Source organism: Panthera onca, chromosome A2 (genome assembly GCF_046562875.1).
Source record: "Panthera onca isolate mPanOnc1 chromosome A2, mPanOnc1 haplotype 2, whole genome shotgun sequence".
Lineage (NCBI taxonomy): Eukaryota > Metazoa > Chordata > Mammalia > Carnivora > Felidae > Panthera > Panthera onca.
This window is the reverse complement of record NC_138340.1, coordinates 12841171-12978610: the sequence shown is the minus strand read 5'-3', so window position 1 is coordinate 12978610 and position 137440 is coordinate 12841171. Positions and strand designations below refer to the sequence as shown.

Below are 137440 nucleotides of genomic sequence, written 5' to 3'. Positions count from 1 at the left end.
CTCCAACCATCCAGACCCTCTCCTCCAGCAGGGGCTTACAAGGGCAGAGAATTCCACTCTAGTCGGTCCCACGGAAAGTCCTTGCTCATGTCTAACTCCAGTCCTTCTTGCTTCCTGTACTTGCTAAAACCTCCTCTAGCTCGCACCCAGCCAGATTCTCCCTGGGAGGTCCAGAGGCCCCGGGCTGGGTGTGTGGTGCCTGGCTTTTACAGAACCTTGGTATCCTCTTAAATGTTGCATGATGTCCAAGCTCTCCCCAACCCCCCACCCAAGGTGTCCCCTCAGATGTAATCTGGAGAAGGGGATACCCTTTCCCATGGCCCTTTCCAGCCAGGGGAGGGGAGAGGGCAGAGGGCAGTTCTCCTGCCCGGCGGCCCTCAGAGGCCCAGCCACGTGCCCTGGTGTCTAGCTCTGGGCCCAGGGCCCAGGGCCCAGGGCAGGGCAGAAGATAAGGCCTACAACTGGACCTGCGGGACTCCAAGGTGAAAGGTCACCGTAGGAAGGGCTTTTCCAGCTGGTTAAATGTTAACAGGCCCAGAGCTAGAGGCTCAGGCTTCCCCAGCCCAGGGCTGCCTGGGCAGGAGCTGGGGTGGGGGCACGACAAAGAAAGGGTGCTTAATAAATGTTGGTAGGCCCAACGGGTCGGGGGGGGGGGGGGCGGTGGGGTGGGGAGAGGAAGCCAGGGATGGGTGGGGGGAGTCTGTAAGCCAGCCGCAACTGAGAGGCTCCAGGGAGCCTGGAAGAGACATCTGCAGTCCAGCCGGTGGCCTGGCCAAGCCCTTTATGTGAAGCACAGAAAAGGAAATTAAAGAGGAAAAGGGGCAGGCCGCAGTAGGGATGGTGGGCATTCCTGCTGCCTCCTGCCTCCCGCCTAGCTGGGCGGGTGGGTGCCCTGCCCCCAGAGGCCTAAAATTCTGGAGGGGGCCCCTGACCTCGCGTCCCCGCAGGCCGCAGACCACAACATCCCTTGGCCCTGGAGATTCCCAGCACCAGGTGTTAGCTCAAGCTGAGAAAGGGTGGGGTGGGGGTCGGACGCGGCGACTTTCTGGAAGAGGAAGCAAACACAATCCATCAAGCAACTGTGCAAAGAAATGCCCCAGGGTGTGTGTGTGTGTGTGTGTGTGTGTGTGTGTGTGTGTGTGTGCTGCGCAGGGGCGTGCCCCCCGGGTGCAATTGGCCCCCCATTATTGCTTCTGCGGGGAATGGAGGGGTAAGGTTCTGAGGGGCTCCTCGAGGGCGGTTGAGCGACGCATCGTCCAAGGCCGGAGGTGGAGGGGAGGGCTTTGGAGAGACATCTTGGCGAGGCTGCGGAAGGGCAGAGGGCAGCGGCGGCCCAGGCTCCTGCCGCGGCCCGGCAGGGGTTAAGGCTGGAGTCGGGCGAGGGCGGGGGTAGGGGGAGAAGGAGGGGGGGGAGGGTCAGGCCGAGCGGCCCCGTGCTCCGCCCTCGCCCCTCCCGCCTGCCCGGGCGCCGGGCGCCGAGCGAGGCCACCCATGCCCTTATAAGGGTGGCCGTCGCCGGGGCAACGAGCGCCCGCCCCCAGCCCGCGGCGCGCGCCCCTGCCCCCGCCCCCGCCCCCCGCCCGCCCCGCGAATGGAACGTTGTGTGTCAAACCGGCCGCAGCGCGAGGCCGGCGCGCGGGGTCGGCGGCGGCGGCGAGAGCGAGGCTCGGGCCCAGGCGCAGGCCCAGGCCGGGCAGGCGCGGCCGCAGAGGGGGCGGCAGCTCGGGAAGCGCCGGACCGCAGCCTTGCAGGCCCCGAGCGGCCGCCTGGGGACCCGGGGAGGCCAGGGGGCGCGGCGACCGGCCCCGGCGCGCGCCTGCCGCCCCTCCCCCGCGCAGCGGGCGGCCGCGTAACTTGCGGCCAAACTTTCCCCCCGGCCTCCCGCGCTCAGATGGCGGGCCGCTAAGTTGGCCGCAGCCCCCAGCCAAGCGGCGGCCAGGCCAGAGGGCGCCCCCTGCGCAGCCTGGGCCGGGCCATGGCCCGCGCGCCCCCGCCGGGGCCCCAGGGCGGCGGGGCGCGAGTCCCCGGGGCCCCCGGCTCGCGCCTCTAGTGCGCCCCCCCTCGGCCCCAGGCCGGGCCCCGCGCACGCGTGGGAAAGTTGGCCTGGAACCGGCCCGACCAGTTCTGCCTGGGCGCGCGGACCGGCCGCAGGAAGTTGGTGCAAAACTTTTTTGGGGGGTGCAGCCGGTGCCCCCCGCGCGCCGGGCCCGGATGCGTGCCGGGTAGGGTACCCCCGGGCCGAGAGGGGTGCCCGGAGGGAGGAGCACGGAGGGGGCGCCCCGGCCCCGCTGCCCTGGGGCTATGGCCATGGTGACCGGCGGCTGGGGCGGCCCCGGCAGCGGCGGCGGCGACACGAACGGCGTGGATAAGGCGGGCGGCTACCCGCGCGCGGCCGAGGAAGACTCGGCCTCACCTCCCGGCGCTGCCAGCGACGCTGAGCCGGGCGACGAAGAGCGGCCAGGGCTGCAGGTGGACTGCGTGGTGTGCGGGGACAAGTCGAGCGGCAAGCACTACGGCGTCTTCACCTGCGAGGGCTGCAAGAGCTTCTTCAAGCGGAGCATCCGCCGCAACCTCAGCTACACCTGCCGGTGAGCCCCCTATCAGCGCACCGCCGCTGTGCACCCGGCCCCGGCTTGAGCCGGGCCTCTGACCTGCTCGGTCACCTTGGGCCTGGCGCTGACCTTCCCTGGGCCTCCTCTCCCCCTCTGAGATAGGGGCACAGCCCCCTCTCCCCACCTCCATTCCATTCCTGGGATTGTGTATACAGTCGGCGCTGTATCGATGCAGGTCCCCCCCGTCAGGTGGTCCCTTGCGGCTTCCGCCTCAGTTCATTGCTCCTTCTCCCTCCCTCCCTTTTCTCCTGAGAGGGGTGATCTCCGCGCGGGGAGGGGTTGGGGGTGCTGTCAGGGGTGGGGCCCTAACCCCAGGGCATCCCTTCTCTTGGGGATCTCGGTGTGCAGGGGACCCCTCGGGAATCGAACGTGGAACTTGGACTGTGGAGCTCGCAGCGTCCAGGGGCCATTGTCTGCGGCCGCGCGGATCGATACGGCGCGCCCTTGGGGTCAAATATCACTTCCAAAGTCGCCCTGGCCACCGAGGCGGCGGCGGCGGCGGGAGCGAGGCCGGGGTGGCACAGGGCGGCCTCTTTCGCATGAGGAGCCCTGCTGTGGGGAGAGATGGGCTTGTCCATCCGGGGGGGACTCCCCCCACCCTGCGCTCACCCTGGGCCTTGGGTCACCGGAAACCGCCGCTGCAGGGCTGGGAGGGCGGCGGGATCTGACCACACCTCGGCTGCTCCAACCCTTCCCCCACCAGGAGTGGGTGCAGACCTGGGGCTGCTGGAAAATCCCTGAAACTTCAGTCGTCTCTGACAGGGTGGGGGTGAATGTTTCCAAGAAGGAGCCCTGGGCTGTCCTGGGTTGGAGTCCCCGCTGACAGGGTGTGGCCTTGCTAGTTTCTCTGGTTGGTGCTGAGGTTGGGTGTCTAGCCCAGGGCCCTCTTCCTATCGCTCTTCCATGAATGCCTTTTTGCTCCATTGACAGGCTCCTACTCTGCTTCCCAGCATGAACATGCATAGGCTCTGCCGAGCCAGTATGGAGAGTCCCATTTTCCAGATGTGCAAAACTGAGGCCCACAGAGGTCCCGGCACTGCCCTGGCAGGGAAGTGCACTGGCAGGGGCGAGACCCTGCCCCATGTGGGGCTTAGCAAGGGGAACTGGGGTTGGGAAGAGGGTAGGAGCTGAGTCCTGGTCAGGGTGTCCCCGGGGAGAGGGCAGCCGATGGAGGGCTTGTTGGTGAGGCCAAAGGGCGGGGCCCCAGGTCCCAGAGGCTGGAGTTTGGCCCCAGGTCTGCGGTCAGGGCCTTGTCTGGGGTAGCTGTGTGTGTGTGTGTGTGTGTGTGTGTGTGTGAGAGAGAGAGAGAGAGAGAGAGAGAGCTGGCTTACTCCCTCCTCCAGTGCTAACTGGGCCACCAGACTTTGGCCTCATTCTTGTTGCTGGAATAACTGCCTGATCTCTGGCCAGGTCTTTGGGGAGGGCAAGGGAGGAGCTTAGGTGGTTTTAGGGTCCCAGGGGCTCTCTGAGGGTGGGAGCGGGGAGCACCAAGACAGGGGAGGGAGGAGTTGTTTGGGGTGAAGTCACTGCTCCTCTCTGAGCCTCGGATAGATTCAGCAAGGTTCCCTCAGGGCCTCGCCTGGGTGATTTGATGCCAGTCCCCCAAAGCGACCCCAGCTCCAATCCCAGCTCTCTTCCAGCCTGGAGGAGACACAGTGAGACACAGACGCTCTCTGCCTGTGGAGTCTGGGCTGGGCCAGAGGGAGGGGACGGGTCTGAAGTCCCAGGCCGGAGCGAGGGGCTCTGCCCGAGGTTCAGGGAGGGCTGCCTGGAGGAGGCCCGTGGAAGGTGAACCTTGAAGCAGGAGGGGCTTGGCAGGTAGAGGAGGTGAAGGGCACTCCCGCAGAGAGCGTGGCCTAGACGCACACTCAGTGGCAGGTTAGGGGAGCCGCATCGTAGGTGGAAACCACCCAGGCATGGGAGAAGTTAGAGCTGTGTGGATCTCAAGTGCTGGACTGAGGGTGACAGGGAACCAAGGAGGGTATGTGGGCAAGGGAGGGCAGTGATCAAATCGGACCAAAGGCCAGAAGCCCAGGGAGGAGGCTGAGCAGGGTCATGGGGTTGGGCAGAGCCCTGTGCTCTTTAGGGGGGATAACAGGTGGAACTTACCGTTGCCCCGTCTGGAGGGACAGGAGGTCTGTCCCAACCCCACAGCTGGGGAAGTTGAGGCAGAAGCTTCAGGACCTCCCCTGAGGTCAGGGGCCCTGAGCTGGGCCCCTGCCTGCCTGCCCTAGGCCTAGCTGTTTCCACCCGGCTGCCCAGGACCCTCCCACTGCCTGCCTGCTGGGCTTTGTTCTGGTTCTGCCTGAGCTCCCTCCACCCTACCAGGGCCTCTTCCTGGGGGCTCAGGCCAGGCAGCAGACAGAGGCCCTGGCTTAGAAGCTGGTGCTTTGGGATCTGGGTCCTTGGAGACCCCCAGGGCCTCAGCTCTCCTGAGCCTGCCATTGAAGCGCCCCAGCGTGAGCTTGGGTCCTGATGCCCTCCCCAAAGGCCCCCCAGATTCCCCCAGACACAGTGCATCCCACGTGGAGTGGGCATCGGGCCTCCCATTTCCAGCTGAGGCAACTGAGGTTCGGCGGAGAAGTTGCCGCCCCATGGTTGGGGCTGCGTGTCTTTAGCTGAGATGTGTTTGCTTTTCAACTCGATTGAACGTTTGTTTCACTCTGTGACTGTCGCTGGGTATCCTCTTGGTGCCCAGATGGGACGCTAGGGGTGTCTGCCCCACGTCTGGGCCTTGGAGAGCCCTGAGTCCGGGATAGAGAGACACAGAAGGAGCGCAGGGGCTGGGGGCCAAGGGTTCGAGGAAGTGCTGGGGAAATTTGAAAGACAAGGGCCTGAACCTTCCTGCTTGGGACTGACCCTGGATGGGGAGCTCATGGTCTGGCAAGGCGGGGACACCTTCCCCTCCCTGGAACCGGCAGTTATCCCTGAGGGCCACCCAGAAGAAGCTTCTCAGGCTCAGCTGGGAGTTGGAAGGTCTTCCCAGAGGAGGTGTGGGGTCTTCAAGGGAAGAGAGGAGTTCATTCGTTCGTTCGTTCGTTCACTCATTCATTTATTCATTGATGGTGGTCTTGTGCAGGGTGATAATACTGGGGCCCTACTGTGCCCATACCAGGATCGGCCCTGGCCTGGCCCCTAGTCTCTTAGTTAACTCACAAAGCCCTGCTCCCTGTCCGCGTACCTTTGCCGTTCTGACATTGCCTTTGGGACAAAGACCCCACCCCTTGGGCCAAGCAATGAGCAGGTACTATGAAACTGGGCTTTGGTATTTTTACATTTCCAACCTTTTGCTCTTGGGCACTCTCTGCCTGGAGTCGCCTCTCCGTTCTGGGGAACTAACTTCTGGGCAGCCTTCACAACCCCGTGCCAACACACCCTCCCCAGTGGGCCATTCTCCTTTGCCACAGACTCCATTCGTCACCACCTGCTCCCAGCTGCCCTTCTCCCCTTTGCAGGCTTAGCCCCTGTGCCCCTTTGGGGATACCTGCGCAGCCTGGGGTAGGGGGGCACTGGTATTTCTGGGGCGTAGCCCTCAACGGTGGCTTACGGGGTGGCTCAGGGAGCAGGATGTGGGTGTCACGGCGACCCTCCCGCATGCCTGTAGGTCTAACCGTGACTGCCAGATTGACCAGCATCACCGGAACCAGTGCCAGTACTGTCGCCTGAAGAAGTGCTTCCGGGTGGGCATGAGGAAGGAGGGTGAGTACCCGCTGGTGTGGGACAGGCAGAGGGTGAACCAGCAGCCCTCCCCTCTCTTCCCTCTCTCGGGGGCCTGGGAGCCATGGAGGGTGGGGTCTGGCGCCTGTTAACCTTGTTACCACCGATCCCAAGATCCCGTGGGCCTCAGTCTGGCCCCGGGGCTGGAGGAATCCGATTATCCGTGGTCACCTGGCGGCCGCGGCGGAACTGGGGACGCGAGGGACACCCTGATTCAGGCCCATGTTAGGACTGTTCTGCTCCCCAGCTCCTCTTCTCCAGGCCTCCTGGCCTCGGAGTCACATTCCTTGGTCCTGACACCTTGGTGGCTCCTTTGCCCCCTAGGTGGCCAACGCATTCTGAATAAGGATGTGTTGTTTGTTTTGTTTTGTTTTGTTTTGATTGCTTTCCTCCATCCTCCACTCCTGGCTTTGTGTTTGCCCAAGGCAGGAACTCGCCGATTAAGGCAAAGGGCAGCTTACCCTTCCGCCTGACCCCGGGCACTGGGAGCCAGAGGGAGGCTCAGCCCCTTGTTTCTGCCCTGGGGACTTGAGTGGACACGTGCCGGGCAGCTGGGTCCAGACCTGGACCAAGCACTCTTAGAATTCAGTTGGAATCCAGAGACTTCCACACGGAGCCTGGTGGGCTTGGGAGCTAAATCTGGCTCATTGGACCAGAATCCCATGCTGGGCTTCCTGTCTTGGCCCCGGACTCTCATGGGCCAGTTTGGCAGTTCTCCCCTGCATCTTGAATCTCTCCTGCTCTAAAGTTGGTTTCTTCTCTGCTGGCCTCTGTGCAAGAAGCTGGCAATGGCTGCTCAGTCTTTCCCTTAAAACTGATTACTCTCTTTGGTCCTGCTAAATTTGGAGACGGTTTGCACCACCCCACAACCTGGATTTTGCCTCCATTTGTTCATTTGACCTAAACTGCTGATACACCTCAGATCTCCAAAGTCTCAGGAGTGGGAAGTAATCATAATCCCAGCTCATGCCCCAAGCACAGTCCTATCTCAGGGCCTTTGCACAGGCTGTGCCTTCTGCCTGGAGCACCCTAGATGCCTGCATGGCTTCCTTACTGCTTTTAAGATTTGCTTAAAGGACACCTCCTCAGAGAAGCCCTCCTGATTACTCTTCACCGGCCCCCTTTATTTTGCACCATCTGCCTTGCTCTGTAATTTATTTGCTGCTCTCCCACCAGAATACATATCTACTCTTTGAGGGCAGGGACTTCTGTCTGTCTTGTTTTCTGACATATTCCCAGGGCCTAGAACACAGAGGGTACTTAATAAACGTTTTTTGGCTTGAATTACTACCCGTTTAGCCCTTACTATATGCCTAGTGCTGTTCTAAGCAAGTTAGGTAGATTCTCATTAATTTAGTGATTGGTGTCATCGCCGGTATTACCACCTGCATCGCACAGATGGGGAAACTGAGCACAGAGAGCAGAGAAGTGAGGCTGTTCTCTAGGGTCAGAGCAGTAGAGTTGGGTTGAGACTCGAACCCATGCAGTGTGGGCTGAATGAAGAGGAAGGGCTGGGGAAGGGGTTCTCAGGAAGTAGGAACAGTAAGTGCAAAGGCTCTGAGGTAGGAACAAGGCTGGGTGATGGATGAATGCTGGAGGTAGGGTTTAGAACTGAGCGAGCAAAGAGGGAAGGAACAGGTCACTCCCTGGGGGCCAGGATGTTGAGCTGGGATTCACTCTCTGGCCTTATCCAGCTACACCCTTATGATAGTGGATCCTGAGACTTAGAAATCACGTGGAACCTCCAGCCTAAGCCCTCACTTCCCAGCTCTGCTCTACCAGCCCCTGGCTCCCACCCACATTCTATTTCCCACTCATTCCATGGCTGGTTGACCAGGAGTTCATGGAGAGGAGACAGGGCATGCCAGCTCATTAAAAGATCATTACCTAGTTTCTGTCTGGCCCTCAGCTCAGTCTGCCCCTCCGTCCCACCCGTCCTGGCACAGGTGAGGTGAGCATGCGGCCACCCTGCCTCCTCTTTGTGCCTCAGTTTCCTTCTTCCCATCTACCTGAATCTTGGGGACACTGACTGAAGCCAGCAGTGGATTCTCCCCTCTTAATGGGCAAGATAGTAATTTAATGTTTATTGAGCACCTACTATGTAGGGTAGGACTCCACTCCTGGGGTCACTGCAGACCAAGGAGACCTGCCCTAGGGAGCTATGACCTGGGGGTGGGGGTGGGGTTGGGAGCTAGAGAAAAGATCCCGTCTCCATAGGAGAGATCACTTGCTTAAGGATAGGCTGGCCAGGAGCCCTGGGTAGTGTGAAGGTGACCCCTCTCTGGCCCCATTATCAGTTCCAGACTCCCATGATTGACAGATGGGGACATGATGGATGGATCAAGCCTCCATGGCTGCTGAGTGGAGCTCACACCGTCCAGAGGGAGGGGGCCAGGCATGAATTAGTCTTTATCTAATGGTCCCATCCCAACCCCCGCCCCATGCTCCTCTGCAAGAAGTGGGGGTGGGAGCGGTGGCTGGACCGGGGCTGAGGCTGAGGGCACAGGGCAGAGCAGGGTGGGGCCTGCAGGACCCAGGACTGGGGGTCCCTGGTCTCCCAATAAACTGTGCACCCATGGGGTGGGGTTGGAGGTCCAGGGAGAGCCTGGGTGTGGGGAGCCTTTGAGGGGAGGGGTTGAGTGACCCTCTGATGACTTTATCTTTCCCCCTCTTTTCCTCCCCGCCTTCCCCCCCCCCCCCCCCCCCCATGACTCTGGATACCCACTTTCCCTCTTGTTCCTTCCCTCCCTCTCCTCCCTCTTCCTGCCACCTCCCTCTTCCCTCTCTGGCCTCTCAATGTCCCTCAATCCCTTTCCCGTACCCTTTGTCGCCATTCCACCTCCCGGATCCCCCTCCCCCCTCCCCTCCCGGTTCCCTGCGGCGGCGGCGGCGTGGGGGCACCTATCTCTCCTCCCTCTGCTCCTGCCCCCTTCCCTTCCCTCCTTCCCATCTGCATTCAATCCCCGCAGCCGTGCAGCGCGGCCGCATCCCGCACTCCCTGCCCGGCGCCGTGGCCGCCTCCTCCGGCAGCCCCCCGGGCTCGGCGCTGGCGGCGGCGGCGGGCGGAGACCTTTTCCCCGGACAGCCGGTGTCGGAGCTGATCGCGCAGCTGCTGCGCGCCGAGCCCTACCCCGCGGCGGCCGGGCGCTTCGGCGCGGGCGCGGCGGGCGCGTTCGGCGCCGGGGGCGGCGCGGCGGGCGCCGTGCTGGGCATCGACAACGTGTGCGAGCTGGCGGCGCGGCTGCTCTTCAGCACCGTGGAGTGGGCGCGCCACGCGCCCTTCTTCCCCGAGCTGCCCGTGGCCGACCAGGTGGCGCTGCTGCGCCTCAGCTGGAGCGAGCTCTTCGTGCTGAACGCGGCGCAGGCTGCGCTGCCCCTGCACACGGCGCCGCTGCTGGCCGCCGCCGGTCTGCACGCCGCGCCCATGGCCGCCGAGCGCGCCGTGGCCTTCATGGACCAGGTGCGCGCCTTCCAGGAGCAGGTGGACAAGCTGGGCCGCCTGCAGGTCGACTCGGCCGAGTACGGCTGCCTCAAGGCCATCGCGCTCTTCACGCCCGGTGAGACGCGCTCCGATGCGCTCCGGCTCGAGCAGGCGGTCTCCGAGGCCGCGGGAGGGTGGGGGGCGACCCGGACCCTGACCCCGGCCCCCACAGCCCTCCACTCCCTGACCCTCGGGCTGCCGGACCTGGCGCCCTGCACATGCCTGAGCTTTGATGGGGGACAGTGGAGGAGGTGATTGATGCAGGCAGGGTGGCCCCCTGATGCCCCCACCCCCCTGATCCCAGGTCTCCCTAAGAACCCAGAGCTGGGCCTGGGCCCGTGACTCAAGTCCCCACAGCCTCTCTCCCTGATTCCCAGGCTCCCTGAGACTCCCACCTTCCACCCCCTCATCAAGGTGCTTTTCGTGCTGAGGGCAGAATGAGAGGTGGGGGGGATGCGGGAGGCAGGTCCCCGACATCTGGTTCTGGCCCTAAGTCCCTGATCTTTGTCCTCCCCAACTCCTGACCGTCTTCTGCCCCAACTCCTGACCTTGTTCTTCCCTCTTACTGCGCAGCTGTGGAGGGCTGCCTGGCAGGGATACCCTGACAACTGGTTCTGGCCTCCCCTGAGCTTTCCACTTCTCGATTCCTGGGCCCCCAGACTTCCGACCCAGGGCTCCCAAACTGCCCCCGAGGCGGCCTCCTGGCAGCCCGGTCGTCTGGGATTGCCTTGGGATTAGGCAGGGGCTGGTTTTGGAGTCCCTCCCGCTGTGGGCGGGGCTAGGGCGGGGCTGTTCCAATACCTTCCTAGTCATTAGTTAACTGGCTTAGTAAAGTCCTACCTTAGTCCAAAGACTGGTGGCATAGCTGGCTCTGCTCTCTGGAAGGTTCTGGATCCCACTAGGTGTCTTCATGGGGTCAGGAATGCAAGAACCAGACCCATACCATTCTGAGAGGTGGCTTTCATTTGATAAATATGGCTTTGCCCCTCTTTCCCCCAGAATATTCCTTTTCTGTCCCATCCTTCACAGGGCTCCAATTTAGATGCTGTCACATTCACTGACACCCCAGGCCCCCCTGTCCGAATATTCTCTCTGGGCTTTGCCTTCTTTCCCAACTCCCCTCCCCAGCTTCTCTTCCCCTTGAGCCCGATTAGAACTTGTCACCCTGCCAAAGGCCTGTCTGAGCTTCTCTATCCCTTCTTGACACATCACTGCCCACCCTCCTGTGTTATTGTCCCCAGTTGAGGCCACCTCAGTCTCTTGAGGACTGACACTGCCTGAGATATCTTATTTGTGCCTCAGGCCTCCGTTTCCCACCTCCTGGGTGCCCCCCTCCCTCCACACCCCGAGCCCTGAGTGGTACCCCCCAGTCACCCCCTGGAGCCTTGCGTTTTCCTGCCACTTCCCACCCAACTGACCTTGCCCATGTCTCCCCAGATGCCTGCGGCCTCTCGGACCCAGCACACGTGGAAAGCCTGCAGGAGAAGGCGCAGGTGGCCCTCACCGAGTACGTGCGGGCCCAGTACCCGTCCCAGCCGCAGCGTTTTGGGCGTCTGCTGCTGCGGCTCCCCGCCCTGCGTGCTGTCCCCGCCTCCCTCATCTCCCAGTTGTTTTTCATGCGCCTGGTGGGCAAGACGCCCATCGAGACGCTGATCCGAGACATGCTGCTGTCAGGAAGTACCTTCAACTGGCCTTATGGCTCAGGCCAGTGACTTCACGGGGCCCGGTGCGCTGTGGCTGGGTCTGCAGACCTCAAGGGATACGGATGCTTCGGCCTCGGGCGGGGCCCCCCAGCGGAGGACCCTGGCTTCTCTTCTCAGACTCCTATTTTTTAAAGACTGTGAAATGTTTGTCTTCTCTGTTTTTTAAATGATCATGAAACCAAAAAGAGAGTGCTTGTCCAGGCGCCAGCCCCGGCCTCCTCAGAACTCCTGGCCAAAATAAGAAGGGGAGGGACTGAGGGCTCCCCTCCTGGGACAGCCTGTAGCTCAGCGCCCCAAGCACGAACTTTTGGGACAGTGGGGGTTGGCTTCCCTGGTGTGATGGACAAAGGCCTGGTGGCCGGACTAGCTGGGCGGCCGCAGCCGGGCAGGGGTAGTATCTATCAGGCAGACCCTCTGGACACGTAATCCACGTTGGACACTACATGATGAATGAATCAAGGCCAATAATAAAGCTATTTCCTAACTGCACGGCCTCCATCATCTATCTTCCCGAGGGGAGGGGAGAATGGGGGGCGGCCTACCATGGCCACCTGCTCCCGGCCTCCTGGAACACCCACAGCCTAACGACAGTCCTACTTGCTGTTTGTTTGTTTGTTTGTTTGTACGGTTTTGTGGGAAACAAGCCGGGGGCGGGGAGGGGACCCCCGTGGTCAGCTAGTGTGTCCGTAGGAGCTGAGTACTAAATACTGCAGATGACTCGGGTTCAGATTCAGGCCCTGGCCTATGAAGGTAAGCCTCATAGATTCACACAGGCCCTGGACCAAACACCTTACTGTTAACCTTTGGTCAGCCTTTAATCATGGTGTCTGAGCCCTGGTGTCCTCCGGAGAAACATTCGGGGTGGTTCTGCCACCTGATCTCAGCCTAGACAGTGCCCTCCACCCCCCCCCAGCCACAGCAGTTGGTTCAGGGAGGGCACGGGGCCCAGAACCGGCCACCGAGACTTGATGGCGGGATTTGGAAGCTGTAACTGAAAGCAGAGCCAAAAGAGGAAGACCAACTTCCTAGGATGCCTTTGAAGCCCCTGGATCAAGCCATTCCTGAAACCTTTCGGCGCATCCGTTCCACGATCCGAGATTTACTCTTTGGGGCCTGAGTCAGTCTGAGTTTGGTTTCTTCTCACATGTAACTAAAAAACTTTCAGAGATTGGCATTTGGAAGGTGGGACGGCTAAGGACAAACTGAAACGTGGACTTAGGTCGATGTGGGGAGAGGCAAGGCACCATGGACCTTGCCGTCCTGGTCTCAGAAGTTTGTGGCCCGGCCCTGGTGGCAAAGGTGCCTGTGGGATTGACTGGCGGGACTGTGGCTCGAGGGGTGGGTAGTTAGGGCCTAGATGGCGGAGGCAGGAGGGTGGCACTCTTGGCCCTGCTGAGGTCTTGTCGGGAAGACAAAGATGCCCCTGTGAAAACGGGGAAGAACTCTGGTCTTGCCCCACAGGCTGGGCCTGTGCTCAGCCCTTAAACCTCCTCCAAAATGCTCCCCATTAGCACCCAGTCTCCTTCACGTCCATATTGTTGGAGGCCTGGGAACTTGAATCCGTCTGCTGTGGAATAAAGGAGGGTCTCGTGGGTATGCTCTGCCCTCCGACGGGACTAAAGTAGGTACGGGATGGAGAGGATACTGGGCTCCCATCAGAGGGTGGGCTGTTTCGGCCCCGAGTCAGCATCTCCCATGATGTCCTGCAGGTAAGCGAATGTCACTCCCGTTGGGCTGGACAGCGATGCTCTGTTAGATTCACAGGACATCTGAGAACTGAGCAGGACCATTCTGTCCGTCCTGCTCTCCAGTCCCTGGGCCAGAGACCTGGATGTCTGTCTCGGCCTGACTGCAGAACTCCTACGCCTCCTACAAAACCCCACCCATATGGCCCTTGAAGACGACGTCTTGAGGCTCTGGTTAAGACTGTCATCCAGACTTTTGTTATTCCTCTTACCACACCGGGCCCAGGCCCATGGTCCCTGAGCGTAGAGACTCCATGACTACTGGTTCTGGGACTGAGGACTCTGCGACTGAGTGGCTGACCCTGCCTTCCCTGCCTGTAGTATGCCTCCCTGATGGTCCCCATCCCCTTTGCTCCCCTGGCACCCCAGCCCCCACCCACCCTACTCAGGGCCCGGCATGGGGTGGGCACCCTGCGACTCTCTCCCAGAGCCAGGCACAAGAGCTGTACTCACACAGTGCCTGGCATCAGTCACTGCCCGGCCTACAGTGCCCCAGTAGAAGTGGAGATTTTTTAAGGGCTCATGTATCCGGGGTGGCCTCGGGGACTCCAGCAGGGCTCCTGGGCTGAGTCCGCCCCCTTCAGGAGGTCCCCAGTACTGCACCACATGAATTTTGTATCACGCCCACGGAGCAAGACTAGGGAAGGTCCTCTGCCAGTCCTGCCTCTGTTACTGGACCTGCCGAGACTTGTGGCTCCTGGGGCTCCCCTAGACCAGGCCTGGCTGAGCAGGTGATGCCGGATGTCAGCCCCTCAGCTTCCCACCAGAAGACCACATGCGGTTCTTGGAGGAGAGGGAGCTCTCCGGACAGACAAGGGTTCACAGCCTGCCTGGACAAGTCTCTTTTCCAGAGCCTTGAGTTTTTAACTCTGGAAAATGGAGTAACGATTGTTTTGGTGACAACTGAGTGAAATCAGGAATGTTAAACGGCTGTACACAGTAGGCATTTAATAAATGTTTATTACACTGGGATGGAAACGAGGAAAGACCTGCTTCCAGGGGATGGGCTGAGATCTGGGCTCAGGGCCTGGGGTCCCAGAGGAGGTTCTGGGAAGGCTTCCTGGAAGAGGGGGCCATCAGAGCTAGGTCTCAAGGGCTGAGGCATTTGCAAAAGCTACCCCAGGAAGGGGTAGCAGCAGGAGCCGAGGCCAGGAGGTAGGAAGAGAGGCAAGGGCAGGGCGGACCCCCCACCCCGATGTGTCCCTCTGCCTGTCTGCCGGGGCGCTCAGAAGTACACGGAACTCTTCTGGTCTCCTTGCTCATCAAATTTCTGGATCTGTATCTTGAGGTGCCTTAGTTTGCCCTTCAGGTAGTGGCAGCGAGCCTGCTTGTCCAGGAAGCTGGGGTCCTGGGCAGGGCAAGAGCCAGGAAAGTCCTTGTAGCAGTCTGGCCTACGGCCCTCAGCTGCTCAACCCTCTGCCTTTTCCTCTCTGAGCCTCAGTTTTCTTTCCTTGAAACTGGGCACACTGAGCCTCATGGGAACGTCATGGGTGCAAAGCCCAGGCTGTGGGATTCAGGAGGCATGACTCACCATCTGTTTCTTCTTAAATTCCCTCCAGACTCGGGCGGCAAGTTGGGCCTCCTTCTGCAAGTGGAAAGGGGAGGGGTGGGGGGGGGGGTGGCTCACAGAATGCTGAACCCAAGGAGGGATGGGGAAACTGAGGCTCAGATGGACAAAGTGACCCGTCTCGTGAGGACTTCAAGGGCTGACTTTGGCCCCCGTGCTGTGGTCCCCACCCAGCCTAGAGGAGAAAGAGGCCCAGGGACCTGGACCCAGGGGGTGTCCCAGAGGCCAGGTTCCATCACCGGGAAGGGCTGTGGGGTGGGGGTTTCTCCCGCCGCTGACCTGGCTTCGGGGCCTCGGCAGTGAGTTCAGCAAGGTCTCCAGCTGTTGGAGTTTTGCCCAGGCACAGCCCACCTCTTGCTGGAGCTCCAAGAACTCTGTGTACTGGTCCTGGAAGACTGCAACATAGCGGCTCCGTTCCCTCTCACTCCTCACTTGTGGGTACTTACTGCGGGGTTCAAGTGGGTCAGAGTATGAGTGTTGTGAAGAACCCGTCCCACTCCCCCAATCTGTTTAATTTTTCCTTTGCCCATGTTGGGCCCCCTGCCCCCCAACACCCCTTTTCTTTTCTCTTCTTACTATCTGGTAAACTTTTACCACTTGTCAAAGCCCCAGCCTCAGTGCACCTTCCCTGTTCCCAGGCATCAGGAACAACGTGGGGGACACTCACAGCTCATAGTCGGGCACTGGGTGGGGCCTTGGCCTACGCCCCCCAGGGATGGCTTCAATAGGCTTCTTGGTGCCCAAGAGGGTCCGGGAGGGCAGCTCATCCTCAAACACAATCTTCTTGGGTCTGGCCCTGTGGGCTCCTGGTTGAGGCGCGCACAGAGCGCGGGGAGGGCTGGTTTCCTGGGCTGGAGGCACCAGTCGCTGCAGGTGCCGCAGGAATCATGGTTTGGAGTTAACCAGGGTATGGGGAAGCCGGAATCCCTCAAACGGCGGGGAAGGAATCTTTTGCCTAGGTTCGGCCTGGGAGCCCTCCTCCCGTCCAGACTCACCGGGGGCCCAGGGCCAGGCGGGCGGGTCTGCAGGTCCCCCCGATAGCCGCGGGTCTTGGGGCTCTCCCGGGTAGGCATCCGCCTCGGGGAGGCGCCGCTCGGGCGTCCCTGGGGCGGCGGGCGGGTCTTGCGAGGGACGCCGCGGCCCGCGCGTGGCGGGGGTGGTCGGCGAGCTGCCTGTGGACGCGACAGAAGGACGCGCCTGGAGGCGGGCAAGGTCGGACGACGCACCGGCAGGTGGACCGGGAGCGGCCAACTCTCCGCGGACCCGCGAGCTCTCCGGCTCCGTTGCTATTTGCATAGACGCGCTCGATTGGCTCTCAGAGCAGCCCGCCCCTGGCTGCGTAACCCGGAAAAGCACTACGCCCGTGACGTCACCGCGTACCCTGAGCCGGCCAGGCTCCAGTTAACCCCCGAGAAGCCGCAGCCTCGCCCACTACGGCGCGTGAAGCCCTCGGACACCGCCCCCGAGAAGCCCCCCCCCCCCCCCCCCCCCCCGGGACCTCCGCCCCAGCGGCAGTCCGCAGGGACCGCTCCCGTCCGGGGTCACCTGTCCCAGCGTCCGGGTCTCCGAGCCTGGGTCCGCTCCCGGAGAGGCGCCTGAGTCCCGGTTGTGCATTAACTTCTAAGGCTGGACACAACCGGAGGGGTCGCTTCACAGGGCGGGGCGGGTCCTAGCGGGATTGGGCGGGGTTGGCGGGGTGGGGGCGGGGCCCGGCGATGAGGGAAGAGGATCCTCCTTTGAATCGCGGGTTCGAGTCCAACCGAGCCGGTGACTCACCTCCGAGTCTCAGTTTTTTGGCCTGAAACACCGGTGGTTTTGGCAAACCTGTACTTATCTACTTACTCAGAAATTATATTTTAAAACTATTTCTCTAATCACTAGATTATTATTCTCTGACCCGCTGTAAGAGAAATACTGGTTTTCCTACAACTTTTGTAACTCCAGTGCTATTATGGTTTCCCACAAGTATGTTTTCAGAGTTTTAAATCTTGACTCATCTGGTGAGAGAAAAAGCCCAGAAACGATTTGTCTGTTTTCTTGCAAATTTGTTGTTGTTGATTTTTGGGAGCTCTTTGTTTAGCAAGGATGGTGCTCAACCAAATAGTGTGTCTTTTCCTTTTACTATTATAAACGAGGTCTTTCAATACGTTTACTTTTTTTTTTTCCATGAGGGAAACGAAGTATTCATAAGTCCTTTTCTGTTTTACTTAATTCACTTACTGAAACAGCTTTTTTATTTGGGTTTTTCATGTAGACAGTCGTATCATCCGCAAATAACTCTGCCTTTTTTTCTCATTTCTTCTTTCTTGTCTAGTTGTATTGACCAGCACTTCCAGACAAATCTCTGGGGGAGTTGGGTGAACTGTGGGCCTCCCTCCATCTCCCCCTTCCTCACTTTGATGGCAGAATTGCCTGTATTTATTCATTAAATTCAATGCTGTCTTTGGCTTGAGATTTTTCAGTTAAATGAGGGGAATATCTATCTTTGCCTAATGTTTATTGAGAGATGTTGAGTAATGGACACCATACGGTCCAAAGTGCCATTGATTCACCCCACGATTTTGTTTCCTGATGTGTTAATGTGGCTATGTTGACCCATCTCTGCAACTTAGGTGTGAGCCTTCTTAAGATCTGGTTTTTTCCCAATTTTATTTATTTATTTATTTTTTATTTTTTATTTTTTTAATTTTTTTTTTTTCAACGTTTATTTATTTTTGGGACAGAGAGAGACAGACCATGAACGGGGGAGGGGCAGAGAGAGAGGGAGACACAGAATCGGAAACAGGCTCCAGGCTCTGAGCCATCAGCCCAGAGCCTGACGCGGGGCTCGAACTCATGGACCTCGAGATCTGACCTGGTTGAAGTCGGATGCCCAACTGGCTGTGCCACCCAGGCGCCCCCCCCCCCCCCAATTTTATTTTTAAGTAATCTCTATGCCCAGTGTGGGACTCGAACTCACAAACCTGAGATCAAGAGTTGCGTGCTCTACTGAGCCAACCAGGTGCTCCTTAAGATCTATTAAAAAAAAATTTTTTTTCTTAACGTTTATTTATTTTTGAGAAGAGAGAGACAGAGCATGAGCGGGGGAGGAGAGAGGAAGAGGGAGACACAGAATCGGAAGCAGGCTCCAGGCTCTGAGCTGTCAGCACAGAGCCCGACACCGGGCTCGAACTCACGGACCGTGAGATCATGACCCGAGCTGAAGTCGGACGCTCAACCCACTGAGCCGCCCTGGCGCCCCAATCATCTTCAGTTTCAAGGAAAGCCCAGCACTGACACTCCCTCCTCCAGGCCGACCTCCAGGCATAGCCCCATTTCTCCCCCACCCTCCCCTTGATCCCACAGGGCCGAAGGCACTGTTGGCCTTCGACTCCACCAGACCGGAGGCTCCTGGGGCTTCTTGGGACCTGGCCTGTTGCAGCGTGGGGTAGGTACCAGGGGGGAATCCGAGGGGGATGGTCCTCTGAGTCCCTTCCCACACTGACCTTCCCTCTCCGGCTCGTGCATCCTCTGTGGCTCTCAGGAACCCCCAAAGACCCTCCCGTATTGTTGCCTAGGCCAAAGGGCACCCCTGGACACGGGTGGAGGGCGGACGGATGCGGGGGGCCAGCACAGCTCTTTATTTGAGTTTGGGCATGATGCGGATGAAGAGCACCATGCTGACGAAGATGAAGCAGACGATAACAAGCATGGCCCAGAGCAGCCAGTTGACCGACTTCTGCGTGTGTTGCTCCAGCCGCTCCGACTCCGTCTTCAGCTTCTCTAGGTTCCGGTCAGCCATCTTGAGTGAGTGCGACAGGGTCTGGGGGGGCGGGCGGGGAGAGGGTCAGCGGGACTGCGGCCAAGCGTGGCCTCTCCCACCACCCTGCGGCAAGTCCCCGCCTCTCGGCCCTGGCTGGTACTGCGCCCTCTGCTGGGAAGTCCACTTTTGCCTTCCGTCAGACTCCTTGATCCAGCAAAGCCCTGGCCCCCACGCCCCTCTGCTGGGAAGCCTTGTCTGGCGTCCCAGGGCAGAGGCTGGAAAGGCCCCACAGTCCTCACACCTGGTTGTCCTTCTTAATGACGCTCTGCGCGGCCAGTGTGTTGGTCTTGAGGCTCCGGGCCAGGCCTAGCATCTCTTCTGCCAGCTTCTCCTGGAGGTTCTGATGTCGCTGCAGGACGAGGTCTAGTTCGGCAGCCGACTGTTTCTCATCCCCTGGCCTGGGCCCTGCCACCCCACTGCCCTCACACGTGGGCGGACAGGCGGGCGTGGGATAGGAAGAGACCAACATGTTCCCAAGGAACCCAGAGGTTATGGCTCGGGCCATGGCCCTCCTTGGGCCTCAGTTTTCCCCTTCTTTACTTTGGCTTTTAGGAAGAACATCCCCACAAGTGGCTTCTGATCGATGGTTTAGATGCTTGTGGTGGCCCTCATGGTTTGGTGCCTCAGTGGCCCAAGGTTCATCCAGCCCCCCATACCCCCCCCCCCCCAGTGCTCCCCAAGGGCTGAAGACACTCACGTTCTCTTCCTCACATCCAGCTCGGGCTCTGTAAGTGAAAAAGGCCAAGCAGGAAGAAGGAGAGGATTGGTTTCCCATTTTCCAACTTCCTGATCATCGCCTGTGCTGTGTCTGCTACTCATAATGTTGTTTCCTGTCTTCTCTGCTGCCCAGTGAGCTCCTGATCATGCTTCAAAGCTCTAGGTCAAATGCCCTCTCTTTTAAGAAGTTTTCCTCATCCTTATCTGGGCTCCCCCAGGCCCCAGGTCCCTCTGCTAGCCTAACCTGTGGGGTGGGTGTATCCGGCTTTATTTCCTCTGGGGCCCATCTCCTCTGTCCTGGCACCCCCATCAGGCTTAACTAGGTGATGCCCCTGGGGATGTGCTCCCTGGGCTGTGAAGACCGTGGAGGAGGCAGGTGAAAGAGGCAGCACATGTCTTGTCCCAGACAGTTAAGCCTCAAGTCCTGTTTTATTCAGGTTGACTCACCTCCAGCAGAGTCCTATGGGAAAGAGAGAGAGGTATGAAGTCACCTACCTGGTAATGCCCCCAAACTGTCCTTTCTGCTTTCGGAAACTCCCCACTCTTAGTCAGGGCCCTGGGCAAGTCCCATGACCTCTGTGCCTCAGTTTCTTCATATTGAAGGGTTTACCTGACCCACGTAAAGTGTTCAAAAGGACACCTGTCATCCTATTTTACAGGTGAAAAAACTCGTCCACTTGTGGCAAGATGAGATAAACTCAGTCTGTCTGTGGCAAACTTGTCTGTTGCTCTGGGCCAACTCTGGGGCTTAACGAGATAGGTGCCATTTTCGCCTTGTACCAAACTCCTAGATATCTAGCAAAGTCCTGTCTAGGCCCTTCTGTTGGGAAGCCTACTGTGGGCCCAGGGTGCAGGTTGTTGGGCCCCTTAGGGTCCCTGCACCTGCCAGGGTGGGGTTGTTCTGGCTACACACAGGCACTAATCTCCTGTCCCTGACCAAAGGGTTCCCAGGGATCAGGGAGAAAGCCCTACCGTGCCTAGCAGCTCACTCCGCATTTCGCTGGTGTACCGTGCCCGGGACTGCAGATGCACTGTCTTCGTGGCGGGTACCCGCTCCCTGGCTGTGGTTGGTACACGGCCAGGGGCCAGGAACTGGTTGGCTAGTGCTTTCTCTGAGGAGGAGGTCTGCAGAAGAGGGAAAAGGGGTCACCGGACGGGCAGGTCCTGGGCAGGTGAGCATGATGAGGGCCGAGGAAGTAGAGTACCCCTGCTCACCAGCTTCTCCGCCTGCAGCATCCCCTTCAGGAAATCGACCTTGCGGGAATATTCATTGATCACCTCGGAGGCCGGTTTGCTGGAAGGTGAGAAGAGGAAAAAGAAAACCTGCCCAGTGCCTCCAGTTCTGGGAAGGGCGTCAGCAGGGGCTGGAGCCCAGGGATTCCCCAGCAGGGGCTGGCCTTCAGGCCTCGACTCCCATCCCTGATTTGAAGCCCCTGTAGCCGCCGGCACTCACCTTGCCTGGGTTTTCAGGGCCTGCAGCATGTCCTCGAGAGCTCCCACGTACTGGGGAGGGAAAGTGGGGTGTAAGCCTGGTTCCCCCCCCCCCCCCCACATCCTCTCACTAATAACGCTCAAAGGTGGGGTGGTCAGAGCCATCAAGGGGCGGGACCAGGACGGGGGCAGGACTGAAAAGGGAGGAGCCACGTCCCAGGGGGGCGGGGCCAGCTGAGCTTCAGGGAAGGGGGCGGGAGCTGCAGGTGGACGTGGCGGAGCCGACCGGAAGGGGCGTGGCCAGAGCGGCTGTTGGGACTGGGGAGTCGGGCCCGGTGGCCGTCAGCCCCGTAGGCCGCCTTCTGGAAGTCGAGTTGTACTCGGAAGTACAGGTTTCCCTCACCTTTTCCAGACGCCACTCGTCCGGGTCCCGCTTCTCCGCTGCCATCGTTTCGCAGCGGCAGAGCAGCCGCACCAGGTTCAGCTCCAGCCTCGACGCTGCCATCCCCTCTCGGCGGTACCCGGTCCCTTCCGCCGGCGCCATCTTGGAAAAGGTCGGAAGCGCCCTCGTTTTGACCTCTTCCGGTCGCGTCCGCCGCTCGCTCGCTCGCTGTTCCATCTTTGTTTGGGGCGGAAGTAACGTCTTACTTCAAGAAGGGGCGCTGTGCTGTCCATGTTTATTCAGGACTGAATCGCTTTCCCCCCCCCCCCCCCCTCGCAGGCGTCTTAGCTCTTCCGGAAGGGTTGAAAGGACCGGATCCTTCGAGGTCAGGTTCATGTGCAATACGTCCTCTGCTTATTCTTTTCTTTCTGATCGGAATTCCTTCCCCCACACCCACTCCTGTTTGGGTTCTTCTCATACTGAGCTCTTCCGTATCCAGGCAGCCTTCCCGGTTCTTCCTGGGGTACGGCCCTGGGACTAAGGAATCCAAGGCTTAGGGGCCCATCCAGTTTGTGATTATGTTCTTCCGGGTCTGACGCTGACTCCACCCCCTACTCTCCCCCCCCCCCCCGCCGTGGCCTTGAGCGAGGTTTCTTAATTTTTCTGGGCTCGGTTCCTCCTTTGGGTGGAACTTTGGGTGGTGTGACAAAGCCTGCCTCCAGGGGAACATTAGCTAGCCCTGGGGTGAGAGGTGGGGCGGGGTCGCCCCTAACCCACCAGGCTTCATGGAGAGAACCCCACCTGGGTCCCCAGCCCTCCAGCTGAGGCCCGTTCTGTGAGCTCCTCCCACCCCAGGCTTGCAGACCGGGTGAGGAGGGGGGACTTTAGAGGGACTAGAGCCTGGCATGCAGCCCTCATCCATCTTCCCACTCCTCACGTCACTTGTGTCCTGGTCACATCTGTGGGCCTGGTGTTCTCGAGAAATACTATGAAGGAGAGGAAACCCAGGGTAGATGAAGGAATCCAGGGGGCAGATGAGGCAGGTTCTGAATCCCAGCCCTGTCCCATCCCAAATACGTGGCCTTGGACAAGCCTCTCAACTCTCCGTCATGTGCAGTCTGGACTAGGGCTCTTCACTGTCCCCCACCCCACCCCCACGGGCCCCACCTGCCAGCAGGTTCCCACAACTGCCCATCTGATTTGCAGCCTGGGAGCTGGTCTGAGAGGGGATGGTGGGGGTGTGTGGTTTCTAGCTCTGTTGGGCTCACCAGGAACCGATCCCTTCATAGGGCAGATGGCCCCTACAGCTGACATTTAAGCCCTACCTGGGGAGAGGCTGGGTGCTGAAACAGGGCACCAGGAGGCAGCTCCCAGGACAACAGGCTCTGCCAGCCCCTCACCCCCATTTCCAGATCAATTAACAAGCCCTTCCAGCAAGCCCACCACTCTAGCGCCCGGAGTGCGTGTGAAATTCCAGCAGCAGCATTTGCGGGACAATCGAGGCAGGTCCTTCCAGACCGGGGGGCACATCCCCCTGCCCTGCACCCCTATTGGCTGAGGTCACAGGGGGGACCCCTCCCCCGCCCCACCTGTCAACCCCTGCTCCTCCGACTCTGAACCAGTCCGAGCAGGAATTGCACGCAAACACTTTTCAGGCACTTTTTATTTCACACGGCTCGTGGGGCACCTGGGGCACCTCTCGTACCAGACCTGTGGCCGTGTGTCTGGGGAGCGACCCAGGCCTGAGAGAGAGAGGAAGCCCCACTCCGGAGATTCCCCAGACTGTCACTGTTGACCAGTAGGAATGTACAACCCCAGGCCTTGCCCTCCCTGCCGGTGAGTGGTCCTGAGTCGCGGCTCCTGTTCGCCACACGGAACGGGCGGCGTGCCAAGGATGGCCTCCTCCAGCCTCCTGAGTCCAGGGCGTGGTGGACAGAAGAGTGACGGCCACATTCAAGTCTCCCTGGGATGTGAGGTCTGTGGTGCTGCGGGCGGAGGCTGCCTACCACCCTGTGTCCTGACTCCAACCACCAGCCTTGATCCCCAGAGAGGCTCCAACGCTCCCTCAAGTGCATGCCGGCCAGGTGGCCGGTTGCCAGCTGGGCCAGAGGAGGAGTCTGAGACGGACTTGGGGCAGTCAGGTGCCCCAAGGGTCCAAAGCCCCTGCGCACGGTCCTGGCCCTCAGACCACGGGCCCCGAGCCGTCCTCAGTGCGAGTCTGGGCCTCCTCCGTGTGGCGGCTGTTGTGGGCTTTGCTCCAAAGACTCATGTCCAGGTTACAAGGGTGATGCAGGGCGTTAATATAAAAGTTTGTACATACACGTATAAAAAACAATTTGGTCTCTTGTTAAGGCTGTTACAGTTTGAAGTTATGTAAACCACGCACGAAGAAACAGTTACCATAAAAACAAAAAGGGAGGTGGGAGATGCCAGGCTGCCCACCGTGATTTGGTGCTCTGGGTGGGCGTGTCTGTGTGACGTGGGGGCCCAGCAAGGGCGACCGGGCCTCGGCTGGCCTCTCCCCGCCTGGACTCCGCACTCGGAGCTGACGCCCACCTCATACTGCCTTCGGAGCTTTTCATTCGGAATCCTTCTCGGCCAAATGCTGGCTCTGCAGCTCCCGCCCAGCTCCGGCATTGGGTCGTCCTCAGACACGCGGCCTCTGGCACTGTGTGGGCCCTCAGCCGTTGGCCTGGCCCGGGGTGGGGGGCAGGCAGTAGGTCGGGGGGTCCGAGTACCTCCGCTTGGCCCCGGGAGGCTGGGCGTCCTCGTCCGGGGGCTCCCGAGTGCCCCGCGCGGGCAGGTGCGTGCCGGGTGTGATATACACAGAGTGCACCTGGTCCGGGCGGCGGGCGGGCGGCTCTCGGCGCCTCACTAGGGCAGCACCCTCCTGGGCACCCGGTGCCCGGCCAGGGAGGTGGGAGGGTAGGCCGGGTGGGAGCTTGATGTTGGCTGTGGGCATGATGGGGGTCCGCCGGGGGGTCTTCACTCTGACCGTCACGAAGGACGACGGCCTTCGTCGTGGAGGGGCGGCTGCCACGGGGAGGGGGCTCAGGGCGGGCGCGCCGGGGCTGGGGAGAGCAGGCGCGGGGGGCCCTTTTGAGAGACAGACGGCAGGGTTACTGCAGCTTCAGGGCCAGTAGATGGACCCTTGCCCCAGGGCCTGCCGGTGGTGGACACGGGAAGGAGAAAAGCAGACGCCGCCTTAATACTGACCTTCTGAGGCCCCCCGCCCGGCCCGCTCTTCCAACAGGCTCTCGGTGCTGGCCGACGTTTCCGAGTCCAGGTTTTCCTCGTCGGAGCCCCGAGGGTCCAGCTCCGGCAGCCGGTAGGTGATGTCCTCCCTGGGGATGAGGGGGTCACGGTGTCTAAGGCTGTTCCCAAGGTGAAAGACCACCCCTCCAGAGTGCCAGCCGCCGGGTAGGGGGCAGAACAGGCCTTCCTGGTCCTGGATGGGAGTCCCTGCTCCCAGCACCCCCAACACCCGTCCCCAGATCACACCTGGCCCGGAGAAACTCATGGGAGGGATGTGTCAGGCTGCTGAGGGAAGGCCCTGTACTGAGCTAGTGACCTGCTTCTGCCTCAGGGCCTTTGCAAGTGTTGTTCCCTCTGCCTGGAGTGCCCTACCTTGTTCCTAAGACTAGGGTGGCCAGGTGGCCCGGGTCACACCTGTTCTCCTGGCATGTTAATGGTGCCCTATTCACACGTCTTGGCGGGACGACAGATTGGTCACTCCAGTTAAGACCAACTTCCAGGCAAAGTTTGGGCATTACCCCTCTGCTGCCCCTTCTTTCTTCGTGGGCCACCACGGTTCCCGGTGGCCAAGTGTGGGGTTTAAACAGAGCCCTAGGCTGCGTGTTAGGACAGCAGCACCCCACAAGGTGGGTACTGGATGGCGGGAATGAGCCTAGCCCGTCAGCCTCCTAACTGCCAGGTCCGCTATGGCAGAGGGGCCTGGGGGTGGGGGCCGGACGGCAGAGCCGAGGGCAGGAAGGGGGCAGAGACACTTGCTTCTCCTCCTTGATGGACTGGATTCGCTCAATGAGGATCTCCTTCTCGCGGTCCTCGTCACCGCTGGGCACTTCCTCTTCTGGCAGCACCCCGAGATCCTCCAGGCCGCCCGCACTGCTTCCCCGGGTCTTGGGGCTCTTGTTCTGCAACAGACAAACGGCAGGTCTGGCTGGCCCCTCTGGACGGTGGGCTCAGTGCTCACGGGAGGGAGAGGGTGGTGTGAACGGCTCTGGGAGAGATTAGTTCTGATGTGGAAAGGTGGGCTTAGTGAGGCTGCTCCGGGGATCAGGTGGGGACCGAGTGGCCGGTGCTAGGCTGATTAGTCATCCTCAGTGCAGGTGGGCAGCAGGCGACGGGCCTCCCCCAGCATGCACTTCCAGAAGGTTAGGACACGCTCAGTCTATCCTAGGAGACCACGGGCACGAGGTGAACCCAGCATGCACCACGCCCGGAGACATGCAGGGTGGGCCCGCGGAACATGTACATACCAGGACCCCCTCATAGGGAGACGAAAACCCCAGTTTGAGAGGCCATGGCTGGGAAAGAGATGAACAGAGGGTGACCACACAGGGCCACGATCACCACACGGGTGTAAGTCACGGGCACCAGAGCCACATCTGGCTGCGGGGACAAGGATGGGGTCCTCCCCCGGGAGCCCCAGACCTGCCTCCCCCTCAGCCCCCACCCCCACTGTAGGGCCACTTCTGCTGTGGGAAGTCTTCCCCGTAGGCGGGGCTGGTGGATGACCTGAACCATCACCAAGCGGGTGCCAGGTCCCCTGCTGCCCTTCGAGGGGCACTCGGCATGAGGCTGGGGGAGGGAGGCGGTCGTTTAGCCGATGTGGGGGACCTGGCTCCCAACCTTGCTCCCATGAGGCCCCTGGCCAGGCAGCTTGTGGCCGAGGGTGGGCAGGGAGCGCAAGGAGTGATGGCGTGAGGCCCCGCCCCACGCCCCAGCCCCGCCCACCGGCCCCGCCCACCCCTCCACTCACAGTGTTCTGTCGCAGGAGGGAGAGTCTGCGGAAGGCGATGCTCTCCGCGGCTTCCAGCTGGCTGATCTCCTCCATCTTCACCTTGTACTTCCTCATCTGTTCCTTGATCAGCATCTCCACGCACCTGCGGAGAAGGTGACTCAGTCACTGCCCCAGGACGGCCAGCGTCAGGGCCTGGCGTCTAGAGAGGCACTGGCCGGAGACTGGGGCACGGCGGCCAGGCAGAGATCCAGAGACCAGGCAGGGCCACAGACACAGCCGTGGGCTGTGTCATCTCGGTGCCAGCTCACCGTGTGACCTCGTGCGGCTCACTCCACCTCTCTGAGCCTGAGCCTCGGACTCAACCAGCCTGGTTTGAAGGAGGAGGTACAGTACGCAGATCAGAGTGAACCGATCCCTCACAGTCACCCTGCAGGGTGGGGGTTCTCCCACCTCCCGTGGAAGCATGAGGAACGGGGAGGCTGGGCGATTTGTCACAGGGGCCGCGGGCAAGCAACCCCAAGGGCTCCAGAAGGTGCACTGTGAGTGGTTAAGTGTGTGGGGGGCTCAGCCTGCGGTGGTCGGTGGGGGGAGGGCGGGCAGCTCAGCCCGAAGAAAGAATCACAGCTCAGGTCTCCCGACATCTTGACCACATGAGGAAAAAAGGAGCAAAGAGTGTGGCGGAAGAGGCCAGAAGGAACTCTGTCAACACCACGCAGCTACTGGGGTAGCGTCAGGGCCACCCAAGAAACCGCCTAGGGTGACACGTTCTTATTTTTACAATTCGAAGCCTGAACAATGTCCTCTCGGTCGCTGATGTCTAACGACTTTCTTCGGAGTTCTTTTGAAGAACTTTGAGAACTTTTGAAGATCGCGCAGTGGGGAGAAGGGGAAGAACCCCCCAGGCCACTGCTGCTTTTCCTGACGGCTTTCGTTGCTAACCAGAGGCCGAGAACACGGGGCTTTGCCGTCTGCCCCTCGCCCTGCAACTGGAGATGAGGGCTTTCTCCTCCTTTTTGTGTTCTCCAGCCTCAAAAGCATTCGGAAGTGATGCCCTAGCTGCCGGAGGAGACGGCGCGGGGGCCCTGGCGCCTGGCACTCACGTGGTGACCTTGAGGACATCCTTCATGCTGGTCAGTGGGTCTGAGTTGTCAGGGCAGCGCAGGAGGCAGGGCGCGAAGATGATAGCGAGAGCACTGGGCGACATGCGGTTCACGTCCTCGAGCAGGGCCACCCTGTGTGGTGAGCCGCAGTTAGCGGTGGCCAGGGAGCCCCGAGACTGGAGGCCAGGACCCTGGGGCCGCTGCCAGGAAAAGTGCCTCCAGACCCTGGAGGTGGAGGCTAGCACCTCGCTTCCATGGGGCAGAGAGCCACCACAGGAGAGCGTGGGGGGCCCCGCCCCGCCCCCCGCCCCCAACCCGGGCCCGGGGCCTGGGGTGCAACCACCAGAGAACGCTGGCCCAGGGAACACTGTGGCGGGGCTCCTGACGGGGACCCCCACCCCACGAGAGCAGGTGGCAGGCACTTGCTTGACGAGGTGGAAGATGAGCCGCTCCAGTGAGTTGTGGTTGGCCTCAGGCAGGTGCTCCAGGACGGTGTAGATGGCGGCCAGCTGCTCCTGCTTTCCCGGCAGCTCTGGAAGGGCCCAGGGCGTCAGCTCCCCATGGCGCTGGCCCCCACACGTTCCCGGGGCTCAGGGGAGCCCCCCCCCCCGCCACATGGGGCCAGATGCGGGGCCACAGAGGGGTCCTGGCCCTGTCCTAGGCTGGGGACCCGCACCGGGCCGGCTGCTTTGAGCCTTGGCTTCTCAGCTGTGCCTCCCCGATTAGCCGCAGTGAGCGCACGTGGTTCCAACCCTGGCTGTGGCCACCTGCCCTGCCCTTGCTGCTGCCGTGGGACTCACCTACGGCTCGGAGGAAGTCGCCGTACTGGGCAAAAGTCATGAGGGGCTCAGGCAGCTCCCGAAGCCACTGCTTGAGCACGCCGGTGATGGCATGGATGGGGAAGTTCTCCAGCTTGACGGCCGCGGGGTCTGCGGGGAGGCGGGGGGCGGGGCTGGTGAGCGCAGGCAGGGGGGCTGTGCCCCAGCCCCCTCGTGCCCACTCCCCCCGGACACCCACCTGTCTGCAGTGCCTGTCGGAGCTCCCGCGTGCGGTTGGCAGCGCCCGACTTGCGGTAGAGGCCCTCGGTGTACAGGCCGTGCATCTCCACATGTTCCAGAAGCTTCTCCAGCACAACAGGCACTGAGGCCTTGTCACTGGTCAGGCTGTCCACGCACACGCCGAAGTGGCCCGGCTCGGCGCCTGGCTCACTCTGCAGTACCAGAGGTGGGGGGTGGGGGGGGTCAGGTCTCCTGTGTGGGCTCTACCCTCCCTGCCCCTCATGCCTCCCACAGGCTGCTGGGGGCGCCCGGCTGGGGAGGTGAGCTTGCTGGCCGCTGGGCAGGGGCTCCCCCTGCGGAGCGGCCCCAGCTGCCTCAGGGTGGTTGGTCCTGCTTCCGCTGCAGCTCCAATGCTTGGGACCCTGCCTCCCTCACGCAGAGTTGGGGATGCCCTCCTGGGTCTCGGGTGGGGCAGGGCTGGGGGTCTGAGACGCACGTATAAGCCCAGTCCTGTCTCAGGGGACCCCGAGGGGCTCTGACAGAACAGGGGCTGCAAACCAGCCCCTCGTCTGACACCCTACACTGGCCTGGCACCAAGCACACCCTCTCCTCCACATCGCTCGGGAGGGCCTCCCCTAGGTGTTCCGGAAAGTTCCCGGCCCGCTCACCTTTCTCCTGCATGCGTAGGCGCAGTAGGTCTGAATCTTGGGCACACACTTCTTGTGGCAGGTCATCTTGCACACTAGGAGGTAAGGGGGGGGGTGGTCACAGATGATGCATCGAGGACCCCGGTTTCCCGAGGCCGCCTGCCCTGTCGGCCAGGGACCCGCTGACCAGCTTCTAAATTAGAGTCCTACGAATCCCTGCCCTGATGCCCAGGCAAGGAAGCCACGTGGGCAGATGTTCACAGCTGGTGACTGTCTGTGGCCTCAGAGCCTGGCCGGCGGGACAGGAGCAAGGTCTCGGGAGGGGGGAGGTGGGGGGCAGGGGCATACTTGAGAGAGGAAATTGCCTGAGACCAAAAAGGAGAGGGCAGCCAGTGTCCTTGTCTCAGGACGGTGACAACTGCCTGGGTATTTTTTTTTTTTTTTTTTTTTAACATTTTTATTTATTTTTGAGAGAGTGTGAGCGGGGGAGGGGCAGAGAGAAAGGGAGACACAGAATCGGAAGCACTGCCTGGGTATCTGTGATGGACATGAGGGGACAGATCACTCTTTACACAGAGACTGAGGAGACAGGAGACCCCAGGCAGAAGAGAGAGAGGCCCAGGGAGAGAAGGCCGATCACTGCAGGAAAATATAACAGCCAGAGACCGACTGACCCGGCCCTGGCCTCCTGCCAGCTGGGTCATCCTGGGCTGTATGTTTCTCGGGGTTCCTGTGGGACTGACTGACCTCGCCTGGCACATGAGGGAGGGACTCGGGGGGTCGAGAGAGGCGCTGGAGTTCAGGCAGCAGGGGCAGTGTGTTGACAGGCTTGGAGGAAGGACGTGGGGTAACCTGCCGAGGTGGAGGGCAGGCTGCAGAGGTGGCTGGGGGCCTCAGGGCTGGCTGAGAATCGGGATCTGCCCCGGGGTGACAGCGGGAGGTCTGAGTGTGTGAGGTGTGGCGAGGGCAGTGTTCCCGAAAGATCCACCCTGTGGCTCGAGTGAAGGCCCTGGTGCACGGTGAGGGGTTGGGGACATGGTGGGGGATCAGGGGGCCTGGTAGGAGGGTCCCGGGGCAAGGTGAGGGTCAGGGGGAGTGGTGACAGCGTTAGGGGACGCGGGGGGGTTGGGGCACTCACCGCTGCAGAGCAGGGCCTTGTCCATGAGCCAGATGTAGGAGAGACACTGCTCACACGACTGAGGGATGCTCACCTGGTAGCTGGCGAATACGTGCCCATTGTGTTGCTGGACCTGGGGGCGGTGGAGGAGGGCGCTGAGCGGCGAGGGCAGACCCTCCACGGTCTCACCACGGGGCCGCCCAGCGTGCACGCGGCCCGTGGCCTATCGGGGCCGAGGTTCCCATTCACGGCCGGGTTCCCTAGGGCTGGGCGGGACAACACGCTCACACACACGCTCTCTCGCACGCGTGCAAATACTCACAGCGCGGTCCTGCTTCCGCTTCTTCTTCTGGGCTTTGCTCTGCTGTGAGGGGGCACAGAGGCGAAGTCTGTGTGGGCCCCGGGAGCGCCCCCGCCTGCCCCCGTCCCCGAAGCCGCGCCACCAACCTTGGGCGGCTCGAAGTCATTCTTGGTATGTCCGCGGGTGAACTCGTCGAGCAGCGACTGGAAAAGGTTGAGGACCAAGTTGGTGTCCTTCTCCCCGCGCTCGGCCGCCAGGTTGTTCACGACAATCTGGTAGTTCTCCATCAGGTCCTTGTAGCCGACGTGGATCTTCCCATTCTGCAGGGATGCAGGCGTGACCGGGGGGGAAAGACAGAAGGGGGAGGCGCCCGGGAGAGGCCATGGGGATCCCCACAGGGGCCCTCGCCAGGGCTGGGGGCTGCACGTACGGGGACAGAGTACATGGTTTTGAGGTTGCTCCTGAACTTCTCGGTGGCTTCGATGAATAAACTCTCAATGGGGGTCTTCTGGGAGCGCAGGTCGTTTATCTGCAGGAAGAAAGAGATGCGCTGACCCTGAGTGACCTCAGGTTTTGCAGCTGATTGGTGGCTGTTCCGCTCTGTCCCAAGTCCTTCCCTGGCTCCTCTGGGAAAAAATCTAGGCCCTCTGGCTAATCCCGGTCTTTCCAGTCCCCTTAGGTCGGGTTTACACCACCCAACATTTGGGGCTGGATCACACTGGGGGCTGTTGACCAGCACCCCTGGCCCCCACGCCCCAGATGCCAGTAGCACTCCCCAGTCAGGATAGTCAAAAATGTCTGCAGCTGTCCCAGAGTGTCCCCTGGGGCAGGACCATCTCTGGTTGAAAACCACTGGTCTAGCTGGGGCCCTTCCTGCCAGCCCTCAGAGGCACTTAATACCGAGCCACGCCCCGGATCCATGCCGTGGTCACTAATTCAGCTCCACTGTATACACTAAGCACTCAATCAGCATCTGCCCTGAGACCCAGCGTGTTTCGTAAAAGTGTATTTTTTTTTTTCCTTTTAAATTTCTAACGTTTATTTTTGGGAGAGAGACAGGGCATAAGCGGGGGAGGGTTGGAGAGAGAGGGAGACACAGAATCCAAAGTGGGCTCCGGGCTCTGAGCGGTCAGCACAGAGCCTGATGCGGGGCTCGAACTTACAAACTGTGAGATCATGACCTGAGCTGAAGTTGGATGCCCAACCGACTGAGCCACCCAGGTGCCCCGGTTCTACATTTCCTGTGCAGTCCCTGTATTAAGACCCGCTGACCTTTTTTTTTTTTTTTTTTTTTAAAGTAAGCTCCATGCCCAACGTGGGGCTTGAACCCACGACCCTGAGATCAAGAGTCACATGCTCTACCGCCGGAGCCAGCACCTCAAGGCCCACTGAGTTTTTACACGAGATGTAAACATCTGTGGTGAGCAACAGGAACACTGGCTGCAGGTGTCCTCACGTGAGCCCAGGGAGGGGTTCTCATCTGGTTTCTGGAACTTTCTGTGCCGGAACCGTGCACCTGGATTTTCTGTTCCCGGCGCACGAAGGGCTGTGGTGTGGTGGCTCAGAAAACGGCCGGGTGGTGAAAACCCTTCTGGGGAGGCCCAGCTCTGACACTGTGTCCCCCCCCCCCCAAACCCTGTACGTGCCCCTGGGTGACCCACCTTGTTGAGCAGGAACTCATCCAGGTACTTGAGCTCGTTGGCGTTGGTGATCTGGCGGAACACCGACTCCCGCCACTTCTCTGACACCGTGATTCTGCCGATCTTGAGGTTTCGGTTCTTCTTCCCTTTGCCTCCTGGCTCCTTGGCGTGCTTCTCCCCGGCTGCGTGGCGGTGCTGGTGGCTGGAGGAGGCTGGAGGGAGAAGGAGCAGCTGGTGAGGTGGGTGCTGGGGGAGGCAGGGTCACACACACAGAGAACCAGGACCCTGCCCTGCCGCGAACCGGGGTCTGCAGCCAGAAAGTGCCCTGGTGGGGCTGGGACCAGCCCTCAAGCCCTGTGCCCAAGGCCCCACCTGGAGGCAGCACACGTCCCCAGGGACCCTGGCGGCTCCACCATCCATCCCTGAGGCTGCCGGCAACCAACCTTCTAGATTCTTCTTGGTGGCAGCAGCTTCCAGCACCGTGTGCCCTGGCACTGTGTTCTCAGTTTCCTCCACACCCTCCAGGCTGGCTTTTTTATCCTTGTTCTTATGCAAGAAAAGTCTTTTAAAAGTGGATCTGTAGGGGAAAGTAAGGGGTTTCATTTAAGCCTCTGGAAATGACCACGGAAGCAAGGCTGAAGGAAAGGTCCTCTTACTTATAAAGAGACAAAATAACGCTTTTCTTGGTTGTCAACGCAATGAGGTCCTACTAAAAACGAGATTGGTTTGTGTGAACTGACAAGGGGGGTCAGGTGAAAAAGCAAGATGCAGGGAAGCCACCACAGCATGACCCCATTCTCATTAAGAAAAAAAAAAAAAAAAAAAAAAAAATAGAACTTACCCTCTGCCCCCTTAATGTGTTTTTACGGGCCCAAGTTTCAGGGGGAAAAAAAATCAAATACATGCCAAATCATACACTGAATGGTGTGCCCCCCAAAAGATATGTCCATGTGCTAAATAACGCTCAGGACCTGGGGGTGTGACTTTATTTGGGAAAAGGGTCTTTGCAGGGGCGCCGGTGGCTCAGTCGGTTAAGTGTCTCACTCTTGGTTTTGGCTCAGGTCATGGCCTTGTGGTTTCTTTCTTTCTTTTTTTTATTTTTATGTTTATTCATTTTTGAAGGACAGAGAGAGACAGAGCCCAAGCAGGGGAGGGGCAGAGAGAAGGGGAGACACAGAATCCGAAGCAGGCTCCAGGCTCTGAACCGTCAGCACAGAGCCCGACGCGGGGCTCGAGCTCACGAACCGTGAGACCGTGACCTGAGCCGGAGTCGGCTGCTCGACCTGCTGAGCCACCCAGGCGCCCCAATGACCTTGTGGTTTCTTGAATGTGAGCCCCGCGTCAGGCTCCGCGCTGGCAGCACGGGGCCCGCTTGGGATTCTCTCCCCTCCCCCCCCCCCCCCCCCCACCTTGTACTGTCTCTGTAGATCTCAAAAAAAAAAAAAGTCTTTGCAGATGTGACTAAGTTCTATGTGCCACGATCTGAATGTGTTTGTCGCCCCAAATTCGTATGCTGAAGTCTAATCCCCAGTGTGACGGTATTAGGGGGCTGATTAGATCACGGGGGTAGAGTCCCTATAAATGGGACTAACGCCCTTACAAAAAGGGCCCCAGGGAGTTCCCTTGCCCTTCCTGCCACATGAGGCCCCCTGAGAAGATGCCATCTGTGAACCAGGAAGTGGCCCCCACCACATACTGCATCTCCTGGTACCTTGGTCTTGAACTCCTAGCCCCCAGAACCGTAAGAAACACATGTAGCTCAAGCCACTTAGTCTGTGGTAGTTTTGTTAGAGCAGATGCTAAATGAAGCACTTGTAGCTGAGACCGTCCGGAATACCCCGTTGGGCCTTAAATCCAGTGACAAGTATCCTCATAAGAGACAGAGAAAGAGAAAACACAGAGGAGAGAAGAATGTCAGAGAGAGAAGACGGGGGCGGAGATGGGCTGATGCAGCCACAAGCCAAGGACACCCGGAGCCCCCAGGAACCGGAAGAGGTGAGGAAGGGCCCTTCCCCAGGGCTGTCCGAGGGAGCCGCCCTGCGGACACCCTGATCTCGGACTCGTGGCCGCCAGGACCGTGAGAAGTGAATTCCAGTCGTTGGAAGCCCCCCTGGTTTGTGGGGCTTCGTTCTGCCCGCCTCTCCAAGCCTGTGCCGGCCCTTCCTCCACCTCCCGTCTCGGCGTTAGGATCAAAGCCCCGCCCGTCCCATGGCCCATCCTTTCTGCTCTGTGATGGAACCATCTGGAGCAGTTCTGTGGAGCTTTGTGGGGACAGAGCCTTGGCCCAGTTTCTTCCATCCCAGGACCCAGGAGGGGTTTCTAAGGTAGAGGGGGCTGGATTTGGATACCATAACAAGTCAAAGGGAAACCGTCTCTCTGTGGACCCAGAGGAGGGGACCCAGACTGGCCCCAGACTTTAGTGGGAGTCATCAGGCTGGCGAGTGGCCACGCTGGCACATGAGGGGGGCGTGACCTGGGCTCTGTGAGGGATCTCTCGTCCCAGGCTGAGCGAACACCTGCCCCACCGTGCATCCTAACTGCCGTCAGTTCAGGAGACCAGACTGCTCTGAGATGGGAGGCCGTGGCAGGGACCCTGGGCATCCCCTGGTGACTTGAGCCACCTCCAGACCCCACACTTACTTAGAGTCTGCCTGGGAGCCTGGGGACAGCCCGGAATCTGTGCCGGCAGAAGCGTCGCCCGACTTCTTCTTCTGGACGGCCAGCTTCTTGGTGCCGGCCTCCCCGTCCACCGTTTCTGTAGAAGGCTGCCAGAGAACAGGGCTGGGTGAGCAAAGGCAGGCAGGACCTGCTGGAGGGAAAGTGGGGGTGCTCCGCTCCCCGTGCACTCCATCAACCGACTTCCCTTCTCTTTTACGTTGCCCTTCGGGCAGAGCCAGGGTGCCCCGGGCAGAAGCGGGTTTGGCCCCTGAGAGGTGGCAGCCGCAGCCTGAAGCTTTACCTGAGTCTTGGTGTGGGACGGGGACAGGAGGAGCTTGGAGACGTCGCTCGTGGATAAGGAAATGCGCCTCTCCCTGTGAGATCACAGAAATGTGGCTTTTATTTACAAGAGCGAGTTGGATGGTTTTGGTGGTCCTGACTTGGGTGGGAGGGGACCAGGGATGCCGCTGGGTGCTCCCCAGTGTGCCGGACGGCCCAGCCCAGACAAGGAGCCCGACACAGGTGTCAGTGTGCGAGGCCCAGAAAGCCCGACCTAACAGCCCACATCCTCCTCCAGCCCTTTCGCCCTCTGGCCAAGCAGGTCTCTGGGAGGTCGGGCTGGCGACTCGGGAGTCATCAGTATGCAGCTAACTAAGGGTCAAGAGTTGGGCCCCTCTTCAATTCCTGGGTGAGTGCGATCACCCCTAATCTCTGCCGAGGAAACAGAAACCCAGGCAGGCCGGGGAGTGGGGTGTTGCCCCGAGACGCTGCTTCCCACGAAGCCAGGGGATTTCTGTGTGAACACAGCTCGCTGTGGCGGGGGCCTCAGGGTCCCAGCTGGCCCCAGGCTCAGCGGCTCCTGCCAGATGCCTCCCCTCCACCTTCCTCTGCCCCTTCTCCCCTCCGTCCTCAGGGCTCCCACACTCAGAGCCACTCACATGTTTTTGGGACGTGCGGCACTGCCCTGGTCCTGCTGCCAGGAATCTGTGTGTCCCTCCACCCTGCCCGCCCAACCCAGCCTGGCACCCCGGGTATTCAGACAAAGGAGGGCCCGGGGCTTACTCTGTGGGTGTGAGAGTGGCCTCCATAGCCCGGTACCGCTCGCTGAGGTCCAGGGACTGGCTCAGCATGGTGCTGGAACTGGCGGCCATCAGCTTCTTGCCCCGCCAGAGCTCCACGGCGCTGGCCAGCCGCTCAGAGTCCGGGTCCCGGTACCGCTGGATCTGGGTGGAGCCTCCGGGGCTCTCGGGCCTGTCCTGTGCCCTCAGGTCACCACCGAGCTTGCTCTTGTCCTTGGGAGTCTCAGGGGTGGTGCTGGGGGTGGGCTCGCTGACCCCACTGTCCAAGGCTAGGCTGGTTGGCCGTTCCACGTGGCCAGGCGTTGGGTCCCCACCCTGGGGCACCTTTGGGGTTTCTCCGGGCAGCTGGCACGGTGGCTCCTCCGGCTGCTGCTTAAAAGCGTTCTCTGCCTCCGTCCCCAAGTCTGAAAGGGTTTCATCTTCTCTGCTCTCCTTTCTGTCTTCTGGGAGGCTCTCTTCTTGCTCGAGGATGGCCCTTCCAGAAGGCTCTCTGAGAGCAATCTCTTCCTTGCAGGACTGGATGTGTTTGTTCTGGAGCTTCACGTGCTCCAGCCCTCTCTGCCGCCGTGACTCGCGCTTCTCTCGGCTGCTGGGCACCTTCTCGTGACTTTCAGCCGTGTTCTTCTGGGGTGCGGGAGGTTTCTCCAGGCTGGGGACCTCCTCCGGTGGGGAGCTCTCTGCCAGGGGCTCATCGCTTGGCCACACCTCGGGCTCCACTGCCGAAGGCTCCCTGTCCTCCGATGGTTCCGGGCCCTGCCTGGGCACCTGCTCCTGCTCGGCCACCTGGCCTGGCCCTCCCTCCGCTGTTTCTTCCCTCAGGGCTTGCTGGGCCTCCCTCTCCTTCTCTTCAGCCTTCTGCTTCTCTGCGACCATCTGCCTGAAGCTGGTGTGAGGCGTTAAGGGGGAAATTTCAGGAACAAACATGCATGCCACCTCCAGAACCCACGCAGGGCATCAGGGGCCCCCGTGCCACCCGTGGGCTAGGGGCCAGGCTCTGCCTCTGTTAAATGGGGTAACCCTGGCCCTCGGAGAGTCTTCTGGAAATGTGGAAACTCTTCAGCTACGAAAGGGGGATACAGGAGGTGGCCCCTTATTGTCATGGCCACCTCTGCCCTGGGTCTCCCCACCGTGGGAAGGATCTGTTAAGAAATCCCTGAGTTCCTTTGGGGTCCCTGGCTGGGTGGACGCCTGAGATTCACGAATAAGAATGGGGCAAGGGGAACCGGCTATGGGCTGGTCCTAACAACCTAACCCTCCACCTCTGAAGACAAGTGTTTCATTAAGGGGCCCAGGGAGGGCAGGTGCAGTGAAGGGGGGGGGGTGGTCTCCAGTGGAGAGCCAGCCTGGCCAACAGTGACCTCTGTCTTCATCTACAGGTGCTGCCCACCAGCCCTGGAGCATCTCTCTCTCTGGGGCCGCGCGTGCCCAGACGGCTAGACTCCTGCCAGCCCCTCCCGGCTTCCCTGCGCCTAGAATCACGTCCTGATGGCTCTGATGGCCAGAAGCCATCTCAGGCAGCTCTCGGGCGGGTGGAACGTTCGGGGCTGAGGGGAGCTGGGGGGCGAAGGGGGGCCTGGCTCTGCTCACCTCTTGCGCTGCAGGTGACCCCGGCAGAGGCTCTGCAGGCGGACGATACTCTGTCTCTGGTGCCGGTAGGCCACCCGTTGCCGGTAGCCCCTCCACGCAGCCTGGAGGTACACAGCGGCCTGCGTCCTCTCCAGCGTCCGGCGGACACGGTAGGACCGCCAGCAGGCCTGGGGGCGGAGCGGGCATTCAGGGACCCGGCACGTGGGACTCCCGGCTGCCCCCACCCCCAGCCCTGCAGGGGGCCGCCCGGTACCTGGATGGCGACGGCCGCCTGCCTCATCTGCAGGAAGTGGCGGCGTTCCAGCACCATCCGGAACCAGCTCTGGAGGAGCAGGATCTTCCGCACGACCTCCCGGTGCAGCGTCTCCTGCAGGGCTTGCCGCTCGGTCTCCTTCAGGAAAACCTGGCGGGCGGGGGCGGGGGTGGGTGGGCACAGGAGGGGTCAGCACAGCCCCCAGAATCCCCGTGCCCGGGAGGTCTCTGCACAGCCCACCCCGGAAGGGCGTGAGACCAAGCTGGCGTGCTGACCGACCCGACCACGGGGAGCTTTTTAATACGGTGAGAGAATTCACGTAACGTGAAACTAACCATTTCAGCGCAAACAGTTCAATGGCATTTGGTACCTTCGTGACAATGGTGCAAACATCGTTACTGTCTGGCTCCAGAACATTTCCACCACCCCCAGGAGAGGCCCATACCCATTAGCGGTCATCCCCCTGGCCCTCTCCCCCCAGCCCCTGGCCACCACTAATCTGCTTTCTCTGGATTTGCCCGTTCTGGATGTTTCATATACGTGGGATCACACGCTACAGGCTTTTGTGTCTGGCTTCTTCTCTCGCTCACAACGTTGTCAAGGCTCATCCATATCATAACCTGGATCGGAGCCGTACCACATTGCATTGTATGGGTGGCCCGCGTGTTTTGAATCCGTTCATCAGCTGATGAACGGATGGCTTCTTTCTACCTTCTGGCTATTGTGACTCGTGCCCCTGTGAACACGCGTGTATGAGGATTTGTTGGGACGCTTTCTTTCCAGGTCTTTTGGGTCCATACGTGCGGACTGAATTGCTGGGTCACGTGGTAACTCTAGGATTGCCTTGCTGGGGAACTGTGCGGGGACTTTTCACATCAGATGAAGCCCTAACGGGAGCTGACCTTACCGCTGTTGGACGGGGACAGTGGCTGGTGCCACAACATTAAGAAGCAACCAGCATGTACCTAGAGGTGGGAGACGGCGTCTGGAAGGAGCACAAGGGAATGAGACCTTCTGCCAGACATTAAGAGTTAGCAACTGGCCCCTGAGTCCCCTGCAGTAACCCTAGGCTATGTGTGAGGAAGCAGGAAAACAGGAGTGATGCCTGGGCCCCGCCCCTTAGAGGCACCCTTTGCCTTCTGGGAAGAAACATGCGCTGGGCCCCAAAAAAAGACACTTCCGCAGCAGAGTCCCTTGCCTTTCAGGCCGTGGGAGGACCCTGTGGACGCTGGAAGCCCCCCGAGGGGCCGGAGTCCTGACCTTGGTCTTCCCGATCTGGTAGCTCCTCTTGTCTATGTCCATCTTTTCCAGCAGGGCAGAGATGACCTCCCTGCAGGGCTGGGCGTTCTTGGGCAGCAGCACCTGGAACTGCTCTGTGAAATCCTGGGGGATTGTGGCCAAGAAAAGAGAATCTCTGCTGAGCGCTCCCGCCACCAGCAAGGATAGGATGCTCCAGCGAATCCCAAATTTCCGAAGCCGGGACCTGGTTTGACCTGAATGGCACTGACCAAGCTAAAATCTCGGACTCTCTGCAGCAGCCTAAAGCTTAGGAAAGACTGCCACACACACAGAGCACCAGGGTCTTTCAGCCACTTCCTGAGTGGCTCTCCAGGGCCTACTGGGGGCTGGCATAGTTGGGGGGCGTGGCCAGGAGACAGGGCTGCCTTTGGGGGGGCTCACGGTCTATGGCTCGTTGGAGGGCTGAGTCATAGCTGGAGATACAGAGCTTTTAAGTAAACAATTAGGTCAAATTTTTAGGAACCAAGCATGAGTGAAATACACTAGCATTTCCTCCCGTTTCTGGGATTTTGCTTTTTCTATTTACACAGGGTCAGAGAGATGCTATTTCCATTCTGCGGATGAGAAAAAGGAGGCAGGCCATGATGAAGCCATGTCCCCGAGGCCATGTGGGGACAGCTGGATTGGGGACCAGGTGCCACTGGCTTCAGGCCCGGGGCTCACGTCAGTGCTCATACAGGTGGTGCCAGTTCAGGGCACGAGCCAGGGGTTCTCAACCTAGGCCAGCTTATCACCGGGGACGTGTGGCGATGTCGGGAGACATCCAGGGTTCTCCCAACTTGGGAGCGGTGGGTGTTACTGACATCGAGTGGGTGGAGACCCAGGCATGCTGCTCAACATCCCATAATGCACAGGGCAGCCCCTGCAGCGAATGACCTGGTGGCCCTCAGTGTCAACGGTACGGCAGATGAGAAACTGCTCTAGGAATTTGGTCTTTGCCAACTTGAGGTTACTAATGATCCTTTGTGGGTTTTTTTCCTTCTTGTTCTTTCTTCATTTATCTTGAGAGAGAGAGAGAGAGACAGAGAGTGTGTGCACATGCATAAACACACGTGGCGAAGTGGCAGAGAGCAGAGAGGGAGAGAATCCCAAGCAGGCTCTGCACCATTAGCGTGGAGCCTGATGTGGGGCTCGAACTCAAACCATGAGATCGTGACCAGAGCTGAAGTTGGATGTCTAACCGACTGAGCCACCCAGGCACCTCTGATCCTTTTGTGTTTCTTTTGTTTTGTTTTCTTTTTTTTTTTTTTTGAGAGAGAGCAGGGAAGGGGCAGAGAGAGAGGAGGAGAGAGAATCCCAAGTAGGCTCCATACTGTGAGCACACAAGCTGATGGGGGGCTTGAACTCATGAACCATGAGATCATGAGCAGAGCTGAAGTCGGATGTCTAACCGACTGAGCCACCCAGGCACCTCTGATCCTTTTGTGTTTCTAAAAAGCCCAGGGAGCCATCTATGAAGTCATCACCTCCCGGGGCTCAGTTTCCGCATTGGCAAAACAGAAGCCAGGACCGCCTGCTGTTGGTTTGGCAGAATAAAAGAGATGGGTATAAAAGCGTCTGTCGCCGAAGATGCTCAACAGAGGGCAGAGCTGTGCAGGGATCTGCTCCTGTAATTCCCTCTTCCCGGCTTGGCTTTACAACTCTGTATCCTTCCAGGCTTGGCCTGGGCCCAGCCACCTCTTCCAAGAAAACTTGCTCCCTCTCCCCACCCCGACCTCTGAAATGACTGTTATAAATGCCAACAGGGCCGGAGCGGAGAAGCCCTGGCACAGAGTAACCCCCTGGGCTCGTGTTCCAGAGAAGCGCTCTCTCTCAAAGAGGGAGGTGGCCAGCCCTCTGCCCTGTCACGACGGCCATGAGTGTGTGGCTTACCTGGAACGTGTACTTGGCACTGTAGCCTGACCTCCGGATCCGCACTGTCTCCAGCATGCCCGTGTAGCGTAGCTGCTGTAGCACCAGCTCGTCGTCGAAACACAGCTCTTTCTGAAACGGGATATGAGCCATCAGGACAGGTGCCAGCTGCGGGACAATCAAGCGTCGGCAGCCGGGGATGGGGATCTGTAGGCACGAGATCCTGTAGGATTCTGGACATGAGCATGGTCCGGGAGCCCACACGGGCCCCCCCCCCCCCCCCGCCCCCGGCTGGTCAGAATGTCCCCAGCACGGCAGCCGCGGGCACCTGGAGGACCCATCTTTCCTTGTTCCAGACATTCTTTTTGGAATAAAGAGCTGGGGCTGCTCAGCACTGGTGCTTAAGGTATTCATCTCTTCTGGAAAATCTGGCATCTGAGCTGCTCTATTCCCTGGTGTCTGGGAGACAGATGCCATTTCTCACTGCTCAATTTAGGATAATTTGCTGCGAAGAGTTATTTCTTAAGGACTCCAATCAAAACCTGTGTTGAGCTCGTACTCTGTGCCAGGCCCTGGGGTAAACACTAAGGATTTGGCTAAGAGGGGAATAAGGTCTGGAGGTGGGAGCCAGGCGCATATGTGAATGGGGCAGACACTGCCTGGGCCCCCCTGGGAAGTGTCCAACGGGAGAGGGGGCCCTGGGCCAGGTCCTGAGGAGGGAACAGGCAGGAGGAGGAGGGCGGGGAGCAGCCAGGTAAAGGCCCAGAAGAGGACGGTCCCAGGAGCAGGGGAGAGCCAGGGAAATGGGAAGAGTAGAGACAAAGGGGGTAGGTCCAGATCCTGAACAGCCCCCAGCCACGCTCCCAAGGGGGCAGAACGGCCAGCGGACCCCTGGGGCAAAGGAAGCCTGGCAGTGAGGGCTGAGCCCACTACTAGGGCCCCCCGTGGTGCTCCACTGAGTCTTTCCAGAAGCTTTCAGATCAAATGAACAGCAGCCTCTATGCTCCTGCCGTGTGATCTCACCCTCTCCCTTCTGCTACATTTTCTGCACTGGCTGATCCGGGGATGTACTGACACGCTTGACCTGTCCCTTCTTGAGCAAACCTCTGGGGCCCCTCCATGTTCCAGACGATGTCGCTGCTGTTGGTTGGCCACCTGGCTGCCCTCAGCAGGCTATTTACCGTTCCTGGAACCTGGCTGAACACTTGGTTCCTTGAGGCTTTTCACGGCCCCCAAGAGGCCACGGCAACACAGGAATACCCCCCGCTGAGCCACCAGACCTTGGCCTTCACTTCCCCAAGACACTGGAGCTACTCACCTTCTCGGCATTAGAGCGGATGCAGCGGATAAAGAAGGGCTCCGCCTTCCCCAGTGTCTCCAGGAGCTTGTTAAGGGATGTCTGGGGAAAGAGGGAGAAGGTCTTGAGCTGGGACCCCCCACCCCCACCCCCAAGAGGCACACTGCTCAGTGGGAGGGGACCCAGGTCACTTGCTGGCATCAGTAGTGATGCAGGACACGGGTGGTTGTAGGTGGACATTCTGACTAGAGGCTGAACTACCTCTGGGAGCCCCAAGAGAGCGGTAGGGTCCCCAGAGCTGACAGCTGTCATCTTCCCAGGGTCTCCTAGCTCTTTGTCTCAGCAGGAGTGTTAGGGGGAGTGGGACCAAACTTCTGGGCATTTAAAATGCTAGACAGCTTCAGAAAGAAACACAGATACAGTGACTTTGGTCTTTGGCCTGCTATTAACAAAAAGGATTTTCAGGAGCTTCCAGGTGAGGTAATTTGCCAAAAAGGCCAAGGTGGGCACAAAAGACTCAGAATGAAAAAGAGGAAAGGGACAAAAAAGCTAATGGTGAGGGTTAGTGGCAGCCATTGAACCCCCTTAAAAAAAAAAATATATGCCTCTGAGCTTCCTGGCAGCCAAGGAGAAAAGGGAAACATGACGTAACATCATAACATGTTAATCCATTATTTTAACTCGATGGTTCAAAACAGGGGTGATTCTGCCTCACCTCCAGAGCACATGGCCATGACTGGGAACATTTTTGGCTGCCACAACTGGAAGATGCTACTGTGCATCCCAGAATGCACGGGATGACCCCCACCGTGGAGAATGATCCAGCCCCAAATGTCAAACAATGCTGAGGCCACGAAGCCCTAGGGTAATAATTTGTTGGGTCTGTCGTGGCCAAGTCACGGGCGCATCGGGTTGAGTGTAGCGTCACCTCTGGCCTCTCTCGGCTGCCCACCTGGAACTGGGCGCTGATGCTCGGCGGTTTCTTTTTCTTGTGTAGGTGCAGCAGGGACTTGGTGGTGCGATCGTGCAGCGTCATGCTGATGATGAGCTTCAGCGACTTGGAGTCCAGCAGGTTCTAGGACAGACACATGGGGGTCTGGCCTGCCCTCCTGGGGTCCCAGTGGGCACTGGGAGGCATTGTAGATGCCCCAGAGCCAGGACTGTGTTCCGGGGGAGGGGGGGCAGTTCTTGGGATCAGTCTCGGGGCAGGGCTGCTGGAGGGTAGGGGATGGTGGGCCTGGCGGGAGGCGGGGACCGCCCTGGGGCCGAACCTGGGCTTTACCCTGCACATGGTGCCGGCTCTGGAAGGACTGATTACAGCCTCTTTGGCAGCCCGAGTGCCCGGAAGCCAAGGGCTCCAGCGTGCCACCTCCCTCCTGTCGAGCTCCAGGACCGCCAAGTCTCCTGCACTTCCGCAGGAGCTTATCCGGCTGGTCTGGTCCCCCCAGCATGTATGCCAACACTTCGTAGCAGCTGACAAGAGGAACAGCACCGTCCCATCCGCTGGATGCACTGAGGGGTTTTTCTCACTTTTGCAGACTTCCTGATCCGTCCGCACACCGTGTGTGGCGACTAGACAGAGGCTGGGCGCACTCTGGCCAAGGCCGGCTACTGGGGTCTTGGCTGCTGGCAACGCACGGTTGCCCCCTTCCTGGTGGGGCTTCCCTGGCTGAAGGGCATCCTCTCCCAGACAGGCCAGGAAGGTGCTGCACCCTGTCCCGCCCTCCGGAGGTGGCTGGTAGCTGAAGACCCCCAAAGTGGGGGTAGGACAGAAGGGTCCCATTGCCTCTGGGCAGGAAAAGCTCTGTGGTGCTGTTCACGCCCCTAGGCTCCTGTGGGATGAGGCCGAGCCCACCTCCTCGCTCAGTTCCCCCGCCCCAGCCTGCTTCTCCCCTCCACACGCTTCTGCAAATAGCCTATCCCCATCATGCGCCCTGCTTCCGGGAAGCCCAAAGGCAGCTCCAAATCATTTCCACGCGAGCACTTATTTTTGGAGGGGAGCGGGGGGCAGGGGGTGATGGGGGGAAGAGGAAGGGACTACAGAGCTGGAGAAGTTAAAAGTGCCTCCTCCCCCTCTCCCCCTCCCATCTTCCTCCCATTTTCCGGAAGGCAAGTTGAGCCAGGCGCTCTCAAGACAGGCAAAAGCAAGGAGGTGGCCTCGGACGGTGTCGCGAACGTTTACCTTTGGAATGAGCTGCTTTTGTTTGATACCTTTACTTTTCCTGTCAAAATATTAAAAATGGTTTTGTGAACAGAGGGAACACGGTGTCCATAGGTTTGGGTTAGTTCAGCAAGCCACGCCTTGCGGGTTAGAGGGAGCAGAGTGAGAGCAGAGAAAGCACAGTCGGGAGGCACAAGTGCAACGAGGCGCCCCCCCCCCCCCCACCCCTCACCGAAGCCCCGGCGGGCCCTCCCTGCGCACGTGTGGGGTGCTTCTGTAGCTGGACGTGAACTTTACCGGGCCAGCGGCGGCCCCCGAAGCAGCAGGGGCACCTAGCCTGGGGCCACTCGGATGTCCGGGGGGCAAGAGGGGCCGCTGGTGATCGGTAGGGCAGAACGTGTATCTGTACGGGGCCAGCTACAGATCTCAAAAAATGCCCCAAACGGAGCTTTGAGGGACCCTGCGCGGTTCTGACGCCGGCCGGGCGTCCTGGCTTTATTCGCTACACATTGGGAAATGCCAAGTAGGCCCACAGAGCCTCTTTGGGACCCCCTGGCAAGCGGAGCGGGGGGTGTCTGCCCTGCAAAGAACTGCAGCGGGGTTTGGGTAGGAGCGCTTTTCAGGCTCACAATGGTGGGAAGGAAAAAAACAAAAGCCAATCTTTGGGGGCAAGGGGAGGGGTACGGTAGGCCCCTCATTCTCAGACACTTTACGGAAACCTTGCAGGCGAAAGAAAAGTTTTTTATAACTTGCGGGGCGGCTCGCTTTGGAAAGCAGCCGAGGAGAGGGTGCCCCACAGATCAGCAAGACGCTTGGCTGTGAGCTCCGCTGTGCGTCAGGTGCGACCTCGATCCCCAGGAATGAAAACGAATTTGAAAACCGGTGCCCTTGCGGGCACAAGCTCTGCTCTCCGCCGGCTCGGGCCCGGAGCGGCCACGGGCGTCCCACCAACCGAGGCGGCCGCCCGCCAGGTGCTCTGAGAGTCGCGACCCTTGCTTTGGACACAGAGGCCGAGAGCTCAGAGCACTCAGGCCACATGGCGGGTTAGCCAGAGCGAGACCGCGTCCAAACCTAGTTTGTGTGGCTTCTGGGCCCTTCCTACCACGTTGCACTGCTGTCCACACAGAGCAGGGCCACGGAGGCTCCACTTTTGACAGCTTTTTTACAAGCGCACGGTGGCAAGAGGTGGGGAAAGACGAGGCCTGCTCTCTGCACGCCTGGGGGCAGAACAAGAGATGCTTTGTGGGAGGGGCGTTCCTGCAAGGCTGCGCCGGGAGCTGGCAAGGGCTAGGGGCACAGGGCAGACGCTGGGGCAGGCGTGTTACGAGCGCCATTGAGCAAAGGCTGGTGTATGCACGGAGCCACGAGACGTCACATTGGCAGCGGCCGACTCAGCATTACGGGCAGCCCGCAGGCCGGGGGTCCTGGGAGCGAGGGGGGGCGGCCGTTGTACTTGTTGCGGGGTCAGGGGGACAGGGAGGGAGGCGCCGCAGCCTTGGGGGGGGGGGACTCACAGGATGAAGGTGCGGGGTTTCTGGAGCCGACTGAGGGACTGGAGAAGCCTACGGGGGTCCTCACCCTGCCAGGGCAATCCTTTGATGGTCTTGATGATTTGGTCATGCAAATCGCTGAGAGTGGGGAGGGGGAGGGGCGCAGTGACAGGGAGAAGACCGAGTTAGAGCAGCAGGCCCGCCACCTTGGGGTCCCCAGCACGGTCGGGACCCTCCCCAGGCCACTGGAGCCGAAACATGCAGCTGGCGAGCGTGTGCCCCACTGTCTCTCCATCCTGCACTGGGGAGGGGGGGCGGGGTTCGGCCAAGAGCGGCTCCCCCTTCTCTGGGAGGGCCAGGGTCGCTCCAGGCAGAATGGGTTTTGCAACCTGGCGGCTCAGATCACTGAAAAAGGCCTCACGTAGAACAGGCTTCTGGAATCTGTGACAAGGCATCAGGGGCTACTGAAAAGAAAGGACCAGAGGGTGCCAGTGGGAGGTAGCCCCTCGGATTTTCTTGATGATTCTGTGGCCACACGTCAACCTCCGTGTCGGCTTTGAGAAAGGCCTCAGGAGGAGCGGACCAGGATTCGCACGGTGGTTCTCCACCAGCGGCTTGAGATGCTACCCTCCGGGCAAGGCATTTATGTTTTGGAGACATAAATGGTTGACATTTATGGAGACATTTATGGTTGTCATGACTTGGGGCGGGGGGGGGGGGGTGCTCCTGGCATCTGGCCAGGATGCTGCTCGACCCCCTCCAGTACAAGGGACGGTCCCACCACAGAGAGTGGCCCGGCCCAGTGGTGAGGGTGGGAAACCCTAGTTGAAGGAGATCTTTGCCCCAAAGAAGTCAATCTCATTCACTTCCTTTTGTTCAATTCCTGGGGGTTCAGGGCGGAGTGTACGTTCCGGGCCCACACTTCGGCACCAACGCGTGAGAACAAGAATGAATCAGAGATGAGAATCAGATGCTCTGAAAGTGAGGATTCATGAAGGATGTCTAGATGACAAACGTCCTCATGGGGTTTCTGGGAACGAGGTGCCGGTGACTGCGGGAGGAGTCGGGAGGTTCTGGTTTTGTTTTGTTTCTTTCTAAAAATTCCTCATTCCAGTTATTTCAAATACATGTTTAAGCTCTGGGCAGTTGGCCTGGAAAGACCCCGATCGGCAGTCCCCTGTCTGTGTTCCATGCACCATGCCTAGGGCCTGGACAGCCACACTTACCTCTGCTCCCTCGCCCTCCAGGGAGGCACAGAGCAAAGACAACAGAGGGGTCACATTTCACCTCCACCCCCTGAGCGGTCAGCGCAGCGCCCAGAGCTCTGGACAAGGCCTATGGCTTCAACCCGCGCTCCCCTCCCTGCTTCCCGACCCCGCTAAATCTGGCTCGAGTGCCCCCAGCAGGCCCCGGCACCCCCTAGCCTGCGGATTCCCACTCCTGGCCCTGGACGCCACGCTGAGCGCCTGGGGACGGCGGCTCCTCTGTGTGCCTTCCTGGTCTCGGGTTCGAAGGCCCTTGCTTCTCCTTACTTCTTGCTTTCATAGAAAGCAATGATGTGTCCTCAAAAGCGTTAATATCGAATCTGTGTAAACTAAACACATTCCTGGAGTGGGGACCCGCAGCCTAGGGGCCAGGCCCTGGGGAGACTGGCGTCACTTCAGCGGATGTGGGTCGGGGGCCACGTTCGGTCTTTGTGGTGGGGGGAAAACACACAAGCAAATAAAGAGAGGTGTTCGTTTTTCTCTTGCCCCCTTTTGGGTGAAAAAGCGGATTTAAAAATGTACCTCGTAAAATCAGGAAAAGGACACGCTGTGCTTTCAGACAAATGACTTAGGGTCACTTGCCTCGGTAGCTAGTTCCACCTCCAACGCGTACGTTGTTATGAATCTCTTGAAGAGGTTTTTGTTGTGAAGGGCTCAAACATAAAACGATCTTTTCAAGTTTCAATATTTACTGGCCTGCTCCTTGGGTATTTGTGAGTGTTGAGAAAGAGGTTGGGAACTTGGCTGCCGCAGGGCCTTTGCATGTGCCGCCCGCACCTGCCAGCACACCCTGCCTGCCTCGTCTGGCTCAACTGGTCCCTTCTCAGTGCAGCCTGCCTGGCTCTCTCAAGACACCAGAAGTGTCCCTCCCCTGGCTTTGTCATTGCCTTGGATGTCTGTCCAGTATGGCCTATTTTTTTTTTTTTGTAACCCCACCTTCCTGAGAGTACACGCTGCTCACTTCTACATTCAGTACAAACTGGGGTATGTGGGAGGCCCGTGGCCACAAAATACCCTCATCGTCTTGCGTGCAATGACGCATACTGTGTTTCTGATGGCACATGAAGTAACTCGGCATATCTCTTTCAGGACACCCCGGCCAGCCTAGGGCAGGATGTGCTCTTCAATCAAGCCTGTTGCTCGGTGCAACCAGCAGCTTCTCGGCCCCACCCGCCAATGGCCATGACCGGCCGTGAAAAGAATCCTTTGTAAAGTGAGCCGTGCAACATCTCCCGAAAGCAGCTGATGCATGGAGGCCCGTCTTTCTGTGTGCAGAAGAGCGGCAACCAGATGCCATTTGTTTCTGGGTCCTTTTTGATTCACGTGGCTGTTGAGTTCCTTATCCAGGTCAACCCCAACCTGGGTTCAGGGTGTAGGGTTTCTGGCATTGTTTGAAACAATGACTGCCACCACATACTAGCTTTGGTTTGGACAAATCAAGGTCTCGCTCACCGGTACAGTTTTTCCGACGGGGTGCCGGGTCCTCTCTGCTGCTCTCCCAGGTGACTGTGGGTGCCCGGGCTGCCCAGACCTGCTGGGGACACAGAGCAGAGGGAGTTGGAGGCGGGGGTTGCCTGGGGACTTGAAGGCCTTTGTCTTTTTCACAAAGGCTTTGATCCCGACTTAACTCATTAAAAAACAAACAAACAAAAAAACCCCCCAAAACACGGGTGCCGGGCTGACTCAGTCAGTCGGGTGTGCAACTCTTGATCGTGGGGTTCTGAGTTTGAGCCCCACGCTGGGTGTGGTGATTACTTAAAAATAAAATCTTAAAAAAAAAACCCCAAAACAGAAGTAGTCCCTCAAATTTGGGCAGAGCAGGGAACTATGAAGTGTTTGATTCCCCCCCCCTCAAACAGCACTATTTAGTCCCTTTCTAAAAAAAATGTTTTTTACTTGTTTTTGAGAGGGTGCAAGCCAGAGAGGGGAAGGGAGGGAGGGGAATAGACAGCAATGAGCCCGACGCGGGGCTCGAACTCACAGACCACGAGATCGTGGCCCGAGCCGAAGTTGGACGCTCAACCGACTGAGCCACCCAGGGGCCCCTATTCCTACTTCTCATAAAGGCTCGATCCTCTCGATCCTCCTTCTAATCAAGGCCCTCTGTCAAATGGAACCCCGTGGCTGGGATCTGGGGCCGAGCTCCCTGGGGGGGCCACTCAGCTGTTCTGGGCCTTGGGTCGTCCCTACAGAAGAACAGGAACGTGACTTCCTGCCTTGAGAGGATGGTGGGAATGAATTACACACCCTGGTGCGGAATTTCTGTTTGGGACGATCAGAGCTCCGGAGCAACGACACGGTGAACGTGCCAAAAGACTGAGGGTCCCCCTCTCGCCGGCGACACGTGGGCCCCTCCTACCTGCGGCCTTCTCCGCCCTCTCGGCCCGCAGGCGCCCGGCCTCCCGGAGCACGGCCATGGCCCGGATGGCGGCCCGGAGCACAGCCCAGCGGAACACGGCCACGGGGTCCATGCCGATGAGCTCCCGCACGTAGGAGCTGTCGCTGCCCCGCAGGAGGGCCACGATGTCCGGCCGCATGTAGTCCATGTTCTTTTCCCGGAAGTCCTGGTGGGGGAAGGAGGTGGGTGGTCACTCGCCTGTGACCGCCAAGGTCCTGGGGGCCTGGTGGGGCGGGGCCCATCTCCACAACACACAGGCGGGTCCTGTCCCCAGGGCCTTTGATGGGAAGAGCCAGGGATTTGGGGCTGGGTCTGAGGGTCCTGGACCCTCGCTCCGCACAATCTGATCAAGGGGATGGACCGAGCAGACGCCAGGAGGTAAGGGGCCTCCAGGGCATCCCCCTGTCCCTGTCCCGCCTCCCCGGCAGAGAAGGACCGGAGTGGTCACGGCAACGGACAGACGCGTACCTTGATCTGGTATTTCACTTTCCCCGCAAAGTGCTGAATGATGAACGCCGGCTCCATGACGGGGGTGCCAAGGAAGTACCTGTTGTCTTCATGCTGCTGTTTGAACTTGGCCAGCAGCGTCTGGCTCGTGGCATGGGGAAAGCTGGGAGGAGGATTGGGAGCTTTTAGTTGCAGGAATAGCGGCGATCGCCGGCTCTGCATCTCTCACGGGCCCTCTGTGGGTGAGGCCAGGGCCCTGGTGGCCCACGGGAACACTCGGCGCAGGCAAGACTGGGACGCGGGCCTCACCGCGGGCGGCTCCCAGGCATAATCCCAGGATGGGACTTCTGGTCTCAGATCTGTCTGTACCTGGATGCTGTGTTGTGGAGGGGGTCTTGCCCGCGCTCCCCTGTCATAGGGAGGGGCTGGGAGATGAGGGTGCCGCAGGGAGGGTGCAGGGAGGGCAGGATGAGGGACGTGTTGTAGCTGGCTATTTCTGCCCCCCAGGAAGGAAATGCTGCAGCTGGCTTTGGCCCACCCTGCCGCTGCCCAGCCGCATCGCAAACGCAGGCTGAACAACGTGCCTGACTCCCAATGCCGGACTCCACGACTTAATGAGGGCGGGGTGGCGGAGGGAGAGGGTCTACGGCTATGAAGCACACGGTTTCCAGGGCCGGTGAAAGGGTATGGAGTGAGGAACCTGCTCACCCAGGTGAAAAAACAAAAATACCAGTTTTGGGGTGCCTGGGTGGCTTAGTCGGCTAAGTGTCCGACTTCAGCTCAGGTCATGATCTCGTGGTCCGTGAGTTCGAGCCCCGCGTCGGGCTCTGCGCTGACGGCTGGGAGCCTGGGGCCTGCTTGGGATTCTGTGTCTCCCTCTCCCTCTCTCTCTGCCCCTCCCCTGCTCACACTCTGTCTCTCGCAGAAATAAACATTAAAAATTAAAAAAAAAAAAAAATACCGGTTTCCTGTGCTATTTTAGAAAATCCCAATCAATGCAAAAAAAAAAAAAAACAAAAAAAAAAAAACCACGATGAACAAAAACAGCAAGATTTTAAACAAAGACAGATCGGACCCTGCTCAGCCCAGTCCTGCCTCACATCCAGATCCAGCTCTGGGTTTCCCGGGAGTGACGATTTAGCCCTTCCTAGCACCCTGCCTTTTCTTTCATCCAAACATTCTCTCCCTGGACCCCAGTTATGAATGGAGGTGTCTGTCCCCTGTCCCAGATGGGGACTTGGTCTGAGGCAGGAGGTGAGCCTGATTCAACCCAGCCCTGCAGGGGCTTCAGAAGCAGACAAGTGGTTGATAAGAAGTTGGTGACAGAAAGATGTGTCCGCATCCTGACCCTTGGAGCCTGGGAAAGTGACTTTATTCAGAAACAGGGTCTTTATGAATATAATTAGTAATTCAGATGAGGTCTTTAGGGTGGTGGATTGGAACATTTATTTATTTAAAAGTTTATTTATGGGGCATCTGGGTGGCTCAGTCGGTTAAGCCTCTGACTTGGGCTCAGGTCACGATCTCACGGTTCGTGAGTTCAAGCCCGCGTTGGGCTCTGTGCTGACAGCTTGGAGCCTGGAGCCTGCTTCGGGTTCTGTGTCTCTGTCCCTCTCGCTCTCTGCCCCTCATCTGCTTACAATCTGTCTCTCTCTCAAAAATAAACATTAAAAAAATAGTTTATTTATTTATTTTGGGAGAGAAAGAGTAAAAGTGGGGGAGGAGCGAAAAGAGAGGGAGAGAGAATCCCAAGCCGGTCCTGCGCTGTCGAGTGCAGAGTAAGAGAGTCGGGGCTCAAACTCACAACCCAAAACCAAGAGTCAGATGCTCCACCGAGCCCCTGGAATCTTTCTAAGACGAGGAGACGAGACAAAGACAGAAGAGAGGGTGCCGTGACCGCAGAGGCAGAGATCGGGGTGATGCGGCCGCGAGCCAAGGAATGCCTGGGGCCCCCGGAAGCTGGGAGAGGTGAGGAAGGATCCTCCCCTAGAAGGTCTGGAAGGAGCACAGCCCTGCCGCCACCTTGATTTTGGCCCACTGATGCTGATTTTGCACTTCTGGCCTCCGGGACTGGGAGAGAGTATGTTTCTGCTGTTTCAAGCTGCCTGCGCTTTGTGGTCATTACAGGAGCTGCAGGAAGCGAATTCGGTGAGTGAATTTTGGGGACTCCAGCTAGGTGACCAAGCGAGAGGCACTTTACAAACAAAGTTTCCAGCATTCACTGTGTCCCGTGGACGAGGGGGTGCCAGGCTTAGCGGTAAATCCAGCATCTGGGCCCCGGATACCACGCACTGCCGTTTGTGAGGATGCATCACCCCGGAGCCCAGTTTCTAGACTCGGGCCCCAGGTCCCTTTCTTAAGAACTCCCAGGTGCGGGTGTGTTTCAGAGTTCGGCCACTGCACGTGTTAACATTTCTGTGATGATTGCTACGTGCATGGATAGGTCAGGATTTGTGGTTAAGTGAGTCGGACGAACTCAGAAGTTCTCGGGGACGGTGTGGACTCAGGGTGAGGCTCCAGGGGCTCGGGAACCAGCTCTGTGCGGGCACCGGGCCGTGGACACTTACTTGCTCTCTTCGTCCAGCAGATAGAAGAGCCCGGTGGGTTTCTTGCTGATCAGATGGATGCAGCCGACGTTATCCGTATAGTCAATGTTGTGCCATGAGATCCCTTCGCTCTGGTATTCCTCCTGCGGGGTTCGGCGGTTAGCTGAGAATGTCACTATCTCATGGCTACGTGCGTGTTTACATAGTACACGTTGTATATACACACACTTATGTATGCGTGTACCTATTTACACATACACATGTAAATAACACAATACACGTTAAGACAGCAATGGAGATCTATTAGTTATTGCAAAAGCACTAGTAACAGAAAACAAGAATGCACGTGTTTAAACATCCATCACATAAGATGATTAAGACTGCACTTAAAACGTCCCAGGGGGGTCAGTGAACTTTCTCTGTAAAGGGCCGTGGTAACATGTTAAGCTTTATGAGCTAGACAGGGTCGGTCACGATTCTGCTGTTACAATGTCAAAGAGGCCACAGGTGATACGTAGCCAAGTGGGTGTGGCCAGGTGCCAATAAAGGTTTATTTACAACAACTGGCCGTGGGGCCGGATTCGACCTGTGAGTTACCATTTGCTGGCCTCTGCTGTGGAACTGCAATGTCCAATAATGCGAGTGACCTACGTTAACTTCAAATTTTCTTATAATCACAGTTAAAAACGTAAGGGGAGCCTGGGTGGCTCAGTCGGTTAAGTGTCCGACTTCAGCTCAGGTCATGATCTCACAGTTTGTGGGTTTGAGCCCCGCTTTGGGCTCTGGGCTGACAGCTCAGGGCCTGGAGGGCCTGCTTCGGATTCTGTGTCTCCCGCTCTCTGCCCCTTCCTTGCTCTCCGTCTCTCTCTCTCAAAAATAAATAAACATTAAAAAAAATAAAATAAAAAAAATGTAAAAAGAAACTGGTGAAGTTAACTTTAATAATACACTTCATTTAGACCCAATATATCCAAACTACGATCCTGTCCACGTGTAAGCAATGTAAAAGATATTGATGAGGCGTTTTGTGTTGATAATCTTTTTCTTCCACACTACGTGTGTGCAATTGGCAGTGTTTCACTCTTGCCACACGCCTCAATTTGGACCAGTCACATTTCGAGTGCTCAACAGCCAGAAAGAAAGTGTAACAGTAAAATCAGCTAGATATTTATGTAAACCCATCATTTCTCCCCCCTGCCAGAATCATCCGTGTAAAGGATACTACGTGGGTAAAGACGGCTGAGTGTTTGGTAGGGAAGAGACAGGTAAGCCAGACTGACAATATTCTTGACCAAAGCAGATCCTTCCAGGGCCACTGCACTGCTCTCCCATTGAATGGATTTTCGCATCTGAGCCGAGGGATGGTGCAAAATTGCCCCATAGACAAAAATATCCCCAAGGTCTGCCTCATCCAAGGCTGGGCAGGATTTTCCCACACTTTCTCTTTTGCAGAGAAAAATCCCAGGGCTGGTTCCTCCACAAACTGGGCCCCGAGGGAGATCCCGGCTCTGGCTCCTTCTGTCCCCGCCTTGGGCTGCACAGGCAACAAGACGGCCTTTCCTTACCTGTTCCAGTTTGAAAATGTGCTGGTTGAAATAATACTGAAGCTGCTCGTTGGCATAGTTGATGCAGAACTGTTCAAAGCTGTTCCTCTCGAAGTCTTCAAATCCGAATATGTCGAGGACCCCGATGGACAAGCACTGGGAAGACAGAGAAAACGGTTATTACTGGTGCATCCTCCCGTGAAGCGCCCTGTTTGGCTGCGAGGGCTCTGTGCTCGGCCGGACGCTCTGCTGTCGCTGCCTCGGAATCCGTAACATGCGCACAAGGGGCCCCGTGTGATCGTGGTGCACTGGGCCCTCTGGACTGCACCCCATCGGGTTCCTTGGACCTGCCCCTCGGAGAAACCCGCCTCTCACCCGATACCACCCAGAGCCGCCTCGGTTCCCGACATCGCAGGCCATCTGCCGAGGCTGTGCGACACTGAGCACGCGGCCTTCCCCGGCCCTGCCTGGCGGAGCAGGCAGGGGTGGGGGCTCTCACCGAGACACATTCTTCCATGTCTTTCTTGTTGAGGAGGGCGTGGTTGATCCGCAGCACGATCCAGTCGAACAGGGCGCTGTACAGGGACTTGGCCATGGAGTCGCGGGCAGTGATGGCCTGTGGGCACGAAGCAGAGAGTATCGTACCTTGATGAGGTGGGCCCCGGGCCGCACCACGCGGAAGTCTGCACTAGCTGGAAAATCCAGGATGTGGCAATAAACGCCCAACTCTTCAGACACGCCTCCTGTCACTTTACACACCTCAGTCAGCGTGGACTCCCCGAGGCGAGGCGTGAACTATGAAGCCGGAAGCCTAAGGTTTAGCAAAGGCTGTCTCTCCAGCAGCCTGGGGACTAAGGATGTAACACAGGCTCAGGGAGGGCGCCCGGCCTGCCCGTGGGGACAACCAGCCAAGAGGCCGAGCTGGGCTTAAAGCCAGGTCCCCTGCGGTTCTGGGAGCATCATGGGGATGCCATCGTGTGCATAAAAACAGTAATGCCTTTTAAATTAAAAAAAAAAAAGGGGCACCCGGGTGGCTCCGTCGGTTGAGCGTCGGACTTCGGCTCAGGTCATGATCTCACAGTTCGTGAGTTCGAGCCCCGCGTCGGGCTCTGTGCTGACAGCTCGGAGCCTGGAGCCTGCTTCGGATTCTGTGTCTCCCTCTCTCTCTGCCCCATCCCCAGTCATGCTCTGTCTCTCTCTGTCTTAAAAATAAGTAAAACATTAAAAAAAAAAAAAAAAAGGTTTATTGAGGTCTAATTTGCATACGAGAAATAAGAAATTCCTTCTCTGTATGTACTCACATCTAAGTTGCGACAGATGTACCTGGCTGCAATCAAGATGTACAACACATGGCTTTCCTGGGTGGTTGTGGAAATGGGGCCACGAGGCCCACGCCTGGCACCTTGCCCTTGGCGTTGAGCCCCTAAGGGCTAGCGGCGCCGCTGGGGTCTCGGGTGTCCTGTAGCAACTTTCACATAACATCGCAGGGTACCTTTGCCCGTGGGGGCTCAGAATGTCCACGGTGCCTGTTTAAGATGCCCACGCGGCCTCCACCACCAACTAAAAATCCCCCCAGTGGCTAGGTACTTTCCTGCGGCCATCCAAGCGGCAGGTCCCATCGCTCTTGACATGTAAAAATGCAAGAAAAACACATTGCCGGGAAGATATCTTGGCTGGGGCAAAGGCCAGAGAGAGAGGTGCCTTATCAAGATTTAGGGACCCACGTAATGGTTGTAAAAGTCATGCTCTAGCCTGAGGGGGGGGGTCAACTATCTTAAATGCTGGCTAGAAGGTCAGCAGTTTCCGATAGGAGGGCCAGACGGTCTCTGTGTTGTGATGGCCCGTGCAGTAGGAAAGCAGCACCGAAACAAATGGGTGCGGCTGTGTGCCCCTGAAACTTTATTTACAAAAGCAGGCGGTGGGCTGGATTTGGCCTGCGGGCTGCAGGTGGCCATCCTCTGCTAGTGAAAACCAGCATGGGAACACCAAGACAAACACGTGCTTCAGATTGTGTGTCTCCCTCTCTCTCTGCCCCTCCTGTGGTCATGCTCTCTCTCACTCTCTCTTTCAAAAATAAATAAAAACATTCAAAAAAATTTTAGAGAGAGAGAAGGAGAGCATGTGTGCAAGCAGGGGGGAGGGGCAGAGGGAGGGAGAGAGAGAGGGAGAATCTCAAGCAGGCTCCATTGTCAGCGCGAAGGCTGATGCGGGGCTCGATCCCAAGACCCCAGGACCGTAACTTGAGCTGAAGTCAAGAGGCAGATGCTCAACCAACGGAGCCACCCAGGCGCCTCCTCCTCTGCCACTTTAAACATCGGAAAAAGACTATCCAGGCCCCCACCCTAAGTCATGGTTTGGGGCCTGGTGCCCCGTGAGAGCCCAGGGTGGCGCTCACCTCGCTGAGACTGTAGGGAAGGATGAGTTTGTCATTGGCCGTCACGGTTTTTCTTTTGGTCAGAACCTCCACCAGGATTTCTCGCTTCACCTGTTTCGAAGTCCAGGAGGGAGAGAAAGGGACGGGGGATAGAGGGCTTGTTGGGCAGGTCCTCCTGTCACCGAGGAAGGTGAGAGAAGGACCCCCAGCAGCTGTACTGAAAGTGTGCCTACGCCCACCCTGTGCTGTGTGCTATGCTCGCTGGGTTTCAGAACCGTTACACCCACAGGCTCGATGGCCCTGGGAGTATGGTCACACGGGCCCAGGTGTCACTGGCCCGTGTGCAGCCTGCCAACCTGCATTTATAGATGTCGCTGGAAGGCGTGGGCTCCTGGCCTGTTCCCTCCTGACCACCAAGCCCCCTCCACCAGCTAGAGGCGGGGGGGGGGGGGGGGGGGGTTGAGTGCCGGTGGGTAAGGGACTGGCAGGTCCAATGAGAAAACGACCTTGCTGATCAAAGTATGGCTTTAAGGGCCTTTCACAAGAGGGGCTGAGGGGGGAGGTAGCCATGCCCAGGAGGCAGTCCTTTAAAAATAAAGAAGGGATGCCCTTGAGGGCATTACGCTGAGTGAAATAAATCACACAGAGCAAAATGAGTACCGTATGATCTCACTTGTATGTGGAATCTAAAAAAAAAACAAAAACACACACCAGAAAACCCCCCCAAACTGTAATGATGTGTGGTGACAGATGTTAACGAGACTTATTGTGGTAATCATTTTGCAATACATACAAATAGCGGATCATTATGTTGCAACCTGAAAGTAACGCGATGTTGGAGGGCAATTATACTTTGCTTAAAGAGAGAGAGAGAAAAACAGAAACGAGGAAGAGGCTTTGTACAGATGGCAGGGAGGAAGCAGGCGGACAAGCCCTGGCTCACAGAAGCGCAGCCACCGCGGCCGAGCCCAGCAAGCAGTACCTTCAGGAGCTGTGACAGCGTGTCCAGCACCTCGGGGGGCCCGACCTCCAGACCTTCGTCTCGGCCCGTGGCTCTCTTCTTGTACGTGACATTGCCCAGGTACAGGATGGCAGAGAGGACGGAAAAAATCCTGGGGGAGCAAAGGAGCCTGGGTTGGGGACGTTTCCAGAGTCATAAGACGACAGAAGCTTCCAGCCAATTGGGCTGAATTCGTAAAACCAGCCAGGTCCGGTCAGAACATACGAAGTTTAAAAAAAACAAAACACGTCCAATCTCATGGTCAGGGACCCTTTGTGGAACGTACGTGACTTTGGAGGCAGATGGCACACCTCCCCCCCCTCCCCCCCGTGGGGGGGGGGGTTGGTTACAAACTTTTTGTATGGAGGCCTAACATGCATGAAAAAAAAAAATTCCAAAAACTACGTCACCATGCATAAAGAAGAGGCAAAGAAAGCAAACAACTCTCAAGCGCAGAGCTTGACGAACTGTCGCAAAATATACGCAGCCCTGTAACTAGCACTCACAGCAAGAAACAGAACATTCCAGGCACTGGAACCCACCCCAGGCCCTGCAGAGGAACTGCTGTCCTCGTAGCGAACGCTGTCCGTGAACTGGATGTCACGGACATGACGTGAACGGAACGGACGTTCCGTCCGTGAACGGATATGTACTTGTATCCGGCCTGTCACTGGAACACTGTGGTGCGTGGGGGGGGGAGGGGAAGGGGGGGACAACGCACGTTACCGCGTATAGATCTGGCTTGTACATTCTTAGCATCTCAGCCTTGGCACTGCTGATGTGCGCGACCAAATCATTCTTGGCTGCAGAGGGCTGTCCCCTGCACCGCGGGGTGCCTCTGCCTACAAGATGCTGGTACAGCATTGTCCCTCCTCCCCCACCCCTACACAGTGCGATAACCAAAAATGTCTCCAGACACGGCGCCCCGGGAGAAGACCACTGCTGTGTGTGGAGTCCGGAGGTCCGCAATCTACGGTCCGTTATCGTCCGGCCTCTGAGCTATGAATGGTTAAGTTTTTAAGAGTATGGTTAAGAAACTAAACACAACACAGAGAAGAACGTGTAACAGGGACCGTCTGGCCCTCAAAATGGAAAATTTTACTATCTGACCCTTGACGGAAAGTTTGCCAACCCCTGCACCACATATAGCTGTTTATTTATTTAATCTCCTGCTGGTGGGCATTTGTGTGTGTGTGTGTGTGTGTGTGTGTGTGTGTGTGGCGGGGGGGGGGGGAGTTCAATCTTTTTGGCTGTTAATAACGAGGCTGTCGTGTGCGTGTCTTTGAGTACACGTGCGCATTTAGTTGTGCACACACAGCTCTGGTAGGGCCTGCAAACCCTTTTCCAAAGTGGCTGGCCTGACGTGTGCCCTTCCAGAAGCGTGCAAGTGCTCCCGCTGGGTGTACTGGCCATCGGGCAGGTGTGGAGAAGGCCCCCGTGTGGCTTCCAAAAACAATCAAAAAAAATTTTTAATTGTGGTAAAAATACACAGCAGGGAACATTCAGGACCTTAACCACGTTTAAGCGTTAAGCACATCTGCGTTGTTGGGAGAAAGCCCCGTGGTCTTGTGTCTCCCAACGACTAATGACGAGCGAGCCCCTCTCCTCCTGTGCTCATCATCGCCAGGCAGCCCTCCTTAGTGCCTTAGTTCCTGCTGGGCCATCAGTCAGCTCTCAGGAAGTGCCCGGTAAGGTGGGGGGGGGGGGGGGGTGTCCGCGCAGGAGAAGGTGGGCCGGCCGGCCTGCCCACTTACTGCTTCTTGGTGGCAGGGAGGAAGCCCACCATCTCCATGGCCTGCTTGAGTCTTTCAAAGTCATGCTTCAGGTCTTCTCCATCTTCGATCTTCAAGTTATGCTGGAAAACAGTCAGTGGCACGCTGGGTATTTCTGGGCCGGTGAGGGTGGCGTGCAAGAAGGATTTTGGCTGGAACCGAGGGGGCAGGGCTCGGGACACGGGGGATGAATGGGCCCCTTTATGCCGCCTCCCTCTGGGCCGCCTCGGAGTCTGCTCGGAGGCCCAGCGAGGCCCAGGCAGACAGCCTCTGACCGCCCGGTGGCGCGTAAACAGCCCGTGGGGAACAGAGGCAGCGTTTGTGGCCAGGGCTCGGGGCTGTTTACCTGGTTGAGGTAGAAATAATCTTCAGGCTGCTTGAGCTGAAATTCTTGACGCTCTTCCTCGCTGACCCCAAGTAACAAGTAATAAAACACGTGGTAGTTCCTGTGGGTCCGAATGGGGAGGAAAAATGCGTTTTGGGGGGCCAAGCAGCAGTTACGCTTCAAGCCGCTACTAATACCGTTTATGGGGAGGAGGGCGCCTCGAATACGTACAAATTTGAGACAATACGTCGATTCCTGTTACGTCTTGAGAAGAAAATGAAGCTGTGAGCTTTGCCAGTGACTACGTTTCTGGGGCTGGGGGGCAGGGGCGTTACTCTGGGGAAAAGCCCGGAGGACGCACAAAAATAAGGGCAAAAGGTGGCTTTCAGGAGGTAGGAGTGCAAAGCTCGCGGCCACAGAGCAGCTCACTCCAGGGGGACGGGCCGCTGCCTCCCATGGGGCCAAGCCACCTGCTTCTCTCCTTTGTGCGGGAAGAAGGCAGATACGGCGGGTCACTGAGAAAATTTCCTCTTACCTCTCGTCCTTCTCTTGAGAGACGAGGCGAGACTTTTCCAGCAGGTATTTTTCCACCACAGCCCTGTCGTTAAAAGGAAAAAAAAAAAAAAAAATGAAGGGAGAAAATGTTACCTTTTGATACACTTTTCTGGAAGGAACGGGTGTCGTCTGTTACACCATCAGGATGCCAGCTGTGGACTAACTTCCTTTGACCCAAGGTAAACCACGGGCACCTAAATCACCTCTAGAAATACGATCAGCCTACGGGCGCCTGGATGGCTCAGGTGTCTGACTCTTGTCAGGTCGTGATCCCAGGGTTGTGGGGTCGAGCCCCTCGTTGGGCTCTGCACTGAGCGTGGAGCCTGCTTGGGATTCTCTCTCTCTCCGCCCCTTTCTTCCTTGTGTGTGCACACATGCGTGTGCTCTCTCTTAAACATTAAAAAAAGAGAGATTCTCTCTCCGCCCCTCCCCTCCGAAAAAAAAAAAAAAATCTAACTATAAGATGATAACAGGTTCGTTTTCTACTTTTTCTACAGCTTTATTACCGATACAGACTGCGCGTGCTTCAACCGGGTTATTTTTGACTGGATCCTTCCATAATCTACACATTTTCTTTCGAGAGCTTTACCAGCGGTCCCTGATGTACGACAAGCTAAAAGCGTGTGAACTGGTGACTGGTGGTGACACCTGTGTGCCCGCCACCATGACCAAGTTTCCTGGGCCTTGGTCATCCCTCCCTGCCTCCCACCCCACCCCGAAACAGCCACCGATCGGCTCCGCTATAGATTAGTTTGCATTTTCTAGAATCTGAAAGAAATACGAGCACTTGGTCTATATACTGTGTCTGCCTTGTCACCTCAGCCCAATGATTCTAGGATTCAGCCACATGGGGGCACGTACCAGAACTCCATTCCTTCTTATGGCTGGACCCGCCACATTGCGTCAGCCTGTTCATCAGCCGAGGGACCTTTGAATGTTTGCTGTGTGGCCCTAGGGCAGGGGCCAGGGACCTCTGCTGCCATACTCTGAATGCTGACAGCAGTAATGGCAAATTTTCCTTCAGCATCTTTCTTTTCTGTTAGTTTATTTACTTATTTTGAGGAGACAGAGAAAGCGCAGGCGTGAGTGGGGGGAGAGGCAGAGAGAGAGAGGAGAGAGAGAATTCCAAGCAGGCTCTGAGCTGTCAGCGAAAAGCCTGATGTGGGGCTCGAACTCATGAACCGTGAGATCGTGACCTGAGCCGAAGTCAGACGCTCAAATGACTGAGCCACCCACAAACCCCAGCGTCTACTACTTTCTAAGCACTGGTTTGCAAGGATTAGGTGCCCTGAATCCTTCCGCCCTGGGGGCGGGCACTGTGGCTTCCACTGATAGATGAGGTACTAAAAACTGAAGAGGCCACATGTTGCCTGGGACTCCACAGGAGGGAAGTGGCCTGGCGGGGACCCAAGCCTGCATTGGCCCTGCTCCCTGCACACTCTCTGGGGCCAGAGGGGCTGGTCTTTCACGGGTTCCACCATCACCACGGGTGGGAGCTGGAGGGCTATGCAGGCAACCCTTGTTTGAGCCTCTTGTGTTTTTAATTTTCTTTTTTTTTTAATGTTTTATTTATTTATTTTTTTTTAAAAGAGAAACAGAGATAGAGCATGAGCAGCGGAAGGGCAGAGAGAGAAGGAGACACAGAATCGGAAGCAGGCTCCAGGGTCCGAGCTGTCGGCACAGAGCCTGACGCGGGGCTTGAACTCACGAATTGTGAGATCATGACCGGAGCTGAAGTCCGATGCTCAACCGACTGAGACACCTAGGAACCCCGGAGCCCACTGTGTTTTACAGGAGAGGCAGCTGGTGGCCGAGGGGTGGCAGGGTGGTGGTGGTGGGGGGGGGGGGGCAGCACCGGGCCTCTGATCCAGGGCTTTCTGGAGGCCACCTGCCTCTCTCTTCAGGACAACAGTCTTCTGTCTGCAGCCTTGCCTGGGACACATGCACACAAAACATGCACGGGTGGGGTTCCACGGGCTCAGCCTGTATCCTCTCTTCTTTCAAGCCCATGTTTTTTCTATTTCTTGCCCCAGCTAGTAACTATTTTAGTTATCGGCGGTTTGTTCTCCTGGGGAGGGAGGCTGCATCTGGTTCTAGAATCAGACTCCTGTTTGAATCTACCCCTGTGGCCAATTCCCTGTGCTGTGTCAGCGTAAGGAGAGGACAGTGACCCTTCACTGGCACTGAGTTGTCATTTGACGATGACAGCCCCTTCCCTTTCCTGATCATTTTTGAGGCCCCAGGCCCCTATGGCGGGTTTGTAGGGGGCCAGCGATCCCCCGACACGGAGCCACTGAACCCACAGGAAGACGAGGCCTTGCAGATTGGGGAACTGGAAGAAGCCTTGGACTGTCCCTGACCCTTAGCCTCCATAGGAAATGGCACTGAGAAGTGTCACCTCCCCAAAAGCAGAACCGGGTCTGGGCCTGCTCTTCTCCAGCTGGCCACGGCCACTCCCCGGACAGGAAGTGCACCTCCTCCTTGGAGCGTGGGCAGGCCATGGTCATGGGCCGAGGTGGGACTTCCTCTCCTGAATCTGAGGCCACACATATGACTTTCAGAAGTTGGTCTCTAAGATCCTGCCACCGAGGCCTCTGGCCCTGAGCTTGACGGGAGGCTGTGGCAGGAAGAACAGGCTGTACCAGTTAGCGGAGGGCCAGCCCTTGCTGGCGTACTGGGTCGAGAACGGTGGCCCCCAGAAGCAATGTCCACTTGGACCCTGTGAATGTCACCTTATTTGGAGAAAGGGTCTTTGGAGATGCAATTAAGGGAAGGATCTGGAGATATGATCATCCTCCATGATCAGGGTGAACCCTGAATCCAAGGACAAATGTCCTGAAAGGTAGAAGAGAATCACCGAGAGACACAGAGGAGAAGGCCACGTGATGCCACGTGGAAGCAGAGATTGGGGTAATGTGGCCACAAGCCAAGGCAGGCCTGGGGTCACCAGAAGCTGCAAGAGGGGCATGAAGAACCCTCTCCCTTGGCCTCCGGAGGGAGCGCTGTCCTGCCTACGTCTTGATTTCTGTATCTTCAGGGCTGGGAGACAACAGACTCCTGTTTTTCGGAGCCCCCGGTTCGTGGCACTTTGTTAAGGCGGCCCCAGGACACCAAACACAGGCCACACAGAGGAGTGAGCTGGGAGTCCGGGACCCAGGAAAACATGAGGCAGCCTTCTGGCGTCTCTGGTCCCCTGACGGAGCCCCCAGGACTGCAGGCAAGGTATAATTCTGGGCATCTCTGGCTGGTCAGTTGCCCTGCAACGTGGGTGGGTGGCGGTGCCCGTGGAGGGGCCCAGCAGTGCTGGGCGGGGGGACCACTGGATGGTCTGTGGGGGGGGGGCTGAGGAGCCAGAAGAGAAGTGTCATTACTGGGGGGTCCCTCACCCATACCACCGCCCCCTGGAGCCAGTGGGAAAAAGGAAAGAAGCCAGAGGCTGAAGGACTCGGGAAAACAACATTCCTGCTTGTGTCTTGAAAACGAACTGGCATTTGAAACGATCATCAGTCAGGTTAGAGGGACAGAAGAACCTATATAGTTTGGACGCCATTCCCGGGCCCTGCCACTTGAGGACTTCTCCATTCCCGAAATGCCGGAGCCTTCTCTAGGCCTCTAGTCCTGCTGCTTAGCTCTCCCCACATCGAACATTTGGGGCTTCTCACCCCGCTGCTCAGAGCATCACCTGGAACGGGTGTAAATTTGCCGCCACTGTAGACCCTCACATCAGTATGTGGAAGCAGAGGGGCGCCTGGGGGGCTCAGTCGGTTGAGCGTCCGACTTTGGCTCAGGGCATGATCTTGAGGTTGACGAGTTCGAGCCCCGCGTCAGGCTCCGTGCTGACGGCTCGGAGTCTGGAGCCTGCTTCGGATTCTGTGTCTCCCTCTCTCTCTGTCCCTCCCCCGCTCATGTTCTGTCTCTCTCTGTCTCAAAAATAAATAAACATTAAAAAAAATTTAAAAAAAAAGAATGTGGAAGCAGGGAGGATCCCTTTGAATAACCTTGGATTGTGCCAAGATGCCTTTTTTTTTTTTTTTTTTTTACTTTGAGAGAGTTTTATTGGCAAGGGCGCCTGTGTGGCTCAGTCAGTGAAGCGTCCAACTTTGGCTCAGGTCATGATCTCACGGTTCGTGAGTTCAAGTCCCACATTGGGCTCTCTGTCAGTGCAGAGCTCACTCGGATCCGCTGTCCGTCCCCCTCTCTCTGCCCCGCCCTTGCTTGCTCTCTCTCTCTCTCTCTCTCTCAAAAATAAAATTTAAAAAAAGAGTTTTATTGGCCCATAAGACCTTTGCATAGTAAAAAATAGCCAAAACACTGTGTAGTATTCAATCACAATTACGTTTTAACCAACTGCAACTACCCAGAATGCTTTTTTTTTTCAGAATATATACTTAAAAAAAATTTTTTTTTAACATTTATTCATTTTTGAGAGACACAGAGAGACAGAGTGTGAGCAGGGGTGGGGCAGAGAGAGAGAGGGAGACACAGAATCTGAAGCAGGCTCCAGGCTCCGAGCTATCAGCACAGAGCCGGAGGCAGGGCACAAACCCATGAACTCTGAGATCATGACATGAGCCTCCCAGGCACCTCCAGAATATATACTTTTTAAACAAGAAATCCTTCAGAATAGAATTCTTAAATGACATGGCTTAAATACTATGACAAGACAGATAATTCCTTATCACGTTAATTCGCTGCACACAACTGCCAGATATTTTCATAAGCATAACTGCTACACAGAGTGTAAATGAGCACGATTTCAACGTTACACATATAGCTCAGGTAACCATGCCTCCAGAACTCACATTTTTGGCACAAAATGCTGGTCTGTTTTAACTTCCACCAGGCAATCAACTTTACAGCCCAGTTACCACCTACCCACTCACCCATCTACCTGATCCATCCATCCATCATGAATCCATCAACCTACGAACTCGGCCACCTATGAATTTATCCATCTAGCAATGAGCCTATCCACCTCCCCACCTCCCCAACCCATGAATCTATCCATCCAAGCATCCATCCATCCATCCATCCATCCATCCATCCAAGCATCCATCCATCCATCCATCCATCCATCCATCCATCCATCCATCACCCATCCAATGAATCCATCCACCCACCCATGAATCTATGCATCTATCCATTCACCCACATACCCAAGAATCTATCCATCTATCCATCTACCCACACACCCATGGATCAATCCATGAATCTATCTCCCCTTCCTCCCTCCCTCCCGTCTAGCCATCTACCCACCCTTGAGTACTTCCCTGGACAACCGCTTCAACTTGCTACCCAGCATTACGTCTTTTCCGTCTTCTCCTGGCTAAAGGGGCACACGTTTGGCAAACTCCGTGGTCCGCATCAGCTTTGCCTGTGATATCTCCAGAGCCACCAAATTCAAAACCTCATCGAGACCAAGACATAGCTTGGCGTGTCCTTGCCAGTTCTTGGCAGACTAGCACCTTCAGGTCATTGTACTTGCTTCTTGGGCACCAGGGCCCATGCTCCATGACCGGGGGACAGAGGTCCCGCCCCTCCTGCACCTACACCTCCCACTTTGACCCACAGTTCAGATCTTCACATCAATGACTTCGGAAAAAAAAAAAAAAATCACATTTGCGTCTCCGTACGATCCACACGTGTCTGCACGGCCGTAGTGTCAACACTGCGCTCCCAGGCTGGCTCTTCCTTACAGGGATGCCCCAGGACCCCAGACCAAGGCTGCTGGTACACAGCTAGATGCCTACCAACTCACCCTCTCACGATGCCACTCTCCAGGTAGTTGACTTGGATGAATTTCCCAAATCGACTGGAATTGTTGTTGTGGGCTGTTTTGGCATTCCCAAAAGCCTGTGAGGAAAACGGAAGCAGGTTTTCAGATCACGAGGATGAAATGTCTACACGCGCCTCGGCCTGCAGCCTCGGAGGTCCCCCTGGGCGCCGTGGACGCTCATTTGGCTGAAGTCACCCGGCAGCCCAAGAACTGGAGAACCCGAAGGTGTGAGGCCCAGGTGGGCTCCACCATACTTAACGCTTTATCTCCGGGTTTGGGTTGGGTGAGGGGGGTGCAAATGTTAAGTCTCGGATGTGAAAAAGGCCAATCAGCGGCATCCTTTTAAAGTTACAATTGTTCATACGGTGAACTCTGGCCCGTGGGCTAAATCCAGTCCGCTGCTTATTTTTGTACTGCCTGTGAGCCAAGAGTGGTTTTTACATTTGTAAATCATTAAAAAAAAAAAAAAAAAACCCAAGAAGAATATTATTTCCTGACACATGAAAATTCTATTCACATTTTCGTGTCTGTAAATGAAGTTTCATTGGTGGATAGCCAGGTCCGCTCATTTATGGATCTTTCACGGCTGCTTCTATACCGTTAACAGCAGAGTAGCCATGAGAGAGACCTGTGGGCCTGCAAAGCTGAAAATATTTACTATTTGGCCCTTTCTGAAAGGAGGTTGCTGGGCCCTGAGCTGAGATGGGCTCTGGGCTCCAGAAGAATATGAGGCTGGGTAGGAGGAAGCAGATGTGGAGACACGTCCCGTCCTGGAGGGGGTTCTGTAATTCTGTGGGATGGCAAGCCAGTTCACGGCAAATTTTTTCGAAGTTTATTTCTTTTGAGAGAGAGAGAGAGAGCAGGCAGACACAGTGGAGGGGGAGGGGGAGAGAGACACAACCCCGAGCAGGCTCCGCACTGTCAGCGCAGAGACCGACTTGGGGCTCGAACTCATGAACCGTCAGCCAAAATCGAGAGTCGGTCACTTAACCGACGGAGCCACCCACGCGCCCTGGCAAGCGTTTTGACTGGAGTAAACCTGGCATAACATAAACTTAACCGTTTTAAAATAAGCAATTCAGTGGCATTTAGTACGTTCCCCGTGTTGTGTAACTGTCACCTCTGTCTCATTCCGGAACATTTCCATCGCCCCAAAAGGAGACCCCATTCCCATTAGAACTCACTTCCCACCCCCCCTCCTACCTCCTCCAGCCCCTGGCAGTCATCAATCTGCTTTCTGCCTCTATGGAATTGCCTGTTCAGGACATTTCACCTAGGTGGGAGCATACATTATGTGGCTTTTTTGTCTGGTGTCCCTCACTCCGCATGATGCCTTTGGGGTTCATTCTCATTGTGGCACGAATCAGGGCTTTATTTCCAATACACAGAGGAAAGTATGAATAGTGCATGGAGTCTGTGACTCAGTGGGGTCCCCCTGGAGCCTCCTAAGGGTCCACCACCCAGATTAAGACAAAGCACACACCCTGCCCAGGTTTTTGGGGTGCCCCCCTTTCCATGAGGTATCCAACAGCCCTAAGGGGTGAACAGGCAGGGGGAACATATGATAAAACCTTGGGGGAACGCAGGGCAGGGAAGGAGAAGGTGCTGGGGGGGGTGTTCCCTGTTTTCAGGGAGAAAGACACTGGCAGAGGTGGGGGCCATGGGGCTGGGCAGATGAGGAGAGAAAGGCAGAACTGGTCATGGAGAATGGCGCTCAGCTGTCCAAGCCCTTGTGTCTCCAGGCGCCAAAGAAGAGGTGACATGGGGTGGGGTGATGCCCCACTCAGACACAGAAAGGGAAGCCTGGTGGCCACAAGGAGGGTGTCAGGCCAACAATGTTCCAGTTCGAGAAGGCTGAGCTGTGTGGAAGGCTGGGAAGGCGTGAGGGCAGCGGGAAGGAAGTGGTAAGGCCACTGTCAAGGTCTGCAGGGGTTTGGGGGATGAGTGTAGGTGTGTGAGGGTCCGGTGGGCCAGGGGGATGAGGGTAGGGCAGGGAGAGGTGGAGAGGCTCGCAGGGGACTCAGGGACCGGGAGACGTGCCCACACGGAGAGCAAGCAAGATTTCCTTAAAGGCTTCATTCTGCAGAGAAATGGATGTAGCAGATCCCCAATCAGATCTTCTGGTGTCGCGATGTGAAGGCCCCACGAAGAAGCGTCTGCCGGGACACTTCCTTTGAGAAAGGCTCCAATCAGCAGAGCCCGGAACCAGGACAGCGGCACCGGGTTGTCAGGTGCCTGGCAGATGGGGATCACAGGACAAGCAACTTCCTGCCCCACTGCCCCAGGGGCTCCAGACCCCAAGAATGGGCCCTGCTGAAAGACCTGAGGCCAAGTCACCCAGCAGGAGAGGAACGATGAAGGAGGTGCCCCAGGGAGGCAACCTGGCCCAGTACTGGAAATGGGGGCTCTGCTCGGGGCAGGGGTGGCGGCTGGGCACTTTCGGGGTTGAGGGGGGGCTCCCCACAGCCTCATGGAGGCAGAACCCAGTTTGAGGAGGCACTTTCCCAAGTCAGCGGCCACAGGGGCCCCTTCTTGTCTTCACAAATGCTTCCTTAGGACGTGCCCATTGGCCGGGTTTTGAAAGTCTTCGAAGAGCTGAGTTAAACACACGGGCTCTTCAGCCAGTGGGAACGACCAGGTGCTGACGTGTGACTGAGCTGCCGGCCCAGTGGCTGGGTGACAACAGCCTGGGGCCAGGTCTGGGACTGCCTGCTCTCCCAAGTGTCTGTGGAACCCAGCGCAGGGTCCCCAGCCTCGGCACTGCTCATCCTCGGGGCTGGATCCTTCTCAGCGGTGGGACCGTCCGTGTGCTGTTGGGTCCTGAGCAGCGTCCTTGGCCTCCACCTGCCAGAGGCCAGCAGCATCGGTGACAACCAAAAATGTCCCCAGAGCTGGCTGAACTGTTGGGTAGCCCTGCTATATACAGAGGGAGGTACGACGGGTCTGCAAGGCTGGGTGGTCGAGGGCTCTGCGGGCCCTTCATCCCGTCCTGAGGGTCCCCACGTGCACTGCAGGCCTGTGGAGTCCTGTGAGGAAGCAAACTGTCTTTCTAGGTTGAATCCCTCGCTCCCCCCAAGTTCGGCCTTGGAATCGTGTTTTGTTTGTTTGTTTGTTTGGAATAAAGCCTGTAGACTCCGCAAGTTCTGCTCTGGGAATCAGCGGGCAGTGGGTCCGCTGCCTCCCTTCATCCCTTACGAGACCCCGCGGGGTGGCATCGGAGCGGAGGACGGGCCAGGGCCCTCCCCCTGCGCCAAACGAAAATAAACTCGGTGAGCAAGCCCTCCTGCCTAACTACGAGCAGATGGGGAAGCGACGCCCGAGCCCGTGTGGGCTCCTTCCCTGGGGGACCAGGCCTCTTTCTGTGCTGCGGCCCCTGTAGTCGGGGCCCCGCTACAGAAGCTCACCAACAATGTGCACGCACAGCCCAAGAGCCCACAGCCGTCCCCCTTTTGAACTCGGGACAAGTCTCTGTGGGATTTCTAAGGAAACAGGGCTGGCGTCCTGGGGACCGCAAGAGGGAAAGTCTTCGGGATGTGAGGGCCCACCAGCCCCGTGCAGCCCAGGCTTTGGTGTGGGGGTGGGGGGGTGGGCAGTGACCTCATGTGTCTGGTATGTGGTCTCAGAACACTGCGACTTTTCAAAGCCAGTCTAAAAATATCCGGTTGCTGCTATTATACGTCCGAGGAGGAGGAAATGCCGGCCTGGCGCGCGCGGCCAGGGGAACTAACTATTATGTAGCTGCTCTGGGGGCTGGACCGGTGCACGCACGGGCTCAGAGCGCAAGACGGCACAAGGGAGGACGGGTGTGCACGGTGGTCATGTGGGGCCCGGGGTGGATGGGGGGCGGGGAGGAAGCTGGATCAGGGTGCCAGCAATGATGCGATGTGATCTGGCATGGGGGCTGCGGAGGCCACATGCTAATGCTGCCTTCCCACCAGGCCAGAAAACCCACAGCGCTGGCAAAATGCTATGGGAGAACAGGCCTCTCCTTTCCTGGACACATTTTCCACCCCCCTCCTTATATAACATAAAAGTACACATCTCTAATACAAGTTGCACACTTTGGGAAGAAAAAAAAAAAATGGAAGGAATCCTGATAGAAAAAGAAACCCATTAAGAGACGACTCTGTAGGGGCGCCTGGGTGGCTCGGTTGGTTAAGCGTCTGACTTCGGCTCATGTCATGATCTCACGGTCCGTGGGTTCATGCCCTGCGTCGGGCTCTGTGCTGACAGCTCGGAGCCTGGAGCCTGTTTCCGATTCTGGGTCTCCCTCTCTCTGTGACCCTCCCCCATTCATGCTCTGTCTCTCTCTGTCTCAAAAATAAATAAACGTTAAAAAAAAAAAAAAATTAAAAAAAAAAAGAGAGACGACTCTGTAATTTAAAATTCTCCAGGCACGGTTTTTAGGTCACACTAACAAAGGAGCAGCACCCCCGCCCTCCTTCTGATGGGGCAGATGACACCTGTGCCTACGGGGGGGCACGGTGTGCCCACCAGGCGCCCCCCCCCCCCCCCCCCGCCAAGGATGCCAAGAGTTGGAGGCCATCTGATTTTCTTCCAACTGTCCTGATCTTTGAGGTTCCTCTTTTGGGAAATTCAAAAAGGTTTCTTAATTTGGAGATATCGAGGCAGAGCCTCTCACTTAGGCAGAAATTTTAGAAGATACCTTTTCTATTGAAACAGGATGCCTCTGCTCCTGGCTGAGACGCGTGGTAAACATTTTAGGAAGGATGGTGATAGGATCACAGAACGACCCCGTGGGGAGTCCAGTCCCACGCCAGGCACGATTGGAGCTTCTGGCTCTTTCTTCTGCTCTAAGAGACACCTGTGCCAACCCCCATTTCAGAAGAGGAAACCGAGGCACAGAGAGGCCTGCCGACCTCCCCGAAGTCTGAGAGCAGGCAGGCGGTGCACGTGACCCTGGGTTGGAACCCAGTGTCCTCGTTCCCAGGCCATGCCCCATGCATTGGCCCCCTCAGTCCCCACAGCCTGGGCTCCTTCTTCAGACCTATTGTTGGTGCCTGCCTGTTCCAGCTGAGGCCGCTCCCCCTGGGCCTGGTGAGCAGGCAGGTGGATTCCCGAGCCCCTTCTGAGCTTACAACTCTGGTCTCTTGTGCATCCCGCACAAAAACCAAACAAGTCTCGATGGACCATATCAGGAAAACACCGTTTTACTTTCAGATTTCAAAACCTAAAAGCCCCATGCGATGAGCTCACGAAGGCAAACGCACTTGCCTACCTCCCGTATTGACAGGTGAGCCCCAAGGAGGGATTTCCCCTGTTGAGAAGTCCCCCAGGATCCCTGCCCGGGGTGGCTGTCCCTCCAGCCAGGCTGAGGTGGCCCAACCCAAGATAACTCTGCTGCTCCCAGATTTACTTGTGGCCATTCTTCCTCAGCGAAAGTTCTAGCTTACTCTAATGGCTTTGTCTTAGTTGCGGGGTTGGCCTTCTCTGTTCTCCTGATCTTCTAGCCACAGGGACCTCACTTCCCAAGTGTTTGTGAGGCTTTGCACATAAGCTCTCATTCACTCATTCGTTCACCCATCCATCCACTTGACAATTTGTTGACTGGCTGCTGTGTGCCTGGAACTGTTCTAGCTTCAGAGAGCATCCTCCGTGATGGGGGTCTCAAGGGGATGCCTGCACGTCCGTGGATCGGGTGTCACCATTTCTAGGAGCCCCCCGATCCGCCCAAGCAGGGTGGGCTGCCCACCGCCTTTTGTGGCCTTCCTGCTGCCCCTCCCTCTGCAATGCCACCTCTGGGTGAAGCCTCCGTCCCTGCCTCAGACCACGAGCCACACAGGGCTTCCGGATCTCTCGTGTCCAAGCCAAGACTGGGCGTGGGGACGGAGGAGTGGCTGGGGTTGCAGGCAGAGGCTGAAGTTGGTAAAAGAACATCAGCATATCTTAGCCAACAATGAAACCCAAAGATGGGGTCGAGAGAGACTGTCCCTCGCTTGCTGGCGCGCGGGAGCCGTCTTGATCGCGTCGTTGGTGGGGGCGGAGAACGCGACACCGAGATCAACTGGAAGCTGGTGCTGGTGGGACCAGACTTCTTTTGCTAGATCTTTCAGGCATACTTTGCTACGTGAAACAGCGCTTGGCCTGCACCCACTGACAGGTTGTGCCCGTCTGGGGACACAGACAACAGTCATACATGGCAAGAGGCACCCGGAGGTGTCCCGTGGGCTGGATGGAGCACAGAAGTGCCACAGGTAGTGTCTCTGCCCAGGTGGTCCATGGACGGAGAACCCTGGTGGGGGACTGCTCTGCCAGGTCTGCTGAGCAAACGGCCCGGTGGCATCCACTTGAACCTGGGGCTTTCCGGTGTGGAAATGCTCGGAAAATAACCCTGCGTGGGGTGGAGGGCTATTGCTGGTAGAAAGCCCAGGAAAACAGCTCTGTCTGCAGGGGATTCCAGTGGGTCCTCGTGGCTCTGGGGGAGGGCTGCAGGCCCAAGGCTACCCTTAGCAGGTGCCAACCGGGGGGGAGGGGCAAATTAGTTCAAAGCTCTTGGGTTTCAGATTCCTCTCCAATAAAATGAGGGAGAGAACCTCTGACTTCCCAGGGTGTTTAAAGATGAAGTGAGACTGTGCGAACCACGGGCAGGCAAACTTGTTCTGTGAGGGGCCACGTACTAAAGATTGGGGTTTTGTCAAAGCGACTCAATTCTGCCACTGCAGGCCGAGGCAGTGACAGAGGCTCTGTACACGACTGGAACGTGGCTGTGCAGAGGACCCCCTCCTGATGCCCGGCAGGGTAGGGCGGCTGTGGGCACGGACCTCTCCTCAAGTTGGCAACTTATAGCCTGTTTCTGTACAGTCTGCGTGCTAAGAATGGTTTTCACGTTTTTAAACACTTGTTATAAAGGGCGCCTGGGTGGCTCAGTCGGTTAAGCGTCCGACTTCGGCTCAGGTCACGATCTCGCGGTCCGTGAGTTCGAGCCCCGCGTCGGGCTCTGGGCTGATGGCTCAGAGCCTGGAGCCTGCTTCTGATTCTGTGTCTCCCTCTCTCTCTGCCCCTCCCCCGTTCATGCTCTGTCTCTCTCTGTCTCAAAAATAAATAAACGTTAAAAAAAAAAAACACTTGTTAAAAAAAAAAAAAAGAACATTTAAGAACATGTGAAAACGATATGAAATTCACCTTCCCGTGTCCATGAATAAAGTTCTGTCTAGCGCACAGCCATGTCCCGTGTCTGTTAACATACGGTCTGTGCCCGTTCTCGGACTACGGCGGCAGAGCTGAAAGTGACCCGGGGGTCCTTCACGAGACAAGCGTGCCGGCCACTGTTCTGGGGGCCCTCAGGTACATGGACGCTCAGACACAGGGTGGGTGAGCATCGTCTGGATGGACTGGTCTCCCCGGGCACAGCAAGGACACAGAGAAACAGGACCTTAAAGCACGGAGGGCCGGACAGGCCCGCAAGGTCCCAGGAAGTACAGAAGTAAGAAGTACAACGAAAGTGATTCCCACAGAACTGCCATGTGGGGAGCAGTGGAGGGGGTGGCCAGTTCTCGGGAGAGAAGATGCCAGGGGAGGACAAGGATGATGATGGGGGGGAGGGTGGTAATGCTGGTGAGAGGAGGGGGCCGTGGGGTGGGAGACAGGAGCCTCCCCGTCACTGCCAGCCTGCCCAGGAGGCACAGCTGGCTCAGGGGGCCTGCAGGTATGGGGCAGGAAGTGGAGGCTTTCCAGGGCCCCTGCTGACACCCTGCCTCTGCCTGGATTCTGTTCCCTTCCTGTTGCCCATGGGTCTTGGGGACAACCAGCAGCTCTCAACAGCCAGCTGCTGGATGGATGGACAAATGGACAGCAGGCATTTGCAGAGAGCCGAGGGATGATGGGATGTGACTCTCACCCTACCTCCGTGTCCCCAGTTTCTCACAGGCTCTGTCACTCTTATCTGGACTGGCACCAACAAACAGCTACAGACCTGGCCAGAAACACTGAAAACCAGCAAGGGCTCCTAGGGGGACCAAACCAAGGTCCTGGGGGATCAGAACAAGGAGGAGGAAGAACAGGACGAGGGGGAGGAGAAAACCAAGCATGAAACAAGTTATCGTATCTCATATTTCACTACATTTTTGTTTAGGTTATAATGAAACCACGTGCTAGATCACAGAAAGACTAAAGAACAGATCAAGCTTTGATAGGGAGAGGACTTGCTGGGTTCCTATTGCACCAAAAATATTTGAAGAATTCATCAAGATCCCCGCAGGCTCATCTTATCTGTTGTGACAGCCAAATCATTCTCTTGGGGGTTTACTTGGTCCTTTTTCTCAGGTTTTAGAGCTGGGAAATTAAGTCACTTTCATTTGTTCGTATTTATGAATGTAAAGTGCTTATGGCTATGAATTGTCCTCTTGGTACTGCTTTAAAAGGTCTTGTGGATTCTGATAATACATAGTTTTGGTCATTGATTTTTAGAAAATCTGTAATTTTGATTTATAGATCCCCCTTCACCCAAGAGTTAACAGAGACTTATGGTTTATTTTTCAAAAAAATCTCCATGTGGAAGGGCCTTTAAAAAATTAATTTCTGGGGGCGCTTGGGTAGCTTAGTCGGTTTAGTGTCCACCTTGGGCTCAGGTCATGATCTCACAGTTCGTGGGTTTGAGCCCTACATCCAACTCTGTGCTGACAGCTCAGGGCCTGGAGCCTGCTGTGTCTCCCTCTCTCTCTGTCCCTGCCCCACTCGCGCTCTGTCTCTCAAAAATAAACATTAAAAATTTTTTTAAAAATTAATTTCTAGTTTTATTCCATTGTTAAAAGTACTGCTTGTAGTGTTCCTACTTTTGGAAGTTTTAGATGCTTTCTCCGTGGCCTGATATAGGAATGAGTTTTGTGAATGCTCCATAAGTACTTAAGATTTATTCTCATATCACAGTCAAGGATTTGTGATATGGCCACAGATCTGGCTCAATACATGGTTTGGGCATATTACATGCCTGTGATTTGCTGTCCACTCGACCAGCCTCTTGTTATGTGTTCATATCTGTTTCTCCTGGTATCTTCTATAATTTCCACTTTGTAGTGACAGCATCTGTATTGTCTGGTGCAGACATTGGCAACTATTACGCCTTAAGTGTAAACTGAGGCTTTTGGCATTATGATGAATGTCGTCACATGTAACCTTCAGAGCCCCGAGCTCTGCCTTCGTGTCCATGGACCGCAGCTCTCTTCGCTCCTGTTTCTATCTGCCTGCTACATCTGGGCCTGTTTTTTTCATTCTTAGCACCCTGAACCACTTTGATTTAGGCGTGTCTTCTTCATAAACCACACAGTCGAACTCGGCTTGGTGAGCCAAGCTGAAAATCCTCTCCCTTTGGTAAGCAGATTGCACCCGGTCACATTTAACAGCACGACAGACTCGTTTCCTCCTGAAGCTCAGACTGCCATCATTAGCTCCCTTCCCCACTTGCTGCTCATGGAGGTGACCGAAGTCACTCATGAGTGACTGAAGTCGGGGCAAAATCCGGGTCACGTGAGGACGTCCTGGAATCCTGAACCTTTTCAACCTCACTTTGCAACTGATTTGCATGGCGGTTGTGCAGCGGGACGTACCCAGGAGAGAGCACGCTGACAGGAGAGCGTGAGTAGAGGACTTGTTCTGTAAGTGGGCAGTTCATTATGGAAGGTTTCATCTTGGGAGGACAACGACTTCCCTACCCAGTTCCCAAACAGCATGCACTCGGGTGGCAATCGTGAGAACAGTGAGGGCTTTTGGTACTTTTTATGCAGCAAAACCAAGCATTTGCACGCGTGAGGGAAGGTGAGCTCCCACGGGTGGGCTGGGGGGTCCTCTGGAGCATCCCTCCACCCTTGTGGAGGCACTACGGACTCTCTCCACATCCCTGGAGAAGGGGTTGCCTTTGATCCCATCCCCCATCCCTGGGGTGGGCGAACCTGTTACCTTGGGGCTCCCCTGCTTATAGGAGGGGGGGAGTTAGTCAGAATTGCCAATGAGTCACCACTACTGTGCCACTCTGGTGGGTTGGGGAGACGGAAAGAAAAAGTTGAGACCCCAAGTATGAGCTGTGGGAGCTTGGTAGAGGTAAGAGTCTTGGGCCCCATCCCAAACCTGCAGAATTTCTGGAAAGGCCAACGAATCTAAATTCTTAAGCCAGAGCCTGAGAGGGTTCTTCTGATTCATGGTAGGATAAGAACTATGGCTTTAGGATTTATTATGAAAATGACGTATCTCGGGGGAGAAATAAAGCAAGAGAATGTCTACTTACACTCCCCTCTTTCCTGGATGTCTGGAGTAGAGGTCTCGAGAGTCAAGGGCAGAATGGAGCAAAATACTTGGGTGTTCAATACACTTGGTTTAATCAGACTGCTTTCCTGACGTTTAGCCCTGAGAGAAGGGCAGCTTTCATACTACAGGGCTTTGCCAGGATTGGCCACTCCCCACCTGCACCCCGACCCCAGGCAGGTCCAGCCCCTGTCCCACTCGACAACCTTGTTCTGCCAGGCACGGTAAGGTGGAGGGGTGAGGGACGCCCTTGTGATGATGCCTGAACAGGCACAGGAGGAGGAATCCTTGTTGAGAACCGCCTCCTGGCTTTGGACCCTCACAGCTCTGAGAAGCGAGGGCTCGTCTGGGAAACACCCCTGGCAGGGGGCTGTGCTATGTGCCCAGACAGGCCTGGACCAGAAGCCGCTGCTCGGGACGTCGCCCTGGTTGTGTGACACTGTCACCTGCACACAGCAGCGGGGCTACTGTGGCCAGGGTCCCGGCCGTAGCGGAAAATGTTTCAGAGGAAGAGACAAGGATATGGAGGCAGCGAGCATATGGGTGATGGAGGAAAGGACCCAAGAAGACCACTGGTGATGGCTCTGCCCGGCAGAAACGGGGAAGCGGGAGAGGGTAGAGGTGCGTGCGGTCCAAATTCACTGTGCCAGGATCTTACCTATCTGAGGTTTACTTTGAACATTTCATTGAGGTGGTGGGAACTTATCTAAGCCCAGGGTCTGCAAACTATGTCCCACAGGCCAAATCTGGCTGAATGAATTTTTTTTTTTTTTAAAGTTTCTTTATTTTGACAGAGACAGAGAGAGCATGCACAGGGTAGGGGTAGAGGGAGGGAGAGAGAGAGAGAATCCCAGGCAGGCGCTGCACTGTCAGCACAGAGCCCGATGCGGGGCTTGAACTCATGAAACCACGAGATCATGACCTGAGCGGAAATCAAGAGTCGGATGCTTAACCGACTGAGCCACCCAGGCGCCCCTGGCTGAATGACTTCTTACCAAAAATATGAACTTTTAATTGTAGAATAGTTTTGGATTTATGAAAAGCAATATGTAAGAATATTCCAGCAAAATTCCCAAGTAGCTCACAGCTTCCCTGTGAACCCTGCATTTGTCACAATTAACAAACCAATATTGATTAAGTTATTAGTAATTAAGTTCATGCTCTATTCAGATGTCCTCAGTTTTTCCCTAATGTCCCTTTTCTGTTCCAGGATCCCCTATCACATTCAGTCATCCTGTCTCTTTGATGTCTCCGTACAAAGTTTCTCAGACTTTCCTTGTTTTTGAGACCTGACCAGTTTCGAGGAGGATTGTTTGGGTATTTTGCAGGCGACCCCTCAGTGTGAGTCTTTTTATAAATGGTTCTATGGGCATGTGGCCCCACCCATTCATGTATGTATTATCTGTGTCTGCTTTTGCTCTTTGAGGGCAATGTTCCATAACTGATAGAGACTGCATGGTCCTAAAATCTGGAAATGTTGACTATGGGGCCTTTGACGGAATCAGCTTGCAGAATTGTGGTCCGAGCCTCTCTACAAGGGCAGCGGCCTCATCCAGGATATGTACCCTGGAGTGACCACCGCCGACCCACTCTGGCCAATTTTACCATCACTCGGCCCCTGGAGTTTCAGCAATTGGCATAATGGGTGTTCAAAGTGGGCTTCCATGGATGGAAAAGTGGGCTGGACAACACATTTTTGAGACATTTGCCTCCCCTGAGAAATTCCTTCTAAGCGTCCTGTGGCCTCTTCTTGAGGGATGGGGCTCAGGGACATGGAGACACTCCAGTGTGCCCGAAGCCACCAAAGAGGTCAGAGCCAGCAGAACGATCTCTAGGATGTCTGGGCTCCTGTCTGCTAAGAAATGGTGTCTGTAAATTTCATCTGGGACTTGTACTCATTATCACCCTCCCTGGTCTGGCTACTGATGGCAACAAGGTGCAAGATCTATGGGAGGGAATCAGGGAGGGGAAGTGGCAGGTCCCCATGGGGAGTTCCAGATGTGTAGAGCCCCACTCTGCATTTCTGTTTCAATTGTGAAGTCCCTGTAACATAAAAGTCACCATTTTAACGATTTTTAATGTGTAATTCAGGGGCATGTGGTATGTTCACCATGTTGTGCAACTGTCACCTCTAGCTAGTTCCAGAACATTTCATCACCCCAAAAGAAGGACCCCCCACCCCCATGAGCAGTCACTCCCTGCCCCCTCCCTAGATTAGCCGATCACTACCTTCTGTCCCTATGGACTTGTCTGTTCTGGACATATATAGATGGGATCACAGAATATGTGGCCTTTTGTAACGTGGCTTCTTTCATTCACCTTTGCTGCTCTCGTGACCCTCTCCACGGAGTCTCCCCACGAGGCATCCTCCCCACCTTGGTGTTACGGTGACCTCATCTCAGCACACACTTAATCCCTGCTCTTTCAGAGCTGGGGCTATCAAACTGGACTAGCTTGCTGTTAGAAACAAACAGCCCTTGGGGCGCCTGGCTGGCTCAGTTGGTTCAGCGTCCGACTTCGGCTCAGGTCATGATTTCGCGGCCTGTGAGTTCGAGCCGCACGTCGTGCTCTGCCCTGACAGCTCAGAGCCTGGAACCTGCTTCCGATTCTGTGTCTCCCTCTCTCTCTGCCCTTCCGCCGCTCATGCTCTGTCTCTCTCAAAAAGTAAATATTAAAAAAAAAATATTTTCTGAACAATAATAATAATAACTAAAAAAGAAACAAACAGCCCTGGAACACCAAATGGCCTCAGGATGTGGGGTGGCGGGAGCTCTGCTGGCATGACTCTGCTGATCATGTGACATTCTGGACCTCTGGCTTTCCCAGAAGGCCTTGGGGTGGGACTCAGCTAGATTACTGGGGGCAAGAGCCTTCTAGACTGAAGATGTAGTGCATGCAAAGGCCCTGGGGTCAGAGATCAGCAGGCAGAGCAGAGATGCACACTTGCCGCAGGTCACACAGCACGTGGCAGCTCCCGTCTTCCTGGCCTCCTGGCAGGGGCTGGCTCTGGGCCCTGAAGTCCTACGGGTGGTAAATTATGGTGGAACGGGGTGCGGTCACAGGCTGAAGGGCAGGAACTGGTCCGGGCACTTCGGTAGAACGAAAGGTGTTCCCTCAGGGGCCGCATGTCCTTGTCATCTTCTCTCTCTCACAATCTCCCCCACATTCATACCTCCAATGAGTACCTTTGTCCAGGTGGTAGCTCCAGAGCCCCAGGCTGGATTTTTAACTGCATATCCTAGAGGCCCCTCAACTACAGCAGATTCCTCGGCCTTGGCACTGCATTTGGGGCCAGATCATTTTTGTGTGTGTGTGTGTGTGTGTGTGTGTGTGTGTGTGTGTGTGTGTGTGGTGGGGGCTGTCTTGCATGCTGTAGGACCCTGAACAGCAGCATCCCTGGCTTCGACCCTCTAGATGCCGGTTTGCAGTGTTATCACACGCGCCCTCGGGGCAGGATCGTGCCAGCTGAGGACCAAGCCTTAAACTCCATTAAAAAATCAGCTACCCCGGGGATCCCTGGGTCCCAGAGATCCATTGAGCCAGGAAAGGCTACAGGCCTGTGTCTGTTGCTGCCACGTGGTGTGCTATTCTCCCCTCCACCTAAAAGGAACTGGTCAGCAACCCCATGCTGGGGTCACAGGGCTGGTCAGTAGCTGGGCAGGTGACCGCGAGCCTCAGGCTCAAGGGGCCTCAGGTAACTGGAGCCTTGCAGGGCTTGGCCTTGGAAGCTGGCTGTGGCCAGCGGGTGGCTGACCGACACGGGGGGAATTTCAGAGGGCAGCTTCCCAGAGATGCTGGGGATGGGACACTGGAGTCCCTCCATCCTGGGTAATCGCTAGGAAACAAACTGGCTGCCAGGCCATGTGGCTGCATTGCCCAGCTGTGCTCCCGCCCCAGACAGCAAGGCAGATGTAGCTGATAGATGGCCCGACACTCCCCCGCCCCGTCCAGTCCTGGTGCAGCCAAGTATTCAGAACCTTCCGAAAGGGCGGTGGCTGTGGCAGGGGTGTCCCGGGCCCCAGCTACGCTTTGCCTTTTAATCAACTTTTTCTGTAAATCCCAAAGAGGCCTTTCTGGGTGCTTAAAATACAACCCATAATTTTCACTTTTCTCTTAGATGCGGCGTTCCCAAAAATAAATAAGTTCCCCTTTTGTCTAAAATACCCTTAGATGGTTGCAAAGGGTCAGGGATCTGCACTTTTTCTATGCAGAGACCAGAAAGGCAGCCTCGCGGGTCTGCAGGGCCCAGGGAGGACAGAGAGCAACAGCGAGCCCCGGCATCTGGATGGCCACCCCTTCCGCAGTGTTTCCCTCCCCAAAACCCACTGCCATAGGACACCTGGTCCTCTGCTGACATCCTCTTATCACTCTGCAGCTGGGCTGAGTCCCACCTCTCCCCCGCCGGGCCACGAGAGTCTAGTCCTCATGCTCCTCTCTCTGGCTGAGTCACCCCCCCCCCCCCCCCAACCCCCGTTCCAGCTGTGAGCTCCAGTGCGTCTGTCTGGGCACACATCTGACATCTCGATGCTAGCTTCCTCCAGGGATGCCTCAGCCCTGGGTACACACTTCCGACCTGGCCTTGTCAAGCTCTAGCACCTTCCCCGAAACCGGGGGATCCAGGGGTTATGGGGGAGGGTCCAGGTGACACTGGGGTCTCGCTCAGCGTCCTCCTCCCACTATGACCCTGGCAGGTGGTGTGGCCTTGCAGGCAGGGCGCAGGAGGTCTCAGGGCCTGGGGTGTGGCTGGAGACCCTCCAAGGGCCCTCCGTGAGGGTACAAGGCTGGGAGGAGGACCCACACAGCCCCCGGCACCCTCAGCCAGAGCTCAGATGTGCTGGCTGTAAAAACACGCCCAGTGGCCCGTGGGACCCAGAGCGGGTGAGGAGGACAGCAAGAAGCCTGAGCAGAGCGCTAGGGTGGAGCCGGCCCTGCTGGACTTTACGGGACATCTGCATCCCAGCCTTCCTTTCCCGGCCCCCCCAAACCGCTCTGAGACTCTACAGTTCTGCCTCCAACTCCGACGTGCGCATTTCCCCACACCCCCCCCCCCCCCCCAACGCCAACCTAGCCTCCAACGCCCGCTGGGCCTCCTACAATTCAACTCAATTCTGATGCCGCTGACCCTGAGATAGCGTCACATCTCACGGGTTAAGGGCTCAGTCCCATAAAGGCTGCATCCTGCCCCCCTTCAGATGCCAACTGAAAGCCAGGTTGTTATCCACGCTTCTGACCAACTGGTTATCAGTCAGAAGTTCCTACAAATCCCTCTTTGGGTCTAATTAGTTTGCAAGAGTGATTCACGGAACTTGGGAAACCAGTTTACTCACTCCATTTCCAGTTTCTTGTAAAACGATGTAACTCAGGAATGGCCAGATGGAGGAGACGTACAGGGCAGGGTATGTGGGAAGGGGCACAGAGCTCCCATGCCCTCTGGGTGTGCCACCCCCCAACCCCCAGCACATCCATGTGTTCACCAATCCAGAAGCTCTCTGAACTCCCTCCTTTTGGGTTTTTATGGGGGCTTCATAAAATACGTATGACTGATTAAATCACTGGCCATTGGTGACTGTTTTTTTTTTTTTTTTTTAATGTTTATTTTGAGAGGGACAGCAAGAAAGTGTGTCTGCGCAGGAGGGGAAGGGGCAGAGAGGGAAAGAGAGAATCCCAAGCAGGCTCTGGTGCTGTCAGAGCAGAGCCCAACGTGGGGCTTGATCCCATGAACCACAAGATCATGACCCGAGCCCAAAATCAAGAGTTGGACACTTAACCAACTGAGTCACCCAAGCTGGTTTTGATTTCAACTTCCAGCTCCTCTCCCCTCCCCAAAGGTCAGGGGCACAGGGCTGAAGTTCCCACCCTTTAATCACAGGGCTGGCTCTCTTGGTAACCAGCCCCCATCCTTAGATGCCTTCCAAAAGCCACCTCATTAACATAACACAACCGTATTATCCTTATCACTTAGGAAATTCTTAAGGTTTTAGCAGTTCTGTGCCAGGAACAGGAGGAAAACCAAATATATATTTCTTACTATAAATCACAATATCACAGACCCCCCCCCCCCCCCCGCGGGTAGATGTTTATGAACACGTGCTTATACCTGGTATGGATACAAATGCAGAAAAGATTTGAGCTGGTGATACCAGTTCACCAACGAGGGGAAGAATCTGGTTTCCTATATTTGGGTATGGGGAGCTGAGCAGAAGGTGAGAAGAGGGCATGAAGAAAGTTAACTGTGGAAAGTTCCGGAATGTTCCATGTGAACGTAGAGGTATGAGGGGTCAGCAAACCTCTCCTATAAAGGGCCAGGTGATAAACAGTTTTGGTTTTGTGGGCTATACTGTGTCTCTGTTGCAAAGGCTCTGCTCTGCCTTTGTGAAAGGCAGCGTGAAAGCTACCACAGACTATAGGTAAATGAGGGAGCATGGCTATGTGCCAATAAAACTTTATTTATAGAAACCGGCTCTGGCAGATTTAACTCGTGGGCTGGAGTTTGCCAATCCCTGGTATATACAAAAAGAAATTATACTTCAAATAAGGAAAATGATACTAATAATAAAAATGAAGCACTAGACGAAAAGAGCAAAGACAAGCACCTACGGAGTAGAACCAAAAGCAATAATAAAATGCGTCACAGTTTTGCCAAAACGGGGCAGATAACCACGCATGCTCCCCAGCAGCAAAAACCACCATGGTGGCCCTGGCTTGTTTCCTGTCGGGGAGACGCTTAAAAGAGACATAAGCCAAACCACAGCCAACACCTGCCATTATGTTCAGGAAGCTGCACCAGGAGGACAGGGGTGGAGGGGTGATAAAATTCCAGAGCTCTGGAAGCAGTACTAACTGCCTCGGGAAACTGCTCATGTGCTTTCATGAAGTTCCTCTGCAGGAACACATAGGGAGCGGAGCGGGTGACTTCTCAGCTCTGGGGGGCCTCAGACTGGGCAGCTCCACTCTTCGGTATTGACAAGCAGCTCTTAAAATATCATTTTAAAATGTCACTCAGAGTCTGCCTGGAAGGCCAAACCCAAGTGCTTGAGCGGCGACAAAGCCACGAGATTTCTGGGCGTAGGGCAGGGGCGGGGGGGGGGGGGGTTGGGAGCAGTGACCCATTTGCTTGGCTCTGGCTGATCTCAGGGCAAGAAACAGCACCAGCCTCCTCTTTCCGGGAACGATTGAGAAAGCCAGCAGGAGATTGCTTCCCTGCCTGCCAGCCGCCCTCGGTGTTGGTGCTGAATATAGTTGAGTTGATGTGTAAGTACAACGACATAATGTTACCAAAATAATATCTGCAGCCATTTAGGCATGAAACATCTGTGACACCGACAGTGCTCTTTGCATGCAATCAACCTAAAACTTATTCTCCATGGGGGCAATTCTGCCCCGCCAGGGGGACACTTCGTGAGGCCTGGACACATTTTGGGTTATCCTGACTGCCTTAGGGACTCCTACCAGCACGCGACGGCTGAGACCCGGGCCGCTGCTCGACATCCTGCAGTGCGTAGGATGGCCCTTCCAGCAGAGAGTGATCTGGCCCCAGGTCGGTGGCGTGGAGGCACAGCCTTTGTCGCTGCGTGCTTCTGTCTGCGAGGTCTGAAGCCGACCCCCCACGTGCCTTATTCATCCTCTTGTCCCCTGTGTGATCCGCCCTGCCTTGTCTCCCTCCTGCTCCGGGTTCTGGCTTCAGCTCCTACCTTACCTTCAGGCCACTCTACTGACCTGGGCCCCCCCACGCCAACTACTTCCCAAAACATCCTGAGGGAGGCCACACTGGGGACAGAAGCAGCCAGAGATTAGAGTCCTTGCTCTGTGGAGTTGCCCAGGGTGGGCCCACCTCCCTCACGGGCTCCCAGTAGCTTGGCCTCCAGACCACACCGCACCTTCCCTCATTCTTGCACCACTGGATCTCCCTACGATGCCCATTTTCCCAAGATCCCACCCCTGGCTCTCCCTTTCTCTCCCCTGTTGATGGGTGACTCTGATGTTCGCATCTGTGACCTTCTAGCCACCCGGCCTTGAAGGTGGCTCAGGATAGCTCGAGCCTTGACTGCTGGCTGGGGTGTAGGGGATGACTTCTGGGAGATCTTAGTCTGCCCCCCTCCCCCCTGGCCAAGCTGCACGCCCATTCCAGCTCACCCCCAGCTCAGGAGTGTCTGGTGACTCCAGCCCAAGGCCCAAGGCGGCCTGTGTACCCAGACTTGGCCTGGACTTATCTGATCAGCATACTTCCCTCCAGAGTGTTCTATGCTGCTGCCCGAGACCCTCTCTCACCCAAGCCCCACCCCCTACCAGCTGCCAACCTTCCCCTCAACACACCAAAAGAACAAGCGGTCTTAGGACTGTCTGAAACACCTGCGTTCATGTAATGCAGACACAACCAGGCTTTTGGGCCCTGAGATCTGGGAACTGGATGGGCATCGGATAAAGACTCCCGGCCCAAACACTTCTCTTGCTGCAAATGCTCTGGCTCTCCTTTGTGGGTGGGCAACGCCAGTGACCTTCCTCCTTCCTCCCTATCCTGAGCCTCCTTCCTGCTGAGGCCCATGCCCTGAAGCGGGTCCCTGGAGGCCTGTCCTTGGCCACCCGCTCCTTTCTCAAACCCTCATTCCTCCTGGCAAGCCCAGCTCCCCCCGTGGCTAACACACAAAGGGTAGGGATGAGCGCCTGGCCAGGAGGCACCCCAGCTGGTCATCTGCTCTTGGCCTCTCTCCCTGTGCTGCGTGCTGGGTCATGCAACCGGACAAACCCGAAGGCCCAGCAAGCCCTGGGGTCAAGAGGTCTTTGTGCTGCTTGTGCTCAGGTCTGCCCTGGATGCAATACCCTGGATGGCAGTCCACACCAGCACCCAGCTCCAGGCAGCCCTGTGCGGCTGCTTCTGACCCTGTCCCATTCTGACACCTTGGCTCCGGAAGCCCAACAGCATGCATAAGTCCTCTCGTCTGCTTCCGGAGGCCTTGGGCAGCTTGCCCTATGTGTTCACTGCCCCTGTTCCTGAGCGCCAGCCTCTCTCTGACTGCCAGCCTCTTAGCAGGTGCAGCAGGCACACAGAGATGACAAACACAGACAGGCCGACCTAGGCGTGTCTACCTGTCCTACCCTGCCCTCCCAGGGGAGCCTGCACTTCCAGAGCAGGCTGCTGGCCAGGCTTTGCTTGCCTCCCGTTGGCATGGCTCGGTCAACCCTGAGAGTCTCCAGTGGGATCGCCTTCACGTGCGCCCCTCCCCTCTACCCTCCTGTCACTGATGGGGTAACGCTGGCCTGGCCGGGGAGGAAACCCAACTGCAGACTCAGCCGGTACAAAGGAACGGAGCCCCGAGGTAGCTGGTGAGGGAGAAACACAGTGCAGCCTCATCCGCAGGATGGAAGTGCTGCTCGGCCACAGAAAGAACGAAGCACTGACTCACACTACAAGGTGGGTGAACCTCGGAAACACCGTGCCGAGTGAAAGAAGCCAGACACAAAAGGCCACACGGTGTAGGATTCCATTTATAGGAAACGTCCAGAGCAGGCAGATCCATAGAGACGGAAAGCAGACTGGTGGTTGCCAGGGGCCGGGGCAGGGGATGGGGAATGGCTGCTCATGGTGTATCTTTTAGGGGGGATGGAAATGTTCTGGAACTAGATAGAGGTGGTGGCTGTTCAACACGGTGAATGTACTGAATAGTACCGAATGGTACACTTGAAACGGGTGAATTATGTCTCAATAAAGCGCTTAAATAGAAACCCTAACTGCAGGGGTGCCTGGGTGGCTCAGTCAGTTAAGCGTCTGACTCTTGATTTTGGCTCGGGTCACGATCTCACGGTTTGTGAGTTTGAGCCCCACATCCGGCTCTGCGCTGACAGAGGGGAGCCTGCTTGGGATTCTCTTGCTCTCTCTCTGTTCCTCCCCTGCTCACTCGCTCTCTCTCTCTCAAAATAAATAAGCTAAAAAAAAAAAAAAAAAGAAACCCTAACTGCAGAGGCATACACCTGTTTCTGGAACCTTCTATCGGGGTCACCCTGGCTGAGTGGCTTCACCTGCATGCCCTCACCACTGGGCTGGCCCATCCGTGCAATTGTGGGAATGAAGGATACGGTCTGGGCAGGTGTCCCTGAGAGCAAAGGGTAGGGAGGACGATGGCATGCAGTCCTGGGTGGACTGAACTGGTGCTAATGGATGGTAGAAGGAACAGACACAGTAGTCCGGTGGGTGGAGGGGGGCTGGGAGCTGTCTGGAGTCACAGGAGACTGGGTTTGTGGGCCCCAAAGGGGGCTGGGGCTCAGGACCGAAGTGGGCATAGATGCCAGTCCCAGGACTGGCTCCTTCAGGGCCCCCGGAAGTGGGTGAGGGGCAGCAGTGAGCTCCAGGACCCCCTTGGTCCCACATCACGCTGAACCAGGTCACCGGCCTCCCATGGGTGTGCCAGATGGTTCAGGGTGTCACCATCTCTCAGCCAGGATCCTGTGTCTGCATGGGCCAGGCCGCGGTAGCCACATGAAGGTCCTGAACCCCAGCAAGCAGCGGCCTTTGGCTGCTTGGGAAAATGGCCTGGCCAGCAAGCATCCTTGTTTCATTTCTGCTTTCAAAATTAAAACTCTGTGTGCATCAGCAAATGCTGGTGGCAACTGTCACAGTTCAGGAAAGATGAAGAGAGCCGCCTCAGCCCTGATGCTGAGGTCTGTGGGCCCAGGGAGAGGAGCGTGCCTGGGCATGCTTTGTGGCCAGCCCAGTGGCCGACGCCTCAGTTGCCCGTGTCTAGAGTCGGCAGGTTCTCCGAGGGCACCCAGGGTGGGCAATGGACCCCAGCACACAGGAAGGAGGACCCCGGGCCACTCGCTGCCCTAGTGAGCCTGCCTTCTGCACCTTCGGTGTTTCTTTCTTTTTTCCTACCTTCAGTACATCTGAGCCGAAACAACAGTCCTGCACAAATGTCACGCTTCTAGAGGCAGTTTGGGGGCCGGGCTGCAGGGGGGCAGAGCACGGCCGAGTGACATCGTGTGAAATGGTGACAACAAGTGACAGTAACAGTTAACTGCAGGGGCGGGCGGATCAGCTGATTGGAACCGGCTTTCCACAGTGCCCCCTTCCTGTTTTCTGGTCAGAATTGCATAGCGAGGCTGCAACCCACAAGTGGGGGGAGCGGCCTGGCGACACCCAAACCTCAAAACAACTCAACTTCTCCTTTCAGGGAGCTGAGAAAAAGTCCCAAAGGCTACAGGACGTGTCGATCTTTGGCCTTCTACAGCCCCTGGGGCTGAGGAAATCTCTCGTGAAGACAGAGACGTACCATGAACTCAGCCTCAGACTCAGGCCAGGTTCCAACCACGGTCCAGCCATGGCTGCCTGCGGTGTGGCCTGGGGAACCCAGACCGTAGCGGGTTGACTTGTGCCCCCTCAAAAGGTATGCCCGAGTCCTGATCCCTGGAGCCTGTGAAGGAGACCTTATTTGGAAATAGGGTTTCTGCAGATGTAATTAAAATAAGGATCTTGAGGTGAGATCATCCTGGGTTTGGGGTGGGTCCTAAATCCAGTGACAAGCATCCTTATACGAGGAAGTAAGTTAGAGACACAGCGACACAGAGGGAAGAAGGCCATGTGAAGGCACAGGCAGAGAACGGAGAGGTGCTACCACAAGCCAAGGAACACCAAAGGACTGTCGGTGGCCACCAGAGCCAGGAGAGGGCCAGGGACAGATTCTCCTTCAGAGCCTGCAGAAGGAACCCACCAAGCCCACAACCTGATGGTGGACTTCTGACCTCCGGGACTGTGACAGAATTAATTCCTGCTTGTTTTAAGCGCACCCCCCACCCCATCCCCACACCCCCGTTTGTGGCGCTTTGTGACGGCAGCCCCAGGACACTTGCACAGCAGCATGCCCCTCCGGGACCCTGTTTCCTCATCTTTAAAATGGGCAGAAGTGTTGTCAAGGACCCCAACGATGGAAAGTGTACCCGAAGGCACAACAACAAATTATTCCTGTTATTAGAAAGTGACTCTTGGCGTTTTGCTCAGACTGGCTGGAACTTGTGAACAATTTCTCAACGGTCGGGGCTGGAAATAAACAGCTTGGTCTCGTGGGATCCGGAGCTGTGACTCTGAGACAGTTGTTCTCATCTGGGGGATAATCTGCCCCCATGGGACACTTAGTAATGTCTGCGGACATTTTCGGTTGTCACATCTGGGGGGAGATGGTGCCAGTGGCATCTGGGGGGCGGAGGCCGGGAGCACCGCTCGACAGCCCGCAGCGCACAGGATGACCCCTCCAGGCAATGACCTGGCCCCGGGCGCCGGTGGTGCTTTGGCCGAGAAAGCCCAGCTCTACACTACAACAATCTTCTCCCTTTCCAAACGGTCGCCCCAGGAAGCACGTTTATGACCGTGACGTGGACTTGGCTCAAGCCTGTTTTGGAAGCCAGCGTGGGCACCGCCCTCCAGGAGCTCCTAACCGCTGGGGAAACTTGGCCTTGCTGGCTCACGCCGCCGAGGCTGGAGGGAGGCAGCAGGGCGGGGTCGGAGGCATTTGACTCATGAGGTGCAGACACCAGGCAAGGAGGGTGACTAACGGCCCTCGAAGAATGTGCCAGAATCCCTTGGGGCAACTGCAGGGGAAGAGCTCCCAGGACAACTGCTGCGCAAGGGCGGCCCTCAGAGAAGAAGGCACCGAGGCTGCCAGCTCTATGTCCAACAGGGGGTTGCTGTGGGGGGGCCTGTCTCCTGACCCGTCCGTGTGCTGAGCCCTGTGGACGTAGCCTTCTTTGGAAACGGGGTCTTTGCTGACGTAATTAGTTAGGGTGAGGTCATCCTGGAGTCGGGTGGGCCCCAAATCCAACGACTGGTGTCTTTATCAGAAGGGACGGGCCATGTGACAACAGAGGCAGAGATCAGGGTGACGCGGCCACAAGCCAAGGAACGCCGGAGCCTCAGGCTCAGGAAGCTGGAAGAGGTGACGAAGGACCCTCTCCCAGAGCCTTGGGAGGGGCCGGGCCCTGCGTGACGCCCTGCACTCAGATTTCCGTGAGAAATAGGCTTCCGTTGTTTTAAGCCACCCGGGTTTGCGGTAACTTGTTATGGCAGCCGCGGGACCTCACCCCGGTGCCGGGGATGGTCCTCAGCTAGAAAAGGAAATGGCACCGTGACGTCACTCTTGCCTCTTCACTGTGTTGCGTTGAGACCTCGGGGCTTGGCGTCCACACAGAGCACGGGCAGATCTACCTGCCTGCCCGGTTCAGTGAGGGGTAAATGCTTGACTTGGCCAATGCCGCGTCTGCCCTCTTGTTTACGTACTTAACTTCTAACATCGCCAGTGGCCTGCTCCATTCTACCTGGGACCGCAGAGCCAGGCACTGCTGCTTTGGCCTGGAGTGCCTGTCGTGGCCACGGACTATCGCCACGAGGCCGCGGGATCACCGGGAGCTTCGCTGACGCTAAGTTCCGGAGCTGGGATGGAGCCAGACCGACCGATGGACGCCCTTCGTAGCTCCCACGTCACACGAACCCTCCCTGCAGCACACACGGTCCCAAACGATCTGCCCGTCACTCCCCTATCACCTCCCTGTCCTCACTGCCTCTTGCCCTGGCCCTTTCTTGTGCCCTCCAGGCCCCAACACGCCAGGCTCAGTCTAGCCTCCGAGGCTTTGTGCTGGCCGTGCCCTCCGTCTAGATGTCGTGTGGCTCACCTGACCTCCTTCTGGGCCCAGCTCAGCACCACCTCTCACCTCCTGTCCCCTTAACCCTTCTTCCTTGGGCATGCCTGCCGTCCTGGCTGGCACTCAGCTCGCACACGAGGCCTGCTGTTTGTTTCGCTGCCTGCCGCCTCATTGCTGGGATGACCGCTCTGCGAGGGTAGGCTCTGTTGTCGATTTGGGCCACCACGCAGCCCAGTGCCTAGAACGGTGGCTGGCATGTGGCAGATGTGCGCGCAGAGTATTTGCAGAAGGAACAGATGATCCGAACAGAGGAGGCGACAACATGCGCAGGTACACAGCTTTAAAAGGAAACACACGCGCTGTGGCTGATCCCTCAGTAGTTTTTAAAACGCTCGCACAAAAAACGATGGCTGATCTCTATGTTACGTGTACAGGAGAAGAAACAGGCCGGCTATACGTGCTGGCACAGGGCCAGACTGTACAACCCCAATTAACTTCTTGCTGGTGATCTCGGACATCGTCAGGGAGGAAGAGGAACCGAAATGTGTTCGGCAGGCGTAGGCTAGATGCGCTGTCAGTGAATTTGCATGGCAGCAGAGTGGCTGTGTCAGGCCTTAGGCTTGGCGGGGAGGGAGGATCAACCAGAGGCTGGAGGTCAACACTTCAGGGTGGGTAGGCCCCCACCCCCCTACTCTGCGAAAGGAGGGTCTGGGGTCCTGTGGATGGACAGACTACAACACACCCAGATGGTGCGGTATCAGTCCGCAAGATGAAGAAACGAGCTCTTAAGCCACGAAGGAACCTCAAATGTGTGTTACTAAGTGAAAGAAGCTGGTCTGGAAAGGCTACGGCCAGTACGAATCCAACTCTATGGCATCCAGGAAAAGGCAAAGCTATGGAGCCAGGAAAGGGATCAGGGGCTGCCAGGGCTGGGGGGAGGGATGAGTAGGCCAGAGGACTTGAGGGCAGTGGAGTTACTCTGGATGACGGGGTACTGGCACATAGTTGGTGACGCTGTGCCTTTGTCCAAACCCACAGAATACGCAACACCAAGAGTGAACCCCAGTATAAATAATGGACTTGAGTTAATAATCGTACGTCAACACTGGCTCATCTACTACAACAAACGTAACATGCTAATGTAAGACGTTCATAACTGGGAAAGTGGGGCGCCTGGGTGGACGGTTAAGCGTCTGACTTCGGCTCAGGTCATGATCTCCCGGTTCAGGGGGTCGGGCCCCACGTCGGGCTCTGTGCCGACAGCTCAGGGCCCGGAGCCTGCTTCGGATTCTGTGTCTCCTTCCCTCTGCCCCTCCCCTGCTCATGCTCTGTTGCTCTCTGTCTCTCAAAATAAACTTAAAAAAAAAAAATTTTTTTTTTTTTCCAATTACAAGAAAAAAATAACGGGGAAAGTGTGGAGAGTGAGGGGATAAGTGGGCATTCTCTGTACTGTCTGGCTCAGTATTTCTATAAACCCAAACGCTCTAAGAAATATAACTTACATCATTATATTTAATGAAACTTAATTATTTAGAAACACTTAATTCTGACACAATCTACTTAGAGGAAAAAAGAGCAGAGCCCTGAACTCCAAACCCACAGGCACAGACCCCTGGGCCCATGCGTTGTCCCAGCCCTCACCGGGTGACAAAAGTTACACCGTGATCTGAGACACGGATGCATCGGGCACCAAAACCCCAAGAGTGACGGGTGCTGGGTGGTCCTTGCCACTGCCCCTGCATCCAGAGGGCTCAGTCACAATGATGCACCAACGGCTTCTGTGGGGTCTGGCCAATGGAGACATCGGATGGAGGGTGGAGGGGGCTTCCTCACCCACCGCCTTTATGGTGATGCCAGGAGGCCCCCTCTCTTGGCCTCACTGTCCCCTAGCCCCCCAGGCCCGCACCCTGCCTTGCCGGTTTCCTTCTGAACACAGGCTCCATTGCCGAAAACACCCTGTCACGAACTGTTCAGTTTGGACACGCCGTCCTTTTCTTTCTGGAACTGGAGTATAGATCACGGCCTGCCCGGTAGAGATTAACAGTGTATTAATCAGGCCCTTTATTCCCTACAAGCTGATGCTTTGATATCAGGAGGCCTGGCCGGCCCTGAAGGCACTGCCCCTCCCCTAGGCTAGCTAATTCTTGAGAGCAAAGGACTCACCCGTGAGTGTACCTCGCCTAGGCAAGCCAACCATGCCAGGGCCCATGCGGCCACCACTTCTGTTACCAGGGCCACCTTCCCCCGCCGTGATCACCCCGGGGGCCGAGTACCAGACAAGCAGCACAGCCCCTACCTCCCGGAGCCCCCGGAATTCTTCAGCCTGGCTAATTCTAAGCCTGCCCACCCTGGCTCCCCCGTTGCTTCCTGTGAAAACCGCAACAGAGACCGTGCCCAGGGTTTCCCCTCGCTCCAGCCCCGGTGCTTCCCGGCGTGGCCCCGCATGGCCGGCCGAGCACCCCCCCCCCCCCCCCCCCGCCCCATTTCCAGGACACCCGGAGTATAAGAAACGGTCTTCTCCACGGCAGTGGTCCCAGCGCAGCTGGATGGGAGTTAACACCCACGCGTTAGCAAGAGCGACACCTCACCTCCAGCACGGGGCCGGCGCCCAGGATGGTCCTCTCGACGCCGCTGGCGTAGCCCTTCTGGCTGAGCGCGGTGAGGCAGTGGATCAGGAAGTTGGTGCTCTGCGTCTTGCCCGAGCCGCTCTCGCCCGAGATCACGATGCACTGATTGACATGCTTCCGGAGCATGGCGTAGTAGGCCACGTCGGCCAGCGCGAACACGTGCGGCTCCAGCTTGCCCAGCTGCTGGTTCTCGTACATCTTCACGTACTTGGGGTTGTAGATGGGGAGGAACTTGAAGGGATTGACGGCCACCAGGATGCTCCCCGCGTACGTGTAGATCTTCTGCTGTAGGAAGCGGTGCCTGAGGTTCTTCAGGAGGTTCTCCTCGGTCAGCTCGGGGAGGTTGCACAGGTCGTCAAAGTCCGCCTGCGGCCGGGGCAGGAGGCCGCGCTCCACCAGGCGCCGCGTGGCCGTGGCCTGGGACACCAGCTGCATGTGCACGTACTGGATGGTGCCGTCCGCGTTGCGCTCCTGCAGCAGGAAGTAGTAGCCGTCCTCCTGCGGGTGCTCGTCCTGCGCCCGCCGCGGCCACAGCAGCACGCGGTGCACGGGCGAGTCGTTGGCATCCAGCACCCACTCCTCCCCACCGGTCTCCTTCACCTCCACCAGCACGTAGCACTTGGTGCCATCCAGCTGGAGGCTGGCGATGGCATCCTGGATGACGTCGGACGTGGTGCTGTCCTTGGTGGCGGTCACGCGGCACGAGGCCTGGCTCTCGCTGGTGGCCAGCTGCGGGTAGATGTGCAGGTGGTAGGCCGCCTGCCCCCCGCGGCCGGAGCTGCCTGCCTCGTTCACACTCATCCTGCCGTTGGCCTGGCCTCAGCATGCCTCCCGGGCTCGGGGCGCGCGTCCTGGAGCTGGGAGGGAGAGGGTGGCACGGTCAGAGTGGTTGTGGTGGTGGAGGGGGGGGGACACGCACACCCAACCCCCGGCCGACAGTCTCAGACCCGCGGCCGGGATGGACTTCCCTGCCCCTAACGGGGCTCTCTCGAAAAGCAAGAAGGGGGCGCCTGGGTGGCTCAGCCGGTTGGAACGTCCGTCCGACTCTGACTCGGGTCACGATCTCGTGGGTTCGTGAGTTCCAGCCCCGCATCCAGCTCGCTGAAGCTGTCAGCGCGGAGCCCGCTCTGGATCCTCTGTCCCCCTCTCTCTCTGCCCCTCCCTCCCCGGCTCGCAGTCTCTCCAAAAAAAAAAAAAAAAAAAAAAGGCAAGAAGGGTAGAAGAGCCTCTGTCTGTCCTTAAATGTGACCCCTGATCCAAGGTTTGTGACTCTTGCAGAGTGACATCACCAGATTCCCGCCCCCACCCCACCCCCGTCCCCCAAGGTCAAACTCTTCCCCTGGAGTTTGCTTCATCCCGGCCCCTGTTCCTGCCCCCCACCCCGAGTCAGCATCTTAGACCCTCAAGTCCAATGGCCATAACTATCTCTCAGTTAAGCCCCTCTCGGCCCACATCCTTCCTGGCCTCTCCCCTCTGATAGAACCTCCCCAGAAGATCCCCAAGTTCCCCTGCGGGCCTTGGTTATGCCCCCAAAACACATGAGGGGCAGCAAGAGGCACGTTGGGTTGAGCAAGACTGAACCTGCCCCCAAACCTAGAGATTCCAAAACCCCACAGAGGAGGACTAAGGTGGGGACAGCCCCCCAAAACTCATTTGAGAGAACTGCTCAGACTGCATTTGCTTCTAGAACACACAACCTCACTCTAATCATGACAGTACCATCAGACACACCTAGGCAGATCAGGGGCATCCTACAGGCCACCTGGCCAGTCTTCCCCAAGACCGCCGAGGTCTTAAGCAACACAGAAAGACGGAGGAACCATCCAGACAGGAGGAGACTGGGGACATGTGGCAACCAGGTGCAGTGGGTTCCCTGGACGGGGTCCTCAACCAGGCAGAGGACATGAATGGAAGGACTGGTGACATCCACATAACATCAGGAGGTTGGTTAAAAGCCGTGTACCAACGTCCATTTCTTAGTGGTATAAACACGCCCCGATAATGTAAGATATTTACATTTGGGGAAGCTGGGGGAGGGGCATAGGGGGCTCTTGTACTGTCTCTGCAACTTTTCCGTAGATCTAAAATGACTCCAATAGAAAAAGTTTATTTAAAAAACAAAACGAAACCTCATTTGCTTCTTCGGACATCGCAGGAAAAAGAGACCATGCAGCCAACGCTGGCAACGGTTCACTTTGTGTCTTGGAGCGAGAGGCACGCACGCAGCATGGGTCACGTGTGGGCTCGGTGTGTGCCACGTAAGCGTAGCTGAGGATACGAAGATGAACCAGACCTTGGTTCAAAGCCCAGCGGGAGCAGCTGGTAGGCAAACAAATGTGAGTGCATCAGCCACGCCAGCAAGAGAAGTTACTATCCTCGAGAGCCAGAGAAGGCTTTAGCGGAGGGGCAACATCTAAGAGGGGTTCTGAAGGATGAAGAGGAGTTCGTTCGACAGGAAGGCAAAAGGAGGGAGAAGGGTATGGAAGGCCCGCCCCTTGGTTTTGGAAATAAAGTTTCATTGGAATGTAGCCCATTCGTTTACACATCACCTACGGTCGTTTTTGGTGTAACAATCGAACTGAATAGTTGTGAAAGCCTGTAACCTTGAGGCCCGGAAAGCCAAACATACTTATTTTCCAGTCCTTTACAGAAAAAGGTAACTGAAAACAACAACAACAACAACAACAACAACAACAACAAAATAGAAAAGAAAAAGTTTGCTGACCTGTACCCTAGAAGGAAGCATGACTCAGCACCCTGAGCTTGAGGGCACGCTGGAGGCTGAGATGATTCGGACTCTGGGAAACCAAGTCCTGCAGCATGTGGGCAGGGCAGGGGAAGGAGAGGCCAAACAAAACTATACATTACGAAGCTGTTACAATAGTTCACGTGGCCAGCTGTAGCTAGTGGCAACAGGTAGGAAGGTCCGGGGTGGAGGGAGGCGGGAATATTTATTTTTTTAAACTTTCTCCAAAATAAAGCAATTTTGGTGAAATTTTCTCCCAGTTTCACAAGTGGCACGTGTACGCTAACAAAACCTGGATTGTTCTTTTTTTTTTTTTAATTTTTTTTTTAACGTTTATTTATTTTTGAGACAGAGCGAGACAGAGCATGAACGGGGGAGGGTCAGAGAGAGAGGGAGACACAGAATCTGAAACAGGCTGCAGGCTCTGAGCCGTCAGCACAGAGCCCGACGTGGGGCTCGAACTCACATACCGCGAGATCGTGACCTGAGCCGAAGTCGGACGCTTAACCGACTGAGCCACCCAGGCGCCCCCCTGGATTGTTCTTTATGCGGTATGTAGATACCTGTGAGCGTTTCTCCATGTCATAAAATACGCCTTGAAACATGATTTTTTTTTTTTTTTTAATTTGAGAGAGAGCGAGTGAGCAGGGGAAGGACAGAGGGAGAGAGAGAGAGAGAGAGAGAGAACACCTTAAGCAGGCCCTACGCTCACCGCAGAGCCTGCCACAGGGTTTGATCCCACAACCCTGGGAACCTCACCTGAGCCAAAATGAAGAGTCGGATGCTCAACCAACTGAGCCACCCAGGCGCCTGCAACATGATTTTTAATGATGTCGCTGTACATAGAGAAATTGTGAAGCATGTGATCCTTCTGTTACCAACGGGCAGCTGGTTTCTGATTTCCTGGACACACATCTTTATGCGTAACTCTGAGCATCTCCCTGGGATTGATGCATTTATGCAGGGTTAGCAGATAAATAGATACCAACATTGCTAAGGGTCTTCAAACAGCCACAGTATACTGCAGAGACTGTATTAGATTACGTGGCCCATCTAGTTTGGACCTCACGTGGCAATTTCTTTAGAAGTTAGTTATACAACTAGCATGTGACCCAGCAGTTCCCCTCCTAGCAGTCACTCAAGAGAAACGAAGCAGATTCCCCTAGAGGGACTGGACACGAATGTGCTTTGTGGCATCGTTTCTAAGAGCTCCAAACCGGAAACAACCCGAATGTTTATCGACCAGCGAATGGACGAACAAACCGGCCGCGCAACGAAACGCTACTCGGCCACGAGGCGGGACCAACCTCTAATCCTCGGAACAGCATGGAACAACACGGAACAATCTCAGGATCTGTGTGCTGAGAGAAAGAAAGAAGACAACCAAAAAAAATACGCACAGACCCAACAGTTCCGCTCCTAGGTACAGACCTGGTGTTCAAAGAAACACTCGTACACACATGTTCACGGCAGCACGATTCACAACAGCCGAAAGGTGGAAACGACCCAAGGGTCCAACAGCTGACGAGTGAACAGAATGTGGTCCATCCACACAGTGGAATACTACTCAGCCATAAAAAGGAACGAAGCCCTGATACATGCCACGATATGGATGAGCCTTGGAAACACTGTTGAAAGAAGCCAGACACGAAAGGCTGCACAGTGTATGATCCCATTTATTTTTATTTTTTTTGTGTGATCCCATTTAAATGAAACATCCAGAGCAGCAAATCCATCGAGGCAGGAAGCAGATCGGTGGTTGCCAGAGGCCGGAGGCAGACAGGTGGAGGAAAGAGGAAGTGACTGCTTAAAGGGGAGGGGGTTTCCTTTCAGGGAATGAAATTGTTCGGCAGCCAGAGAGAGGTGAAAGTTGCACAACACTGACGATATACTAACCACCGCTGAATTGTACACTTCAAAATGGTGAATTCTACGTTATGTGAATTTCACCTCTGTAAAGGTTTTTTTTTTTTTTTAAGGTTATTTATCTTTAATCTCTACAGCCAATGTGGGGCTCACACTCACAACCCCGAGATCAAGAGTCGTACGTTCTTCTGACTGAGCCAGTGAGGCGCCTGCAAATTCAATACAGTTGTAAAAAGAGTGTATACAGTATGATTCCACATATATATAATTCTAGAAAACGCAGACTATAGAGACAGAAAGTCGATCAGTGGCTGCTTGGGGGGGAGGGGGCAGGTTGGGACAACAAAAGAGCCCAGGGAGACTTTTGGGGTGATGAATGTGTTTACTATCTTGGTTGTGGTAGTGGGCTCATGAGTGTTTACATGTGCCACAACTCTCCAAATTGCACGCTTTAAAGAAGTATAGTTTACAGTATATCGGCTGCAGTTAATAAAGTTCTTTTTAAAATATATGTATTGTTGCAGCCCCTGGCTGGCTCAGTCGGTTAGGTGTCCGACTTCGGCCCAGGTCATGATCTCACAGTTCGTGGGTTCGAGCCCCGCGTCGGGCTCTGTGCTGACAGCTCAGAGCCTGGAGCCTGCTTTGGATTTTGTGTCTCCCTCTCTCTGCCCCTCCCCTGCTCATACTCTGTCACTTTCTCTCCCAAAAATAAATAAAACATTAAAAAAATTAAAAAATAAAAAAAGGAAGGGCACCTGGGTGGCTCAGTTGGTTAAGTGTCCAACTTCTGCTCAGGTCATGATCTCACAGTTTGTGGGTTCGAGCCCCGTGTCGGGCTCTGTGCTGATAGTTCAGAGCCTGCAGCCTGCTTCAGATTCTGTCTCTCTCTTCCTCTCTGCCCCTCCCTAGCTCATGCTCTGTCTCTCTCTCAAAAACAAACATTAAAAAAATTTTTAAAAATATATATTATTATTTAAGTTTATTTATTTGGAGAGAGAGTGGGGGAGGGGCAGAGGGAGAGAGAATCCCAAGCAGGCTCCAGTGTCAGGTTGGAGCCCGACTCGGGGCTTGAACTCACAAACTGTGAGATCATGGCCTGAGCCAAGACTGAGTTGGGCGCTTAACCGAGAGCCACCCAGGGGCCCCAATAACGCTCTAAAAATTACGTGGTTTACAAAGGAACCCAGTCCCCCAGGAAAGCATCTTTTCAAAACTTCTTGCTTTCTCTCCAAAATGTCTAACCCGTGAGCCCCGTCACGGAGTTCCTCGGATGCCACAGTGGACAAGGGGTAAGGAACCTGTGTCAGGTGTTCAGAGTGCCAGCCGCCCTCCTGGCTGTCCCCCGATTGCAGGACATTTACAGGCAGCACCGCGCCCGCTGCGGAAGGTGGAGAGTGTACGAGCTTCAGGTCGCGGGTGTGCACCTTAATCGCAGCCACGCGAACGCACACACGTGCTCATGAGCACACAACACGCACAGACACAGACACACATGGGCATGTACACTCTTCCATACGGACACACCCACACGCGTGCACACACACACCAAAGCACATGCACAAGCACGGACACACCCGCGTGCAGTTTCATACGAACACTCCTACACACACACACACACACACACACGCACAGAGCCAGGGCTTCAGGCACAGCTGGCCCCTTCTGGCACTTGTGCAGACACAGCTGATGTGTGCCACAACTTTGCGGGGGAGGTCCGGCTCACGGACTCGGGGCTCTGGACTGTCTCATGTCCAAGTGCAGGGATGTGGGTGGTGGAAAGGTCACACGGATGCACCTGCTTTCTCCTCCCAGCAGACACTGACCTAGGTGAGGAGGCATCAGAGCCCGCTGATGTCACCTCGCTCTTGCTCATGGGGCCTCCCTGCCTTGCCCTGGAGAGGGTCTGGTCAAAGCCAGAACGGGCTAAGGGCCGCATGGCCGGCTGCCCTCAGTGCCACCCCTTGTCCTCCAGAGCCAGTCAATCACCAGGTGCCGTCAGAGCCCCACAGGGGATGTTCGTAGCCCTGGGCCCCTTGGTGTGGGGAGCAGAAGACAACCGCATGCTCAGTGACTGGGGGCCATGCGGGCAGTCACAGGACCAGCTGATGTGTGCTCCACCCCTCCAGGCCAGGAGGAAGGAGATAAGACTCGCTCAGGGTAGCTGCTGACCACCAGGGCTGCAAGGAGGGGAGGGGTAGCCAAAGAGTAGGGGAGCGCGGGACAGATAGCATCTGGGGCCCCTTGCAGGAGTCCCCACAGGGCCCACCTGCCCCACGCAGGCCCACCACATCCACGTCCTGGGAAACTCCTCTGCCTTGGACCTGTCTCGGGGCCCTCCCTGTCCAGCCTGGCCTCACCTGGCCCTTTTCCCCAAGGAGCCCGCACTCTCCTTCCCCCCCTGCCCCTTCCCCGGTCATCTGGGGCAGGACCCTCCCATTGAAATGGCTCATGTGCCTGAAAACCAAAGACACTAATAAACCCTTTTCCAGCTTAGGGAAAAGCCTGGTTGCCTCCTCACTTCCACATGACTTGGAGCCAGCCCTTCCTACTCCCACCTGTCCCTCAAGCCACCATCCCCCCCCCGTTCCCCCACTGTAAAAATCGCAGTGCCTCTCCCCAAAGATGCCACCGAGCTCCCACCAGTCACATTGGCTGGCCACTGACTTCTCCTGGTTCTGCTCGCTTGCTCTGCAGCCCCCGGGGATGGAGGCATCACCTGCACCTGCTCTTGTGCAGGGGACCCCCCGCCCAGGCTCTGCCCCCTGGGGCCCGTCCACTCTGCTGCATGCTCCTAGGGGCCACACTCCACCCCCAGCCCACCACAGCCACCTCTCCTGGGCCCCAAACACCCAGAAGGCTTGTTCCCTACTCCCCCCCACCCCCACCCCCACATCCTCCCTGACCACATCCTGACTGCTGTCACCATGTCCCCAGAACTGTCCTCTTCTCACCAGCCAATCAGGAGGGACCCCCTGGCAGCACTGGTCTAGGTGTGCGTGTCCCAGCACAGAGTCCCTCGAAGGCACCCCACGGCCAGCCCTCAGAGCCCCTGGTCATCGGGCCTGATTCAACATGGCCACCCGTTGGTTTCTGGAAACACTCCAGCCACTGCCCACCCAACCAGAACCTTGCAGGGCTTCTCCAGGCCAATCAGGGACACGCTGCCCGAAGCCCCTGACCCCCAGCAGAAAGCCTAGTTCTCCTGGCCTGGGCTGTTTTCCTGTGAGACACCAGCCCCGCCTTCACCGCAGGCCTGGAGGGCCAGCCACCCACCCGCTCCCAGGCACCCTGCCCCCTCTTTCCCTCATCTGTACCTCAGATGAGGGGCTCGCCCCACCCCGGGGGGCTGTCCTTGTCCCCTCAGGTCAGAAGGCTCCTTGAGCCCCTCCACCGGGTCTAGGATGGCTCTGCTCTCAGAGCAAAATCTCAGGGTCCCCAACAACACTGTGTCCCCAACAACAGAAGCACAGACCCAGAGTTCCCTTGTTCCTCCACGTGCTGTATCGTTTCCCCTACAACACCGCGCTGGTCGGATTCGCTCTGCGTTCTCGCTTCGACGGCCCCCGATCCGATCCATTCTGCCCCAGCGACTTCCCGAGAGCCTCACCCAGGCGAGAGTACGGGTATGGGGTAATACAAGGGTGCTTGCCTCACAGCTTCCTCGCTGGCACCAAGTGTTAATATTTTTCTCAACCCACAGGCATCAGTGGGCACAAAAGAGCATCTTGTCATTGACATTCCTTCGGCTGTCAGGCGGGGCTTCAAAAAAAATTTTGTGTCGTGAGCAACTATTTTTCTGTTTCTGTTAAGTTGTTCACGTCCTTTGTCCATTTTGTTTGTTGTTGTTGTTGTTGTTTTCCTCCTGCTCATTGCTTTGGAACAGCTCTTTGTATAGGAAGGGTATTGATGGTTTGTCAGGGTCAAGGGCACTTGGCTTCCACTTCCGGTGTTTTGGGGATACAAATGTTGTATTTTCCAGGCAGTGGATCTGTGGGTCATTTCTTTCATGTCTGTTGTCTCATCCTCTCCCAGGTCTGATTAACATGGAATCATACTTTTTGTCTGTACCCCTCTCCTTCCCTGGACTTATTCTTTACGTTGAAACTCTCATCCATCTGGAAATTATTTGGGTGGTGTGGGAGTTTTCCTAGGGCCGCTGTGATAAAGTACTACAGACGAGATGGTTTAAAACAACAGAAATTCATTGTCTCACGTTTCTGGATGAGTCCAAAATCAAGGTGTTGGCAGGCAGGGCTGGCTCCTTCTGGAAGCTCTGAGGGAGAATCCTTCCCATGCTTCCCCCCCAGCTTCTGGCAGCTTCTGCCAACTCTTAGCGTTCCTTGGCTTGTACGTGCGTCACTCTGATCTCCTCACCCATCATCACGTGGTCCTTTCCTGTCTCTGCGTCCTTTCCTCTTCTTCTAGAGATGCCGGTTACTGGATTCAAGATGAGTTCATCCTGAAACATTTAACTTATTATATCTGCCAAGATCTTATTTCCCATCAAGGTCACGTTCTGAGAGGTCCCAGGTGGATATGAATTTGTGGGGGACACAAGTCAACCCAGAATAGTGTGGGAGGTGAAATGGGGATCCAGATGATCTCTTTCCTTAAAGAATCCTCTCCCTTGGCCAGGGAGTCTCTTTAGTTTGTTAAATACAGTATATGAATTGTTTGACATGCGTGGGTCTGCTTCCGGGCTGTCGATGCCTGTGAGGTGCCATGTTGTTTTGACGAACACAGCTCCAAGGGACATTCTTAAATGATGACATCTCTCTTGGAGGGGGTAGGCCATTTTCTCTGGCTTCTGATCGCACCTTCCTCATTGAGTCTTAATGGAGCCTGAGATCTGGAAGTTGGTCACACTGTGGCTTGAAGGTCCTGGTCACAAGTGGATATGAAACCTGTGCCCCAAGAATCTCCAGCCTGTGCCCAGAACGAAAGGAAGTACGTCTGGGGCTGAGGGAGGGGGGACGGCTCAGCCAACCGGCGACCGCAGGCTGCAGCCACGTTGGGGGCAGCAGGTCCCGAAAACTTGCGTGTTCACCCTTACTCTGAACCGTAACGCCGTTCTACCCTCCAGGTGATGCTCACTGAAGCACTCGCAAGTGTGAGAAGGGGGAAGTGAGACCCATCTCTCCGCACTGATTCGATCTGTCTACCCGGGGCCTTCACGGGAGAGATGTGCCCTCATCACCGGATGGAAATCGAGCTGCCAGGTGAGAAAACTGGCCCCTGGAAGAGCCAAATGGTGGAAGCAAAATGCCCGTCGAAGCATGAGTGGAGAAATAAAATGCGGTCTATTCACCCGGTGGAACATTACTCAGCCATAAACAGGAACAAGCACTGGCAGGCACTACAACGTGGGTGGGCCTTAAGAACGTCGCGCTCAGTGAAAGCAGCCAGACACAAAAGGCCACACGCTGTGAGATTCCGTCTACGTGAAATGTCCAGAACAGGCAAACCCACAGAGACGGCAGAAGGCAGAGCGGCAGTTGCCAGGGGCCAAGGGAGGGATGCTTCCTTCCGGGGGAGACGGAAATGGTCCACGACTAGACAGAGGTGGGGGTTGCACGACATGTCCACTCGACGTAGCTAACGCGAATCCTCATGTTACGTGCACTTTACCACAGTTAAGAGAGATTCCTGCTGAAAAACCCGAGCCGTGGAAAATTCAAGGGCTTTGCAAACACCACACGGGGTATACTTTCTGCACTGTGAAAAGACGTGGACCTCAATTCAGGGCCTTTCTCTTATGTTCTTGGAGGAAGGAGGTGCAGGCAAAGTGGTGGTGGGGGGGGCACACAACCAAAACTCAGGCCCTGATTGGGGGCGGGGGGAGTGGGACAAATGTGAATGAGCTGCTCTCAAGGCCCAGCCAAGGCCCCGTGCTCAAAAATGCAAGGTTCTGCCTATCAGCTTGGCGAATAATTCGGAATTTGCTGGAAAATAAGGCGGACAGGGCCTCCAGAAAGTGTAGTGTAGCTGCTTCGTTTATATAAGGCCATAATTTGCAGCCACATGTTTATCAGATGAAATCACTCTCCAGCTAAAAGGAGAAGGCCAGCATTACAGCAGGATCATTTAGGAAACGCCACTTAACAACTCTGGGCGCCTCCATTTTCCAATGCTCGCTTCCTGGAGCCTGTGGAGGCTTTTTAAGAAGAGATGATCACGTGAAATTATCTTCAAGATGGACACGCTGAGAAACAGGCACAAACTGAGCATATTTCTCAGGTGTGGCGGCTCGGAGCTGGAGGATGGCTTAAGGTTTACGTAGGGGTGATGCGGCCACAAGCCGAGGAACGCCAGGAAGCTCCCAGAGGCTGGAAGAGGCAGGGAAGGAAGGATCCCCCTGTCCCCCTGGCCTCTGGATCCTTTGGAGGAAGCAGGTCCCCACTGATGTCTGGATTCTGGACTTCTGGACTCCAGAACTTCAAGAGAATAAATTCCTTAATTTTTTTTAAATGTTTATTTATTTTTGAGAGAGAGACAGAGACAGAGACTAAGCAGGGGAAGGATAGAGAGTGACTCAGAATCTGAAGCAGGCTGCAGGCTCTGAGCTGTCAGCACAGAGCCCAACGCGGGGCTCGAACCCACGAACGTGAGATCATGACCTGAGCCGAAGTAGGACGCTTAACTGACTGGGCCACCCACGCACCCCATTAATTTTTTTTTAATGTTTATTCATTTTTGAGAGACGGAGCATGAGTGGGGGAGAGGCAGAGAGAGTGACTCAGAATCTGAAGCAGGCTGCAAGCTCTGAGCTGTCAGCACAGAGCACAATGCGGGGCTCGAACCCACGAACTGTGAGATCATGACCTGAGCCGAAGTCAGACGCTTAACTGACTGAGCCACCCAGGCAGCCCAAGAGAATACATTTCTATTCTTTAAGCCACTGGGTTTGTGGTACCTCAGACCACAGTTTACGGCAGCCCCAGAACACGAATCCAGGTGCCCAGGGCAGAAGATACCAGATGCTCCGAGCAAGGCCCTGATCCAGAAGGACCACTGCCTTTCTTCCGTCTGCTCTGAATACCCCCTCCCCGGCCCCCCCCCCCCCCCAGAAACCCATCCCAAATGCTCTCTCACAACTGTCCCTTTCTTCCCTAAGTCCTGTGCTCCAACCTTCCAGTCTGGACCAACCGGTCTGAGCCCTGGAGAGAGCCCCTCCCTCAGGCATATGCTGGGCCAGCATGTTCTATTCTATTGGTTCAGCTGCCCTCGGGGCTGACACAGGCTGTTTGCTCTCCCTGGGGTCTGTGACTACCTCTCCCACCCCCTCTGAAAAAGAACAGGCTGTCTTTTTCCAATGTCCCACTCGTCAACAAGTGTTTCTCCAGATGTGGATATGCAGAGGTGAAGGAGGCCAAAGGGATCTGGCCTTTAGGGAGGCTGATGACAAACCAACCTATGAGCAAAGAGGCATTTCCAACAGGGACAGCTCTCGGGAAAGGAAAAATCCCGCGTGGTATTACACCGGTGGTTCTCACCCAAGGGCAATGCTGCGCTGCCCCAGCGGACACGTGCGTCTCCGATTGGAGGCTGGAGGCGTTTTGGTCGCCACCACTGGGGGAGGGGGGAGGTACCAGGGCATGTGGTGGATGGAAGCCAGGGATGCCGCTCAACATCCTACCGTGTACAGGATGGCCCCCACCGTGAAGAATGATCCGGCCCCCGGACATCAGCAGTGCGGCCACGGGGACAGAAACTGACCAGGGCAGGGTAGTCATCCTGGATGAACCAGGAGGCAGAGAAGCACTCATCGGAGATGGTTGCTGATGCCTGTGCAGTGGGAGGGGGCACACGGACTGAGCTCCTGGGGAGGGCCGCCTAGGCGAGGGCGGTGAGCGCCAAGGGCAGGGGCAGCTGGGGCTGGTCTCAGAACAAGGAGACCAGTGTGGCCAGCAGGGCTGAGGCTGGAGGGGGAAGGGCTGAGGTCAGGAAGGTCAGATCCCGCAGGGCCTTGCGAACGTGGGACGGGACGGATGGAGTTTCAATTTTCATGCAAGTCTGATGGGGAGTCTGGCTGGTTGGAAGCAGTGAGAACCAGGACAAGAGTGACATCTGGAAGGGGTCAGCTAGGCTGTATGTGGCAGGTGGACTGTGGGATGGGGGCGGGGGGGGGGGGGGGAGTTGCTGGTCCACAGCTCCAGCAGGTGTCTGGGGCTAGGAGGGAGGGGATTGCTGGTGGCTGTGGTCGGGCCATAGCCTGACACAGGACAGTTCCGGTTACAGGGGGAAGTAAGACAGGCTTTCAAGGTCCTGCGGGGACCCGCGCTTCAGATCCTTCCCTGGTGACCAGTGGGCTCCCTAAATGGAGACTCAGAAGGCTCCCAGGGAAGAAGGCTGAGACGGGCCGAAGAGACCCCTCTGGGGGTCCCTCTCCAAATCACACAGTCCCCCTGCCGCCATGCCCAGGCAGAAACACACAAAAGCCCTGCTTGAGACCTTGGCTGAGAGGCCCCTGGAAAAGGAGGGGCCGCACCCTGCCCCACTCTGCTCTTAAAGGCAGTCTGGATCCTCACGGACCTCAGGCGGGGCTCGAGGGGCTTCTGTGCCAGCCCCTCAAAAGGGACAGAGTGGGCCCACTCCTCGGCCTAAGTGCCCCGTATGGGTCAGCCACTTGGGCCCGTGGGAATCCCCTGCCTCGGGGCCAAGTCCCTGTGGAGCCCCCTGTCGCAGTGGGGACACTTGGCCTGGGGAGCAAGTCCTGCCCCACTGGTGGCCCACAGAGCCATTAGCCTCCGGGAACCTGGAACAAAGCAGCTCCTCACTTAACCTCTCCAAAGACTCAGACGAGCTGTTGCTGTCCCCTCAAAATCCACATCGCCTGCCACCAGGAGCCCCGCTTGGGTCTGGTTTCTTCAACGACACACCCCCTTCGACTCGATCCTTCCGGCGGCCCACTGGTTTTTGCTTCAAAATGGCATTTTGTTCTGATAAAACTCTTCCTTTGAACACGACTTACTGGTGTAGAATCCACATATCACGCGGCTCACGCGTTGGGAGCGCCTGGGACAGCAGTCTGTACTATGGTCAGACCTGCCATCACCACCCCATCCGCTTCAGAACATTCCCACCCGAGAGAGAGACCACGGATCCTTTGTCCTGCCAACAAGACCCTCGAGCCCCATCCTTGTTTTCTGTTCCCGTGGAACTGGCTTCGTTACTGATCAGCAACCACACTGGCCCCTCCCTGTGTGTGGCTGCAGGGCGGGCAGCCTCCAGAGTCGCCTCCTCTCCTCCACCTGTGACCCAGGGCCTCGTGGCCTTCATCTGGGCAAGGGCTCCTCCTGGTCACAAAGTCCATCCCCTGGCCGAGTTTCTGCCGTGATGATCCTGGTTACACTTCTGGACCCAGTGAGATGTCCCAGGCAGCCCACAGCCCAGGGTTTTGCCTTGTCAGCATCTTTGGTGACAGCCCCCAACTGGCTCCCCTCCCAGCCTATCTACGCATCACCACAGGGCAGGGGCAAAGGTGTCCCTGTGGGCCAGTCACAGGTTTGACACACAGTGTCTCAGCCACCTCTTCTTGTCCTGGAGCTCAGCATTCTTTCAGACCCTCCTCTCTCCCAGGCCAACTGTGGCCCCGGGGGACATCTGGCAATGACAGGAGACATACCTTTGTGATTGTTCCCACCCGGGGAAGGGGGAGCTGCTGGCATCCAGGGGGGTAGAGACCAGGGATGCTGCCCGGTACCCTACAAGGCACAGAACAGTCCCCACCACAGAGAATGACCCGGCCCTACATGTCAGCAGTGCTGAGGTCAAGAAACACTGTGTTCATCAGTTGGAAAAAAATATTGATTTAGGTCCCTAACTCATAGACACACCAGAATAAATTCCTGGGGACTTAGATGGTACAAGCCAGGGTGATCCCTCCTAAGGATCGCTTTTTGCTGAATGATTTTCAGATCTTCCAGAAACTTTTTTTGTCCAATTATCTATGGCAACGGGCTGGTCCCAAAGTCATTTTGGTTCAGCAACAGAGTCGTTTTTAGATCCCCCTCCCATGACCATGGCAACAACGGGGCCAGATTCCCTCCTGGCATCTGTGAGATACCTCCTCTCTCCCTCCCCACTTGGTGCATTTACATGAACGCAGCATCCTAGGACCTCTATTGATTAACTGAAGTTAATTAATGTGTTAATTTTTTTTTGAGAGAGAGAGAGATAGTGAGCCAGGGAGGGGCAGAGAGAGAGGGCGACAAATCCCAAGATGTGGGCCTCAAACTCGCAAACGTGAGATCACGACCTGAGGCGAAATCAAGAGTAGATGCTTAACCAACTGAGCCACCCAGGTGCCCCTAGTAACATAATGACAGAACACGAAGTCTCCTAGACTCCACAGAACCCCTAAACCAATGGTTCTCATTCTGGGGTTGACTTTTCTCTGAGGGGACACCTGGCAATATGTGGAAACATTTTAGCTTATCACGACTCGGGGAGTGGGAGGGTTGCTACGCATCCAGTGGGTGGACAGACCAGGGATGCTGTTCAACACACACGAGACAGTCCCCACCACAGAGAAGGACCCAGCTCAGGTGTCCCCAATACCGAGGCTGAGAAACTGTGCTTTAAATAAGAGCAAAGTTCACACACTTTGGGGTGTCCCCAGGGCCTCCCAGGCACAGCAGACATCAGCAAGATTCCAAGCCCAAGTTCACCTACTGCACAATATTCAGAACGAGGGAGCGAGAGCGAGCCGGCCTTGTCGGGGGACCACATCAGCTGCGGGGGCCTACGGACACCTGCCCCAGCCAGTTCAGGCTCCTTTCTCTACCTGACACCCCATCCCTTAGCTTCCGTGCCTTCATCTTGGCTCCCTGCTAAGCCAGCAGGCAGACTCCTCGGGGACCACCTAGGGGAGACACGGGCTTCCCAAGGGCCTACGGGCTGGGCTCGCCTCTTTTGTGCCACCTGTTCTCCCACTAGCTCCTGATAAATAGCATCTCCACGTATAGGCGAGGATCCCAGGGATCTTCCCAAGCAGTGGCCGGAGACCCTGCTCACCAGGAAATGAAAGCCCCGGGTGCATCCCAGAAACCTGAGAAGCGACATCTCAAATGTCACCCCTCCACTCCCTCTGTTCCACCCATCCTAGGACGGGATGTAGATGCTCAGAGAGATGAGCAGGAGGCCCGGGGCAAAGCCCCAGCGGGCCTGCCGCTGACGCACTGCTCTGACTACACTTGCAAGGATGGGGTGGCATCGGCCTCCGAGGGAGACGACCCTTGCCAGGGCTTGCTGGGGGAGCTCTCGTGTGTCCCTCTTCCTCCGCCAACAAGCCCTGACCGGGTCACAAGCTCGCCGGGTGCTGGGCGCCTCTCCGCGGGCATGACTCCTGACATCTGCACTCGGGGGAAAGAGGCGAGGGCCGTTCTGCTCTCACGGTAACCCTGAAAGCCAGCTCTGCACCTGCCTCGTTAACCCTTTTTGCTGAATGATTTTCAGATCTTCCGGAAACTTTTGTCAAATCAGCTATGGCAGCGGCTGGTCCCAAAGTCATTTTGGTTCATTAACAGAGTCGCTCTTAGATCCCCCTCCTGTGACCGTAGCAACACTGAGGCCAGAGACCTCCGTACGCCCCCGATCACAAATCTTCGCCAGCCCCCAGGTGGGCACACACAGTCTCCCAGGCCTGGTTCTAAATACACCCTGGTAGGGGCGCCTGGGTGGCGCAGTCGGTTAAGCGTCCGACTTCAGCCAGGTCACGATCTCGCGGTCTGTGAGTTCGAGCCCCGCGTCAGGCTCTGGGCTGATGGCTCGGAGCCTGGAGCCTGTTTCCGATTCTGTGTCTCCCTCTCTCTCTGCCCCTCCCCTGTTCATGCTCTGTCTCTCTCTGTCCCAAAAATAAATAAAAAACGTTGAAAAAAAAAATTAAAAAAAAAAAAATACACCCTGGTAAAGTCCCACGAGATCCGCTCTTCCCAAGCCGGGTCCTTGTCTGCCTACTGTCACCCCAAACGTTAAGGACGCGTGTGAGATCTGGAAAATTCCTAATGGGATGCTTCCAAACTTGATGTGGCCAACTTGGCCACCTCCCTTAAAATGTTTCTTTAAATGAGTGAGACTCAACAAGATGAACTCTATCGGTGTGACTGTTCATCCAAAATTGCTTCACTAAATAAAGACGAAATTTGTCCCTTACCCAGTGTTATGGGCTGAAGTAGGTCCCACCCACCTCCGCACCCCAATTCCTTATGTTGAAGTCCTACTCCCCAGTGCTCCAGAATGCGACTGGATTCGGAGATAGAGTCTTTAAAGAGATGGTTAAGTTAAAATGAAGTTATTAGGGTGGGCCTGATCCAACAGGACTCCTGTCCTGACAAGAGGAGATTAGGACACAGACACAGAAGGGAGAAACCAACCGTGCCAACACCTTGATCTTGGGCTTCTGGCTTCCAGATCTGTGAGACAATGCATTTCTGTTGCTCAAGCAGCCTGGTCTGTGGTTCTTTGTCACAGTGGCCCTGGGAGATTCGTACACCCAGCAGAGACAGAAATGAAATGCCTGTAGCTGGGTCCCCTCTCGCACATGCAACCCTGCTGAAGCAGGGCAGAGCTAGAGTATAAACGAATGAGTCAGACCTGGACAGCTTATTCACTGCTCCGACTAACCCGCAGGCCGAACCCTTGAATCACTACTTTATTTATCATCAGCCACGGGCTCAGAAAGTCTCGACGAGGAAATGAGTAGAACCCAAACTCATCGGCTGTGTCTCTGAGACGTGCCTAATCGCCGAGGCCCCTTCTGGGCCACACTGAAAAGAGGTAGAGTGACAGGGCCCGTCGGGGACCCGGTGGTGCTCAGACAGAGCCCTTTGTTCTGCTGTGCTGTCCGTCCGGAGGAGGGCAGAGAGAAGGGCCTGTCTTGCTCTGCGGGGAGGCCGAGCAGGGGCTGCCTGGCACAGTTGGTCAGGGATGCTGGCCACACAAAGGGCTGGTGGATGGGGACTGGTGGGGGAGGGCAATGTTCAGAAGGGGTCGGGCGGCCCCAGAACGTGCTGTTTCCTCCCGTGGAGTTAAAGCAGCTATGGCATGGCTGGGGAACAAGCAGAGAAGGACGCACAAAGAGCAAAAGCTAGACAGTCTGTGCTTGAGGACGTTCCGGCGTCTGGGGCCAAGAGCCACGCTGATCTGGGGCCACCTCCAAAGTAGCTCTCGAGAAGAGAATCTAATACCTCTAATCTCGGAAGAAAACCAGTAGTTCGTTCTGAGATGAGGGACGGTTCCTGCAGAAATCCAGGTCAGTTGTAAGACAAAGAGAAAGACAACGGCATGTGCTGTCCCAGTGAGCGAAGATGGCCCTGGCTCACCTCTTGGTCCTCCTCTGCTGTCCATTCTTGGGGCACGCTGCCTAACTCCCCCTCAGTCCTTTCCCAACTGTGTCTCCTTTTTATCAGGACTCTAGATTAAGAACCGACCAGATGGCAGAATTCAGTTGCTGGCCGTTCTACCCCATGCCTGCCCTTGGCTGCCGTTCCCTGGGAGCGGATCAAACACCAAAGAGTCACCGAGGCAAAGGTAGGCCTGGGGCAATAACCAGATTTCACCCCAGAGCGGTGGTTCTTGAGCCCCGAGAAACCCACAGCCACATCTGGTGGGCACAACTTGAGGGGTATTATTGACCTCTAGTGGGTGGAGACCAGGATGCTGCTTGCTATCCCTGTAATGCGTGGGGTGGCTTCCACAGCAAAAAATAACCCAGCCCCAAATGTCAATGGTGCTGCAGCTGAGAAACATGCTCTAGCAATTTGGTCTTTGCCAGTTGGAGGTTTCTAATGATCCTTCATGTTTCTGGAAAGCCCAGCGGACCGTCTCTGAGGTCGCCACTATGGAAACTGAGCTTCAGTTTCCATACTGAGAAAAGAGGAACCCAGACCGCTTACGGCTGGTTGGCAGAATAAAAGAGATGGGTATAAAAGCTTCTGACACAGAAGATGCTCAATAAAGAGCAGAGCTGTGCAGGGATCTGCTCATGCAATTCCCTCTTCCTGGCTTGATTGAACACCTCCCTATCCTTCAAGGCCTGGCTTGGACCCTGCCACTTCTTCCAAGGAAACCTGCCAGAACTCCCCCAAGCCCCAAAGCTTGCACTGCTAATCCCTGATTCTGTCTTCACAACTTCCTGCGCCACCTCTGTTGCTGCACTGACCGCGCACTCTGAATTTCATCATTCCTCGGGGAGGGAGAACACTAGAATGTCCCTCCTCCAGGGCATGAGGGCTCATCTCTGTCCCTGGGGCCTAGCCCCCAGTGCTGGAAGGATCAGCCCTGGCTTAACTGAACTCTAAGCTCACCCAAGACACAACTTTGGGGGGGGAGACAAGGAAAGGGAAGTGGCAAGTTAACAAGCCCCTGTTGGGGACAGAAAACAGACCACACAGCCAAACAGAAAGGGGACATTCCCAAGTCTCCACCCTCTTCTCCGAGCCAGAGGCCTGGAACTGAGAGAGGGTCTCAGGGACGACTTCCAACCAGAAAGATGTAGCTGAAGCTCGGGGAACAGGTGTAACGTGCAAACGCAAAGGTGGAATTTGTGGAATTTTCCATGTGGAAGATAAAGGAGCAGTAAAAAGATCGTCTTTTGGATACAAACCATACAATGGAAAGTTGAACAAAACTGGGATCACTGAAGTCAGGGGCTGCATAAAATACGAGGGGACTGTATGACAGAGACACGAAGGTTATCGAAAAGGGCTTGGGTTTTAAGGTTGAGAAATGCTGATTGACGCCAATCCATTCATTTTGCAGGTGAAGACACAGACAAAGAGACTTGACCAAGGTTAGGACCCCAGACACAGGACCCTCCGTGAAAGCCTGCCTGGCTGCGCTCCAGGGAGACAACGACCAGGGCCATGCAACCAGAAGATTCCAGTCCTGTTCATTTGGGGTGGGGGGGGGGGGCATCCTGGCCAGGGCAAGCCCACACTGAATGTCTGTAGAAGGCAAGACTTTGGGCTCTGACAATGTGTCCTGGGGCAAGCAAGGCCAAAAGCTACCTTCCATAAGGGCCAGAACATTCTGGAAGTAAAGGGAGCAGATAGCTCTCTGTGGCCCTCTTTACATTCCATCTATCCAGATTCATCTCCTGAATGAGCTATAAACCCAGGCTCCCCAGCCCTTCTGGCAGATCCCGGACAAGGATCCCCCACAGTTGGGAAAGAAGAGAAATTAATGCTGATTAAAACCGCCCAGTGCAAGGCCCTTGCCAGAGCCGGCCCATCGGACGATGAAACAACTTCCCAGCTCAGATGCCCAAGGGGCCCCCCCACTGCTCCTGGATGCTTTAAGAGACTGGAGCCTCCAAGGCCAGAATACACCTCAGAAAGGTAGGAGTTGGGACCCTCCACCTGCAAGACACAATGTCCCCACCAGCTCCCACCTCAGACAAAGAGGTGTGAGAGAGGCTTTCCCTTAAAGTCCCCTGGCCTACAGGGCGCCCGGGAGAGAAGGGAGAGGAGGGAGCGCATGTGGGCTGGCTGCTGCTGGCTGCCGCCGTGGCTGCCCTGCCTCTCCCCGGCTGTGAGCTGGGCTGTGAGCTCAGCCGCCGCCGGGGGACAGATTTCCTGTATGTCGTTTTACCCATTTAAGTCCAAGGATGCAACTCCGAGGAGGTGGTGACAGCTTAGCACACGCGGGTGTGTGCACACCCGTTCCCTCCCCCCTAAACCCAGTTCCGGGCCCCCAACGAGGTCCGGAGTCTCCTTCTTTGCTCCCTGGGACACCAGGGCTCCAGCCAGCCCTGTCTTAGGAGAGTGGTGTGGTTTTCCAAATACCAGAACACCAGCCTAGAGGGCACTGGGACTCGCTCCAGTTACCCAGAGGTTGGGGATGAAGTCGGGAAATAGGAGAATCCAGAGAGAAAGGGGACCCCCCAAATGATATGGGCTGCACCCCAATGTCTGTACAGGGCCACTCTTGTCCTTTCCTCTCCTCTCTATCCCCCCCACCCCAACTGGCCCTCAGTTCTTGCCACAGTTTCTTCCCCCTCTCCCATCCCCCATTTCCCCCCTCCCCATTCCGCCGGCCTCCACACCAGGGAGTTCAGACCTCCAGGATTTGAGCACCCACTGAATCCCAGGCGCCTCCCTCCCCCAGGAACCATTCCCTACCCCGTCCACCGAAGGCAGACGGTCCCAGGCCGTCCTATACCGTTTCCCTCAATCGCATCTCAGCTGTCCCCCCACCGGCCTTGCCCCACGTCCCCAGCCTGGGCCTCTCAACCCCGCCTCCTTGCCTCCCCGCTCCTAGCCCCGTTTCCTGCGACCCCCCAACTACCACTAAAGCCACGTCCTCCAGAGAAGCTGCTCAAAGCCGCAAGACCTGCTCCCTCCCCATCCGTAAACTCCCTCACCAGGCCCTTCCCATCAACTTTCTCCTCAACCATCCCGCTCCCACCCCATCGCCAGCAACCCCTTCACGACCCCCAAGCTCGTTCCCGCTCCCTCGACTCCTGCCTTCGCGCCTCCTCCCATTAATCCTCAGCTCCGTATCCTCCAAGGCAGCCCGCCAATGCGAGCCTGGAGATCAAGCCCCCAACCCGCGGCCGCCGCCACTCACCTTGGCCTCGGCCGCCGCGCGCCGCCGGTCCCGGGCCGGGTCCCCGCCCGGCCGCCCGCCCGACCGACCGCCCACCACTGGTCGGACCGCTCCGCCCCGCCGCGCCCGCCGCTCCCCCGCGCGCTCCCGCTTCCGGGTTTCGGAGGGGCGGGGCTGGGGCGTGACGCCAGAGCGCCGCGGGGCGGAGCGTCCCGAAGACCCGCCTCCTCCCTACGGGCTCCGGCCACCGCCTCCTGCCTCTGGTGGACGAAACCAAGTGTGAGGGGAACACAGCGAGGCGCGCGAGCCGGGTTCGCCCGCTCCACCCGCAGGCACGCTCGCCGAGGTCCGTGGCCGCCCCTCCTATGGCGCCGCAATATGGCCCGGTCCGGACCGAGGGGGCGGGCACACGGACTTGAAGAGCCGGCCTTTGAGTTAAAGGCGGGAAATGGCGGATTCGTCGGGGCGCAGTGCTGGGTGAGTTGAGGCGCCGCGGGCCTGGATTTTGTCGGTGCCGGCGAGAAGGCCATGGCCGGGAGCTGGTGGGGGAGGGCCAGCAGCGTTGGGGGTTGGGGATTTGATCCCTTCTGGACCCACCGCGGGTGCACAGGCTCGGGGAGGCGGGGTGCGGCCTCTGCGCATGCTCGGGAGCGTGGGCGCGGAACTAGACCTTGAGTCCCGAGTCAGTTATGTGGGTGCGGGGCGAGCCTTGGCTAGTGGCTTAACCTTTCTGTGCTTCCGCCTTCCACCCCTGCGAAATCGGCGGAATGACGCCGCCGCTCAATCTTGGAGGCCTTGTGTGAAACTGAAAAGCTCTTGCAACAGTGCGTGGCTCCTGAATGTGATCTGGCGTTATTACAGTTAACGTTTTGTAGTGGACAGTGCTGGGCCACTAAACTATCTCCTTTAATCTTTCCAGTCTCTTTTTTTCTACGCATCCCATTTACAGGTGACATAATAGAGGCTCAGGGAGGGAAGGTCATTTGTCACAGCAGGAACAAGAGAGACAGACTTTGAACACTTGGCGGTGCCAGGTGTGATGCTTGGGCTGGGTTTGTTTTATTTGTGCTTTCGGCCCATGTTTATTGTTCCAGTGCAAATTGAAGTTAAATAGGCCGACTGAAATCGGTTGGGTTTTCTCCACCCTGCGTTATCCTGAGATTCCCATTAGTCTCTCCGACGTTTTGGGGGGGAGGGGGGTGGTACCAGAGGCTGGCACAGGTGCAATGAACTCCCCCCCACATTGTTTGACTCCAGAGCCCTAGCTCTGACCCCATAGGGAATCTTTGCTCTGTCCCTTGCCAGCTCTGAGACTTGTCAGGGGTGACCTGTTCAAACCCTCAGGTCCTCGTCTAGAAAACAAGGATAAAGCAGGCCAACGGTGAAGGAGCAGAGCTTCCGGCACCTAGTGAGCATTTGTGAGGTTGCCTCTCCCCACTGTGGCCCAGCACCGACTTGGGGTCCTCAGAACCTGCCACACAGGAGGTGGCTGCCGTGAGCTGAACAGGTCACTTTGTGACCAGTGGGGCTTGTGTCCTGATGTCAGCTGGGGTTACAGCACCAGGCCCCTGCCCTGCCCCGCCCCTCAATGTGCACCTTCTGAGTTGCTGGTCTCTGTTCGTGGCATTCCCCCTTGCCCAGACTGGACACCTGGGAGGCATCGCTGACTCTCCTGATTCAAGGTTCCCTCTCCCCCATGACATCAGGCTTCATTCTTTCTTTCCTTAAATAGAGATGAAAGGCACATAACATCAAATTAACCATTTCAAAGCAAGCGATTTAATGGCCTGAAGACCTTCACGAGGTGCAGCCACCAACTCTGTCTAGTTCTAGAACATTTTCACCAGCCCAGAAGGAAACTTTGTATGTATTTGCAGTCACTCCCCGTTCTTCCTGCAGCCTGCTGCCCCTGACAACCACCAATCAGCTTTCTGTCTCACTCGCCTGTTCTGGACTTTTCAGATGGAATCATACAAAATGTTGCCTTATGTGCCTGGCTTCTTTCACTTTTAAAAGGTTTATTTATTGAAGGAATCTCTACAGCGTGGGGCTCGAACTCAAGAGTCGCATGCCCCATCAACTGAGCCCAGCCAGGTGCCCCCAGGATAATATTTTTGAGATTCATCCATTTTAGCATGTATCAGTATGCCTTTTTAGGGCTGAATAACATTCAGGGTTCGTTGTTTTCTAGCAGGAACCTATGGCCCACGAAGCAGAAGATATTTACTGTCTGGCCCTTTACAGAGAAAGGTTACCAGTAAGGAGGCTATAGAAATAGATCTGAGCCTTTAAGCTGGGAAGTCAGGACTCTGCCAGCCCAGCCCAGCCCAGCCCAGCTTTCTCTCCTCCTGATCCTGTATCCCTGCCTGGGTTCCCTGCAAAGCCATAGGGCTGATCAATTTCCATTTCGACATCATTCTTCTCTGCCCTGTGCCCTTGGCCTTGTTGATCCCTGTCTCTGGACGTCCTTTGCCATGAACCTGAGCAAACAGGGCTTTGTCTCTCACCTACCCCCCACCTCTTTGCCTGTCCGGGGCACTCTTCACATTGCCTGACGGGAAAACACTGTTTTTGCCTCTCAGGAAGGAGCTCCGTCTCCCTTTACCAGGTGGCATCAGGTGCATACAGTTGGCACTTAAACGCCTGATGAATTAATGAACCCCTGACCTAAGTTGAGATCTTTGAGTCTTGGCAAACATGCTCATTCTTCTCACGCTTACCCCTCTGGGCCCTCCTCGGCTTCGGCCGGGCAGGGGCTCTGTGTCTGTGTTCCAGTGAAGGCGGCCCAGACTCGCGGACGTCGGGGTGCCGGGACTGGGTTGTCCCGAGGAAGCCCAGGCTCCTCGCTGCCTTCCCTGAGCCTAGCCAACTATGTTAACAAGACCCCCATCTCCCTCTTCTAGGAAGCCTTCCTCAGGGGGCCCCGGTACCCCTAGTGGCGCAAAGATGAAAGGAAGCAGAACACAAGGTGAGCAACATTGCGAGCTACCTCACGATCCAGTTTCAGAAAGTGCTTTTGGGGAAGAAAAGCCCGGGCCGGAGCAGGGAAGCTAGGACTTTATTTCACACACACCTTCGTGTGATGCTGAATCTGGTCACCCAGCCCTGCAGCCAGGGGCGCGGCGGGTCCCGGCGGACGTCATCCAGGGCAGCGGGCCCTTCCAGCCGTGGGGGGGGGGGGGGGGGGGGGGGGGGGGGCTAGGAAGTGTGGGTGAGGAGAGCATGAGCCGAACTTGTTACTGAACCCTGGAGTCTCCGTTTCTTCTCTGTAAGCGCCTCGGGGGCGTGCCCACATCTGGGGTCCCCGTGTGGGTCTGCAGTCACTGCTCACAGCCTCCCTTGACTCTTGGCAGTCAGTGCCACTTGGGGCAGTAGACTGGAGGATCCCCCTCGTCGGAGCTCAAGCCTCTGATACCGTGAACGGTTTTCCTCCAAGTGTGCTGTGGGCCAGTGCAGAGTTAGAGCAGAATTCCAGTTCCAAGGGACTGGAGGTTCATACGCCACAGTGCTGCTCGATGATCTCGTCTCTAACGTTCATTATGTTTACACGTGGTCTGGTTCTTGAACGCAAATTATATCCTTCGTCACAATACTGCTTCTGTGGAGAATCCACCCCTGTTTAAAACAGACATGTACATTTTAGTTTCTGGAAACTTGAAACTGCTTGTCAGAGATGTTCAAGGAACCCCAGGCCTCCGATCCTTCCAGAGGAGCAAAACCCTTTGCTGATGGTGTTGGACTGAAAGCAGGATGGTTTCCTGTGCTTAGAAGGGGGGGGGGGGGGGGGGTGTTCTTTGCCCTGATCCTCACTTGACGTCCAGCGGCAGACCCTTGGTGTATCTTGATTTTCTCGCCCGGCCCCTGCCTGGTCTTGGCCTTGACCCTTAATGCCTCCTGCCCGATTGTCTGAGCCCGCTCACCCCACAGGCGTGGCTCTTCCATATCCAGGGCTCACTCGGGGCAACCACTAGCTCCTCGTCCAGCTCCATGGTCCCCATGAACTCTGGATGTACCTCCTTTCCACTCAGGGTTGTGGCCGCATCTCCAGCCCCAGTGAAAGATGAGATCCTGGCATGAAGATCCGGTTGAGATCACCGTGTCACTTAACCAAGTTGTCAAACTGTGTGATGTTAATCGTGTCACTCTTTCTGGGTCTCTTCAGTAAAAAGGGGACATCTCTGAGCTCTGGGTGTACCTAGAAAAAGCGTAGACTCGTGCACTGGATGCCTGGCTGAGCACCTACTCCCTACTGGGCAGTGGCATTTAGCCTTGAGCAAAGCAGATTGGCCGCGCATCAGATGGAGAAGTAAGGAGACATGGGGTGTGTTGGACCTTGTGGATAGACCAGGATGTGGGTGGCTTCCTGGTCCAAGGGAGGTGCTGGGCTGAGCGGAGCTGGGAAGGAGGGCAGGTGCAGGCGCGTGCCTGCTGGTTGGAGGGACAGCAAAAGTGGTCACGGTGGCAGGAACAGGAGGGAGGGCAGCGAGGTGGGAATATGAGATGCGCGAGGTGCCTGGAGGCGCTCAGGCTTTACCAGCTAATGGATCTGCAAGGCAGCCCATTCTCAGCCACCGAGGGGGCAGCCGGCCAGGAGGACACAGGGTGTTTTAGGGAGGAGGGTGCCAGCAAGTGCTGTGCTCAGAGTGAGGACTAAGAATTGGTTGGTGGGCTTTGGGGCGGGGAGATCTCAGCGGTCTTGCCGAAAGGGGTTTCTTTGGTGCAGTGGTGATCGGGAAAGCCAGACTGGACCGGAGTGGGATTCAGGAGAGAGGAGAGGAAGAGGAGCTGGCATCGTAAAGGGGAGTGGAGAAGTGGGGGGAGAGGGTCTAGGTGGAGGGAGAAATAATGGCAGGAAGACCACTGGAGAGGGGAACTGGGGTTGGAGAGCGGGGGTGAGTGCCGGGCTCTGGCACCTAGAGTGGAGGGTTTGCTTTACCCCAAAGCACAGAGGTCCCTCCACGTGGTGGGGCCGGGATATGGCCCTGAACTTGGGAGGCTGCTGGATGCTGAGGTGGGAGGGTCTCCTGGGGCTGCTTCTGTCTTGCCAGTGAAGTGGAATCTGGTCCCTAGCTAACTGGAGGGATGGGCCCCCTGTGGGAAGTGGGAGGAGAAAGTGCAAGGGAGGGTCCAGGGGAAGGGGGGTGGGGGGAGACAGAGCAGAGGACTGTGCGTGGTCACTGGGGCTGTTGAGAGACACCCCCTTGCTGCCACAGAGCAGCAGGAAGGGTGCCTGGGGCTGCGCTGTCACCAAGATGTATGGCTTGGTGCTGAGCATGGCTCCCGAGCAGTCCTAAGCTAGGTAAGGGGGTAAAGAGGCATGAAAGTCCTGTACCATGAGTGGGTCATACACAGACCTGGGTGAAGGAAGGGGTGGTTGGGGTCTTGACCGCAGGGAGTGAGTTGAGAAAGACAGGAGGAGGCAAATACGTGCCTCTCTGTGGAAAGTCTTGCTTCCTGCCCCTGTGCCCTGCCCCTAAATGCGCTTTCTGCTTTGAGCTTATTCCCTCCTATTCCTCGATCATAGCTCCTGCAGCTCTCTCTCTGGGGCTCTGTCCCTAGCCCAGCGACTTGGATGCCGCAAGTATCCCATCCATGTTGTTGTATACAGTAGGTGTCCCATACATGCTCGAGGATGCCAAAGGACAGGATCTGAGAGGAGCAAGGAGGAACAGTTCTGCTGTCCCTGCTGTTGATGGGGGGGTCTGGGGTGGGCCGGTTCTCACACTCCACTGTTGTAGTTTTGTTATAAACCAACAGCGTGTTTCCCACAGGTGGAAGAGTGGTTGAGTCCCGATACCTGCAGTACGAGAAGAAAACCACCAAAAAGGTAACGACTGTTTTTTGAACGTTCTGAATAGAGTTCCGTCGGAACTTGGAATTCTGACACAAGTCACGTGAGCCAGGCACAGCGTGGTCCCCGAACAAGCCTTTCGGGGATTTTACCCAGCAGCCTCTGTGATTGTCTCGTCCTTCGTTCCCAGTCTTGAGTCTCTTTTGTGAGCAGCGGTCTCTCTGAGGATCCCCTTTGCAAAGACATGACCTCGATTGAAACCTGAAATTGTTCCTGCCTTTCAACCTGATAATTCCTTTCTGGATTTTGTCCTGAAACAGTTCTGTCGGGTGCCCAGCACACAGTCTTTGGCCTTGGTGGGTATTTATAGAATTTTAAGTTTATTTATTGTGAGAACTAAGGTGAGAGCAGGGGAGGGGCAGAGAGGGAGGGAGAGAGAGAAAATCCCAAGCAAGCTTCGCACTGTCAGTGCAGAGCCTGATGCAGGGCTCAAACTCACAAACTGCAAGATCATGACCTGAGCTAAAATCAAGAAGAGTCAGACGCTCAACCAACTGAGCCACCTAGGTGCCCCCTTGACTGGTGTTTGAAAAACACCTACTGGGTCTTCGAGAAGGACTGCATACATAAACAAACTTAAGTAATAGTGTGACTTAAGATCCAACTTGAGGAAAAAGGAAACCTTTTCACAAACTGATGTCACTCCTTGGGCGTGGTTTGTTGTTTTCAACAGACTTAGTTTTTTTTTGTTGTTGTTGTTTTTTAGAGGAGTTTTAGGTTCACAGCAAAATTGAGCAGAAATCCAGAGATTTCCCGTAGAATCCCTGCCCCACACCCTCACAGCCTCCCTGGTCAACACCCCCCCCACCAGAGAGATGCACATTTGTAACTGATGAACCTACACGGACACGTCATCAGCCAGAGTGATTTTGTTGAAGTGATTTTCAACAAAAGATCACAGTCCATGCCTCATAATTTTAATATTGCCTTGCAGACTTGTTTACAGCACCCTATGTGTCTCCATGCTGAGATAGTTTCCATCTCTAAGAGCTTGTCCATTTTCTTTCTTTCTTTCTTCTTTTTTTTTTTCATCTTTTTTTTTTTTTAATTTTTTTTTTTTAACGTTTATTTATTTTTGAGACAGAGAAAGACAGAGCATGAACAGGGGAGGGGCAGAGAGAGGGAGACACAGAATCTGAAACAGGCTCCAGGCTCTGAGCTGTCAGCACAGAGCCCGACGCGGGGCTTGAACTCACGGACCGCGAGATCATGACCTGAGCCGAAGTCGGCCGCTTAACCGACTGAGCCACCCAGGCGCCCCTTTTTTTCCATCTCTTAACATACAGTTTACGTAGAGTAAGGCATCACTCTCCAGCCTACAGTTCTGCGAGTTTGGGCAAAAACTCACCCAGTCACAGACACACCACAGTCAAGATACCGAACAGTCTGTCACTCCCAAGATCCCTCGGTGCTCCGATGAAGCCAGCCCCACTGCATCCCAGGCGGTTACCTGTTTCTGTTTCTGTAGCCTTGCCTTTTCCGGAAGGTCATTTAAAAGGTGTCACACGGGATGCAGCCTCTTGCGTCTGGCCTCTTTCACATAAAAGAGAGGAGGGCTCTCCCTGTGGTTGCCTGTCACAGTGAGTGTTGGTTCCTTCTGATGGCTGAAGAATGTTCCATGCTGTGTTTAGCGTTTGCGAGGGAAGGACATTTGGTGTGATGCCCATTTTGAACAATTGTGAACAAAGCCACCTCAAACATTCCTGTTGTGGGATTCCGTGTAGATGCGTTCTCGGGTCTCCCTGGAGAGGAATTGTAGGGTAGGTGTATTTTTGGCTTCATAGGAAACTGCTCACCTGTTCCCCAGAATGGCTCCAGGTCTTTATATGGCCATCAACCACAGCGGAGAGTTCCAGTCGGTACTTTGGAGATGGAAACCATTCTGGTGGGTGTGAAGTGGTATCTTGTGGTTTTAATTTACATTTTCCTTAACAACCGCTGATCTTGAGAATTTTTTCTTTAATTTTTTTTTTTTAACGTTTATTTATTTTTGAGACAGAGACAGAGCATGAATGGGGGGAGGGTCAGAGAGAGGGAAACACAGAATCTGAAACAGGCTCCAGGCTCTGAGCTGTCAGCACAGAGCCCCGATGCGGGGCTCGAACTCACGGACCGCGAGGTCACGACCTGAGCCGAAGTCAGACGCTTAACCGACTGAGCCACCCAGGCGCCCCTGATCTTGAGTATTTTTTCATGTGCTTACTGGCCATTCCTGTATCTTTGTTGGTGTGTTCTTTCAGATCTTTTGCCCATTTTTAAATTGGGTTGTTTTCTCGTTGTTGAGTTTGGAGAACTCTTTCTCTCCCCTGGGCCCCAACCCTTTATGGTGATTTTCAGATATTTTCTCCTAGTGTGTAGCTTGTCTTGTCCTTCTCTTTAGGGTCTTTTGAGGGGAATTGAATCCTCAATTTTGATGAAGTCCATCTTAATGGATTTCTGCTTTTATGGGCCATACTGTTGGTATCTCATCTAAGAAATCTTCGCCTAACGCAAGATCACAAAGGTTTTCTCCCATGTTTTCTTCCATGACTTTTATGGTTTTAGATTTTACATTTGGGTCTGTGATCCAGTTTGAATTAATTTTGGTATCTGGTGTGATCATGGAACTGACGTTCATTTTTAAGTGTATGGATGTCCTCTTGTTCCAGCACCATTGGCTGAAAGGACCTTCCTTCTCCCATTGTCACCACCTCTGTTGACAAGCACTTGACCTTTTTTGTACGCATCACTTCCGGATTCCATTTTTTCCCATTGGTCTACGTGTCTGTCCTTAAGCCAGTTCCAGATGCGAAGCTTCCTGTAGTTTTGTAGTCTCTAAATCAGTTAGTGTGAATTCTCCCACTCTATTCGCCAAACACTGGCTCTCCTAGTCCCTTTGCTTTTCTACGTAAGTTTTAGACTTAGCTTGACGTTTTCTACCAAAATTTCTGCTGGGATCTTGAATGTATTGAATCTGTGCATCAGTTTAGGGAGGATAGCATCCTAAAAACACCAAGCCTTTCAATGTATGGCTGTGGTACACCTATCCTTTTATTTGGTCATGTTGGCCTTCCTTTCCTTATAGGCCTTCCCTATATTTTGTTAGGTTTATACCTAAGTATCTGGTGGTTTTTAGTGCTGCTATACGTAATACTGTGTTTTCTTTTTTCTTTTTTAATTTTTATTTATTTTTTGAGAAAGAGACAAGGCAAGTGGGGGAGGGGCAGAGAGAGAGAGGGAGACACAGAATCTGAAGCAGGCTCCAGGCTCTGAGCTGTCAGCACAGAGCCCCACGTGGGGCTCGAACCCACAAACTGTGAGATCATGATGTGAGCTGAGGTCAGACCTTAACCAACTGAGCCACCCAGGCACCCCTTTGTTATTTTATAAATGAAGAAATTCGTTTTTAATTTGAGGTATGATTGACATAAGTTATATTAGTTTCAGGTAGACAACATAATGATTCAGCATTTGTATATGTTGCAAAATGGTTCCCCCAGTAAATCTAGTCAATACCTATCACCATACATAGCTTTGTTTTTTCCTTAATGAGAACTTTTATATAGTACTGTCTTTGAATTTCACTTTCCAGATGTGTTCATTGCTAGAAATGAGCTTTTTTTTATGTTGACCCTGTATCCTGCAATCTTGCTAAATAAACTTTATTAGTTTGAGTAGCTTTTGGGATTTTCTTTGTAAATCATGTCATATCTGTAAGAAGAGAGTTTTACTTCTTGCTTTTTGATCTGTTTACCTTTTATTTTTTATTCTGAGACCTCCAGTAGGGGGTTGAATAGGAGTGGTGTCTACGCATTGAAATATTCTTGCTCTTTAGGAGATTTTCTTTTTGCTTGTATGTTATTGTAATGGTTTGCCAACTCTGCATGCCTTTTTTTTTTAATGTTTTGAAGATTAATACCTGTACAAAACTTTTATTTTTCCTGATGACTGAAGTAATATGTTGTTTGTCTAAAACTGGCAAATGCAGGGCAGGGGGGAGGCACTGGCTGGTTCAGTTGGTAGAGCACGTGTGACTCTGGATATCAGGGTTGTGAGTTCGATCCCCATGATGGGCACGGAGCCTACTTAAATAAAATAAAATAAAATAAAATAAAATAAAATAAAATAAAAATCTTGTAAATACTATAAAGCATGTAGAATATCAGTCAACTGGAACCTGCCATGCCAGAGATAATCCTTGGTACACTTTTTGGTGTTTTCCTATATTCGGTGCATGTGAGGATATCCTTTTTGACAAAATTAGTTCATCCTGTGTATATGGTGATTACAGGTCAGAACTCTTTTTGTCTACGCCTTGCTTCCAAGTAATAGTAGGTGCAAATTGCACAGACCATGAAAGGGCCCCTTCTCGTGCAGGGGAGATGTCTTTTGCCCTAAATGTCATGTGTTCCCCTAACAGGCTTCTGCAGCAGATGCATTAAAGACCAGTGGGAAGATGCCTGAAGGTGCAAGGAGAGTCCACCTGCTCCAGAAGAGCAAAGGTGTGTAAAGATGGAGGAGGGTGGGAGACAGCTCTGAAGTCCATTCAGTAAGGGATGAACACGGTGGTGAATTTTGTTTTCAAGTACGCCAAAGTCAAGCTCCCTCTTTCTGGGAAGTGTCAGAAGCAGCAGCCAGTTAAAGTGTTTCCGCGTGAGGACAAATTTGCAGCATGTGGGGAGCTGTAGGGAAATGGCAGGGGGGAAGGGGAGGTTACGTCCTGTATGGCCCCGGAGAAGAGCCACCTTTTCCAACATGGCGCTTCCTTGGTCACGTGACTAGTTCTTGGGTGGGACTTCCGGAAGCAAGACTCAGAAGGGGCGTGAGGCCTCACCTTCCTGTCTCTCACCACCTTGGGTTAGGTCTTCTTCGTAATGGTGTCCCCTGACCCGTTCTAGAAGCTGTCCCCAAAGTGATACGAAAACCTTGCAGTTTTCCTGATTGTAGACATAGGTGTTCCTTGTAAAAAAGAATGGAAAGTGGACAAGGAGGGTGGAAACTCCCTCATGATCCCCCACTCAGATCGTCACTGTGTATTAGGTGTTCCGTTGTAATCCGTGTGCCCATCCCGGACTCTGGGAAGGCCGCTCCCCAGGCGCTTCCTCCAGCTCCTCACGTGCCCACTTCTCCAGCGATCACCGGCAGCTCTTTGGCACGAAAGCAGCTCACAAAAAGCAAAACCGTTTCTTGGCCCATGCCTCCTTGTTCAAAATGGCAACAGCTTTGAGTCTCATCGTTAAAAATGAAGTACAGTTGACCTTTGAACAACACGAGTTTGAACCGCCTGGGTGTACTTATATGCGGGTTTGTCATAGTGCAGTGGCGTGAACGTATTTTATCTCGCGACTTCCTTAACGTTTCCTTTTCTCTAGCTTACTTTGTCGTAAGGGTGCGGTACGTATAAGAACGTACATAGAAGAGCGAGACAGCGTGTGTAAGGATGCCGTGTATAATACATACGACATAGAAAATACACGCTGATTGACTTTATTTTGTCAGTAGGGCCTCCGGTCAACAGCAGTGGTCACATTTTGGGGGCTTGAAAATTTGCTGGTCCTGGTCTAGATGTTTGTCAGCATTTGTGCTGTTCTTGACCCGGGGGCATGACTGAGAAACAGCACGTGAAACTGGGGCCGGCCCTCTGGTCTCTCCTCATGCAGTTGGGTTGAAGGCCGTGGGTCAAGCCGGGAAGGCTGGAGTACAACCCAGAGGGGTCAGAAATGGGGCCGGCCACATCTGGGGGCGTCTGGGTGGCTCAGTCCGTTGAGTGTCCAACTTCAGCTCAGGTCATGATCTCACGGTTTATGAGTTCGAGCCCCGTGTCGGGCAGTCTGCTGTCAGCACGGAGCCCCCTTTGGATCCTCTGTCTCCGTCCACCCCACCTCCCCCACCTCTGCCCTTCCCCCGCACGCGCGCTCTCTCAAAAATAAATAAACATTGCGCTCGCTTCGGCAGCACATGTACTAAAAAATAAATACACATTAAGGAAAAAAGCATAACCATGATAATTAAGAGAGACTGCTTATTCGAGCTCCACCGTCTAGCTCCCTAGGAGATTACTTTTCTCAGTGGAAATGCTGTCTGTACACGTGGATGACAAAACCTATAACCAGTGCAAAAACAATAGCAATAAAGTCTCATCTCCCCCCTCACCCACGAGGTCGATCGATTTTTGTTTCTCTAGAACTTTTCAAAAATCCTAACAAAGGGCAGCATACCCCACAGATTGTCATTTCGCTCTGTTTATCTCCACATACTCATTTCCTCAACTTCACGGCTGCTCATTAAAAATTTTTTTTTTAACATTTATTTATTTTTGAGAGAGAGAGAGGGAGAGAGAGAGAGGCAGACAGACAGACAGACAGAGCATGAGTAGGGGAGGGGCAGAGAGACAGGGAGACACAGAGTCCGAAGCAGGCTCCAGGCTCTGAGCTGTCAGCACAGAGCCCGACGCGGGGCTCGAACTCACGGACCGCGAGATCACGACCTGAGCCGAAGTCGGACGCTTAGCCGACTGAGCCACCCAGGTGCCCCTCACGGCCGCGCATTAAATCACTTTCTGTTTAGTTCCTAACACGACAGAGAATTCCACATACTGTCTGTTCGTTTTGCAGCCCGCTGGAGCCCTTGCCTAGTTGAAGCCCGCAGTACCCCAGGGCCCATTTTAGACGGTGTAAGGCATAATTTCCCAGTTTTAAATAGAGGTAAAGATGAAGGGAACTCCCAGGGAAGATGAACAGTCCAGAAGCCGCTGGAGAAAGAAGGGAAAAACACAGGGAAGGACAAATACATGGCGCGTATCAGACTTCCTACCCAGAACACAGCATTTTTTTTTTTTTAACGTTTATTTTTGAGACAGAGAGAGACAGAGCATGAACGGGGGAGGGTCAGAGAGAGGGAGACACAGAATCCGAAACAGGCTCCAGGCTGTCAGCACAGAGCCCGACGCGGGGCTCAAACTCACGGACTGCAAGATCGTGACCTGAGGCAAAGTCGGCCGCTCAACCGACTGAGCCACCCAGGCGCCCCCACAGCATTTTTTTATTAAGCAGAAAGGCTTATAAAGCCTGCGTCTCATTTCTAGTTCTACTTAGAAATCCATTCAACCCGCTGGCTGGGAAGTTGCAAAGCTTTCTCAGCCTTCGGTGCTGCTCACCTCCCAAGAAGCTGAGTTTCTGGAAGCAGGCGGTAGCATCCAGTGAGGTTGCCGGCTTCCCGGCGGAGGCGTGTGCAGTACCTTGCAGACCGTGCTGACCTCTGGGGGTTCTCCCTGGGCCCACAGACAGCAGTGGCATTGGGAAAGGAGACCTGCAGTCCACGTTGCTGGAAGGGCACGGCACCGCCCCGCCTGACCTGGACCTCTCGGCCATCAACGGTAAGCCGTCCGCCCTGCCCCTGCTTTCCCTAGTGGGGGGTTGTCCCAGTCGGCTTCCGAAGGAAGCTCCTCTCACCTTCAAAATGCTCTCCTTGGCCTTAGACAAAAGCATGGTTAGAAAGACTCCGCAGTTAGAAAAAACGATGTCAAAGAAAACCGAGTCGACGTCCTTTTCGGCTTCACAGAAGAAGAGCCCAGTAAGTGTCCGAAATGAAAGGGAAGCTACTCAGTCAGAGAAAGCTGATACCAGCTCCTGCCCCATTCAGGTGCCACTCGAGGCCCTGAGGCTTTATGACTGAACAAGCCAGCCGTGCGTTTTAGGACAAACCGGAGACCACGTGTGTTCTCAGAATGTTCCTAGAGCTTACGTTTCCCCAAGTACACATACAGGAGTAGTTACGAATGCGAGATCACGTGAAAAATGAGATTTGGGGCCTTATTTGCCGATGCTGTGCTCGGGGAGGCCCGGGGCTGGGCCGTGTCCCCAGGGGAGGACAGCTGGGCTGCGGTCTCACGGGGGTGGGAGGCCCGAGACCTGGTTCCAGTGCGGCGGTGACCGGATGGGTGCCCCCTGGCTGGCCCTTCACCAGCCAGCCACAGGACGGGGCCAGACCTTCCTCTGCCTTCTCCCAGAGTGCCCAAAAAGAGTAAACTAGAAAGTAGACACGGCTTGACCTACAGGAGAGAATCCTCAAACTCCTGAACTGAGTAAAGTTTGTAAAGGTTAGGTTTCTGCCCCTCTGGGGGAGAGAGCTAGATTTATACCAATTCGTCGGCAACCAAAAATGTCTTTTTCTCACCCTCGAGAGCCCGTCTGAGTCGATGGAAATGATGGAATCCCAAACGTTGCTCCTGACTCTACTGGCCGTAAAGGTGAGAACGGAGCCTCGTTCCCGCGTGATGTGGGTGGAAGGCGGCCTCTGTCAGCCGCAGAGAGGAGTTTCCTCCGGCCTGAGCTCTTGTTGCACACTCAACAGATGGAGAACAACCTGGTTCCATTCGAAGAAAAGGCAGAAAGGAACTTACTACTAATGTGCAAAGAGAGGGAGAAGCTGCAGAAAAAGGCCCACGAGCTGAAGCGCAAACTTCTCCTCTGTCAGAGGAAGCGGGAGCTGGCAGACATCCTAGACGCTCAGGTCAGCGGTGACTGGTCTCCGAGCCACGTGTCCCGGAGGGAGGGGTGGTCCCGGTGGGGAAGTTGGAGGGACTGTTGACGGTACGTGTCACTGCCGCCGGGCTCTCACTCTGCGGCCAGCTTTTGACACCGCTGGGTGTCAGTCTGTGACAGCTTCTAAAGAGGACGGGGCTGTGACGTCAAGTACCAACCAGCCACAGGGACCTGTCCCTTCATCACACACGTGCACGTATTCTTTAGGCACCTGTCGCTTGTGCTCAGTGACACGAAGATGCAGTCCAGGCCTCCCTGCAGGGCCAGGGTGCTGGTGGGAGACGAGGTCTTGGTGCCGTGTGGTCAGCACTGGGACAGAGCCCTGGGAATGAGAAAACTTGAGTGGCAGAGAGGGGGAGAGAGAGAGAGAGAGAGAGAGAGAAAGAGAGAAAGAATCCCAAGCAGGCTCTGCACCATCAGTGCAGAGCCTGACGCGTGTCTCGAACTCTGATCAGGGCCCACTTACCCTAACGACTTCATCTTAACTCCTGTTACTTCTGTGAAGACCCTGTCTCCAAATCAGGTCATGTTCTGAGGTGCTGGGGGTTGGGACATCAACAGAGGAATTTGGGGGAACGCGATCAACCCATAATACCCTGTGTGTGTGTGTGCGTGTGTATGTGTGTGTGTGTGTGAGAAACAGAGAGAGAGAGAACGCCCTGCCTGCGGCCAGGCCCTGAGCTAAGATCGAGGTCTCAGTTCTCATGGAACTCACAGTGTTAGGAAAAGGAAAGACAAGTAAGCAAATGTGTCCTTAAAACCCCCCACGAGGACCCTGACAGCATGTATGAAGGAGAAGGGGGTTGCTGGGGTAGTCTTACAAGGGGGCAGACATTTCAGCTCAATTCTCTGAAGCAGGAGGGCCCAAGCTCCCTAGGGTGAGGGCCTGGTCCTGGAATGTTCTGGAAACCATGTTCATAGGCGGCCCGGGCCACTTTGCTGTCGGCTGAGCCTTTGGAGAGCCGCCACACCCACGTAAGCTTCCTGGAGGATTCCTTAGGAGATTCTGAAAGAACGGCGTGTCTTCACCTCACACGGACCGTTGGACTCCCCAAGTGCGCGACTGAGTCTTGTCTGACAAACCTCGTTCCCTCCTGCCTGCAGATTGAGATGCTCAGCCCCTATGAGGCTGTGGCCGAGCGCTTTAAGGAGCAGTACAAGACGTTCGCGACGGCCCTGGACACCACGAGGCATGAACTTCCGGTGAAATCAATCCACCTGGACGGGGACGGGCAGCAGTTCTTAGGTAGGAAACAGGGCGGCTCCTGGACAGGGAGCGGGTCCAGTGAGTGGCCCGTGCGTGTCGGCGCTCCTTGTGTGCCAGCCACCTTTATCCGCTTGTGTCGTGTCAGGCGGATGGCGCATCCCTCATCAGATGGCAGAGGACACGGGGGCCGGCAGAGCTGGGGTTTGTCGAGAGTTGTGCCCCAAGTAAGGACCGTGCTGGGATTTGAACCCGGGTCGGTGGAACAGGCCAGTAGTTCCCAGCCCTGCTGAAAGGCACTCCTGGGGAGCAGCTGTAATCCCCTGAGACTGGGGGCGGGTCTCTTCAGACCTGCTGATCCCCGGGCCCGTCCTGCCTTCTCAGCAGCTCCGTGGGATCCCTCGCTTGCCTAGGCTTCCCGCCTAACCCTTTGAAGAAATCAGCAGGCGTGCAGAGTGCCGTGCTCGGTCTTAAAATTCTCTTTAGAGCAAGTATCCTCCCCAAACAAGTTTTCAGCCGTCCTGGAATCCGGTCATTTCCAGGCAGGGCCCTTGCCAGCCATCTAAATATGTTTTGTCTGAGGCTGATGTACTAGGACATCTCCACCTAAAATCAGATGGACTTTCCTTCCAGAACTTTCCATAGACACAGTTCAAGGTCACAGAGGGTGTTGCTGAATTGGTAATCTCGGACAGAGATGGTTTTTAATCCAGCTTTTCCCAGTATGAAATAGGAAGCCAGTGGCATGGAGTCTTAAGGAAGGAGCCTCGTGGAGTAGTTCTCTGTGTGCAGGCGTGCGGTTTTAGGATTACCGCAGTGGCCACGCACGCCTGTGGCTCCTGGACTCTGCCTCTCATAAGTGCCATGGGTGGTTGCCAGGAGTTGGGGTTGGGGAGTGTACGAGTGTCCTGTGGCTCCTGGAATCAGTGACAAACTAACTGGGTAGCTTAAAACAATAGAAACGTATTCCCATCAGTTCAGGGTCCCGAAGTCTGAAATCAAGGCCTCAGCCGAGCTTGACCTTTCTAGAGGCTCTGAGGGAAGAGGCGTTCCATGCCTGTCTCCTGGCTTCTGGTGTTGCCCCCGGTTCTTGGCTTTCCTTGGCTGGTGACAGCTTCACTGCGGTCCACCTGTGTCTTCGTACAGCCTTGCCCTTGAGCATTCCACTTCTGAATTCCCCTCTTCTTAGAAGGATGCCAGGTACCGATCAGACCCTGCCCTGTGACCTCATTCTAACTCAGTTATGTCTACCAAGACTCCATTTCCAGGGAGGTCACATTCACAGGCACTCGAGATTAGGTCCTGAATGTGTCTTTTGGGGAGGATGCGATTCAGACCCCCATTAGAAGTATTAAGAGGTCAGGTGTTTGGAAAAACCCTTCTCGAGGTCTCAAGCTGTTACTGTGTACAGTTGTGACGTGTGTACAGGTGTGTGTGCCAGAAGCGGACAGGTGCTGGTCTCCTTAGAGCAGGTGGGACACAGTGTGGATACAGGCTGCTGTCTCGTGGGTGGGGGCACAGAGATCCTGCGAACGGAGAGAGGGAACCACGGGCTTGGGTTTAAGTCGCTCGTAGCACAGACTTCCTTGGCCTTTTGCGTAGGTTTCTGTTGAGGACATCGAAGTGGCTTTCCAGGTCTGTTCCAGTGACTGCCTGCATGGCGGACAACCGTGACCCACGATCTCAGGCCGCCATGATCTCCGGCAAAGGGGCACAGAGGCGGTACCAGCACGTGAATGTCGCCCTCCACCACCCGATCCTCTCTGCCTTTGAGCTTCACGATGCGATGCGAGCGAGCGTAGCCTAAGAGCATTCCAGTGAACGCGAAAAATCTAGTCAGCTGCCCATCCATTGCTTGGGGCGCCTTGAAACCCTTGGCTGACCCTCTCTTCTCCCCTCCAGACAGTTTGCAGCGTGAATTGACGACCACATGCCACCTGCTGGGAGAACTTGGGATCGGCAGTTTAGAAGAAAATTCGAAAGCTCTGAACCTGCTGAGCGAACTCAAGGAAATGACCCAAAAGAAGGATCTAGAGCTCCGAAGGTATTTCAGAAAAGATTTTAAGTTGGGAGCAGCTTGCCACACTCAGGAGAGCAGGCAGCTGTGGTTTTGCAGAGGCCAAGGGTGCAAGGGTCCACTGAGGCGGGGGGGGGTGGGGGGGGGGTGGGGGGGGGGTAAAGCACCTCCCAAGTCAGTGTAAACCACTGTGTGCGTTCTCCAGCAGACATGGGAGAAAGGGGGCACTAACAGCCCCAGCCCTTTACTTCCTCAGAGTGACAGCACTCCAGGTGCCCTTGGATCGGCTGTTCACGCTTTAAGTGTCTCCTGGGGTGATCTTAGAACTTGTTACTGGAGTGTAAATGCATGTAGAACAGGCACAGACCTTGACAGTATAGCCCGATGGGTTTCACATGCGTGTGCCCCGGGTCCCAGTGCTCCCCACAGCCAGCTCCCCCACCGGCATCTTTCCCACAGGGGATTTTCTTCACTCTGGGGCTTTCCTTCTCTTCTTCGGTATAAGAGTCTTGTGGTGTTCTCCTTTGTGATGTTCAATTTACTCCCTGAAATGCCTAGAACACTGGAAAGGTACTCTTGAAGAACAGCCGGGTGCATACTGGGGCATTTGCTCCTCCTGTACGTGCCCTGAGATTGAAGGGGGACGCATCAGAGGGCTCCAGATTATAAGGGTCTCAGGTTCGGCTGGCCGGATACGCTCCTTTAGTGTGGATTTCCCCACCATCGTGTATGCTGCGTGAGGACCACCCGGTTCGTTCGTGGCGTGGTTCCTGACACGGCGTCAGTGTTCCCGAGATCATCTTTTATGCCTGCCCAGTCCTGTTCTTACAGGCGTCTCTGGGTTCTGTTCAGACGGAGCTTCCCGCGTTTTCCCACGAACACACAGGAAGTAACCCCTTTCCCCACACCGCAGCTGTGAAGGCCGAGGTGCCCCGGCTGTCTGGCTCTTGGGCACAGAGAGCGAAAAGGCCTCACCTGCCCTGTTGTTTCTGCAGGAGCTTTGCCCAGGTGCTGGAACTCTCTGCCGAGGCAAGTAAAGAGGCGGCCTTGATCAACCAGGAGGCCTGGGAAGAGACCCAGGGCCTCACGGCCTCCAGCCAGTGGTATTTCAATCAAGAAGGCGCCTGCGGGGAAACCCCGGGACACGTCAGGCCTCCGCTCTTGCTGGCCACTAGTGAGCCGCGCACGGTGTGAATCTGTGTGCCGGCCGTGTCCCCTGACACAGCTGGGGACCTCTGCAGACCGTCGGGAAGGAAGCCCGTCCCCTGCCACTGGCTCAGGGCACACGTGTGCTGTGGTGGCACATGTGTGATGCTCTGGGAGCTCAAGCACTTTAGATGCTAATTCAGCAGAGTAGCTGTTTTGTATGAGCATATCGCCTGATATTTAAAAAATAAAACTTTTGCAATCGCGCCTTAGTTTCTACTTAAGCGGCCAGTGGAAGGCACGCGGTATCTTAAGTTCTAAACAGCTGGTTCTGAGCCTCGGGACGACGTCTGGAACGTTAGGACTGTTTCACTTGCAGGGTGATTTCACGTCCTTCAGCGATTGGGCTGCTTCTGTCTACTGTCCGACAGCAAGTTGGAAGTTGGAAGTTCTCCACCCAGTCCAGAGTCCCGGCACTGTTGCTGGACGCGCAGACGGGCTTTTGCCATAAGCTGCGGTCCACACCCCACACCCAGGAAGGCGCAGAGACTCGGCCCAGCCAGCCCACCAGCCCCTGTCTACACTGCGTGGGCTCTGGCCGTCTTGGTGCTCCCCAGGTAGCGTGCCTCCACTGATGTTTGCTGGCTCCCGTTTACACGCCTGTGCCACACTCTGGGTACCGGCACGTTCCCCAGAGAGACCCAGTATCCGTCCCCCATCACGCGTTCGAGTAAGACACAGCCACTGTCCCTCACACGGTTCAAACGGGGCCGCTCTTGTGCGGCTCTCACCTTTGTCCCACCGACCCGAGCAGCCTTATCCGGGGCCTCCCCAGCAGGTTTGGATTTACAGCTGCGGGCAGACCTGGGGAGACGTCCTAGCCGTTCTGTCAAACAGCCGGTGACTGAGACCAGCTCTTCCCATCAAGCCTGTTGAAACGTTCCAGTTTCTGTCCACACGTCCCCCATCATTTTCAGCCTGCACATGCCCAGTCCCTGCGTCCATTCAAAGCCCCCTCTGGGGCTTCCCATGGAGTTTCTGTATCAAGAGTTCCAGGAACTTCTCTCCCAGCCCCTGACCACTTCCCACCCCCCCATTTGTGTGCAGAAAGTGTTGGGTCCATAGAAGGGGACACCCAGGAGCCTGGGTCCCTTTCTCCGTCGTTCCCTGCAGTTACCAACCTGCTTATTGCCCTGCAGGCCCTGTCTCCCCAGTTTTTAACAACCAGTGTCTCCAGTTTGCTATCAAACTGTTACTCTGCGGAGGACCTCTCTCTGCCTGTTGCTGGATATTATGGGATATAAGCGTGTTCCCGGTCTGATGGAATGTGACTCGGGCACTCTGGGCACCCACGTGTGCCACGCAGTAAGCAAAGCCCCTTCAGAATTGGTGTCTCTTCCCGTCAGGACCCTTTTTTTTTTTTAATGTTTATTTATTATTGAGAGAGGGAGACAGAGTATAAGTGGGGGGTGGGGCAGAGAGAGAGGGAGACACAGAATCCAAAGCAGGCTCTGGGCTCAGAGCTGTCAGCACAGAGCCCGACGCGGGGCTCGAACTCACGAGCTGCGAGATCATGACCTGAGCTGAAGCCGGCCGCTTAACCGACTGAGCCACCCAGGCGCCCCAGGTACGTCCTATTCTAATGCACCCCTTAGATTCCCATAGTGACTTCCACAGGGCTGCGTCCCACATGGGCATCCCTTCTGTAGGCTGGCTTTCCCTTGCCATTTGCCGGATTCTATGGCCACGACCCCCGAGTCTAAGACCCCAGAGAGAGGGACTCTTGGTACTGCTTAAGTCTTCCATGGCCGCTGAGAAAAGAGTGCGGTTCAGCCCCCACCGGACTGATTTGTACCTTCTTTGGTGAGAGTGCTGGCCTTCCAGACAGGCCAATAGCTTGGCCATTGTTTTCCATAAGCCGCGCAGCTCCTCGTCAGTTGAGAGCTGCTTATAGGGCACGCTTTTAGTGACAATAGAATCTGGCAGCTGTTCACACGGCTTCACAGCCCGTCCCAGGGGAAAAGAGGCTCCCTGCCCACTCATATCTCAGGTATCTACTCCTTTCATTTCCCCAGTAGCACGGTTGTGCATGGTATTAGTAAAGTGTGGGCATTGCTGTCACCGATAGAGTGTTTCTCCGACACCATCAAAAACACGACGGGAATGGCAGATTTCGAGAATATTTCATATCCTGGGTGCCTGGGTGGCTCAGTCGGGTCAGCATCTGGCTTCAGCTCAGGTCGTGATCTTAAGGTTCGTGAGTGCGAGCCCCGCATTGGGTTCTTTCCCGATCAGGATACCCGATTCGGATCCTGTGTCCGCGCCCCCCACCCCCCGCCCCCAGTGCCTCCCCCTTGCGTGCACATGCACTCTCTGTCAAAAATAAATAAACATTGGGGCGCCTGGGTGGCTTGGTCGGTTAAGCGTCCAACTTCGGCTCAGGTCATGATCTCATGGTCCGTGAGTTCGAGCCCCGCGTCGGGCTCTGTCCTGACAGCTCGGAGCCTGGAGCCTGTTTCAGATTCTGTGTCTCCCTCTCTCTCTGCCCCTCCCCTGTTCATGCTCTGTCTCTCTCTGTCTCAAAAATAAATAAACGTTAAAAAAAATTTAAAAATAAATTAACAAACATTCAAAAAAAGAATATTTCATATCCTTTAGTTACAGAAGCAGGCTTCATTAACCAGAAGTCTGGGAAGAGAACAAGGAAGTCCATTAGTATCTCAAGGGAGAGAGCACCACTGGGAAATCTCGGGGAGAGCTCGAGAGCATGCTCCCCTCAGGTGACAACGTGCTTCGTGCCTCCTGAACCCACACCCAGGCCACGTTCACTAACCCGAGTGAAGACCTCCCTGCAAACAGCTGGGAAAAGCATATTCCTACGACGCTTGTTCAGAGAGGGTTTTTCAGTGATCGGTATGTGATACTCAGTGAACTTGACCACTTTATGCACTTGTTACAGCTATCTGTATGGTCACTGGGTTTTTTTGATATTTTAAAAATGAACCCCTTTTGCTCTTCAAGTCTCTGTTTTCTGTGTATAGGGGACTGCTGAAAGTTAGGATACCTTTTTAAGTTTACTTATTTTGAGAGAGAGCAGGTGCATGTGAGTGCCTGAGCAGGGGAGGGGCAGAAAGAGAAGGAGCGAGAGGATCCCAAGCAGACTCTGTGCTGTCCGCACGGAGCCCAACTCGGGGCTGGATCCCATGAACCGTGAGATCGTGACCTGAGCCCAAATCGAGAGTTGGACACCTAACCGACTGAGCCACCTAGGTGCCCCACGATATTGTGACTGATAGTAAGAAATATATGTTTGGTCTTCACCTGGATTTTGGGCAGAGCTCCTACCACCCTTGCAAACCACTAAGTGATGAGAAGGATAAAGGTGTATTTTGCTGTTAACCAGGCGACTTTTGGAAAGCCCCTAGGTAACGTAAGGATGGGGAGAACCAACTGTGGTGGTTAGAGGGTTGGAACTTTGAGCCCCACCCGACCCCCAACATTCCCGTCTTCTGGGAGAGGTGAGGGGCTGGTGATTGAGTTCAGTTGCCAAGGGTCAGTGTTTGAATCAGCCATGCTCGTGGGATGAAGCCTCCATAAAACCCCAAAAGGATAGGATTCAGAGAATGTCTGGTCTGCTTGGTGAGCTTAAGGAGGTGCTGGGAGGGTGCACGTGCAGGGAGGCCATGGAAGCTACATGCCCTTTCCCCCCTACCTTGCTGGACGCATCTATTCTATCAGGCTGTCCCTGAGTCATATCCTTTTATAGTAAATTGGTGATATACTGAATGAGTAAGCAGTTTTTCTTAGTTCTGTGACTCACTCTAGCAAATTAATGGAACTCGAGGGAAGAGGTCATGGGAACCTCTGATTTTATAGCCCGTCAATCAGGAGCACGGAGAGCAACCTGGACTGGTGATGGGCAGCTGAAGTGGAAGACAGCCTTTTAGGACTGAACCCGGAGGCAGTGGGCCTGACACTGTCTCCGTGTAGGTCGTGCCCGAGTTGAGTTAAATTGTAGGACACCCAGCTGGGCGTCCTAGAATTGCTTGGTGTCGTGGAGGGAAAACTCACACATTGTAACTGGTATCAGAGTAAGACTTGTGTTGTCTGACACTCTTTGAACAGCCAGTCCTGAGCCTTGGGTATGGGGCTCACTGTGCGGCCTCTGTGTACGATGGGAAGGTTGTGCTCAGAAAATGTTTATATTGGAGGAGGCTTAAAGGGTAGATAGACAGTGTTTCGTGAATGCACCCATCTAACTCATCCTTTCTGCTTTCCCTCTTCAAACACTGTTAGGGCTGAGGATAAAGAAAAAAAGAGGTTTATTCAAACAAAATGGTGGAAAATAAAGCATGATTATATCGACTGATGCAGAAAAAGCACTTTGCAAGATGCAACACCCTTTCATAATAAAAGCACTCAACAAACCGACTTAGGGAAGCTGCCTTAACATAATAAAGGCCATATATGAAGAACCCACAGATCACATCATACGTCATACTCAACATACTCAATAGTGAAAGACTGAAAGCTTTTCCTCTGAAATTAGAAGCAAGGATCTCCACTTCACCGCTTTTATTAAACATAGTACTATGGAAGTCTCAGCCAGGGCAATGAGGTCAGAAGAATAAAAGCCATCCCAGTAGGAATTGAGGAATTAAAATCGCATCTGTTTGCAAATGACATGATAGTATACAAAGAATCCTAAAATTACACACACACACACACACACACACACACACACACACACACACACAACTGTGAGAACTAATAAATGAATTCAGCAAAGTTGCAGGATACAAAATCAACACTCAGAATTCAGTTGTGTTTCTATACACTAACAATGAACAATCCAAAAGGGAAGTTAAGGAAATAATCCACTTGCAAGAGGACCACAAAGAATAAAACACTTAGGAATAAACTTAACCAAGAAAGCAAAAAACGTGTAAACTAGAAAACTTTAGTGAAAGAGAGAAGACACAAATAAATGGAAAGACATCCCATGTTCATAGACTGGAAGTCGTCATGTTGTTAAGATGTCACTATTACCCTAAGTGATCTATAGATGTAATGAATCCCTGTCAAAAGGTCAACAGCATTTTTTAAGAGAACGAATAAAATCCTTCCCAAAAATGCATATGGCACCTCAAGGGTAACAAAGTTGGGAGGTCTCAATTTGTGATTTCAAAACTTACTCCAAAGCTAAAATAATGAAAATAGCACGGTACTGGCATAAAGACAAACATGCAGAACAATGGAATAGAATAGAGGGCTGAGAAGTAAAACCTCACATATATAGTCAAATTATTTTCAACGAGGGTGCCAAGACCATTCAGTGAGGCAAGAGGAGTCTCTGAACAAATGGTGCTGGAAAAACTGGATATCCACATGCAAAAGAATGAAATTGAGAGGCGC

General features: G+C 55.8%; 5 protein-coding genes across 12 annotated transcripts; 2 read left to right on the top strand and 3 right to left on the bottom strand.

The window, feature by feature from the left end:
• Positions 1-1587: 1587 nt before the first annotated feature.
• Positions 1588-12002, top strand: NR2F6 (nuclear receptor subfamily 2 group F member 6). The gene is made up of 4 exons (XM_060630569.3): positions 1588-2588; positions 6217-6311; positions 9299-9886; positions 11248-12002. The coding sequence occupies exons 1-4, from the start codon at positions 2302-2304 to the stop codon at positions 11520-11522; spliced, it is 1245 nt and encodes a 414-aa protein (XP_060486552.2). The 5' UTR covers positions 1588-2301; the 3' UTR covers positions 11523-12002.
• A 2198-nt stretch (positions 12003-14200) lies between these two features.
• OCEL1 (occludin/ELL domain containing 1) lies at positions 14201-16502 on the bottom strand. The gene is made up of 6 exons (XM_078443210.2): positions 16371-16502; positions 15821-15997; positions 15493-15692; positions 15105-15270; positions 14790-14843; positions 14201-14606 (listed from the first exon to the last, which is right to left on the bottom strand). Exons 1-6 carry the CDS (start codon positions 16437-16439, stop codon positions 14484-14486), a joined length of 789 nt encoding a protein of 262 aa, XP_078299336.2. The 5' UTR covers positions 16440-16502; the 3' UTR covers positions 14201-14483.
• A 1922-nt stretch (positions 16503-18424) lies between these two features.
• On the bottom strand, positions 18425-21346 carry USE1 (unconventional SNARE in the ER 1). The gene is made up of 8 exons (XM_078443225.2): positions 21179-21346; positions 20798-20847; positions 20560-20638; positions 20317-20469; positions 19792-19804; positions 19325-19352; positions 18869-19043; positions 18425-18627 (listed from the first exon to the last, which is right to left on the bottom strand). The coding sequence occupies exons 1-8, from the start codon at positions 21317-21319 to the stop codon at positions 18445-18447; spliced, it is 822 nt and encodes a 273-aa protein (XP_078299351.1). The 5' UTR covers positions 21320-21346; the 3' UTR covers positions 18425-18444.
• A 1456-nt stretch (positions 21347-22802) lies between these two features.
• On the bottom strand, positions 22803-113427 carry MYO9B (myosin IXB). 6 transcript variants are annotated; one of them, XM_078443215.2, is made up of 41 exons: positions 113307-113427; positions 92087-92982; positions 65604-65698; positions 59826-59888; positions 59312-59411; positions 58948-59048; positions 57176-57305; positions 56215-56304; positions 54319-54435; positions 53841-53975; positions 52297-52418; positions 49751-49892; positions 49244-49448; positions 48337-48415; positions 45644-45757; positions 44151-44190; positions 42921-43043; positions 41990-42070; positions 40693-40803; positions 38782-38904; positions 37522-37671; positions 37269-37435; positions 35665-36564; positions 34904-34976; positions 34585-34709; positions 32388-32521; positions 31966-32156; positions 30735-30833; positions 30451-30624; positions 30326-30367; positions 30025-30136; positions 28908-28981; positions 28259-28451; positions 28042-28170; positions 27668-27773; positions 27242-27373; positions 26160-26283; positions 25657-25704; positions 25165-25311; positions 24374-24497; positions 22803-24253 (listed from the first exon to the last, which is right to left on the bottom strand). In XM_078443215.2, exons 2-41 carry the CDS (start codon positions 92924-92926, stop codon positions 23838-23840), a joined length of 6471 nt encoding a protein of 2156 aa, XP_078299341.1. In that variant the 5' UTR covers positions 92927-92982; positions 113307-113427; the 3' UTR covers positions 22803-23837. The 6 variants fall into 6 exon arrangements, with proteins under 6 accessions (XP_078299341.1, XP_078299339.1, XP_081648126.1 ...); XM_078443213.2 differs by having other exon boundaries at positions 48337-48418; positions 113307-113426; XM_081792000.1 differs by lacking the exon at positions 113307-113427 and adding an exon at positions 100052-100074 and having other exon boundaries at positions 48337-48418.
• Positions 113428-113531: 104 nt separating this feature from the next.
• Positions 113532-132291, top strand: HAUS8 (HAUS augmin like complex subunit 8). 3 transcript variants are annotated; one of them, XM_078443221.2, is made up of 11 exons: positions 113532-113762; positions 116189-116253; positions 119057-119112; positions 123536-123617; positions 126398-126490; positions 126593-126687; positions 127298-127363; positions 127468-127626; positions 128763-128904; positions 130765-130906; positions 131875-132291. In XM_078443221.2, the coding sequence occupies exons 1-11, from the start codon at positions 113734-113736 to the stop codon at positions 132071-132073; spliced, it is 1128 nt and encodes a 375-aa protein (XP_078299347.1). In that variant the 5' UTR covers positions 113532-113733; the 3' UTR covers positions 132074-132291. The 3 variants fall into 3 exon arrangements, with proteins under 3 accessions (XP_078299347.1, XP_078299348.1, XP_078299349.1); XM_078443222.2 differs by lacking the exon at positions 113532-113762 and adding an exon at positions 115258-115301; XM_078443223.2 differs by lacking the exons at positions 113532-113762; positions 116189-116253; positions 119057-119112 and adding an exon at positions 119165-119436.
• The last annotated feature ends 5149 nt before the right edge of the window (positions 132292-137440 follow it).

Excerpts from the sequence above, each read along its gene's own strand:
- MYO9B (XM_078443213.2), bottom strand. The coding sequence starts at position 92,926 with ATGAGTGTGAACGAGGCAGGCAGCTCCGGCCGCGGGGGGCAGGCGGCC. Across the intron at positions 59,049-59,311 it reads ATTATTTCTACCTCAACCAG|CATAACTTGAAGATCGAAGA; the intron begins GTAAACAGCCCC and ends ACTGTTTTCCAG. Across the intron at positions 34,710-34,903 it reads CGTCCCACACCAAGACTCAG|CCTTCTACAGAAACGGTGGA; the intron begins GTAAAGCTTCAG and ends GTTCTCTGGCAG.
- USE1 (XM_078443225.2), bottom strand. The coding sequence starts at position 21,319 with ATGGCGCCGGCGGAAGGGACCGGGTACCGCCGAGAGGGGATGGCAGCG. Across the intron at positions 20,470-20,559 it reads TGCTGCAGGCGGAGAAGCTG|ACCTCCTCCTCAGAGAAAGC; the intron begins GTGAGCAGGGGT and ends CCTCTTCTGCAG. Across the intron at positions 19,044-19,324 it reads CTGGATGTGAGGAAGAGAAC|TGGGGTGGCAGGGCCCAGGC; the intron begins GTGAGTGTCTTC and ends GTGTGAGGGCAG.
- OCEL1 (XM_078443210.2), bottom strand. The coding sequence starts at position 16,439 with ATGCACAACCGGGACTCAGGCGCCTCTCCGGGAGCGGACCCAGGCTCG. Across the intron at positions 15,693-15,820 it reads CGCCTGGCCCTGGGCCCCCG|CGACTGGTGCCTCCAGCCCA; the intron begins GTGAGTCTGGAC and ends CGGCACCTGCAG. Across the intron at positions 15,271-15,492 it reads CCAGTGCCCGACTATGAGCT|TAAGTACCCACAAGTGAGGA; the intron begins GTGAGTGTCCCC and ends TGAACCCCGCAG.
- NR2F6 (XM_060630569.3), top strand. The coding sequence starts at position 2,302 with ATGGCCATGGTGACCGGCGGCTGGGGCGGCCCCGGCAGCGGCGGCGGC. Across the intron at positions 2,589-6,216 it reads AACCTCAGCTACACCTGCCG|GTCTAACCGTGACTGCCAGA; the intron begins GTGAGCCCCCTA and ends GCATGCCTGTAG. Across the intron at positions 9,887-11,247 it reads CATCGCGCTCTTCACGCCCG|ATGCCTGCGGCCTCTCGGAC; the intron begins GTGAGACGCGCT and ends ATGTCTCCCCAG.
- HAUS8 (XM_078443221.2), top strand. The coding sequence starts at position 113,734 with ATGGCGGATTCGTCGGGGCGCAGTGCTGG. Across the intron at positions 116,254-119,056 it reads GAAAGGAAGCAGAACACAAG|GTGGAAGAGTGGTTGAGTCC; the intron begins GTGAGCAACATT and ends TGTTTCCCACAG. Across the intron at positions 126,491-126,592 it reads GGACCTCTCGGCCATCAACG|ACAAAAGCATGGTTAGAAAG; the intron begins GTAAGCCGTCCG and ends CCTTGGCCTTAG.